At 38.7% G+C, this 144,179-nt stretch overlaps 2 protein-coding genes across 2 annotated transcripts in view; both read left to right on the plus strand.

The window, feature by feature from the left end:
* Positions 1-41,033: 41,033 nt before the first annotated feature.
* On the plus strand, positions 41,034-107,046 carry SRRM4 (serine/arginine repetitive matrix 4). The gene is made up of 13 exons (XM_053473469.1): positions 41,034-41,455; positions 75,598-75,726; positions 80,484-80,567; positions 80,842-80,913; positions 81,588-81,614; positions 82,982-83,032; positions 88,630-88,722; positions 92,279-92,432; positions 102,638-102,954; positions 104,384-104,605; positions 105,280-105,390; positions 105,536-105,679; positions 106,659-107,046. Exons 1-13 carry the CDS (start codon positions 41,319-41,321, stop codon positions 106,915-106,917), a joined length of 1,800 nt encoding a protein of 599 aa, XP_053329444.1. The 5' UTR covers positions 41,034-41,318; the 3' UTR covers positions 106,918-107,046.
* Positions 107,047-135,718: 28,672 nt separating this feature from the next.
* Positions 135,719-144,179, plus strand: part of HSPB8 (heat shock protein family B (small) member 8) — an 18,940-nt gene continuing 10,479 nt past the window's right edge. The window contains exons 1-2 of the mRNA XM_053473485.1: positions 135,719-136,504; positions 141,659-141,722. Of these exons, the coding sequence (XP_053329460.1) occupies positions 136,117-136,504; positions 141,659-141,722 (452 nt within the window). The 5' untranslated portion in view covers positions 135,719-136,116. The remainder of the gene's footprint in view (positions 136,505-141,658; positions 141,723-144,179) is intronic.

Below are 144,179 nucleotides of genomic sequence, written 5' to 3' on the forward strand. Positions count from 1 at the left end.
CCATATTGCTCGAAAATAAGATAAGGTTTTTTCAGTCATATTCAGATTTGCATAACTTGGGGGCAGGTTGGCAAATATGAAAACAAAGTTTACATGTGAACTAATAATCACTAGTAAAAAAATTTCCTATAGGGTATTCTTATATTCAGACTTGTTTTTCCCCCTAAATTAATATTTAAATTTTGGGGGGTCCTTTTATAATCAGGGTCGTCTTATAATTGAGCAAATGCGGTACGTAAAAGGAGAGTAAAATGATATGCTCAGTTATATAATCTCCCTAATGAAACACTTAAATCTCTATATGAGGTTTAGTATCCCTTATGCGAAATAGTATTTCGGAAAAGGGATAGTTACAGATAACAGATCTGTCTTCTCAACTGTGTCCCCTCCCTGTTCTGGACTGGAAGTGGTCTGGGGAACCCTGAACAACGGACTGGAAGCACTCAGGAACTGCAGGGATAAACCTGAACAACCTCAGTTGTGAGTATCCTTTATCGGAGCTTTATTTAAAAAAAAACTTTGTTTTTTTGGATAAGGGATACTCAACCTGTACTCCCTTGTAATGGTTGTAGAGTGTATCATAGTCGATATAAATATAAAAGAATGAGGAAAAAAGATATAAAATTAATAAAATACCTTTTTGGTAGAAAAAAATAAAAACATTTATAAAATTAGTTTCTCCTGGACTCCAGGGAAATATGTAATTTCCTTAGACTTAACTCTTATCTTAAAGATCATATAATGCTGGAGCATTTAGAATCTTTTTTTTATATATCTTTTTCTATAACCTTTAATACCTCTACAAATGCATTAATTTTATATAATATCAAAATAAAGATATTTCCTAAGTCTTGAGTACAGTGACAAGTTGAGACTAAAGAATGAAAAAAAGTCCTTCATTGTCTAAATCTAGTCAAATTACATACGATTGCTGGCACCTAGCTCCAACTCTTTGTACCCACTTCAACAAATACGCTGGAGATGCAACACCACAATTGGCAGTCCCCTACATTTGGTGGAGTTGTTCCAAAATTAAACCCATATGTCAATATATATATATATACAAATTCATACAAGTCATACAAATTCCTATTTCAAATTCAGTTAGCTATTTTACATCTAAATCTTCCTGAAATACCTTTCTCAAAATTATAATATCAATAATCACAAACACCAACATGGCAACAAATATTAAATAAAATGCAATACGAAATGGAAATAACTGAAAAGGATTGGACCAAAAAATTTGGAATAGGTTACCGAAAGACTCAGTATAAACAAATAATCAAAACATTTCTGTTTTGAGCTGACCCTATGTCTGTGGTTCAAATATCAGGTATGAATAATACCATTTAAACAATTTCTCTCTCCAGTGGTTGAATCACTCCTTGCTTTGGTTTCTGTATCACATCAGGCACCTGCTAAATGCACTTGTAAGTAGATATTTTACAATTTGCTTCCTATCTACTTACCCTTACAATCCCAGAGATATTAGTCTTCTTATCAGTCTCAGAATCTTAACCTTTAAAGCGCTTCCCACAGACCCAGTTATTTGACACAGCTGTTTTGCTCTAGAGAAGGTTATTATTTTCTGACAAGATCAGATCTCCACGTTGGTCTATTTTTTGCAGTACAGTATATGTTAAAACATGTCCTCCTACACTGTGTAGAATAATGCTGGTGCCTCAATGAAAAAGTAGATAGATTTGTACGAAACATAAATTATGTTTCAACTCAGTTCCCTAGGGGATAGGATTTCAAAATGCTTTTGGATATAGAAGAATAATTTAAAGTAATATAATTTCAGTATGTTTTACCAGTAATATACCTTACTCATTAGCTCCAACAAAAGCCTCTACAAAGCCTTGCCATAACTGGATGTAGAACTGATTGTAAAGCATTTACAATCAGTGGCGTCTCCAGCTTTCATATTTAGGGGGGGCACATGGGGGGACACCCTTTGGGTTCCAAAAGGGTTATCACCTGGAAACAAGAAAAAATTGTGTTCATCTAATTAAAACAAAGGAGGAGAGAAGATTTTGGACCAATAGAAGAACAGATTAGATGATTTAATGACCGGTTTTTTAAACTTTAAGGTGTTTTTAAAAGTTCCAGCAAACCTCCAGGATTCCTAAGATACAGGTTATCTTAAAGGCGCAGTACCTACTACAATCTTGTGAGTGTGGCACAACTAGTGGGGGCTGTTTTAAACTTTTTAAACGTTATTGCACCATTTGTGGTTTTTATTCCTTTTACAAAGTACTTTTAAAGCTGTATCCCCAGAATGTGTTCTGTTTTTCCATATATCTGTTGTAAGGGGCTTTTTGAAGGAAGAGTCCTTGGGGAAGCTACCACATATGTGTTCCGATGAATGAATAGAAGGGTTAATTATTTCATTCTTGTAGAACACAGTTAAAATTTTATTGTAAAAAATACTTACAGCTGCAATTGAATTCTGCAAGATCGACACAGATTAATCATCTAATTAGAGAAATCATATGTTGACATACATTTCTTTCATGGCTTGTTTAACATTCCTTGATAGCTACATATGAGCAATGATGATATGATACACGAATTCAGCAGCACTTAAAGTACTCATTAGGGACCTACAAATTCCCGTTCGGTAAAATGACGTTTTAAAGTCCTTCGAATCCGCATTAACTTACTTTTGAGGGTGAATAGTGTAGAGAAGGAGCATATCAGCCAAAAACAAATTTAGCCTCATTTTATTGTATTCTCAGTTTTAATCACTCAATATGAATGGCCTTTAATGGTATATTTGCATGACCTTGGTATCATCAACCTTGGCCCCCATACCCCAATAAACAGACATAGACACAATATTCATTTAACATTTGTTTATTCAGCTTTAGATAATTTTAGTCAAAAATTAAAATACCCTGCCCAGCTGTGACATACCCGTTACATCTTGTTTTATTCTTACATGTCTCTTATGTTAAACTTTGGCTAACAGCCAACCATAATAACATTTATAATCAAGAAAAGTATAATGGCTGGTATGGGCATAACCAATACACATCACCTGTAAAGAATGTTGACGTCCAAAGCCCAACAGCCAAGTACCAACAATCGTATCACCTGAGCATGTGCCCAGGGAGTGTCCTGCACCTCCACCCTTGTGTATAACGAGTACAACCGTACCTTAGCCAGTTAGTCTCAACCACCGTACCAGCAGGCCACATGTTAACCATAAGTAAAACACTAACTGCCAACTGCCCGATATAGGGTTAATACCCCTTGCCAAAATTGGGGAAGGAAGGGTGGGAATTTCATCTTTAAAAAACCCGCAAGAATTGATCCCCCTTCTACAGCTTGGCTATCTCCTGTGCCTTCCCTTCCTTTCTGTAACAATATAGGCAAAGTTCATCTGGAAGCCCGCTAAGGCTTTGCAAATTACCATAGACAAAACTCCAGTTAACCCTTTAGGTGCTGGGCATGGGGTGCTGCTTGTTCCTTATTCCATTCATGGTGCCCCTACACTGATTCTCTTGCTTAAACTAATAACTTATTTCTATTTACAGTCAGAACTAGACCAGCCAACAGCTTCCACTTCAAGGGAGTGTATAGGAATAATTAAAACACTCTAGTCCTTCAAAATTTATTTTTTGAATGGACTCCAATGCATTTTACTGCGTGAAAATGGTGTATGCATCCTTTAGTTACTGGAGATAGGCATGGGATTATAGTGAGACAGTTTTATTTACTATTTGTTACTGTCACTATTTCCATTGACTCCATTGGGAGTGCTCCAGAGCATGTGCAAGAAATATATTTAATTTCATAGATAACTAATGCATGAACAGATTTGCATGGACTAAAATCCTGGTTGCTATGTTGATAAGATTATATTTAAAAGTTTGCATTACATTTCCCTTTTTAAGAATAACCCCCAAATTGCCAAAAGCAGCATTCACTGCATTTAGCATTACTAAACAATGAAAGCGTTTCAGCCCTAGTGTGGGTCTGGTAAGCAAGGCTGGATCGAAATTCTCCTTGTTGTACAAAAATGTGGCACAAGTGACATAAAAATGTTTTATTACAGTGTATGTAAATGTGTCAAAATGTTGTTCCTGATCAAGATCTATTTATTACAATATGCAAAAATTTGGCATCAACCAATGGAGGGCAGCTCAAATTGCCATTCCTCCCAGACCAAGTTGCTCAGACCGCCTGTCTCACACTTAGACTCAGACGACCGCTCTGAGAAACTTGGCTTGGGAGGAACAGGAATTTTAGCCCCCCTGGCACAGTTCAGGGCAAGGTACACCTTAGAGCAACTTGACCTGAGGAGACCAATGGCTTTGGCTCCAGTATTTTATAGGCCTGTAAGAGCGACTCCTTTGGTCGCTGGCAGGGGGCTCCTCTGGTATCAACCAATAAAGGGCAGCTGCTGGTGGCCAATAGAGTCGGCCTTTCGGACCTTTAACTCATGGAACGATCTTACTAGGGAGAGTAGCTAGGAGATATTTACAAAGATGAACACGAAGAAACGAAGATTCTTTGTGTTGTGCTTCTTCATGTATGTTAACCCACTGCATCTTAGTTTATTTGGTATTCGGTTTGAACAACGAAAACGCAACATTGATGATTGATGTTAGTTTTCATGTTCTCCCGAATACGCATGCTCAAGTCTAGTAAAAAGTACTTCTGGCCGAAAAAAATTGCTCACTATACAATACAGCTGGCACAAGCAACTATAGCATCTGAAGAAAGGATTTCATGTTAAACCTAAGATAGGATTGTTTTACAATAAGGTGAATTAAGATTTCGGGTTCACTGCCACATGAAGTTATTTATTTCTAGGAAAACATTTTATTTTAAGCTCAAAAAGGATTTTTATCCTACCTCCCAATATTTCCAATGGCAAACGAGGAACACTTTTAAGAGCTTGGTGGTCAATTGATAGCTCTTCAAAATTGAGTAAGGAAGACAAACAATGTATTTTATTTAAAGTGTATAACTTAATTCTTAAACACATTTTATGCTGTTTAAGTATTAAATGTAATCTTCTACATCACACAGGAAACAAAAGGATTGGTATCGTAATGTGAAACTCTTTCTAAGGCACACTGGGGAGGCACCATATTTTGAAACTAGACATGGTATCACTTATAAGACCCTGTGAATCACAAATGTTTGGTTAAATCGAATATGAACAACAAAATTAAAATTTGAATCCAATCTGGAATCAAATCTACAAAAAATAAATTCCCCTTAATATATTAGAAAATAAAGAAAAACTTTTCAAATCTAATTCAGTTTGATACAGCAGTAGCGGATTAGAAAAATGAAATCTTCACAGGGCCCTTGAACTAGAACAGCAAACATGTATCTTTTTGAAGACTTGATTACTATATAAGCATTAAGCAACCAAAAATTGCATTACACCAAACTACTTTATTTTATGAATACCCAAATAAATGAACCGTTGCAAGCAAACTTAGTGGTCTACTTATATTTAATTATAGCACCTAAGTGGTAACACTGTTCATACGTGTATCTATCAATTTACTGGCACGGCTGGTTTGTTTCTCGTAAACTAAATATTATATTGATAACTCCAGTCCTTGTGCTGCAGAAAAAGCATGCACAGGTTTATTTCATATTTCTGTTAGGTTTGAGAACATCTAGACTAGCAGAGACAAATTTGTGTGCTTTTAATTTCCATATTATGCTATCTACGTGGCTGCAGTAGACATTTCAAATATATTTTAAAGGGAAGCCTTTATCCTCTCTTATCTGTTTCTTAGTTCCACCGGCTGCCAAGTGAAAATGGCAAGAAACTGAATCCTTTTACTTTGTGTGTCCATCCATCAGTAGAGGTGACAGCCCCTCCATCCCTCATTAAATACACATGAGCGAAGAAGTCATACAGGTTCCTCTCTCCCCATTTCTTCCAAGGTGCCAAAAGGCAGTCTGGTCCTTTGCTATCTCGCCAACCATTGTTAAATCCTCGGCTACATTTTTTTTTCAGCACAAAGAACTTCACGTGTATCTACAAATAGCAGGGGGAAATTTGTCATAACCTGACAGTATTCAGATACAATACACACATTGCTAAATGTAGTCCCAAGAAGCAGGAAAAAAATACACATGTATCCCTCTGACATTTCCATATACAACTATCATTAAACAATGAAGAAGGAGAATAGTATTAGTGTTTATAATATGGCTCACAAACTATATCTTGACAGCTTAACCTCTCACTGGTTCCAGTGAGGTAAAGAAAAAAAACTATATGAACCAAATTCAAGTGCACCTGCGACACATAGAACCATTCAAAGTTACAGTTTGTTTAACCCATACTGTTTCAATAATAAAATAAACCCAAAACATAAAAAATGCATGAAGTGAATTGTTTAAAAATATAATTAATACCTAAAATGCCTTTTTTTCATTTTAATAGTAGTTCTCAAAACTATGCATTAATCATAAGCAGCTCTGGTTGAATGCTGCACTTCTTTAAAGGGGGACTAGAACTGTATCACAAATGACATCATTAATTAAAGTTTGTGCTTCTTGTTTGAAAGTAAGTATAATTGTTTTGGAGATACTTACTATAAAAGTTCACTTCACAGAGCTATGTCTCAATGTGGCATTGTCACCATTCAACTGATTGATTCATCATGATGTATACAATACATAGCAAAGGGATAGGAGCTAACAACTAATACCTTGTAAAAAAAACTGTAACTGACTGAGGATGGTGAGCAAGAAACATGTAAGGCATTTTAGGCCCTTCTTCCCTCCGAACTATGTGTACATACAGAAAGGGGGTCCTCAGTAAAAAAAAAAAGGTTAAAATTCCAGGGGCTGGGTAGACCAACACTAAACCTTGGTTGCAACATAGCAACAAAGCAACAGAGTATGGGATTTTGAGTAGCTTGCCATTAGAGCATCCTGCTGAGATGGGCCAAGTCAGCTTTCCTTTATAGTGAAGATTCCCTGCTATTATCTAAAAATTAAAATAGCTTGCTTTTGAAAGTATGTTTAATTAAGAAATAAAAACATTTCTGGAAAAATATTCTTCATTCATTAAAAACTATGTTAAAATTATGTGTCTATTCAGCTGGAAAATACCTTCACAATATAAGATTCCATAGGATGTCTGTAAGACCCTAGAAATGTAACAGCTTCTTTCATATGTAAACCTATGATCATACGTTTTATACATTTCCTTGTATGTTTGTGTCTTTTTTTGTGTTCCTCTGTTCTTTGTTTTAGTTTGTCCCACTCTGTTCCTACATACTTCAGGTAAGCATCTTCATTCTTGCTAAAACTTGCCTGATATAAAGTACCATGAACACCTGCTTAACAGAAACACAAGTCTAACAGGAGTGCAGAATTTCATTTTTCCCCATACCTTTTAAATGTAAGGCACGTTTTGGCAAGGATGCTGCACATTGAGCTACCTGGAACAAGAAAGAAAGCACAAAGAGTGCAAAGTGGTTTCACCTTTTTTACAGCTAAACCAGGAAGGAGGAGCTCATGAAAATTACCCCAAAACTTTAAAACAACCCCAAAATAACCTCAAATTATTTTAACTATACATTCCCTGAAAGCACACACCCCAAGGACTTCAAATATACTTACCTTTCTAAATGGACCGGCACAACCACAAATCTAATGGGAACATATAATATTGAATTTTTTAAATTCTACCTTTTTTTTCATTTCTTGCACATATCAGGATGTTGAGATCTTTCCTTTTTTTTCTAGCACACGTGGCATGTGTTTGTGGAAGTTCCTTTTTGGTGTCTATTCATCCCTGGTTTGGAGACAAATCCCTGAGTTTGAGGGCGTTTATTTTTTGGGTGTTGTCACGTTAACCCTTTAAGGCCGAGGACTCATGGGTTGGGAAGTGGGGCACTGTTGCATTTCTGGGGAGGTTTCTTACCTGCCTGCCCAGACCCTTCTTATGTCTAAGTAACCCTGTGCTCATTGGGGGGCATAAGGTGAAACCCTGTCTGGACTGCTGGAACCCGGCTCCCATGAACAAGCCAGGAAATGCTCGCTGCGCCTGACCAGGACCTAGCCGCAAATTCATGGAACTGTGCGGTGGCTATGAACCGCGGCCGCTAGGAATCGCGGCGATGCCCCAGACAATTGAAACTGTGTCGCTACGGACATCCTTTATCCCACCACGTCGCTCTTTTGTGGTTACATTAAACTTGTGGTGGGCAACACTCGGTGGTGGTCACTGAACGGGAGCTGTTTTGGGAAGCCTGGTTTTTAGTGCCAATCTTTAGGACCGGGGTTATCCAGTCACGGCTATGGAACTCTGGTCCGGCTACCGCGCGGACTCTTCTCGGGGAAGTTTCCAACGCTGTCCCACAGGGTCCCAATGTCAAATCACGACGCTTTTTGGACCATAACATCTTCGGCCCCTGAGCTCTCTAATGAATTTGACGCCGCTCCCTCGGGATCATCCCCAAATAGTGAATCTATGTCGGGTGGGTATTGCTGGCCATAGAGCTGTATGGAGGCGCCAGAATGTCTGGTGCTCGATGGGATTATACCTTTAATCCTATGATGTTTGTGTGTATAAATACATGTGCTGTCCTCAATAAAGAGAGTTCTGTTTTACCTCTACACTAAGTCTCGGCTAGTGCTTAGGGGAATATGAAGGGTTAATCCTTTGAGCAATTATGCTTTCAGCGGCAAGGAAGATTTCTACAGGTCTCCATCACAGGTGTCTCAAACCCAACTGGCACACAAATAATTGAGAAAAAAACATCTTAGATGATATCTATGGCTAGAGTAAACAGTAGTGTTGGTGTACTATCACTGTACAGTGAAAGTGTTAGGTACGGTGAAATTAATTATTAGTGACCTCAAGGGTCTTAAAAACCATAAAAAATTGAGAATTGTGCAATTGAAGAGAAAATCATGCTAATTCTAACTTGGATGCTTATTGGATAATTATTCTATTGAGAAAGGTTTGTGAATAATTATAATTAATATAATTTTTATTAGACTTACTAGGCACATCTTATCTAGTATTAAAAGGAACATTAAACAGAATACAGAATTAAACACAATATGAAGTGTAATTTTTAGCATCAGTTACAAAAAAACAACTTTGTGGAAATGGTTCAAAGCATGCAACACAAAAAATCTCAGTTATGAAGACAGCCCTGGACTGGCTTGTTTAGTTTGTAGAATTTTTTTTTAGGTGGCAATATGATTACCTTATACAATTCTATTGAAGGTTAGTGCAAAGAGTTATCATGGGATGTTTTCATTCATAGAACAACATGGATGCAAGTTTAGAGGAAAATAGGTTTCACATTAAGAAAAGCAAAGTCAGAGCAATTAGGATATAGATTTTGCTGCCAAATAAGCGTTTTTGGTAGATATAGTTAATAAAAAGGTTGGATGTCTTCCTAATGAACCCAGGTATTAAAAGTAATGTTGATCCAGGGAAAATATGATTGCCTTTGTGATTCAGTGAGATGAAACCACAACTCTCCTGCATACTCTCATCCAACTCCCACTTAGCAACTAAACGTAGATAAAAATTAAATCCATTCAGCACTTTTTCACCAATATGGTCTCTATGTGGGTATTGTAAGAGTGAAAAAACCACCCATAATGCATTTATGGCTATTTTGTAATCATGCACGGAAAGTTAAACTGGTTACAAAAACACACATTTGTAATAGGACCATATTTAACATATGCATCTTTATGCATCTTGGAGAGGAGCATCCCACAAACAAATAACAGTGATATTAACAGGGCTAATATAATCTACACTCAGTAGAATTATAATATCTCACATTTCAACATAATACTATTATTAATAGTCTCTCCCCAATGACACATATTTATTAATAATTAAAATGGGAATGGTGTTCTAGACAGGCATTAATTAATAGATGAGGCAATTCCTACTGGATTTTGATGGTGCACGAGCATCACATCACAACATGGCACTGTGTGAAGGTGATTCATTTGGTGCAGCATTGTAAAGCAATCATTATCTGCTCATATGATGTTTTGTCACACTAATGCATTTTTCTTTAATTATTTAAGCAGTTAAGATAACAGTACAAATGCTTTAGAGATGCTAAATGTGACATCATTAAAGTTTGGTGGTGAATTGTAAATGTAACTACTTTGTGACCATACAAAAATAAATTTAGGCAGATATAAACAATTATTTGGGTGGGGGGGTTATCCACAACATATAAACATTTATTGTTTCTATATCAATAATATCAAATATTGGTAAACTGTATAGTTGTTTGTTCAATGAGTTACTGGAGTCTATTTAATAAGAAGTCAAGTGGTCAGTTATGTTATGTTAGTGAACAGACCCAACTGAGGCTGTATGCTCTTCCATGCTAACAGTAAACAAACAACTCACTGATTCATTGATACGCGAGTTGTTTGCAAGGGTACACAAATTTAGATATTTCTAATGGGAAATATATCCCCCAGGTTTATATGATTACTCCACTATTCATGAGGTTAGGAAACGGGAGGTGATCGTCAATTTATAGGGTGTCCATTTCCTTTAATGAGTTTTTCTTTCTCACATACACTGGAGTCTCCTGGATTCTCATGCAGGGAAGTGATTTTTGTGAGTGCTAAAGTGAGTTGGCTTTAGTGAATTTGCAAACTGGACATTTGTCCAACTGATCTATGTTTATTGCTGGAAAGGTTCTGGCCATGTCTCACATTATGCTCCTCCCATCGCCTCTCTCCATGTTCCTCCAGCTGTCTTGCCCCATGCACCTTCTGCTTTACTGCCTCAATCTTGCAATGGTACCTTCAGACCCTTTTGCCCACAGTGGGACCTAGTCAGGCCACAAAGTCTAGAAAGGGGACACCAGGCCCCAATGATCTTAATATGGTTGGTTAAACATTGCAGTCAATGTCATTTCTATAAGGAAACCAAATAATTCGATTTATATACTGTATTTCTATGTGAAAATCGGACTTATATCATCAAATATGACTAGCACAGCCTCTACTGTCAGCTAGCAACTAGCTACTTGTCCTCTCATGAAGCTCATTATGAGCAGTTCATTACTAATGAGTGGACTGACCAGGCACAGTGTTCTGTATTCTAAGGGCACTACAATAATGGTGCTGGGCCACAGAAAGTGTGCCACTGTTTATGTCCATCTCTCCATGTCTCTCCATGTCTATTCAGTCTCCTTGGCTGGCAATGGTAAGTGACATTGGCTAATGGCCAACAAATGCCATTTTGGTATGGCAGAGGTACCTGGGACATAAAGTTGGTGGTGGAAACCTGATCCTTTGAAAATGGATGCCATCTCGCAGTGGCCCATACCAAAATCTCAGAAGCAAGTGATGGCGTTTCTAGGTACTGAAGGGTGTTATAGGTGATTTGTTCCCTATTATAGTACCATTGCTAAACCCCTTACAGATTTAACCAGAAAAAGAGAACCTAAGAAGTGAACACCCCAATGTGATGAGGCAAGATGTAAACTGAAAGAAGCATTGACAAGAGAACCAATTTTAGCAGCTCCAGACTTTAACCGTAACTTCATTCTCTGCACGGATGCTTCTGCTTAAGGTCTGAGTGGAGTTTGATTATAGGTAGATTCTACAGGCCAGGCGAGAGCTTATAGCATTCTTAAGTAGTAGAACGTTACTACCGAGAGAGGTGGCATATGCTACTAAAAAAAGAATGTTTAGCAGTTATGTGAGCTTTGAAAAAATGACAGCCATACTTATTTGGCAGGGGGTTTGCTGTAGTCACAGATCCACTTAACTGGTTACAAAAAGTATCAGGGCCTAATAGTAAACTCCTTACATGGAGTTTAGCCATACAGGTATATAACTACACTATCCAACATAGGAAAGGATCTGAAAATTGCAATGCAGACTACTACCAGCCCACCAGACATTTGCCCATTGTGCCAGATAGCCAGTCCGGGCCTGCTTTAGGAGAGCTATATTCGCAACCTGCATTACTTCCCCTGGAAGTCTACTTTAGGTATCAACTATCTTTTCTGTACAGTACAATTTTCTCACATTACTCCTCACTCTTTTACACTATAACTGTAAAGCATTACCATCAGTGCTTCACTGATCCTTATATATTTGTAACATAATTCCCTTCTCTCTTCTAGACGGTACATGTTAAGGACTCTACATCTTTACTCTAGGTTTTGTTCATAAAACTATGTACCATTTTAGCAGTCCTTCTTTGTTTTCTCCCAAAATAGTCTCCACTAATAAGTAATGTGCAATTGTGGTAATATGTGATAAAAAGTTTAATTATTTTTCATATATCAGGCACTAAACAATGTACCAAGTTCCCAAAACCTCATCTTTCATGAAGCAATGTACTTCTAAAACTTATCATTAGTCAGGTATTATGTCAACATATCGGCACTTGTTTCTTAATATTACAGCACAATATTGTTACATCATGCATTTTTAATTCTAAAACTAGGTCTCTTAAAAACTGAAGACCCCGATGACAAGGAAGCCTAATAGGACTTCTTGAAAGAAAGGTTCTGGATTAATGGTTTGAGTGAAAGGAGGGAGATATCTGGGGTGGCGGTCTCTGGATTGTTAGAATCCCATCCCACCATATTTGTTATTCCTACTGTGTTCTTGTTTGTGTTCTTTTTCAGTACAATTGCAGCAAAGTGTATTTAAAAACAATTTAACCAGTTGTTTCATCGGTAGAGGTGATGTACAAGCTCCAAGATGTTGCTTCACATTTTAAGGGTCAAAACAACATGCCTTTAAGAAAACTTAATGTGCTAGATTTTTTCTTATTTGATTTATGTGACAATAAGACCAATTTGTATTATCATTTAAATAGGTACTGATCAAAGTAGACAGAAGTGGAGCTTTTATTATGTCATGGGATGCTGTGATTAACATAGAAGGGGCTCCAAAGTATGCTTTTACCAGTCTACCACCCTGGCTGGAGGTACTAATGCAGTGCCAATGGACAGATTGTTAGACTGTGGTAAATAGGGGATATTATTTGAAGAATGTTATTGTTTGATAGATTTTGAAATATCATGTGCTGAAGAAATACTTATTGGCAGAATACATCACCTCCGCACACTTTCTTTATTCATGCATTGACTTCTTGACTTTTGAGATCTTCAATACATGGGCTCCTTTGGCTGAACCTTTCTACCATAAGGGTCTAGGAAAGAACTGGAAAAAAACTATTAAGATGCAGCCTGGTTCACTAAAGGCTTTAGGTTTAATTAATATTTTTGCTCTCAGAACCTTCAATATCATTTGGCAAAATAAGTACCATAAGCAATCTAACTGAATAATGCGTATTATTTGCCCATCCCAGTAAACCACTGCCTACATGTTTTCCTCCTATAACTGAAATAGTTAAACAACTGTATCTAACAGGAGTTGCTTTCTTAAGAGTCAGTAGAGCGTGCCCATGTTGTGACTGAGGCTTTCTGTCTCTTTCTCCCCTTTGCAAATGGAAAACAAACATTCTGAGAGAGGAGAATAAGAGGAGAGAGAAAATGACATGTGCATGCACATATACCCCTGAGGAGTGAGCAATCAATATTGTGTAAAATATAAACTGATGTGACATAGACAAAAATATTTGGGAAGAAGGAGGCTGACAGAATGATTGGCTCAGAGGGGAATTGTAATTTACTGGTTTTACTGTTTCTTCCAGCATGGGAGAAACATTGTATGCCAGAGAATAGCTATTTACAGGGACAGCAACATTCACTTTGTGCTCATTGTGTGTATTCTGGAACATAAATAATAAAAAAAAAACAAATAATACACTCTTTTCTTGCTTGTTTGTGTGTATATTTGAGTCACTGCAAGCACATACCAGAACAAATCTTAACTTGCCTTATTAACCTTCATCGCTACTACTACAAAGAACACAGGTTGACAAAATATATCCCTGAGAAATGGGCAGAATTACACCGATTTGTGGCATAAAATAAAATTCAATAGCATGTGACCTCAGCAGATTTGTTTGATGGAAGGGTGTTTTTTTAGTTTTAATTATCCATGTGATGAAACAAGTCAGAACAAAACAGCATGTATTTATGCACTTGATTTCATAATTGAATAAACCTATGGTATTATTATAACTACTTGAAATTAACAAAATGGATTGGTAGTCAAGTGAAAAATTGAACTTTAAGAAAGACAGAAAGCTGAAACAAGTGTGCTAAGGCATATATGCCACGGGTGCATTGCATCAAGGTGCTCCAGTAACCGAGGTGTCTAAGCAGGTTAACTTACGTTACGTGACCCCACAGCAGTAGAGCAACAGTGGAGTGTATGTACGCATGTGTAAATATGTCTTGTTAGAATGGGTGGGCTTTGAAGTATGTTTGAGTGTTAGTATGTGCATGAAGGGAGCAAGTGAAATACTGAACCCACCCACCCTAGGCTCACTCCTAAGCTAATATGGAAGTGACAGAGAATAGCCCAAAACTTAAATCGGGTGGGGCGAAATATTGAGGGGGTGAGTATTTTATAACAAGGAGAATGAACAAAATAAAATGGAAGCCAAAAAATACTAATCTCTGATTTGGACATTGCCACACCACAAAAAGAGTCTGTTGTTCCCAATAATCACTTTCTACCAAATATTATTTAACATCCAGAAAAATATATCTATTTAAGTTAAGTCTTAACTTTATTGCGAAATACCACCTTGTTTGCTTTATAAATATTTATTTATTTATATTAGAGAAGCAGTTTCTTACCAAACTCACCTACGATAGAGTGCCAGTTCTATTCTATTTTACTACAAGATGGCAAAGTAGCTGATGCCGAACCAACATTCAGATTCAACATCCCTGCTGTTGTTAATCCAGCAGAAAGCAAAAAAAAAAAGAAAACAGAAGTGTTTTTCACATTTTCTTCAAAAGAGAAATAAATTGCTTCTTGACATCAGTTTCTCTCTGCGTCAATTAATGTTTTATGTTAAATCTCAGAATTTTGCATGACCTTGACTTGGTAAAAAAACGAATTCAGCCATTCAAAGACCTTATATTTTTTACCCTTTCCAATATTCTATATAATGTGTCATTTGTAAAACCATATTAATTGATCTCAGTAATTTGATTTTTCTCTCTCATTTCTCTATTAGCGTTCTAGTTCTTTGTATATTATACTTAAATCATATGTCAGCAAGGTATTTTCAACTCTGCTTTATTCCATTCATCTTTCATACAGAGACACCTGGTCATCTTTCTAGTCTTCATCCACATACACATAGACAAGTTGGGTCCCCCTCTTAAATGAAACCATCAAAAAAATCTTTTTTTTTCATTATGGATAGGAATCCTTAATTTAAACATAGGAATGCATCTATAATGAAACTACAACCATAGTAATCCAGATGTCTAAATAGATGTGGGTGCACAATACCAGTTTCAGCTTGTTAACAGTTACACTTTGTTAATGGTGGGATGATGGCCAATTCATGATGACAGTGAATGTTATCAATCACTATTTCTGTGTCTTATTTCAGTTTTGTAGTCCATTCATCTCTCTCTTACGTAATATGCATTTGTATAACATGTTTTCTATTCTCTTTCTGACATCTATATTAGAAGGTCAGATCTTCTCCCATTTCATTTCACTCATCTACCGTATACTGTCAGTTCTTCTCTTTATATTATTTCACATTGATCTTATCTCTGCATCAATCAGGGGGCAGTTGGCACGTTAAGCCAATCGGCCTCACTAGCCTCTTGCCCCCCAAACAAATGTAGACACAATTACTCATGCTAACACACATACACAAGCTTATACATATTTACCCTAACATTCACTTACTCATACTCGCTAACACACACTTACATAGTCTTGCTAACGGACACTCCCACTCACACTACTTACACATACACATTCATGCTCACACAAAAGCACTTACACATTTATGCTCACATACACATTCATGTTAACACACACAGTTATACAAACACTCACATTACAACAGACATACATTTATATACATACATTTATATATGCTCCCTCCCTTCTCCACGCCACATGTCCCAGGAAATTGGCAGGTGTGGGTGTCGAGCAGAGGGTCAGTTTGTGAGATCAAAGATCTCCCTCTAACCAGCCCAAAATGGAAGGAGCGCAAGGTCTGTTGCTTGAGAACTCTGCTTCAGTGCTCCCTAACACTGTGTGCCTGTGATATTATGTCATATGCTGTTGCTCAGCATGGAAGCAGCACGCACAGTGAAGGAGTGCTGAAGCAGAGGTTTGAAGGAACAGACCTCATGCTCCCACCCCAGCATGTGGCACAGGACTTAAAGAAGAAGAAAGTAGAGGGAGAAAGGTACAAGATGGGGAGAAAGGGAAGCGCTAAAGAGAATAAGTGAGAAAATGGAGAGGAGAGATAAAAGAAAGGGGAGAGACAGTTAGATAAAAAGGATATAATGAGAAACAAGAGAGGTGGGGATAAGGGGAGAATAATGAGAAAGTGCCATTTGTGTCCCCAAACAGCCTGCATGTGCTATTTCTGTCCCCCGAACAGCCTGTCTGTGCCATGTATGCCCCTCAAGGAGCCAGTGCCATTTCTGCTCCCCAAACAGCCTGTCATTTCTACCCTCAAACAACCTGCCCTTGACCCCCAAACAACCTACCTATAGCTTTTATGCCACCAAACAGCCTATATGTGCCATTCTGTCACTCTAAAAACCAGTCTGTGCCAACTTTGCCCCCACTGCATTCATGCTTCCCCATATATATTTATTTTCTGGGACAGCAGAAAGTAATTTTTGATGGTTTGGGGTATGTATATATAATATGTGTGTAAAGCAAGACAGCCAAGCTAGGAAAATCAAGTTGCTCTAACATAAAGGTTTCTTGGCCTGGGCCTGTCACTTGAAGGCACATTAGCCTAATGAGCTCAGGCAGATGCCTAAAATGTTCAAGACAATGGTACAGGACGTGGGTGCCATGGAAAGTCTTGTGGGTGCCATGACAAGTCCTGCGGGTGCCATGACAAGTACTGTGATTGTGTAATGGTGAGTCACTGGGTGCAGGAGCAGGTCCTTTTGTGTGCCATGACAGGTCTTGTGGGTGCCATGACAAGTCCTGCAAATGCAATGGCAAGTCAGTTTTTGAACTTGGTGATATAATCTGCACTGAAATAACTAGATGGAGGTATATTATGCTAATGATGTGGCGTAGGGCATAGTGTGCAGAGCTTTGGGGCAGCTGTACATTTTAAAATAAGTATAAAATATAGTATTCCCTGGAATTTTTACTTAAGTGACTGGAACTATGCAAAATGAGTACCAATTTACAAAGAGACAACAGTAAATGAATTGTTTAACTGTTATGTAGACCACACCCAGAGACAGTTAAAGCAATAATAATAGAAATCTTACAAGATTCCATACAAATATATAAACAATAAGTTAATCAAGAAAGATAGGTGTAGATAACAGTCACGCACTAAGGAAATCCTATAATTTTTGCACTTCAGGTCAATCAATTTTGCAAAAAAAGGAGATGCTAATGAAATGTACAGGTTTTGCATACCACTTCATCTAGTCTGCATTCTACCATTATCTTTTGAGCTCATCAATCTAGCTTACATTTAAATTAAAGTAACAGTTTCCTCTCAGTATACAATCACGATTTTATAACAAAGGTTCAGCTTTTTGCCCTATAAATGAGTTGTTTCTTAGAAGTATCCATGACATGTTCTGATTTATTTCCGCAAAATAATTTTATAAACGCCCTTAGAAATGTGATATACATTATACACAGCCCAACCTTAGAACATGTAGGTTAAATTAACATTCTTATGAGCGCACACCACCGCACCAGTTGTCCTGTGACAGGATCATATATCCAGGCAGATCCAGAGGGAGCAGACACACGTCCAGAGTGGCTGATAATTTTGCTACATCTGTATTCAGGTGCATGAGCTTTCCAGACAGCAGGGGTCTGCTCATCAGATGGCTGTATATGCGGTAAAGAAAACTTAGCCGACTTAAAAGTTTATGCAACTGAACAGCTTGCAGGACTGATGTATTTCTATGCAGTTTCCAAAACCACATTTTAAAATAGGATTTACACTTTAACACCTGTAATTTTTATAAAAGGATCAGGCGTTACTCTCTTGTGCAAAAATATCTAACCATGTCCAATTAAAAAAAACACATCTTAAATTAGATTATAACAGTGAAGGATTATTCTGTGGAGGAGGCATATGCCATAGTGGCATCTAAATATGATATAAAAGAATGTGCAATGGGCATAGGGATAGATGTATACAGAGTCGATTTGGCACAGGAGGGTGAACACTGATGGCGGCCCTGATCTTGGGAGAGATTGAGCAACATATACATTTGGGAGGCAGTGTATGTCAGCCAATCCAGGGTGCTTCACCACCACTTATGACATCCTACTAATATTTTAGAGAGGTAAAAAAACATATATATTTTTTTTACAATATATCGCTTCCAAGTTCTTGAGGTTCTGATCCAAGCTTTATAAGTTCTTTAAAAGTGCAAAGGGCTGCACACAGACATTCAGAATAGGTGAGGGCATGACATTAGCTTTGTACCTCCATCTTACCCAGACTATACAGGAAAAAGTAGGCAAATTGTATGGAGGAATTTTCAACCCATATCTAAACAAAGGGTATCGTCGTCTGATATAAAAGAGTCAGAACACACAGTGCATCACAGTTTGTTGCGTATGGGGCTGCGTAGCCGCAGAGAAGTCAGGGTGCCCATGCTGATTCTGTCCACTGCCGAAAGAATCTACAATGGGCATATGAACATAAGAAATGGACTAGGCAGCAATGGAAGAAGGTTGTCTGGTCTGATGAACACGTTGTACCAGGATGCATCCATTGAGGCCCCACCTCACAACTTACAGAACTGCTGCTAACGTCTTGGTGCCAGATACCACAGCATAACTTCAGAGGTCTAGTGGATGCCTCGATGGGTCAGGGCTGTTTTAGCGGCAAAAGGAGGCTCTATGCATTAATAGGCATGTGGTCAGAATGTGTCAGCAACCAACCCGCAGCCACTCACCAGAATTCCCGTTGGGTCAGTCCTCTGCCGCGGCCTAACCGAAGCCAGCCGGCGCCCACAATTCCCGCCCCCTTTTTCTCTGCTGTCCGGAGGCAGTCAGCTGTGCACACTCCCGGTGAAGTCACCAACATTTAAACACAGCTGCTCCTGGGGTATTGGGGTATTTCCTCTGAGTTCTAGCTTCTTGTATTCAACCCCGGCTTGTTTTATCAGACTTTTGATATATTTCTGGCTTTCCTGACCCTTGGCCTGTTTAATGGATTGGTGGTTTTAAAAAAAAACCCTACTTGTCCTGAAAAATACAATTATACTTTGTGGGTACACTAAGTGAGAAAGAGGGAAATTACAACTAAACAAAAAGCTAAAGTACTGAAACTGCTTATGTCCCCATGTGAAAAATAGATTTCTTAAGGGTTAATCCTCAATTTGCTTCATATTCTCTATATAGCCCATCCATTACCAAGCCAAAAACAGTATACTGTATCTCGGGACAGGGATTATTACACAGAAAATATACAGTATAATTTTTATCAGGGGTAAAGTACTTGCATATCTTTAAAAGGGAGCATATATGAGTAGGCTCATTTTATAAGACAATTTTCATTTTTCATAAAAGCATTAGGTAAGGATAATATTTCTGCAGGTCGGCTTGTTGAGAAGTTGCTGGCAGCAGTGAAAATTGTACAACAGATTAAGGGAATTGTACTAGTTGCTAAGCAATTCCCTGGTCTAAAGAATTTTCTATAGCAGAAATATGCAGCCCAGTGACATTTAGAACATGGTTCAACAATCCTGACTCTGGGGTGAGAATACAACCTGGCAGAAGCATTATCAGAGGTGAGGTATGACTAGAAAGCAGCTGGACTCTCTTGGGATATAGTCAGCAAATTTGACGTAAAGGCACAGATATATCTCGGTAAACATGGTTAAAATCCAAGGCATCATAGTACACAGACCAAAGGATTTTAATATATTTTATACCACTTATATATGTAGTTTATATGTAGTTTGCAAAAAACATCCCATCATGGCACCGCAAAATACTGCACATGACCCAGGCACTGGATATTGGGCCCCAACTAATATATCCAAATCATCACCCTTTTATTGCAGTAAGGCAACAGATACATCTTTAGGAATGTGAAAATGCCACAGCACTTGAAATTGTGAGATGTAATTTACTTACATATTCAATATTATGCAATGCAAGCCCCACCATTTCCCATTTGTAAATGTAATAATCAACCATTGTCCACTTTACCAAAATACCCATGTGGAGGTTACACACAATTCTCCTTGCATCACTCAACTTTATAACCCAAATAGCCCCAACTAGTCCCACTCCAGGGACATCCCACAAGTAGAGAAAATGTACTGATATTGCCCGAGTCATACTCTGCCCCAGCAGCTGGATCAATACCTCAGCCCATCTTATTCTTGGGACATCTACAATGATTCTTTTAAGGTACACGTATACAGTATATGTAAGCAGTTATATGAGGTATAACATGGTGTATTTATTAATAAAAAAATATAGTAGAATAGAGACTAGATAGTGTTATCTAAGTTTATAGTTTGCATACTGTTTATGTCAGCATCCATGTACCCAGTTGGACGTTGGCCTCGAAAATCTGACGAGGTTTACCATTTGTCGGATTCCAATAGCACGTAGACCTTTTTACAACACTTTTAATTTATTCGAGAACACATGGAAATGAATTAGTTAAACATGTTCCAACAAGAGTGTTATCATGTCCTTAAGCAAAACTGTATGAAATGTGTTCTGAGGAAATTTGTGATACACATCTTGCGGCAAATCAAAGAAGGAAGATGAGAAATTTCACAGGGAAAATAGGCAATTTCATGGACTGCGAGACAAAGATCTAAAGTCTTTTAGGAATATAGTAAGATTGTCCAATGCAGCTGAACACAGTCACATGACAAGGTGATCCTTAGTAAGCCAAGATAGTTGGGTATGCAATTGAAGGTGACAGCCATCTGAAAGGGGCCAAAACTGACACAATTAAAAAAGTCACATTCGTAATTAATGTCATTTTTCTTAATCACTTTCCTGAGATTTTGAAAGTCAGCCAGAGAACCATCAGTCTAACCATTACATTCAACAGAAGTAATCTGTTGATTAATATTTATCCCCTCAATTAAAATAAGCCTAATTTTAGGATCGTTTGAAATACTTGGTAAGTTTACTGCCAGCACTCTGTCTGTTGTGATATGTTTAATCCTTGTCATTATACCACGAAGGCTGCTGTGTTTTGCTGAATATTGCCAGTGAGATAAGTATTCATATAATGTGTAAACAGACTTTAATCTGAGTACTTATTTGCGCAATTTTTTTTTTTACTGTTACAGATGTAATTGAGAGAGTATTATCAGCCATTTGGAAAAAATGCCAGTACTTTATGAGGGATGCTGTTAAGGATTATAAAGGGAGAATGCTTTCATGCATTTAAATCCAAATGTTATCTTATTCTTAACATAAATAGCAGATAATAAAATTGCACTACAGTGAGTTTCAATCCAAGCATAGACAATGAAATTACTACCTAAATAGAAAAACAAAAGTGATCAGGGATAGCCCCATGTGTTGAAAATGATGGTAGAGTTTCAACTGGTAAATATTTTCATGGCACGTTAATAACCAGTGTTCTCCTAGGGAAAAAAAAGTCTGTCTTGGTAAGACATAAGCATTTTCCCTATAACCCAGCTAGAGACTAACATGCTCTTTAGTATGTTTCAGACTTATGGTACATGTCATTAAGGAAGCAGAGAACCTAAACCTCCTCAATCCTGAGTGAAGATCCCAAATCATGTGATTAGTTTATTTGGGAAGCACCAGATCCTCACATTTACAAGGCATTGACATGGATAAAGTTGGTATATGCCACGTTCCATACTTTTAGGTCATTTAGAAGAATATGGTAAACATGTATATATAATTAAATTTGGATTTTTGATGTAATGTATGCAAATTAAATGTATAAAATATAGTGTTATATGATGCCTAGAGCAAGGTTGCATTCAGTCCTATATTTGTGCTGATGTAAACAGATCTAGGGGAAATTGAGAGAAATGAAAGGAATAGGGGAAAGAAATGGGGAAAAAAAGATATGGTGGCAAAGGACATTTACACTGCATGTTCTTGCACTACCTGTGTAAATATAAAGACATACAAAGTCCAACATTTCGTGACAATAAAACTACTTGTCCAGCAACAGACCCATGGGAACCCCTGGTAACCACCAACATCAGCTAAAATAAGACGTTAACAAATTTTGCTTGAAATTGTGTTTGCCTCTATTTTTATACTGTATAAACTGTGTAATTAAAAGTAAAACAAACAAACAAAAAAATAATTATAATGTCCCTGGAAACAACTGCCAATCAGGTGCAAATGGGTTTTGATCTAAGATATTCTAACCATATAAATTCATCTGCTTGAAAAAAATGTGTTGAGTTTCATACAATGTGAAAACTAGATTTTTTTTATATCATGAACTAGTCTAAAATAAGTAAAGTATTTCTGGAAATAGGTCTGGTTTTTATTTTGTTTTCGTTATCAAGGTTGCTAAGCGACATAGTCAAAATGGGTAGATTAATGCACATTAATTCACTCTGAATGCTATATTGAGAAGATGATTGTATGGCATTAAATCAAATTAATATAACCTGAGAAAAAGCACACAAAACAGCTCATCATCTGGTACCATGGAGGAAGCTTGGAGGATATGATTGATTTTACTGACCTTGAATACAAAAATGTCTAATACTAAAATTATATCATGAACATTTTTAAAATAATTTGATAATATTATTGTAGGAGTTTGCATACCTTGAAATGTCACAAGAGAGGGCTGATACCACATATACCAGGAAACAAGCCCAAGATACCCTTTGCCTCATTTGGCCATGCTCACAATCTGGCTCTGTCTAATACATATTTGCCATAATGGACCACATATAATAATTTTCTAATTAGATACTACAAAATAAAAAATATGTTTATTTAACATGTATAAGCACAGTAAATAACTAAAGTAAGTTTATCTACAACAGCCATCCGCAGAAAAAGATCATGGTTTGGCATATTCTTCCGATCAATATGCAGAAAGCACCCTTAAGTTCTAAGGGCAAGTAAAGGGTGAAGAAAAAGAGATATTACAAGAGCAGAGCAATTTGGGTTTTGCAATGAGGTGCCTCTGCCCTGATTGTGTCAACAGCTATTACCTAGACTGTACAACTCTTTCTGAATTGAATTCATTTCAACGGACTTCCAGTGGATCAGACTTCAATAGTGTTTGGAGGTTCTTTGATAAAACTATGTACTCTTCTACAAAGACGCTATACAGAAAGATACCAATGAATGATTGCAGAATGAAAGACGTGACACTGTATTGGTCAGCAATGACTTTCTAGGCCAGAAAAACATTCCATTAAAAAAGTCTACACCAGGGGTGTCCAAGATTTTTCTGCAGTGGGCCACTTCATCAGAATTGTATACGTGCGAGGGCCGCACTCATTTTTCACTGTGATAAAATATGGCCTTTAATAAAATATGCTGATTAAAATTAAGTAAATGACACAAAACCTTTACTTTTCCTCTCACTGATTTCTGGGCCTAGAAAGGTTTGTGACTGCAAATTCAGGATAATTAAAAATGAAATACTTCTATTTATTCTAAATGCACCAAAATGAAAATTCTGGACCAAAACATTCACTGTTCACTTAGCCAAACCCGAAAATGACCCCCCACCTTTAAAAATAATAATTAAAAACTCACGTTTTTAATGAAAGCAGGTAACACACCACAATTGGACAAAAAAATTAGCAATATGACTTGGCATGATAGCAGTGTGATTGCTAACAGCAATCACACTCCTATCATACCCAGGCAAACAGTAAATGCTGGTACCTAGGCATGATGGGACTGTGCTTGCTGTGATTGCTGTTAGCAATCACACTCCTATCATGCCAAGTCAGCCAGTACATGCTGGTACAGGGTGTCTGTAGGTGATGTGTAGACCCCATACTGCTGGCAGCATCAATACACAAGGGGGGCAGCTAGCTAGGTTTCAGCATGTACTGGCTGACTTGGCATGATAGGAGTGTGATTGCTAACAGCAATCACAGTCCCATCATGCCTAGGTTCCAGCACTTACACATCCAACCAGTAAATGCTAGAACCTAGGCATGATGGGACTGTGATTGCTGTTAGCAATCACACTCCTATCATGCCAAGTCAGCCAGTACATGCTGGTACAGGGTGGCTGTAAGTGATGTGCAGACCCCATACAGCTGGCAGCATCAATACACAAGGGGGCAGCTAGCTAGGTTTCAGCATGTACTGGCTGACTTGGCATCACAGTCCCATCATGCCTAGGTTCCGGCACTTACACATCCATGCTATCACACACACACTCATTCATTCACAGATTCATTCCCTCAATCACGCATACTCATTCAAACACCCTCCCCACCCCCTTACCTGCACTGCAGCTCCTCGATGCCGCTCACAGACTTCAGCGGCCTCCCTCTGCGTTCTCTGGTACTGCACAGAGGAAGCACATGAACTCTGCTAGGTTTCGCTTCCTCTATGCAGTACAGAAGACCCTCCCACAGGTAAGTAGCAGGGCTCGAGGTGCGGCCCCCGTAAGATTGGTTGCCCTGGCTACACCAAACCTCATTTAGTTACCAAATGTTAAAAACAATATTTTACTGTACGTGAATACATATTTGTGTGCATATTTAGTGAATTAGCTGAACATTTCAACTCACTACTTTCACTATTATGCCCAGAATGGAAAGCTTTCCTGCAAGAATGGTTGCGTGGTCCCGCATAGTACATAGTTAAAAGTCAACTATTGTTCATGTTAGGACAGAATGACAGCACTTTCCGATTGGGGGTCATTTTAGCAGAAGATCCAGACAGGTTATGGCCACAGAAATGCAGCCCAAGATAGCAAAAGGAAGAAGATGCAGAAGTGGTTGGCAGAGATGGTAGGGAGACATTTAGAAAGTGAATGAGAATGAGAAGTGAGAGTGTGAATGGGCCCACACATTTCTAATGACAATTCTAAGCTTTTTTGCTTCATTTTCCTCCGAATCAAGAGGGGTCTGGCCTCATTTTACTTGCTTTTTCTGTAAATGTAAAATTCAGAATGCACAAGTCTAGCATATAGCATCTATATTTAGTCAGACACAATATACTAGACAAAAAATATACAGAAAGGGAAGCACATCCTAAAAAGCATACACATTCGGATCCTACTGAAATAACCAACATGTACACACAAAAAAGTAAAAGATCAACACACACCCAGTAAATACTATGTATAAGCAACTATCTGAGGCATAAATATTGGGAATTCCGTCACACTCTATGGCCATATATGGCTTAGCTCACCACTATATCAAAGTACCCCATTTTTGCAAGCCCTATAGCTTTTAACTATCACATACTGGGTGTGCATTGCTCTTTTGCCAATATACTAAACAAATGGACTTTGCTCAATTAAATATTTGGGGACACCCATTTTCAAATCATTAGAGACAGATTTCCCATTATTGAGACCAGGAATCCAACTACAGTGCTGTTTGAGGCAAAGATGGGGGGGGCTTTATTGTAGTACTAGCCATTCTAGCTAATTCACCACCTATTTTAACCAAGCCACATCGTACTGCAGCTTTCCTACTCTTATCTTCTACATTTTATGTCCATGTCTCTGCTAATTGCATTTTGATTTACCGGTAATACTTATTTATATCCAAAGAGCATGATGTAATATTGAATTTGAGCTAAAATGCTGTGTTTGTAAAGCAGATTTTCTTATTATCTTTCTTACTAAGCATGACTATTTCCTTCATGCCTGTGTCTAATATGTTTAACTTAATACTTTATTACAGCTGGTGTATGTGGTATAACACGGAGCTCTGGAAAGGCTTGATATGTAGGCTTAATCTATTAATATCCATGTTTCTGTTTCTCGGGGATCAAGAAGCAGAAGGTCATTTCAATGAGCGGTTGTCCTCACTTCACTCCCTGCCTGCCTGACAAGTGGGTTGAAGATAATAATGCCTCTTCTAGAGACATGTCTGTCTATCTAGGAAAAAATACATTTCTAGAGGCTATCTTTATATCTAAAGCCTGTAATCATATCTGCCCTTTTCAGCACTGTTGTGACTAGGCGTTGAGTACACGATGTTTCCATGGCAACAAGTATTGGCATTGATGACTGAAATGTTTTAAAGAATCACATTTTTGGTGCAAAAACATACATACTAATAAAAAATCAATTAAAAAAAACCCTCTAACTTTTGATGTATGGGTGTGTGTATCAACATATGATGCTTCAATGCTGATCTGGCAATAGAGACCTGATTTTGTAATACCTGTGTAGATAATACTGGATGGGATATGCACTTAAATAGATGAAATTGCACTTTGTTCTGCCTTGGTGCTAAAGACACGGATCTTTTTTCTTCGAATCCCACCTGTTATGATCAACAACATGGGGTCTCTGCTACACTAACATAAAACACTGTGTGCCTAAACTAAATCCGTGCCCCATACCCCAGAATTACCCCAGAACTGTACCCTTATCTACAGAGCTCTTAGCAACACTGCACTCCTATATCGATCCACATTCTCCACATCCTAGCTGCTTTCTTCACTCTGTCAACTTCTTCCTACTCATATATCCAGGACTACCCATACTGTACCTATTCCCTGGAATTCTCTACTAAGTTGTCTCATACATTTTTATACTTATTTTAACTATGAAAAACACCCCCTTTACAAAGAAGTGTGCAATCTACATTTTAAAGAAACAACACCCCCACGTCTTAAAGATCTCCAGGCTACTGGCCTTCACCCAAATCATGCTTTGCTCAAGCAGTCCCTCATATTGTGTCTCATTCATTTAAACCTCCTAATAGACAATAAGCTCAGAAAAGTAGGACCTTCTTCTCTTTCCATACTAGCATGTCTTGTGTTCCAGAATGCCTAAACATTTGGGTTGTTGGGGTAAAGGATCAGACCAGACATTTAGGCAAACGAGACAGTAGGATAAGGTGTCGTATGACATAATGTCAAAGTAATGGCCAGTCAGGTGATTCCACAATGATTGCACATGCCCCCCGCTGCACTGTTATCACGCACATCAGATGCTCTTGTAAAACTTGCATTGAGTTTTGTGACCACATTGACACGGAGGATGGGGAGGGACCTGCTAGCTGTCACCATACAATTCATAAAAATTATGTCATGTCTTTTCTACAGAAAAGAGCAGAGACATGGAGTGATACCAAATACTTGTCCAAGAAAAACTGAACTCTGATACTGTCCTCTAATATAAAATAATTCAGCTGTCTACATTATGTACATATGGTTTTTTAAAGCAGAACATGCATGCAATACACATGGCCTGTCTATTTAAGGCAAATTATGTATTATAAGAATTAGTCTTTATAGAAAGAAAAAAAGAAAGAAAGAAAGAAAGAAAGAAAGGAAAAAAGAAAGAAAGAAAGAAAGAAAGAAAGAAAACATTCATCCAATCATCTTATCTCATAAATACATGTGGGGAAGAGTTTGTGTCAATTGTTTTTATACTCTGTTTTATATTCAGTCATAATACACAATAAAATTTCTGCATTTGCACAAAAAAATAATCCCGCCAGTATTATTTAATGTCTGGAAGTTTATCTGTAAAAGGTCTGCCGATGCCAGCAATGTTAATCTTTACGGACCTAGTTACTGCTTCTAGAATTTTGCTTTTTTACTGCTGAATAATCTTGTTTAAGATGTTTGCCCTTCATAATGAGGAAGGCAAATATACCTGCATTTCAACAAATCTAATTACTTTCTTCTGTTCTGCCAAATAACAGCATCTCATTCAAAAGAACACTCATTTTTTGCCATGGAAGGAATTGTGTATTTAGAATATGCATCTCTTACTGGAAGTAGTACTTAGGCCCACAGCAAATATATCTTGGACGCCCTTCTTCTTATAGTTACGGTGAGGTCGGACCAGGTTCCAGTGAGGCAGATCAATGCCATCCTTATGACGTCAGTGCCCTTTAGGTTCCCCGCATCATTTTTCTTTTATTGAATTTGTATTTATTGAAAGATCAGACACACTATGTTAAATTCCCATTGTGATGGTACCATTATTTCCCCCCTAAAACTGTAATTTAAAGTTAACTTTGCAAACTAGAAAAATAATAGAATAAATCATTTCCTCCTGACACCGTGACTTAAGTTTAGTTTAGCAAACTAAAAATGAAAAAAAAAAGAAATAAATGAGAACATAACCCAACAGGGGCCCGGTCTAATATTTTGTATGTACGTCTTTTGATCTCCACCGTTTTTAAAATGTTTGTATGCAAACCTGAAATATTCCTTTCACAGCAAAAGATCTTTGATCCCACCGGTATGAAAATACATATTATGAGACATTTCTACAGCTCAGCTCTTTTGAATCAGTGCTTTGCACAGACGGCCCAACATGACCCAAAGCTTTTTCAGCAGCTTGTCATGTGTTGAATGTACAATCAGACGCTCCACGGTCTATTATACATTTTTCTTGGCTTCTTTCATCTTCTCATTTTAGCATTTCAGGCTGTTTGTTAGGTTTCTTGTTAACAGTCTTCTACTTCTGACATTGATCACATCTTACAGAAGCAATATTTCTGATGGACACACACTTAGGATAAAAAAGACTACAGCGCTCAAATATACTTAAGACCCACTAGTCTTAGTAGAAAAATAGATGTACAGACTGTATGTCTCCTCTCCAACAACATTCAATGTTTGAAATATATTGAAGGTTTTATATAGTTTTGCAATTACCAACAATCCACTGGTATATGGTTGGTGCCAATACTATGAACAGAGCTGTATTGTTTGTCAAAATCCACATTTGCCTAGGGTGCATTGTTTTGGTGATAACGACTACCAGTGATGATGTAAGTGGCAGTGCTACCCTATGCCTGACAAGGACACCACACACATCCACCATTCATCAACACAAAATGTTCCATTTATGTGGGCACCTCAGTGGCCAAGGTGTAAGGGCCATATTAGGAGGGGCAATCTGTGTGCTTGCAGAACAGGACTTCCACATCCTATTTCCATCTCTGCAAATACCACTGACACAACACCTACTACAATAAGCACGGTGTTACTCCTGTGCAGCACAGGCACTATATGACCAAAAGTATGAGGACACCTCACACTTGCATGAGTTTCTTGGACATTCCAAAACCATGGGCACTAATATGGAGTTGTTGTCTCCTTGTAGATATAACGGTCTCCATTCTTCTGGAAAGACTCTCCACAAGATTTTGGAGTATATCAGTGGGAATTTGGGCCTAGTTAACCAAAAGAGCATTTGCGAGTTCAGGCATTGATGTTGGACACAAAGGGCTGGCTTACAGTTTGTGTACCTATTCGTCCCAAAGGTGTTAAATGGGGTTGAGGTCAGACTTCAAACCATGTCATATGCTATGATAGTGCCAAGTTTAAAGTCACTGAGCTGTCCAGTACAACCCATTCTTCTGCCAATGTGTGTCTATTGAAATGGCTGCCTATGCTTGATTTTATAAACCTGTTAGCAATAGGTGTGGCTGAAACACCTAAATTGCCCTGAGCAAATTCCCTTTTTGTTCCATCGTTAATTCCCTCCTGTCTTTAGCACAAAGGCAACATTTACCCATTTAAAAAATTGCAAACATCTCTGTAATTATCTAGTATTTTTTATGGAAATTATAATCTTAAAAATTGTAACAATTACAAAGTTTTCTAGATTCTGGATTCAAGGTTTGGAAGTTTCATTATTTTTGGGACATATAACTCATTAATAGTAAATTCATGCATAAACAAGATTTAGACATGGCGTGTCTATTGGAGGCCAACAGAAAAATATTTACGTTCTATTTTGTTACAATTGAATTCAATGTATTTCAATTGATAAAGCCATATTCATTATCAAGACATAGACATAAGTATCATATAATAGGGGAGTGCATAGTGCAGTATTGTCTGCATCATGTATGATGATATTGATAATTTGATACACGAATTTCATGATTTTGTTAAACTATAATAATGTTGTGAAGCTTAAACAACAGATGCTGTACGTAGAAAAAACATTGACTTTGGAGCACCCTTGGTTTAGTGCATGTTCATTCTTTATCATAACGAAGGATAAAGTAAAATTCATAAAAACTCACACATGCTCCTATTGACCTGCCTTTTTGCAGAATCCATATAGCATTGCCAAATTGGCATACTGACATTTTGTTACATATCTCCACTAATGCCTCTGTTTTGCTACAGTGGATTTAGTTCACTACAAACTATTAAATTCTTACTCCATTGTAGATGTAAATACGTTCCTATTGAAAGCATTCCCAAACAGTAAACAGAACAGATGGCTAAAGGATAGATTAAAGTCTTGCAATGGTAAGGAATAAAATCCTAGTGGATTTGTTGTGCAGTTATTTGACAGGAATATAACCCTTTAATCGCTACAGTGGCTTCTGGAGCATTGCACTACAGACCTTATTCTCATTCATAATTAACAAGGGAAAGTCCAGAAGGAAAGCGCACAGAAACTGATTTTTCAATATGTATTATAATTAGTACTTGTATTACTATAAATAAATAAAAAATTATATTTATACAGAAATATATAGGTATGTGTCAATTTGTTTTAACCCCTTAAGGACCATGGGCGGTTCCTAAACCCATTGAGAAACAATGCATTTTGAGCCCGTACATGTACGGGCTTTGTCATTAAGGGGTTAAATATGAAAAAGTAGAGCTTAAACATCCGGACTTGATCTTTTTCATGTAACGCCTTCACTTCTGTTCTTTCCATGGCTGTGAAAGAGGTTTGAACTTTGAAAATCATGATCCTTGCACATAATTGAAGTTGTAGACAAAATGCATATTTTCGCTCTCTTTAGCAGGGTAGTTACTTTCAAGAAGCACCACAAGCTGAATTACCACAAGTATTGCCCCAGATTGGTGGGATACACTGCAACACAGTAAGCAATGCTTATGGCAACATGCATAGTTGCTTAGTGAATAGTGAATTCAACAAGTACGTATACATTGAGCCAGTACTTGTTTATCCTCAAGTAGCACAGTCTAAGGACCAGTGGTGGAACTACCAGGGTCGCAGGGGTCCCAAGGGTCGCGACTGCGACCGGGCCCTGGAGTTCTGCCAGTCAGGGGGGCCCAAGGGGTGCCGAGCGGTCGTTTTCAGCAACCGCTCGGCGCCCTTTTCTCTCCTCTGCTCCCTGCTCCTGCCTGCCTCAGCGCTGCCCCGTCTGCAGTGGTGGGAGCGTGAGGCGTCTGTCTCGGGTGCCGGCGCTTCACGCTGAGTGCCGGCATATGATGTCATATGCCGGCGCTCAGCAATGAAGCCGTGGGCACAGCGGCAGAGCGGTGAGACAGAGGCATCGCGCCCCCACCACAGGACTGTACAGTAAGTGACCTACAAAGGGGGGTAGGGAGAGGGTAGATAGTGAGAAGGGGGGGTAGGGAGAGGGTAGATAGTGAGACGGGGGTAGTGAGAGGGTAGATAGTGAGAAGGGGTAGGGAGAGGGTAGATAGTGAGAAGGGGATAGGGAGAGGGTAGATAGTGAGAAGGGGGAGAGGGTAGATAGTGAGAAGGGGTGGGGAGAGGGTACATAGTGAGAAGGGGTGGGGGAGAGGGTAGATAGTGAGAAGGGGGTAGAGAGAGGGTAGATAGTGAGAAGGGGGATAGGGTAGATAGTGAGAAGTGGGAGGGTAGATAGTGAGAAGGGAGAGAGGATAGATAATGAGAAGGAGGGGTAGGGAGAGGGTAGATAGTGAGAATGGGGGTAGGGAGAGGGTAGATAGTGAGAAGGGAGGGAGAAGGGGTAGATAGACTGAGAAGCAGGGGAGAGGGGGTAGATAGTGAGAATGGGGGGTTAGGGAGAAGGTAGATAGCCTGAGAAGGGGGTAGATAGTGTGTAAAGGGGGTAGATTGGGTTGGGGACGGGGAGGGCTTAACCTATTCTCGCACCGGGGCCCTGAGGCTTCTAGTTACGCCCCTGCTAAGGACATCATGAATAGACCCCTTAATCAGGTTTACAGTTCATTCTGCTTCACTCTGGGACTCTTTGGCCTCTATGGTCAGACAGGCTACATCACTAGTGTTACAATGTGCTATTTTCAGTGTACACCTTTATGATGAATACCTGAATTTGTTTGTAAAGTACTGTTAGCCTCAAACTAGTCTAAAAAAACTATTATTATAGAACAGAATTTGAGTTCATATATATACCTTACAATAAATATGTGTATGTTATCTTTAAATATTATCTTTATCTTTAAATATTAACTTTAAATTGCATGGTTCCCTTTCTAGCATTACTTAAACCTGCATTGTATAATACATACTGTATGAATCATTTTCTCTCTTTGATAATAAAGTGAGGAAGCTTTTCCTGATTTTGTTATTTAAATTGTGTTACTTTAGGAACACTTCATTGAGATATTAAAATGGTTACACATGAAATCTATTGTTATCCTTATTGTTGATAGCATTCTCTGTGTGATTTACAATGTGTATCTCCTCATGCCTACAAACATATATCTTTATCTTTTAATTACTGTGACGAAAAACTACAGTATTTGCCAATACCATCAAGAGTGTTTTATTTTGTTTATCCCTGTCAATTAGAATACACCGCGTTTAGGAAATCTGAGCGATGTAATCAATAAGGAGCTCCTGTGAGGTTTATTTCCACTTGGGAATGGATGAGGTATGGTTTTTATGGAGGTAGAATTAATCAGGGATTTGAGATTAAATTCAAGGAGAACTCATACTCTGAACATTATCTACTTCACAGTAATATATTTAAAAGCATATAGGACCTATATAAATAAATTGATTTCATTAGTCTTATGAAGTATATTGGTTTGGGGAGGTCCGTGTACTGTATGTTAGACATGTGGTTACTTGGAATTAGATATAAAGTAAAACCCAACTGAACCTCCTTAAACAGAGATAAATTAGGCTAGGGCAAACCCAAAATAGATTTGTGGAGTATGTGGTGTTTTTGTATGTTTAGAAATCATGTATAATAGAGTTCATTTTTTTTTTGTTTTATAATTTTTCCTGTGGCTGAGATGAGGATTCAAGGGGATCAGCTGAAATCAGTTGGCATCAGTATGTAAATAAGGCTAGGGTCTTCAAATAAAATAGTTCTTGTGTGTTGTTTTGTTTTGGTAATAAACATTATAACACATATATTTGTTAATTTGGAATTAAAAAAAGGCATAAGTGTGTGTCTCCTTATGTAAAACTAATTAGACCTCAACAGAAATTGATGGATGATGGATATTTTATGGTGGTTATTTGAAGCAGATAATCCCTCTCTCTCTCTCTCTCTCTCTCTCTCTCATTCTGAATATATATATATATATATATATATATATATATAGTCCCCTTCCAGATCCAGACAGACAAGCCGGTTCTGGCCAATTAACCCAACATCATAGTGGCAGACAAGGACTAGAAGACAGCAGTGGTGATAGATGTACCGGTGCCAAGTGACAGCAACATCAGGAAGAAGGAATATGAGAAGCTGGAAAACTACCAGGTCCTGAAAGAAGAACTAGAGAAGATGTAGAGAGTGAAGACCACATGGTCTCAATGGTCATAGGAGCACTCTGAGCTCTGACTCCTAAGCTGGGAGAGTGGCTCCAACAGATTCCAGGAGTAACATCAGAACACTCTGTCCAGAAGATTAGTTAAAATACTGTACAGAACCCTCAAACTCCCAGGCCTCTGGTAGAGGACCTGAATTTGAGGAAGGCACATACCACTCTTAGGGTTGAGATAGGATTTGTTTTCTTAAAAAAAATACAATTATATTTACTGGGAAAAATGTTTAGTAAATATAAAGTGTGAAAAAAGAATGCTTTCAAAAATATGTTAAAAGTTTATCATCAAGTCTGTCTGGGATTACACGAAGACAGAAAGGCAACTGAGGTTGCCTTAATCCACAGAAGAACTGTGGTTAGTTCTCCAAGATGTTTGGAACAAGCTACCTCCTTAAAAAGTGTGTGCAAGTGTACCGAGAAGAACTGATGCTGTTTTAAATGCAAAGGGTGGTCACATCAAGTAGTTATGTGATTTTGCTGTTTCTTCTGTTCACTTACTTTGCATTTACAGTAATATATATATATATATATATTGTTTCATGGAACAAGCTATACTTTACAAAAGCAATGTTTTATTTATGGAAAAGATTTAATGACTCCATGGAAAACATATTTTTGGGCGCAATCACATCAGTCAACAAGCCTTATACAGGTCTTTAAAATTTTAAATAATACTGGAAGCGAACAGAGAACATTTAGTCAATAGAGATTATTTGAGATTGAATTCCATAAAAAATATATGAGATCAACAAAACACCGCATTTTAAAATGTCAAATTTGAATCTGTTATGTGCATCTATGTGACACATAAAGGAGATGAAATGTTAAATGGTAAAAACACAGAATTAAAGTAGGCATCTTTTGTTGACTAAATGTTTATTTTCAGGTTGAGCTTTCAGGATATACAGTATCTCACAAAAGTTTTGTTATTATATCTTTTCATGTGACAACACTGAAGAAATGACTCTCTGCTACAATGTATAAGTAGTGAGTGTACAGCCTGTATAACAGTGTAAATTTGCTGTCACTTCACAATAACTCAACACACAGCCATTAATGTCTAAACCTTGGCAACAAAAGTGAGTACACCCCTAAGTGGAAATGTCCAAATTGGGCCCCACAAGATGTTACAAGATCTCAGTGTTGTCTCATGAAAAGATCTAATAAAATATTTACAACAATGTGAGGGGTGTACTCACTTTTTTGAGATACTGTAAATGGAGGTTATATGATCAAACTAATTTGCTTTACCCATATTGTAAGTAAGTTAAGAATTGGGAGAGATATGTGTTTAGCCTTTTCATTGTTGTATATACTATAATGGCAAATTATTCCACAATACAAAATATGATATAACAGGCACCCAGGTCCCATGGATTTCTGCTGCAGTGCTGAAGCCCCATTTCCTTCAATTGATATTAACAGTTGTCAGATGAGCTTAACGGTATATTAGGAGAATAAGGATAAATACTGGCATATTGATGATTTACAGCATTAATATGAGGCTGAACTTGATTGACGTGTATTTTTGAAACCCTTAATTACGATGGTTATAATTTGGGTAAAGTGTCAGGATGCACTCTGTTTTTCCTTGAATATTTCTATTTATGATGTACTTCTCATTCACTTTTACCCTTGATGCAAATCCATTGTCACAAATATGGTCGATGTTAACTGATGTCTATATTGATTTCGCAATGTGTTTTTGTTTTGTATGATTTTTTGTTTCTTTAGCTGGTTGAAAGTCCAGTTGAAGATTAATTTAGATCTTAAACACAGCTGCAAATCTGTCAGTAGATTCTGCCTTTCTTTCAAAGAAAATTTAGTTTTAGTACCGATACAAATATTTGGTGCATTTTAATATGTAATGCTATTCATATTTGTAAACTGCTGCTGAGTACTATGATGCTATACACAAAAAATAATCATATGAATTTGGCCTATGGTAGGGTGCTGGCTGTTTGTTTAAATGGTTCATAAACTCCAAATAATGAGAACAGGATGAAGATAAGGATATGAAACTTTTGGTCTGTACAGCCAAATTACCCTGTTAATATAGCAGCCCAAACCCATTTGGCACACATCATTCGGTCCTCTCCAGCGCATAATCACGAATAGGAACTACACTGAAAACCCATGGAATAAGAACAAAATTGTTCCAGTTGTGTTTTTGGCCTTAAGTACTTGGGATTCTAGACAACCAGATGGTTTCTGTAGCATCTTCTAATTAGAGTAGTCAAGGAGCAATTGCCTTAATGCCCCCCTGCCAGTCTTCTCCTGACAAGATCTCTTTTGGTACAAGACAAAGTGACTAAAGAACTGGGGTTACAAGTTAGCCCACAAATGGGGTTTCTCAATATGCCCTCTCTGAAACTGCACTAAAGAGACATTCAGGATATTACTCCATTAGAGGTGACTGGACTTAATTTTAGTTTTGAGGGTCATCTTCTGTCCTTACATAAATTATCTAACAATAGAGAATAAAATGAACGGTTCTGTTTACTCAAACGTTTCTAGCATTTATTAAATGAAAGTGAATATAATTATTTGTTGAAGAACAGTTCTATATAATTCAAGAGAGCAGTAGAGTGTTCCTACACAATGAGGTAATATTATTTATGAAAATTGCTTATGTTCACTATGGTTTAGAGATGCTTCATTGAACTGTGTGTAACTGTGTTGTAACTATCCCATGTGTAATAGCTGGTGCACTCATTGTATCACCCTTCCCTTTACATGCTTGGTATAATGGTAAGCCTAGGAAACACGCTAATCTTGGAATTCTCCCATGTCACAATCAAAGGCTCTTGAACCTTGGGAATTAGTACACTCTCTATTACCAATTTGTCACTAGAGGACTGCCTATATAAACCCCCAGCTTCCATCATGCTTTTTGTGAACTGCCTGCTGCTGACTTGGCTTGCCTCTGACCCTGTATTTCTTGTGGCTTTCCTGTTGATGACCCAGCTTGCCTTTGTTGTATTTCACCTGTAGCTGACCTGACTTAGTCTTTCTTGTGGATTCTCCATTGCTGAGCCGGCCTGCCTCTGACCCTTTGTTTCTCTGAAAGCAGCTGCTCAAAGCTAGGGACTCAATCTCTTGGGAAGAGCAGTTGCCTTGTGCAGGGTCTTGTGTGTGACGCAGTCCCTGCACACGGAATCTCACCTATTCTGACATCCAGAGCATTGGCACTCTGCACCAGCTATGGTTATAGATGATATCATACATTCAATGGTCAATTATGTCTGCTCTCTCTTGTCAAATATACATTATGGAGTTTTACATATCAAAATGAAGCCTTGGAATTTCTAACTAAAACCATCATTCTAATATGCATGATCATAATGTTTTGCCACCGGATATTTAGAGAAGTTTCTTTGAGAAGAGGAAAATTCCATCTTTTTCTGTTTCCATGTAAAAGACTTTGGGCTGTAGAAGTTATTTTGAAATGAAATTATATATTGCAGAAGTAGCATGATACCTATAGCTGGTGTTCTTTATTTTAATTATTCATCTATAGATCAATTTACATTACTATGCATTTGTAATATTCTTATTATCTCTGCATTACCAATGTGTTGCATTCGGATTCGTAGGACTCTTTTTTGTGTTCGTCGATAACACAAAATGAATGGCAAAACTTCAGAAATGTCATTTGTTTGCCTGCTATAATTGAGTCCCTCTCACATATTTTCAGGGATGGTTACCAGTTAATAATAAGATGTAATTTTTGAAGGGGTCACACAGAGCTATGATTAGCATTTTGGTAGCATTCCCAGAAAATGTGGTTAAGGTTCAAAGTGGGTACTCTTGGGTATCCAATAAATCTAACAAGTGTGGCTAATTAAGTGTTAGCAAATACAAACTCTAGAAAGCAATCAATAAAAAAAGTTATAGCTAACCATTACAATGACAGAGATATTTATATTGAAAACATTCCTACCTCAGAATACTGTAAACTTTTAATAATATCTTTAATACTCTCAACCAAAACACCAAATTGTAATTGCGAGGAAAAAAAAAAGTTCTGTGGGTTCTGTGGACCTCAAGCTACTTCTGCTGATTTATGACAGCTTCATCTCATTCTTTAACCTTCTGTGGTCAAGCTGAGTGAGGCAACATTAGTTTTATTTTCAAGCCACTGTTCATTTTTTGGGGGGGAATCTTGTACAGCTCCCACAGCAATAGCGCACACTCAAATTTCAAAACGAGTTACTTGCGACCCACAGAGTCCCTGGGATTTTTACTTTTATTTAATGTAAGGATGTTTTACTTAATGTCAGGAAGATCTACTTTACTAAGAGGATGGTGGATAAGTCGAACAGTCTCCCAGCAGAAGTGGTAGAGGAATTTAAACATGCATGGCATTGGCATATGGTTCCTTAAAAAACCCTTCATGACAAGCCCGTACATGTACGGGCTCACAATGCATTGTTTTTAATGGGTTTAAGGACAACCCATTGTCCTTAAGGGGTTAGTTGAAGACAAGATTAAGGACTACTTAATGTTTGTGCCTTTACAATAAATAAAATAGGCAGACTAGATGGGTTGGATGGTTCTTATCCGCTGTGACATTTGGAGTAAAACATACACTTTATGGGCAGGGGAACAAATGTTATCATAATACATAATAACAAATAATTTTTATAACACAGCAATATTAAGGAAAGCTGTGCATTAATTTACCCCTACAGGCAAGCAAGGATTATATTATAATTTAGGGCAGCTTTTTTCTCTGGAGCTGTGCAGTCTCTCACACACATTTACTCGCCCCCCCATCCATCCACTCAGTATCATCTCTGCAACTGTACAGAGGGATCAGAGGAGACCAGACAACGGCTGGAGAGGTGACAAAGCAGGTCGGGGGCCGATTCAAGGCAGAGGGTACAGACAGGACTGGGGAGAGGGTATGGCACAGAGAGAGATAGTAATTTTGGGCAATAACTTTTATATTTTTCAAATGAAAAAGCCCCCATGAATTTTGTCCAATCTGGAAAGGCAGGAAATGAAATTTGAGCTGTGAAGCAGGGTACATTGCCAGCTCTGTGTTGTGATTTTAATGAGATAAGTACCATATGCAAAAAAGAAATTCTGCAATTTTGTGCAATCCATTCATTTTTGGTTGCCTCATCTCCATGGCATGAAATGAAATATCATTGCTACCCTGCTTTTACATTGTATTTTCTTATGATAATTATAAAAGGCAACATTTAAGAACTGACTTGTTAGACTTAATGCATCGTAGGATACTACTGGGAAGAAATATTAAGCAGACATTGTTGAAAGTTCTGGTGTATCTTTTGAGAGAATAGCCAGCCAGTAGTGGCGGTAGGAGAAATTTAGCAGTAATCCAAATATACCAAAATCAATGATAATTTTCTTTTGGGATTTTATGGGTTTATTGTGTGATATTTTGTCTATAGATGGCTTTGATCAGTCATAGTCATATGAAATGACTTTATTTAAATATAAACCAAATTATTAACATTCAACTCAGACTAAAGATTTAATATAAACCAAGTGTTTGTTTTAATAGAACAAACAGCACCTTCAAGTTCTGTAACATCACTTGAATGAACACACGATTTTATTAGACATTTTTAGCCTGAGGATTAAATCAGTAAAGCATCAAACCAGTATTCAGTAAGGAGCTTTGATAAGCCACGAGGGGGAAGGTGGTGTCTTTATAAATGAGAGAAGAGTAAATCTCAGTTACTATTCCATTATTCTATTCACTTGTAAACATTAAGCAAAAGTGTATTAATGTCAAGATGACCCAATAAATTGTTATGATTGTTGTTAAAAGAGAGTATACCAATGATGATCAGATTTTTAAATGTATGTGTCTGTGCGCCCATGGGGAGTATTAATGTGTGAATGCAGGCGTGATGCGGTGCCACTATCAATGTTTGTTCATGAAGGTGGGTGTAGGACTGCAAGCGTGTATTTGTATGAGTACTTGTCAGTGTGTGTAAATAAGTGTGAGTGCATGTCAGTGTGTGTAACTGTGTGTGAATGGAAGAGTGTCATTGTGTGTCTGCATGAAAGGAGTGAGTGCATGAGTAAACGTGTGTGCATGGAGGCACGGGATGGGAATGGATAAGCGTGCAAGCAAGACTTGATGTCTATGAAAATAATGAGTGTCAGTGAGTGTTTATTCTGTATTGAAAGACAAGTGTTAGCTTGTGAATTGAGTGTGTACGGAGAAGCACAGGTTTGTGTGTGAATAAGTGTGCATGGAGAAGTGTCTGTGTTTGCATAATGATCACTTTATGAAGACAGGGGATGAAGCCAATCATTTAAGCAGCACTGCCATGAAGGCCTTAATATTACTTATTTTATATATTAATACATAAACACCCAACGCAATATATAAAACTGCAGAATCAAATATGTATTCATAAAATAAAACCACAGAGATATTATCTGTAGTCTTTCGGTTGGTTTAAAATGCTTTCATTTTACAGAATGTCAGCACAGATTATAATAAAAGCTGGGGCTACGTATGGAACAAAGTGGCTGCCTGGAGGAGCTCACGGTGACAGCTGTGTTAAAATACTAAATCAAACTGGCAGTAGTCAACATATTAATTCCACACGGAGGTAAATAAACCGCAGTACAAATATCACCGACATGGACTCCTAAACGCTTTTACACATTTAAAAAAAATATGCAATGTATGCATTATGATGGTGTTTATTAACTCACTATATAACAGTAGGAGTAAACTGTGACATTACGTCTACCCGATGTTATGCAAAATATAATATGTACATCTAGATAGACATGTATGTGTATATTTTAACATGTGTCTTCCAACATTATATATGATATGGTGGAAATATGGGGGATGGGTAAGCATGGCTCTGAACAGATGAGTTTCTTCCACACCCCCATAAGCTCTCCATTCATTTTGGGTCATTGCAATCTAAAACCTGGAGCATTGTGCCCGGCACACGCTTGGCCAGCAAGTGTTTGTTATGCAGATGTCTCAGGCCTGGGAAGCAAGCGCTTGTCTTTTCTTATAAATGGAAGGGGAGGAGGAAAGGGCTTGAATGAGAGAGTCAAAGGGAGGGAATGGCCCGAATCTACCAGCCCCTGTTTCCACGTCACAGTGCAATAGGAGACAAAACAGAGACAAAACAACAGCCTAGACTATTGTGCACATGCATACACACTGATCCACCTGCCATCCTGCCTTTCCTAATCCCTGAATGGGGACTGCAGCATTCTACTGCTCATTGCATTCTATTCCTTATTGCAAGCAGTCTAATCGTTACTATCATAGTCTGGGTAGCTGGGATCACAAGCTGAGCATTCTAACCCCGGCTTCTTTGGCGCAGATTCCAATCACAGCGAGTCCTTAGTGCCTCTATAAAGGGGAGGAGGGAATAAAGAAAAGCCTCCTTCTCCCCCCCCCCAGCTTCCTTGGATCTGACTGCCCAGTTAAGCGGATTCATCAGTTTCAGCACTTGGATAGCTCCAGAAGATTTGCACCGGGCTGGGGGGTTACCGAGAAAAGCGTGGCCGCTTCTGACTCGTTCCCCATCCCTTTGATGACTATGGCCGGCGTCCAACAAGGGGAAAAGCAGCTCTTTGAGAAGTTTTGGAAAGGGACTTTTAAAGCCGTGGCCACTCCGCGAAGGGAGAGCATTATCGTTGCCAGTATCACCGCTCGCAAGCCGGTACCAAGGTAGGACAACGGGGAGGAAAACGGCTATTAAATGGCTCAAGCATTTTTAGGTCTTTTTTGTAGCTTTTTGCCGGTGTGTGCACCCATCAGAGCAGTAAGAATGTGCATGAACCGTACTTAATAAAACCTCCGAGCCTCCATTGAAAGTCAGCTTGACTTATGGTGATGGGAGTTGTGTTATATAGCGTATTCTGGCCACCTTAATAGCAGCAGGTGTAGATCGTTGGGGTGAATGCAGCTTTAACATTGTTTCCCCTTCTGTACATGTGGGTTGATTCTTTTAGTTACATCTTCCTTTCTTCTAGTTTCCTTTAGACGAAGGGGGCTAGCAGCGAGGGCTTGCATTTGCCTCGCACAGCCCAGCCCTCTTCCTTTGTCCTGCTTGCGGTCCGAAGGTTACTTAATCACACATCTTCCTATTCTCCTCGTTCTTACTCACAGATTATATAGATGCAAATGCTGCTTTATAAAGTGGTTTATGTGCACCGATGTATTTAACAGTCTTATTCTTGATCCTTCTTGGATCGCTTTAGCATCAGGATGCATTCGGTTCATTAACCTCCTGCGATGCCTGCGCTTTATTCTGTGCGGGGCTCACGCAAAGACCCCCAGTCAGGTTTTAGTGTAAGAGTTGTGTAATAATCAAATAATCCGCATGAATCCAACTTAGCAGAGCTCCTCTACAGATGGGACCATATGTCACTGATCATCAGCATGTGAAATGCAGCAAACCGGTCCCAGATCTGTGCCAAGGAGCCCCACACACTGCCCTGCGATCTTGTATGTGATCGTATGGATGGCAGTAAGTGGGCACAGTCTAGTATATACTGCCGCTAAAATATTTACATATATTGCAATATGATTAGTGGTCTTGGTTGTCATCTATAACTTGTAGAACCTGAGGGATCCTCTCAATTTCAGTGGTTTATGGTACATCTGTCCATAAGTGACATGAAGTGTGCTAATGGTTTTATTTACTAAAACAAATATTTCTATTTACTGATGTATATGCATCATATTAATGATTTATTATTATAGATACAAGGAGGATTTATAGATACTGTAAGAGGATCAGTAAGGTAAATGATAAGATCTTGCTATGGGACTTTACATTTCATTTAACTCTTAAGTGTCAGGCAGAGAGACATTAATCAGATCCTTCTGACACTTCCAAGGTCCATACATCCAGAGCCTACTGTTTCAGATTACAGGAGCTGCATCATTTCTTGCTCCTTGAGAGCTGGCAAGGTACCCTGCTTCACTGTGCTGCTAGTCTGTCTGGTAAGCACTGCTGCTGCAGCTGGAGCCTCTCTGCTGAGGTCACATGCCCAACAGAAATAAATTATTTAAAGAGCAGATATGTCTGTTTCTTTGCTCAGCGGTCATTACTTTTCTTTTGTGTTTGCATTAGCAATGAAGCATACCGTTTCTTTTGTCAGTGTGTCTTTGTGCTTATTGCCCCATATGTGAGCAGTGAGCACTTACATATACAAATACTGAAGCCGATATGGAATGTATATGTTGACACATTTGTTGTATCGCCTTATTTAAATGTAATATTAAAAAAGTGAAATCAACTTAAAGATCAGTCATTTAAATCGTATTTAAATAATTAGTAGTTTTGCTGCTTCTTTCACATAACTGGTTCTCAATGGGTTAACCATTTGTTGTGAGTGTGAATCTACTATACCAGAAGATGTTCATGCGGTGCAATTGCTTGTACATATCAGGAAGAAGATGTATTTTTAAATACTCCCCCCTAGTAGCCAAAATACATGCGAGGGACAGTGTGCCGGCTGATGGTACCGTTCCTGAGCCAGATAGCTTTCTGAGGCTTTCGCAGATCACAAATCCCATGACCTGCAGCCAATCCTTGCAACACATTTTAGCCAGAGTACAATGTACTGTCTATGCCGGTCAGCATGTATATTTAAATTGGGAATTGTTGCGGAAAGTTTTAAAAAAACAGACACTGCTATAGTTTTGTCACAAAAATAATTAACTATATGACCGCTATATTTAAGTAAAACTAGCATTTTTTGTTACTAATTTACCACTTGCTTACTAGGGTTATATTGCCATCTGGAACTGGCATTAATAAACACATCATCCACAGTATTTAGACTTGGTATATATAATTTAAAGTAAATAATTCACTATTAACTCACCCTGGCAGCATGTTTCTGATAATTCAATAAATATGAAATATTTTACTTACTTAAAAACAAATAAATCTTCAGTTAATGTTTATAATGCTCCGTGGGTTAAGGAAAGTGGGGTAATATTAATAATCTTTTACTAGGATTCCTGTACAATTGCACCAGTGATCCATACCTTCCCCAAATCACCAACATATAACACTGAATCAGCAGTATATATAATTCCACAGGCTATGGAGACTGAAAAAGTGTGCGATATGTACAAGCGGGCAACATTCTGTATAACTGCAGTTTAAGGCGAAAAGGACAATCATACCCGGCTTTACATATGGGTATGATATGGGTCACTGAGCCACACAGAAACCCACAAATGCAGGCTATGGAGCAAGGCATGACCTATTTATTATTATTATTATTATTCAATAACAGTGGAATATGTACTTATACACTTCATCCCATTAAGTCCTGTTCATTCTTTTATGTGATTATACTGCTGATTAGATAACAGAAAAACCGTGCAGTTGGCTGACATACAACAAGCAGCTTTAATGACTTTAGCTAGAAGTGTCTAAATGCCATTGCCTAAACGTCTCCCTGCATACAGACCAAACTTAATCCACATATACAGTCAAGACAGAGAACCCCAATTTGTCCTTCACATACATAACAGAGCAGAACGCCTTTAGAAACTCGAGCACACAGATGTTGCAATCCCATACGCTCTGTCTTGTCTGATGATCTTGACCGTTCATTTATGGCTAGCTCTGCGTTCATTAAAACACTCACTTAAAAATAACATCAGCGCGGTATTATTTCATCTGTAAGAAAAGCAGAACTTGACTGTAAAAAAAAAGTTTACATTGTCGAAATGCTATATTCAATCAGACATACAAGGATATATCAAAATAATCAACAGATAACGCACCAGTGATAGTCACCCAATCCTTTTTCCTATATATTCCCTATTCTATCTATGTCGGAAAACATAACAATCGGTAGTATCAGATCTAATTTTACATTCATTATACCCTAAATCCCCAATTAAAAAACTTAAGCTCAGGGATATTCAACCTTTTATTTAATGGGAGCTATGCATGATTAATTCATGATTTCAATAGCTGCTGTGGCAATTTAGGGATTGGGGTATATTTCGAATATTGTATTCATATATTGTTATATATAGGAGATATTTAACATAAATAAATAAAATAAATACAGCCACATCTTAATAAATAATTATATATATATATATATATATATATATATATACAGACAAATTAAATAAGTGGGTAGAATGAGTGTATGGGAGAAATCCTGAACCCAAAAATGATGAAAGAGAAAGATAGAGAAATACTGAGGAGGAGGATAATGCAGGATTTGCTTGGCACTGATACACTGGAATAAGAAGTATTTCATTCGAAGGTTTTTTACAAAACAGTAGCTTTTATGTTTGATCAGTTGAGTTGTCCTCATCTTTTGATTCCGTAAATCGAGATTGCCGTGTCCTGTCCTGTTTAGGCATTGTACAACGCTGCAAAATAAGATGGCGCTATATAATTCAATAAACAGTAATAGGTGCGCCAGTCACTCGAGAGTCACTGTTATTTTGTAAGCAACCTGTTGAAGCTCTCGTTTTTAGATATACTTAGAGATTTTGCGGTCAAAAGGTCAATCTCTATACGTCTGTGTTCAGTGGTATACAGGGGTAGCTAAAAGTAGATATTGCGCTTGGTTGTTATTACCTTAAGTGAAGTAATTGAATTTTCTAAAGCTATGCGTTATACTCACAGATTGTAAAGGAGATCCAGACAGAAGGGTTTCTCTGGAGGTATAAGAGGTAATAGAAAAAGTAATTGTTAGGAATGGGCCTTTCAAACCCTTTACATTACTTTACAGGAGTTGCCATTAATCCCATAGCAAGGTGACCCTGTAAATGGTTAGATAACGGCACGTAGATCATCTTTACTGCCACGTTTGTTTTGGAGAACACAGTAAACGGAATGATTTGACATGAAAGGTTTGTTGTTTATATCAGATTGTTGTTTTAGTAAGTAGAAATGCAACGTGAATTACAACTGGCCAGGAAAGTGTTAAGATCTTAAACGACCATCTTTACGCGCATGTATGAGCTGCTGGCATAAGATGCAGGTTTAAGTTATTTGGTCCATTTTCCTATCTGCTCCAAGATCTCAAATCGTATTTAACGCTCAGGATATCCTGATGCATATCCGAGAATGCTTGAATCCATTCACTTTATTAACTCATATCTCTTTTGCTAAGAGGCTGAGCCACCTAGCCACTACCCAGAAAACAAAGTCGGTTATAAAGTATAGATGTAAAATGAAATATTGTAAGTAAAAACTACCTTAGCGCAGTGGCTAAGTAGTAGAATCTAGAAAAACGGACTTCTCTTAACATCCATTTATCCTTGTGATTCCCCAACTTGCTATATCTCTAGCACTTATGTATGTTTGAACTGAATGGTAAAAAACAATATTTGTTTCTTCTCGGTGTTAGGAAATCATTACTTTTTTATCAGAAATTTTCAAGTATATGGTTAAGATTAAATCAATATAATCCAGATAATAGAATTGGCCACTTTCATCCAATCTTTTGTTCTTAAAGTGATATTTTATATTGTAGTTTATTAATAGCTGATTTAGCCTTTATTTAAGTTCAATGCGGCTAGGCACCAAAATTATTTATTGAATAAGAATAATGTATAAATAATAACTACAGGCATATTATAGTAAATAGTCATCTGTATGAAAGCAGACAAACAAAATGACAGGTAGAATGAGTGTGTGGGAGAAATAGTATCCTCAAAAGCATGAGAGAAAAAGATTGAGGAGCGAGATGATGTAGGATTTGTTTGTCAGCGAAATACTGAAATTAGGAGAAGAAGTCAGGGAAATTATACGAACAGGCAGATAATACAATCACATAGACAGGCTATACTGGAATAGAAAGAAATGTATGGCAGGGAAGTTTCAGGAGTAAATAAATTCTAGTGGGAGAGATAAAAAGCTTATAATCATTAGGCAGAGGAAATATATATAGTAACCTAAAAACAGTATAAACTTTTTATATCAAAAATGTGTATGTAACACAGTACCCTGGGTCCTAAAATGTTAGTTGCCTTTCAGCACCAAGGATCACTCTAAGGGACAAACCACTAAACATGGAGCAATCAGCAGGATCGTTCCAGTAGTTACTATGGCAACTGCTACACCCATGGAACTTTGTTCTGGAATTATGCGGAATTATCAGTAATGTTTTTACTATGGATTTTTGCTTGATGTTTGGACACTAGCAGCAATTGTCCATTGTGGTTGAAGGAAGTATAGACCGCAACTATCATGCCAACTCCATATTTGGTGAATAACTTCTCATATTGTATGTTACCTATACTTTCATTACTGGTTGGCAATCATTATAGTCCTAAATCAGTCTGTTGTTCCAACCTCAAATAAAGCCATCACTAATAAGACAGATGCTTAGAATGATTAGATGCTTAGTATCAAATACAAATTATACATTGGTCGTATGAAAAATGATACAGTGTGCTACAAGTGAGGCAGAATATAGAATTGTTAGCCAGGTGCGGCTTCAGAGAGAATACCCTACCAAGGGGTTTCCTAGTTGGGGTGAACACTTGGCAGGATGGTGGTAGGACATGGTTACCAAAAAAGGCATTTTCTAACGCTCTAGAAACCCCTGGGTCACTCCTGTAGCTCCAAAATAAACACAAATGTCCGTAAGGCACCATATAGGGCCATGCATACTCATACTGGTCCTCCTAAGTAGCGGCGTCCATTTATAAACTGTTCACATCCTGTCTGGGACTTTGTGTTCCAGCTGTGTAGTCTAGGCCCAGGTCACCCACTTACCTGAGGAAAGGCATTGCAATATATACATTTGGGTGCTCCCGGTTTTTATGTATTTGCGTGATAAAATTGTCTTTAGTTTCCTTTTTGAAGCTGTATATGAATTCACTTCCACACAAAGGGGAAACCTAAGCCGGTATATTATGTTCCAGCTGTGACTTGTGCATTGTTACCAAGATCTAGTAGCAGCGTTTAGAGGGAAGGACTATAGATGACAGTGTACCTTTCCAGGGTCACTTCCCCTGTCATAATCTGAGTCATAACATCAGAACTTCACTGTTACAATTGTGTGCGTATTAAAGCTCCGCATCGAGTAAACAGGGCAATTGTAATAATAACCCTAATTCAAATCATTGACAAAGCTCCCTGCAGCTGCCCAGTTGCAGAACTTGATAAATTACCTTACAATGTTGTAACAAGTCATTTATAAAGAGTGGCGGCGATAAGGTCACAGCCTCAGTTAGGTCCCCGCTTGCTCAAGTCCTAATTGCAGAAATATCCTTTATTTCAAAGACTCCATTGTATTGTATGTGACAGCACCTCTCAATAATCATTTAGTATTTTGTGTCGCAGTCTGTGCTTAGTGTATGTCACCCTGTATACTGACACCCTGCAGCTGAATATGGAGTAGTGATTTGCTTTAAAAAAAAAAAAAAAAAAACATCTCCGGGTTTAGAGAATGTCCTTGAAGTATGTTTGATTTTAAGGACAATTGTCAGCGGTTTGCTTTTTTAAAGCAAACTAAGGAGTAATTGTTTTGTTAAGGCAAAAAATAGATTGCCAGCATGAGACACACTCATCGTAATAGGCACAGGCAACAAACAGCACAACACACAGAGCCAGTCTAGAAGACCGAAGCAGACAAGTAGACTGCAGTTTGTGTATTCCCTTAGGCAAGACCATCTGGACTGCAATCATTTCCCAACAAGCTGTGGGCACTGATTCTTCCTGCTATCCAATTTCTGCAAAGTGTTAGGACAATTGCTGTTTGCTTCTCGGCTGAAATTGTCTTAGTATTTCTTGTCCTTGCTAAAGACACGCACTCAGGTACCCTTTGCTACTCCAGCCGCTGTGGACTACAACTCTCATTCTCCTTTATTACCTTATTATGATGGGAGGTGTAGTGTGCGTCAGCTGGCATGTTAGCTAGAGGTTAGCTATCCCTCAATCTACTTAGCAACAACTCTTACAGCGGTAATGTAATCAATCATGCATGCATTCTCTTTTAGAATTTAGCTGTTGTTGCATAATTTAAGATACGCTTAATAGATTTACTTCAGCTTACCAGAAAATCCAAAACAGGGAATACTGCTGAAAACACAATATTATTTCTTCTAATTTCCCTTGTCAACTGACGAGGGACACACTGTGTTTCCTTTTCCCATGAAACTGTGATCAAGAACAAAAGCTATTAACCATAAACATTTTGTGGTACATCAATGTAACCAAGGTTATTTAAATGCAGTTTGAGATATTTATGATCTATAATGCCTCCTGTAGGTTGGCAGACAGAGGCTGATTAGACTTCTAGTTTCAATGACGACTGAAGGGCTTTAGATATCCTGCATTGTGCTCGACAATGTAAATTTTCAACTGAAATATAACAGTTCTTGCACTTCTAATGAGCATTTTAGTTATTTCATTATTTAATTATCTTAAAAGGGAAGTATTTCCCAAATGTGTTTTTCTTTGTTTGCAGGTAACCAATAGTTGCTTCTCCAAGTCCACTTTTTACTAACCTTTGGGCATTTTACTCAAAAACACCACTCATGCACAGTAGAGCTGGCCAACTACTCAGAAGTATTCTCCCTTAGTATCAGGATTCAAGATTAAACTCTACTCTTATTCATCCAGCACAATGGAAGGAACATACCATCAAGCTAAAAGGGGCTTAGACAATGTTCTCTGCAGAGTCTTTTACAAAGAGATACTCTGCACAGCAGGTGGAGGCTGGGGTGAACTTGTTGTGGGGACTGAATGCTTCTAAATGTGAAGACGTCAGGCCTTTATGGAAATGAATATCTTTAAAAAGTCTTATTGTTTGGAAGGGAGTGTAAAACTATTTGGATAAAGTGATCGCCATGGGCTCTTCTGAAAATGTTTGCTGCTCCACTGTCTATGTCAATGATTAGCAATAGGAGGTGTGGTGTCTCAATGTATATCTCTCAGCCATCTGGTTTTCTCCTGGACAGTCTGACTCTTCAGGCACTGTCCAGCCAAGCTGCCTCAATTTTCCGCTTTTTTGGAAAGGGAGATCATGGCTGGTTGTAAAAATCCTCTTTTCTACACTAACCGGCCAAGAAAACTGTAAAATTGATGCTATTGTCCTACGTGGCCAACTCGCGAAGCTGAGCGACTCAAGGTGGCTCTTTGTGTAAGGTATATGGACAGTAGTTCCTTCATGCCTGTACTCCCCACCTCTGACAAAGATGCCCCAGTTTGAACACCTATAATATTGGGGGTACATCAACATATTGTATAGACATTTGTGGGTCTGGGAAGTACACCACAAAATGGCAAAAACGTTACCAGTAATTCATATAGAACTTGTTATGATTTACCAGTAACAACCTTTTGTTTATTTTTTTATTTCTTCTCTGTGTCTGGGTTTTTCTTTTAGTTTTAATGGCAATCATTTAACATTTACTTTTTTTTTAGTGGAATACAAGACTATATAATATTTCATATTATTATTATGCTATAGAAGCCAAAATACATTTGGAATTCAGCACATAATTAAACCTGTAGTTCTGCCCTCCATTTCATAATTTTATTATGGTTGATAATGCTCCATAAACAAAATAGCAGTTGTATGTGAATGTATATTAAATCTGAACATCCGGAAATCATATCCAGAAACTCTCAGGACTTTTGAATTCAGACAACTCAGTCAATTGTATCTTTAAAAAAGTCAAGGTTTCCATGATTTCCAAATTAGAGCAATTTGGTTAACATATTTGGGGACTCACTACATTATATTAAAGCTCCTGTTTGTGTATACTGAATATTAAACACACGTGAACTAAGCTAAAGCTACACTATCCGTAAGATACAGACCAAGTTGATTTTATGGCCAATAGAAAATGACAACATGGGCCAAATATTTCTTGTTTACCGTGAAATAAATTCCGCTGTCCCCATTTCTGTGACCTAGCCGTACGCCGTATACATTGGCTTTCCGAATGAATTGGTTTCAGCATACTGCAAGGTGTCATTTTCAGTTGCTAGAGTCTGCTTACATGTCATATGATCCGTAAAAAGCTTCTGAAAGGATGACTGAACAAAATTAGTTTGCCAAGAAGGCACACAAAATCCCAATGCAATTTGGTGACATTGTTGGTGCATTGGGGATAAAATTCCATATTAGTGCACATTCCTAGAATAAATGAAATCGCAGGTCCCCAATGCCAAAAAGCATATCTCATCCCCTATAAAATATATCCATGGTTTGTTCCATAGACAGTATTGCATTATTACATACATTCCATTAGTTGACTGTCTTTGCAGAGAAGAATCAATTTATCCACTGTTAGCTAAGTTCAAATATATTTTAATCTTATTTTAAATGAAATATAAAAACTCTACCGATTGGGCAGTTAAAAAGCAGTGTGTAAAATCTATACCATGTAATCAACTACTTCACCCTATGCTAAATCAATCCAGTATAAGTAGCCCAGTCATTGTCCATTCTCTCATTTGTTCTGTTGCTTGTTGTAATGCTGTAGAATTTTGCTGTATCTCCTTCAGTATATCTTTCTATCCAAGCACTCTACTAAATGAGTTTCTGCAGTTGCAGCAGAAGGTGTGCCATAAACACACTACAACAATACAGCCACGCTCCACTGAATCTGCCCTTTCCACAATGGATTAAACTGGTGTTACAAATCCTTAAGGAAGTTCTCATGTCTACAGACAGAAATCAGAGAGTCAACAGAGACATCACTCAGTCAGCTTTGTTTAACTCAGTTGGTCTCTTACATTCTTGAAGCAGAGAGGCCTGTCTTCAGTATGTGATCTGTAAAGTTAACCTCACGTGTTGTAACATGATATGATCAGAAAGATACATTTAGTGAGCTATATAACCCTAACCCACAAGGTATCACACTAATATAATTATGCAAGTGACATATGGCCCTTCTAACCTGCTCACCTTACTCCATATGGTAACTTCCCAACACCGAGAAACAATGAACATGGACCATCTGCCAAACCATGAAGCATTTGCAGACTGGTAACTTATGCATTGTGAATTTAATCATTGGCTTATTATACTAAATACCAATGTTACCCATTTTCTAGAAATTACAGTGCCATCAAACATATATATCTGAAATGGATAGGGAATAATTACTTATGAATTATAGCACAAAATCATCTTGCAGATGGTAAATATTATAACAATTGTCTTTCCGATATCGTAAAAAAGTAGGGAGTGAAAATCTATTTTTTGTATAATTTATGTACAATTCTTGCTGGGAATCTGGTACCAAAAAGGATTTTTTTTTGTTCTGGACTACAAATTGTCAAATTATATAGATCTATGTAAATCGGGCGTTGTCTACGTGTGCCCTTTTAATGTTATAGCAGGCTTTAGAGTCATGAACTGAGAAATAAGGCGTTCCACTGAATCTCTTCTACTTAACAACCAGAGTCTTTAACACGTAAATCATATATTTACATACGAATCAATCTGACGACCACAAAGTCCTGGGCTGTTTTTGTGTGCACTCTGTCTGTAAGTTACATCGGAAATACCCTCTATAAATGTTCCCCAATTAAGGAAAAAGTCACCAGATTTCTATTGAGCTGTGCAAAATACAATATATAATTCAATAAAGAATTCTAATAATAACCATTGTATCAACATACTATAATAAATCAATCTTGCAGGGTTTTTTTTCCTTTAAAGCTACATTTGTTGGATATCCCAGCTTGATCACAGGTATCCGAATAACAAAATAAATGGGGAGATTGACTATTATTCAGGTGAAAATGTAAATATCCAGAAGAATCGACCCCTTAGACTGGAGCAATAGCTATCAACAAAGATAAACACCGGTCCTCTCCTCCAGTAGCTGCGGTCCTAACAGACATTATTATAGACATACATTACCAGAGCTCCTTAGATAGAGAAAGCAGAACAATGACAGCGTTACAAAGGTGCTTTGACTTATCCCATTACACAATCTGCAAAGTTAGCAAGAACAACTGTATTCACCGGTTCAAATGAAATGCAACTGAACAGAACAAAAAACATCTCATCCAACAGTAGACAATAAGCAAGTGAAGTGGAGGATTCCTTTTCAGACTACCGTAAAGGAATGCGTTTCAGTAAAACATAATGATATAAACAATTATGCTCAAGTTGATAGATAGATAGATAGATAGATAGATAGATAGATGATAGATAGATAGATAGATAGATAGATAGATAGATAGATAGATAGATAGATAGATTATTGTGTTAAGAGCCATAACGTGTGACAAGATCAATGGAATTTGCCCTTTCTTGGCCGTATGAAACACTCACAGAACTAAAAGTCAAGCAGAATGAATAATGACAACAAGAAACACATAATACAATAAGGTTTTGTTAAAATGTACATAACAACAAAGTATATCTAATAACCGGACTCTTCCAATTAGACTGTTCCATTCTGCTGACCATATCATACATACAACAAGAACAACCAGACAACTTAGTGCTGTAATTTTCCGAAATGTTCAAATATTGTTCTTGTATACATTTCCCCAAACTGAAAAACTGATCAAAACAGCAATGCCTTTAGGAGCAGATATTGTTAAAACATTATAGAGAAGGAAGTTAGGCATTGAAGCAAACTGCATAAAAACTGCATGCGCATTAAAAAGTCTTTAATAACATAAATGTCATCATCTGCTATTGTACACAAACAATGATAGACAAAGTCTGCTATTCCATCTGTTGTGGACAACATCCTGTGGCTTCCTGAGGATTATTATTATTATTATTAGACTTTACTGATAAAATGCCAGCATATTCTGCATCTTTGTGTAGGCAGGCAGAACATACAATATGTGAGACGCTCAAACACACAGGTGGTATTTTTCTCACTAAGGAAAGGATATAAGTATTATAAATGCAAGCAAATGCTGTATACGGAATTTGGGATTTGTAAGTTATTGGTATATGGGATTTTAAGGTGGGGGAGGCGGTTACCAAAACTTTTTATGTTGCTTTGCGACCTATTGAAATGAATACAGAGCAAGACATTTAGAGTGAGAATAATGTATTTGTACAGCACTATGGAATATGATGGGACTTTATAAAACAATAAGTAATAATGATAATAATTTCGTTTATAAATACATATTCTGCTTCTTCTGCACTCGTTATTATGAGTTTTAGGGCTGCAGAACAACGTGACGCTCATGCCCAGCAAACATTCTCGGACAGAAAAAAGGGACATTACAGGTGGAAAGAAAGAGAGAAGGGATTTGATTTCAGAGGAGCTGCCCTCTTAAATAAAGACACTTGGCATATATGAGTTTTGAACACAACAGAAGTATATATTTGGGAATGTTTTGCATGATGGGAGATGTTGTCCAGTATCGAGTGAGTGCTTGAACTGATCAATCCATGTATTCAACATGTAGGTGCAGTTATGGTTATACTGTTCCACTGTTTGGCTGCGTTGCTAATAGCAACAACATACTGTAGGTCATACATTTGTTTGCTCTCATATGTATGTAATGTTTGTGTAAATGATCTAACAATTGCCTCCCCTGTGCCCCCCCAACAGCCCTGTGACAGATGGAGGTTTAACTGGGTCAACACACAATCATCTGATAAGGATTAGTATTAACCCCTTATCATCTGTGCTGGGGATTTGAAGCACAGTTCAATAAGCTTGCATATGATTAGATTTGATTTTAGTTTATTAAATAAGACCTCATGGCAGTATGATTCACTGATGAAAGTTTTTATCCTCATGTACTTTCTACACGACATAAAAAGGATAGCAATCAAAAAATATTTGATACTACATCTGAGGTGGTTTCTTACACTATTTAACATATCAAGGCCAAGTATTTTATTTTTAAAAAAAACTGTGACATTTTGTATCACAGCTTATACATTCCATGTTTCAATTTAAGTATTATTTCTTCATTGTGCAAGGATCTCCAACTGATTCACTGACCAAAGTCAAGTCAAGTCAATGGCCAAAATTACATACTGAATTTTATTCATGCCAGTAGCATTCATAGACCTCAATAATGTGTGTGTATATATATATATATATATATATATATATATATATATATATATATATATATATTATTATTATTATTTTTATTTGTCCTCTCTCTCAATGGAAAAATGTGACATGTAAAACAAAGGTGTTTAAAAAATACCTAAAAAACGCTAGTATCAACACCCGGGGCCATTTAGTCCTAATTAAAATGTTTTTTACACATTAAATTGGTTGCATTTTGGATTTTTGCTTTTCCATATGTGTCATGTACAAGTCACTGTGTAAGAGTGGTAACATTTCTGTAAAATGTCACACTGAGTGACAGTATGCCTTCGTGCGATGGTATGTGTAATTAATGTGTGTGACTATGCCACAGTGTATCACAGTGATATCCAGTAGATCTGTGTGTTTAATAGTGAGTCCTTCTCTATGTGCTATAGTACCTATTGGCCTGGCACCCACTAGAAACGTGTGAAAAAAGTAACTCACTTTTTCCTATGTAGTTATACTACAAACTTGTTGCTATGTGCTTGCAATTTAAACTTGTTTCCCACTTTGCTTTTCCAACTTGCCGTCCACCCTTTCTTCACTATGTTACCATCCCCCATTTTCCTTTGTTATCTTTACAACTTTTTCTCCAGCTATTCTCCATTGTCTCTTTTTTGTGCCTCCCACTCCCTATAGTTAAGTTACTTTAACATCTGCCAGATCTGGGGTTGTTAATCCCTTCGTTCCCCCTCCCTTCTCTCTCTTAACATGTCCCATGCTCACCATCTGCTACATCCCTAGCCTCTTCCTTCTCTCATAAGAGGGAACATCTTCTGCCTAACCACCAGTAACAAAGACATAGCTTACGACAACCCCTTCCCCCTCGCTCCCACAGTAACTCCAGCTGCACCTGCCTGCTCAAGAGATCCACGAAGGGCAAGAGGGAGGGAGGGAGAAGTCTATATAGAAAATAGGGTTATGCACAGTGCTTATCTCCTGGGAGAAAAGGTCCATGACATCAATGAGACCTTCAAGACTTTCCAGTGATGACATCATACAAAGTCAGTGGTAAAACATCATAAGACAGAAGTGAAAAAAAATGAATGATGATGCAAAAAGAAACATGGTAAAATGCTCATGCATTAAACATTAACCGCCATCAGGGATTTGTGTTTAATAGCATAAAGGAGAATATCATTAAATTTAAGAAAGCACGTGGAAAAATAACAAAGAATAGACACTAGTGGCGTGATAACGCATGGCTTATAGTGTCTTTGTTCAGATTCTCTTCATTACTCTTCTTTTTTTTTAACCAAAGAAAACATTAAAATAAAGCTGAAGGCAATGCCTTTTATTAAAGGTTCTATTTCCATACTGGGAGTTCACAATAATGCATTGGTGGCAATATTCTACCAATAACTCACATGAATCTAAAGTTTCTGATTATCTCCCAGCTCGCTGTGGATTAAATGCAATAAATTACTTGATCATCTGGCCCCTTGAGTGAGAAAATGCAGGAAATTTGAGAAAAGGGTAAATGCACTGCTACGCGCTGCATGTTCAAGCAGTTCCACTGGCCCATTTTATATAGCATATGGAATTGCATGGCAATTGTATAACTGCTTAAGGCATTTTATCATCCAGCTGGTGCGTTTGTACATAGCCCCTCACCTAATGGCCTCCCTAACTCCCACTCCAGATCACGGAAAAACAAGGTACAATAGGCTGACATGGGCTAAAAGATAGGAAGGACACATCATGGAACATAACAAAACTTGAAATATAAGAAGAGATTTTTGCAGCAAACACTCTAATTTCACCCCTGGTGCTAATTAATGAACATCTTACATTGTTTTATCTAAAGCAAAAGTCAAGTCAGGCTGATATATTTGCCGGTGGAGATGAACATGCAGATTATTGTGGTTTGAGCAAAACTAAGGGTTTATTTAAGGTGAACTCAGACTGTGTAGCAATCAAATCATATTGGATACAGTTATTAACGGTTCACAGTGACCTTTCATTTAGACTCGTATTCAGAGCATTAGAAAAAATGTATTCTAATGTATAAGACCTTTCTTTGGCAATGGGAAGTGACAGATGTATATTAAACCATGACCTTTAATAGAAGTGGACTCTTGTATTAGTTTTAGAAAAACCATATATGTCAAATTGATCTTGTTTTTCATTTTTTTCCACCCTAACAATGTTCTATGTCTATCAATTGAAATCGCTATGACAGTGTCTTAGGTGCTGTAGCAAACTAAATGGACCATATCCATTTGATCTACCTAAAACCAACCAAACCAATTAATTAACAGATTAAAAAATACGCAAGTAAAAGCAATCTGATTCTCTGTGTTGAAACAGTATAAACTAACAGAATTCCACTCTCTTCGTTTCGAAATAGCTAATATGGAATTGTTTGGATTTCAACCTTCTAATGAGCTTGGGCAAATTTTGTGAAACTCATTTTTGTGTAAATAAGAGATGCTATGAGTTTAGGGAAATAAAACAAAAATGCATTCTATCACTATGCACCAATAACTGTGCATTAAACAAAAATCCCCACAACTAGCTATGTCGCATATATATATATATATATATATATATATATATATATATATATATATATATTACTGCAGTATTACTGCACATTTACTGCACTTTTACTGCAGTATTACTGCACATTTACTCCACTTTTACTGCAGTATTAGAGCACATTTACTGCACTTTTAAGTCATTATATTGCAAACCTACAGTTGTACTTCAATGTACTGTAGCTTTATTGCATTTGTACTTCCTTACAAAAATAACTGTAGTAAAACTGCAGTACAGTGAAGTACAAATGCAGTAAAACTGCAGTAAAAGTGCAGTATTGTAGTTTTTTCATGTCCAAAAAACTGCAGTATTACTTCAGAAAAAACTGCAGTAATTTTTTCGTAAGGTATATATATAGGTTTTGGAGTGTTTCTGTGGGAATTTATGTCCATGCATCCAGTAGAGCATTTGTGAAGTTGGACATGAAGGCCCGGCTTTCAATCTCTGTTCCAGTTCACCCCAGAGGTGTTGAATGGGGTTTAGGTCAGAGTTCTGTGCACTGGGGCACAGTCATGCTGGAATAGAAAAAGGCCTTCCTCAAACTGTTCCAACAAAGTTGGAATCATAGCACTGTCCACAATGTCTTAGTATGCTGGAGCATTAAGATTCCCCTTCACTTAAAGTAAGGGGCCCAAGCCCTGAAAAACAGCCCCATACCATTATCCATCCTCCACCAAACTTTACAGTTGGCACAATGCAGTCAGGCGGGTAACATTTTCAAACCCAGACTCGCCCATCAGACTGCCAAACTGAGCAGCGTGATTCATTAAAGCTATTTTTGTTCCAAAAGTACATTGTATTATAGAGATACGAAACGTATCTCACCAATTGCTCTACCAACAATAAGCAGTTTTAAGCAGTCCATCAAGGTGTCAGGTGTACGATTAATCATGGGGCTGCACCTCTTTTATTATAGCAGATGGACAGTGAGTTCTTCTATACACATTTCGTTATGATCATATCCCCTTTAAGTGAAAAGTGCAGTATGATCTGCATGCCCCAGGCATCTATTCAGTGGTCTCATGTCATTCAAAGAGGGACAGATGGCTAATAAGCACCCTGCACCATATATATATATATATATATATATATATATATATATATATGTATATATATATATATATATTTTATATATATATATAATTTAACATTTCATTGCTATAACAAAACACAAAATTAGTATACATTTCAAACATCGCCATCGCCAACCATATCCCAATAATTATCATCATGTATCAAATGTAACACGTGATCATTGTAGCAGAACGAGAATTGTTTGTATATCTCTTTGCAGATATATTATAGTTATCCTTCATCGGACAGACAGCTGGGATTAATGGACATTGATAAAGAAGTATGCCTTTACTCCACGCAGCTAGATCTCTGTGTGAGAAGAGACCAATGGCATCCAAACCAGTCTAAAGCTTGGACGCACAACTCTAAACCAAAATTTAAAAGAAAAAGGACTTAAAAGAAAATAATCAGTATACTATAGTATATCCATATGGTAAATAATTGTTTTCTAGCCATTAACCTATAGAAAGGAGGATTTTCCACATGACCATCCTGCTTAATCCTTTTACTGAAACCTTTTACACAAATAAGATCCATTCACCAAATTAATTGCTATGGCAAAAAGCCAAGATGAACCAAAAAACCTTCCTCCCAGCCTCATCACTATTAACAATCATTAGAAATGATTGCTGCCCATTTTGTAGTCTTTTATTTTGGACGTTAGGTGGCAGATGGCATGATAGTTGCTGCCTAAAACTTAACTCTTTTTTTTCTGAGATGGTCAACCATATCTAGATTATCAGGCAATGTATGAGGTATTATTAACAAAAAATCTACTGCAAATGATAGCTATAGTCAAGCACATTGTGAAGGTTACTATTCTTTAATTGATACTGTAAAATAAATTATCTTGTATACTGATGTATAAAAAAAATATATATTCTTTAGTGTGCTTTAGTTTACATTATGAGTAAAATGTACATTTTTACTCAATAACGCAGTTTCAACTCACTGTTTTTATTACTGTTATGAAGAGTCAGACCTGGTAACTTTTTCATGCAAGAATAGGAGATCTGACCCATCAAGAAATCTGAGTGATTTAACTACAGGGCCAGCCTAGATCTCCCTTTGGGTTAAGAAGCAGCTGCATTCATTGGGTTTAAGGCCGGTTCCACTGCTTTACTTGTCATCATCCTTTAAGAGTCGCAAAGTACTATCCAGAACAATTTCTGTTTAGATGGCTTACTACATGAGCCAAAAAACCATCTTGCGTCAACATACAGGTGGCCTGGCAGAGGGGGGTAATCCAACTTGCCAGGTATCTTGGCTGATGGGCACCCTAATTAAGATCTCCAGGTGGCTTTTTTGGCAAATCAATGCTTTCTACCTTCCAGAGCTGTATTGCTTTCTGGAGAAGAACTATATCCGTCTGTGTCCCAACATATTATGAATATCAATTTTCTGTTTAAGAAACATGCAGACAGAATACAACCAGATACAAAGTAAACAAGGGGGACCTTCGATTGGCTTTAGCGGTTATGAAATATCACAGCTGAAGGATTTTTGGTATGAGAAGGTAGCTCGGAAACTGTTCTGACACGTGCTGTAACAGTTAAATGCATTGACGATTAAATTGGCTGGTTGTTTTGTAATGGCTTTTAAATGCCTTTATTTGTAAATTCACTTTGAGATGACTTTTTTCACATTTTGGAATGAGAGGGTATGAGCGGAAACAGACATTACTGGCATGTCATCATTAGAGGGCACTCTGGCTTACCAGAAAAAAGAGGTTTCTGTGAAGGTTGAAATAATTTAATAACTTGGCTCCCATTTCTTGTTAGGAAAATCAATCCAACTGGATGTCCCCCACATTTAATTATGGATAATTCAAAGACAGACCACAAAACAACTAAACATGTTAAGCAAGGCTTCATTCATGACCTTCATTCTGTCTTTTAAGCCTTTCATATATAACGTCTTTTTATGTTTAGCAATTCAGTAAGGTCCAAAAGTGAAGATTACAAGAACAATTTAATGGCAAGTTTTACAACAAAAGTAACACAAAAAATGGTTATTGCTATATAGATCCCAGAAAAGATATATATTATTAGGTCATTGTTGAAAACCTTTTATTGGGCTGATGTTCACGGAATAAGCCGCATAGCCCTTCAAGTCCTCAGACATAGACTCTCTTACATCTAAAAATGGACCTTTGAGGTCTTAAAAGCCAGTGTGACACTACATATTACTCTCTGAATACTGGCCCATGAAAAGGTAACACATCTTAAGACCGTAATAGAACTAAAGGTAAAATAGAGTTGTCAGAAGTGTACGTTTAGCAATTTTGTATACATTTTAGTTATTTTGCGTATAAAAAAATGTGAAGCATTTATTTAGTAAGACAATTGTACAGCGCTGCAGAATATAATAGTGCTATATAGATCAGTAAATAATAATATTGAGGTACAGCAGAACAAGGGGCAATCTTTGGAAGCCGAAAAGATGGATATGCAAAAGTATATAAAATATAAGGGTAAGATTGGGTGGTAGGCATCTGGTAGAGGCGTCTAGCACCGGCACAATGATGACCATGGCTGTTCCAAAAAACAAATGCTTATGATTTTCTTAGGTACAACCCATCTGAGCGTAGCCAGAATAAATGAGTAATGTGGTTCTTACCTACCTACCTTTCCACTCAATATGTCTTTGTTGCTGTTGATGGCACACTTACATGCCCCCTTAAAAGTGTATCAGTTAATCTATTTTAAAAAACAACATACTGTTTATGTCAGGTTTACAATGTTGTTGAAAAGATAAATATTGTTACAAACACCCGTTAATAAAAATGAGAACACACGGTCAGTGCCTGACGATCAAAGCTATTTTTGTTCCCAAAGTACATTGCATTATAGAGATACGAGACGTGTGTCTCGCCAATTGCTCAGCCGACAATAAGCAGTATTATATCTCGCCGGAATCGCAGTCCGTGAAGGTGTCAGGTGTACGATTAATCATGGGGCTGCACCTCTTATATTATAGCAGATGGACAGTGAGCTCTTCTAGACACATTTCATTACCATCATATCCCCTTTAAGTGAAAAGGGCAGTATGATCTGCATGCCGCAGGCATCTATTCAGTGGTCTCATGTCATTCAAAGAGGGACAGACGGCTAATAAGGCTCTGTAGCCCCCTGCTAGGAGATGGGAAAGCTGAAACCTGCCATGCAGTGACAAGCTGTGTACGGATCAGGAGACCCCCACCTCTTCTTCTCTTCTTCACAGCACCTGGCAAGACTTCTTAGGGAATAACAATGAAACTTTATGTTGCAATCACATGTTTTTCCCAAAAATGCATCTTTTAATAGACAAAAAAAAAAAAAGGATAATGGGCAGACTAGATGTGCCAAATGGTTCCTATCTGTTTTCAAATTCTTTATTTTTATGTAAATTCTTTTCATGAAACATACATATAAAATGTATTAGTGTAATAGTAATAATAATAATAATAATAATAATAATAAAATAATGAACCAGCTGAGTTGGAAAATATATACTTAAATGTATAAATGGATGCACGCAGCTATAGATCAGCACTCCCATTTCATCAATAGGAAGTTTTCAGTCTTTAAGTAATGGTAATCACCAGCCCTTGAGACAAATGGGCTGGTGATGGCCTGTCCAGGAGTATGAATAGCTGTGTTTTTGTAATAACAAAATGCATTTGAATACAAAGGAATTTACATTTAAACTATTATCTTTGATGAAATGAAATAATGAGTTTCTTATCTAACACTTTAAAAACATTGTTAAACCACGCAGGACTGGATTAGATCTCTAGGTACCAAAAAGGGGTCAACACGCACATTCAGTTACTTACACTTACCTGCCAGGCACATAGTTCCAATTCTATGTGGAAACACTGCTGAGTGTCTCCCTCCCGGCTATAGTAGCCTTGATGGCCACTGCCGCTAACATGCACTGGCATCGACCACACCATAACCACCATCGGCAGAATATCTATTAAAGCACTGGGGGTCTGGATATGGGGGTCTGCAGGCACGTGCATAATGGGTAATTCGACACTGATGCCACGACATGCCTGAGCGATTGTGCTTTGATTGTGCCCTTAGTGGGATGTATTCTTATAATATGCCTGACGGAAGGTGGTATATCAGAGGTGGTATAGGCTAATACACAGGAAACGCATTGGGCTATTCTGAATCTAAGATGAGACCAAAGTTTGATTAAGAACGGAGTCATTACATCAGGAGAAATGGGCCCGAATGGTTCTTATTTGCCGTCAAATTCTATGTTTCTGTAAAATCACCGCTAATGTTTACTGCCTAATAAAAAAGAAGGGTTTTTTTTGTTTTTGCTGATTTCACCTTTAATGATTGTATTTGTTTTGTTGTCATTTGAAAGAAAATCTGTGGAAACAAAACCCCAATATTGTGTAAATAAAATCTCTTTTTAATCTTATGTCCCTCTAGACCCCACAGAAAACCTATAATAAGCACTTTGAAACAATTATGCCTTTATAAATTTGAATGGAGACCACAGCTCCCATCACTCTTAATCAGACTGTGTTAGGCAACGAATTGTAGTTTGTGACTGCGGTATTATTTCATGATTCATATTCTAGTCTACTTCTGTTCATTGTCACATAGCTTCTGGCTTGTCTTCCTGCCAAGGGCTTTAACTTTGTGACTGCTCACTGATCTTCACTTGACCCCTTTGTGCACCATGCATAAGAAAAATGTGTCATTCATTTGCCCTTCAGTAGCCTGCATGGAAAATCAATATTTTGGCCGTGCGGTTGATGCAAACCTAAATGTATATACAGCCCTAACAAGAAAGAATATTGTTCTTCCAAAGCAGATGTTAAAAGCCTCTATGTTCATTTTTCTTTAGATAGAAAAAGAAGTATATTTTCTAAGATAAAAAATAACTACCCTTCATCACAAGGGGTTGGCTGCCCAAAAGAAAAATGGAGGGATTTTCGCTCTTTGTTCTGTATCTGTGTCAGATCTAATGAACATCATCAATCATTCCTGCCTGTTTGTGTGGATGTACAGCAGGCAGTACAATGCAATAATAGAGAATACACATGGGAATTCTTATTCTGGAGTAGATATGGCTGGGAATCTCCTGGCATCATCCAGTTATGATGAAAGCTTCAAACCTGAAACCACCTGAAAAGAGAAATGAATTGCTTGAGTGAAGAGCGTGTGGATAATCGGTTTATAGGACCAATGTCCTTGGTTGAAAATTAGATCTGCTTCCTTAAAACCAGTTATATTGGAGTTCACAGTCTGAATAGTGTACCTGCGTTATCGGCTACTAACCCAATCTGGTTTGGGTCTTTGTATATGGTATGGTTTGTGCCTTGGCCCATTGCACAATCATACACTGTGGCTGAGCTCACTTACTTACCTTTTTAGTAAGCACTGAATCCCATCAACAAACCAAATCAATTCAGCAAATTATTGTGTACTAAATCTGATATGACCTTGTGTTAGACTGATGCAGCTTACAATGACCATTTTAGTTGTTTTTTTTGTTGTTTTTTTTTTAACTAAACTCGGGTTATGGAGATCTCTAAACCTGACAAAAGATTGAAATGATTAACCTTTTTAGTGTAATTAATTATGGAAATAATTTCAGTCTAATCTATGGTGTCCCTAAAGCCAAGTATTCTGTCTTATTTGGTTAACCTTTATAATGAGATTACAGAAAGAATGTTACATGAGCAGAACGTGGCTCCAGGCTCCTGCAAATGTATGTGAAACAGGTCTAATAGACATCAATGTCCTTCATTTAAATGTAGATGCATGTTAAATACTTTAAAAAACACGCACTTTCAGGCTTTAAGAGTATGACTGGCAATTTTTCTATATTCTTTTTGTTACTTCTGGCTATTTTTGTTTAATAATTGTATCCGTTCCAGCAGAGACCTTAAAAAAAACTGATCTTGGTGTTGTACACTTTGCATGGTCCTCACGTGATTTGTTGTAGTGCATTAGAAACTGGATTGACCTATATATTATAGCTACATGCTTAACATGGAGTACCAACATTTTATCTCATCGCATTAACTATTTATTAATCCCAACTGGTTGGAGGTCAGATGACTTTTTTCATTTCTCTGCAACTCGCTTTTAAGTGAAAAAATCCCCAAAAAGTTCAAGTTTGGTAAGGCATTCAACCGAGAAGTGGCTTAGTTACCCCGAGTTAACCCATGTTATAGATACATAACGGTAAAAAAGGTCTTGATAACTGCTATGCTAAAAGACTACTACTACATGTTTCCTCTTCCCTCAAACTACCATTAGAAATACTACAGAAAGACAACTATATATATATATATATATATATATATATATATATATATATATATATGTGTGTGTGTGTGTGTGTGTGTGTGTGTGTATGTGTGTGTGTGGGTTTACAGTGCTGTTTCTGCCCCTTTAAAACCCTTTGCTTTACCATCACACTTTATGTCGCTTACATGCATTTTTTATGAATTTTTAATGTTACACTACATTTTTTTATACATTAAAATCAAGATATCTGTCGGAAAGCCAAGCTCTGATGATGATGTTAATTGCAAAGCGCATCAAGATGGAAATATTTCATGAGATTATTACTCATACACACATATGTTCAATGTTCCAGTCTCCTAGGACTCAAATAAAGTGCAGCTGTATATACCAATAGATAGAATGTGCTCTGTAAAGTGAGGACTCCATCAGTGCTAATCAACTTGGTACTTATTGAGTGCGCTAGACGCGTGCTGAATGCTGTATCCAAACACTGGCTTATCTCAAGTGAAAAATATACATATATCACATTAAGTAAATTACATATTCAAGTGGCGCATCGCCAAAAACATATTAGAGATGGGCATAATTATGTACATTTTTTATTTATCAATTTATATAGCACCATCCTACTCCTCATTGGACTGTACAATGGATAAACAGGACACTTTCCCCAATGCAATATTACGCTAACTTTAGTAGGCCTTTCATTTTTTCACAAGGCCCATTCACCTGCTTACTAGTAAGATGAGTTGTATTGTTCCTCAGTTTGTTTGAGGGAAACATTTGATACCACGTTGAATGGGTTATTGATGCTATATATTGTCAGAATGTTTGGCACGATGTTTTTCCTCTGCTGCCTCCTGTTGTAAATGGAGACAGAAGGTTAAAGCATCATAGAAGGAGGCATCATAGACATCTTCTGACTAGTCAATAACCATGAAGGAGGAGTTCAGTAAAGGTCTTTATTGCAAAACAGGGTCCCTGCTGGGTCATCTCATAAATATTCACACAAATCATTTTGATCCTTTAGGGACCCACATTTTAAATAATTGCAGTGTCCTTCACCCACCTTTAACTTGTTTAATTTTCCATTTTAAAGATGGAAAAACATTACGTTTATCTCAGACTTGGTTCAAGAGACTTGCTGTTCTAGGCCTTGAATTTTGCAATTGAGTGATGCTTTGCTCATTGACTTTTTATAGAAACAGAACATGAGGTTAATGAGTTTTAATTCTTGCTAAGCATTTGCCTTGATTGGATCTAATTATCGGCTCACTTCATTCTCACCTTATCTGCTGTACTGGAGGGTGACACATTTACTGTACACATAGTTTAAAACTATGTAGGAAAAGTTACAAAATAAAGTTCTTCATACTTCAACTGTAGCCTGTTTGGGGGGGTTAAGCTAACCCCGCTACCTGTTGGTAGGAGAGCATGTATCTATGTGCAGGAGGCATACTTGGCTGTATGTGGCTCACAGGGGCCAACACGCTACTGCCTTCCTTCCTCCTCCATGACACCATCCCTATCTTGCTCTATTATTTCTCCCAATAAAATTTCAATAACATATTATCTACCATTCCATCTATCTACATCTAAAAGCCTCTAAAGTGTATTCTTTTATTACATCTTCAGCCCTAAAATGGTTTATCACTGGTCTGACTACACTCTGAACATCACCTCATAAGCCCAGCATTTCCCAATGGGGTTTAAGCTTAAAAAACGTGATTTTAGGACAAAGTTAAAAAAAAATGGTTTTAATACCATTTAGCAACCAATAGTGCGTTCTTGCTGATTGGAACATTCTGTTCGTTGCCACAGTGATAAGACCACTTCTGAAACGTTGCATTAGAATAACTTTGATACATAACCTCCACAGTCTCATAAAATGAATGTTGGTCATGAACCCCACGTTTCTCATTGTCCGCTCTTCTCATCAGCTCCACCTTCAGATGCCCTTCTAACATCTGCACTTTACTTTCAATCCTTGTCTCATCACATTTTCATCTCACACACATGTTTTTTTGCCATGATGTCACACTCCATTTATCTTATTAGCTGCTCATTCCCCCTTATTCCATCATTTCTTTAATCCATACATTCTTCATCACCTAGGCTTGTATATCATTTCTCATACTGTCAGCCATCGGTTCTCATTTCCATCATCTCCCAGTAATTCCACAGGACCTTATTTCCTTTTCTCTGATCATCCAATTGTCACCATGATTATCTTTATATTGCCCATATCAATATCTTTTAATAATAACACCCCAAAACCATGGTCTTTACTCACTATTACACATTACCCCCTTTCTTCTCATTTATCTTTCACCCTTTTCCATTCATCCATAGTTTCCCATCTCCTCTTTATATATTATATTCTGCATTTCAACCCTTCATAATCGTTCGTTACATATTTTATTTAACAGAGAATCAATTTTTCCTTCAGGCTGGAATAAGCGGGGATCAGTAGATTACAGCTGTCTTTGTATTTATGTACATGGATACTTTGCACCAAACGCTAAGTAAATTAAAAAAAAAAACATATACTTTGTGTACTATAACTAGTGGTCTGTTTAAATGTCTCAAAGTTTACTTAAAAACCACCTGTCATGAACAATACAGCCCACATATCTTATCCATTCTCATCAATCAATACTTTAAAAACCCCACCACATCACACTATTGCATTCGCCAGCCATGTGCAGTTTTGCAGTACAGTCACAAGAGCATGAAGGATATTGGGGAGTTTTGTGAACAATGACACACAAGACAGATAGCTAACAAGATGTGGTAAGGCAGAAAGACAATCTTAAAGGTCACCATTGAAAGTCTCTACACTGCGTTTTGTGATTGACTACATCTGACAAAACAAGATAAGATGGAAAATAAAATAATTTTTACTTTTATACAGTTAAATAAGCTTTTCTTGAGGTTATAAACCCGTTATTCCACATTCAGCTGAATGTGACACTTTTACTAAATACAGCATACCTTTATAAAATAATACAGTCCTGATAGTTTGGCAGATATTGTTGTTATGTCTTAGGCATTGTTCCTATAAATGATATTAATGTGCAAGTGCAGTAAACTTTAACTTTTCAACTACACAATGTCAAGTTCCTAACACTAGGTCAGTATTTTTCATGAAGGACTCTGCTCCAGCAGTGAGACTGTAAGAGAAGGTCCGTGGGCCCGATTCTATTAAACGCGTGTGCGCTGATATTTTACGCATTGTCTGTTTCCTCTGACTAGCACGGTGTATACTGAATGCCAAATCAGTTTCCACAATGTCCTCCGGCTAGCTCTAAATTCCCTGCGTAACCACTGTGTCTGCTACAGGACCTGGCGTGATACGGTAAAATCTCCTAACTTCGTAACATATAAGGAAATCGATTATCTGATCCATGTCAAAACGTCATATACAGTAAGCCGCAGGAAAACCACAGCTTTATTTGCCAAGAGAACGCTGAATGGTTGTAGTATCCTACCCCTAATTACTAGAATGGGGTTCCATAATACCAGCTATGGCTACAATTCCCAATCTTTAAATCCTGAGCAGCCCGATGGATAACAGCCCCCCTGAGCTCAGTTGAAATCTGTAATGACAAATGTCAATTACGAAGCAAATTAAGAGTAGGGTAAGGAGTGGGTTGAAATGAATAAATCTCTTTGAATGATTCAAAATATCATTCTTCTTGTCCATTTTGCAGCAAGTTAAACCCCTACCCCGTTATATTACTCATTATATATCAATATATCCTTCTCTCCGCTTTCCTCCACACATTCGTGCTTCTGCTGGATTTGAGACTTAAACCCGCTCAACCATTAAAAGAACAGTTTTGCGTTTCTCTCATAGGGCCGCATTCATTACGCTGGGAGTTTGCAGGAGGATGGAACATTTCCTCTCCTCCACATGATTGAATTATTATTATTACTATTATTATTAATCATGAATAATGCAAGTCCGGCTCAGCTCTTCATGCTGGAGATGATCACTGGTGAAATGTTGACGGCTCCTGTAAGCTCCAATTTTAATGAATACACCCCAAACACTGACTAGGGCCAACTTAACACCTTCTGTCTCTATGCACCTATGTTATATACCTGTTTTAAGCCACAATATCACTCCATACCTATACCCTAACTTTACAACCCCAAAAAACTACAGAATTAGAGATTTTAAGAATTCCTTGTTTCCTTCTGCTTGATTGTCCTGAGAGATGTTTAAAGTACAGCTTTTGGCCTCCTGTTTTCAAGCGACAAGGACACCCATAAAGATTTAGTTTCTATCAGTAAAATAGGGCCGTAAAAATATTTTGATACGCTACCAAAGCAGAAACTATCTGTATGTATCAAAATGAAAGCGTAACAGGGGAATTAACTATCGGGAGACCTTAACCTTCAGGGCTTTACATAAACATCATTTTAAGCATTTCATTATTTCAAAATGCTAGTTTTCGTGAGGATGAAACGTGTCTGACATTTAACCAACAAGGAAATATGCCAGTCACTGCGATAATGAGAAAATGGAGGGAAATCTAGGCCAAAGTAATAGGAATCCTAAAGTGCGATTAACACAAAGTTAACCTTTACATGAAATTATATGCAGTGCTGAAGTAATGTCTTTCTTTCCGGAAGCTTTCCATAAATTCATAAAAAATATGTAACACGTAACAGGAGTCTTTAACAAGTTTCTTTAACAAAAGCATTGGAGCCCCCAGAACACATTGCAGCGCTGCTAAGCCACACTCTTTTCTATGCGCTGACATTTCAGCCTGTCTAACATGCAATGTGCATAGCTACCAACAGTCCCTAATTTGCAGGTACAGTCCAGATAACCGGCCTTATATCCAGGCTGTTGATTATCCCAACAAATATCTCACTTATGCCACTCTCCTCATCTTAACATGGCCAAATTGAGCCTTATGCATTCATAAAGCAATAGAAGGTCAGGGGTATTCGGGGGTGAATTGTCCTGGGACAATACAATTCCTGATAAGGGAACAAACCACGCTTCTAATTGAAATACCACGTGTCTTCCACTCAAATGGGGACCAATTTTGCTATAAGAAAACATACAGATCCCCAAAACTCCATAGCAGAATTGTATTTAGGGAAGGCAACATTAATATATAAAATTAATACGGCTGACGCCTTAAATAAACAGCATGCTCTTTGCAACTTAATAGGGACTTTATGTATTATTTAGTGATCATAATTTAATTGGGCTATATAATATCAAATATGCCCCATAGTTGCATTTTTTTTCTTTTCATGCAAGTAGTGATAAAATTTGGATTTTTATGTCAACTAAATACATACACTTGCAAAACAATTTCCACAGCCCACCACTAGAGGTCAGGAGACATTAATGTACTGCTGGTTAACAGTAGCCTTTGCCAAGAACATGCACCTTAAATTATTACATCCACATACCCTCTGCATCATATCCCTTTATTTAGTTGTATAGATATTTGATGATGCTAAGGACTTAATATACCATATTAATACGGAGACTACAATAACCTCTGTGTTATATTTTGGATGCACTCGCCCAATATTTGACCTTGAAGATTGTTTTGGAAAATATAGCCAAACTTTCTATGCATAATATATACAATTCATGGCATTTACATTTGGTGATTATTTTAATGTAGATGTGGTACAGATATGATTGCGGCTTTTCAGTCTACACATGTTATTATACAATTTTATATACGGTTTTATATATGGTTTTATATATGGGGGTTTTTTAGTGACTTTTTTACATAACGTATAAAGTTTACATTTGCCTTATTTGCACATGTTCCAAATTGAACAACTATACAATTTGTCTTTGCATTGAACAATGCACTGTGCAAGATTGTGTGGCTTGTCCCTATCACTCAATTAGTTAATAACACCATGCTAAGCATTAGGCTGCTGTTCCGTATATGTATTGCATCTGATTTCAGCATATAGTGTAAGCCCTTACTCGATGGCCAGGAAATAGTTAAGAGCTAACTGTCCATCCATCATCAGCTGTGACAAGGAGTAAATGATAGCCATCCTTTTGAAAAATAGGTTCCTCCACATAGCACTTACCTCACTCTTAAAACGCATGATATCCAGCCAAAGTGGGCCAGTGTTTCATGGAAATTATTACAGATATCATGCGACTGCCGCTGAGATACCAGGAGGGAGTTAGAGGTCTGAACCCACTGAAGACCAAGCCACTGAGAACTTCAATCAAAGTTAAGTGGAACCCTGCGGTAAAAATGACATAGCTATACATCATATTTACCTTCATAGACTTGAGGGATTTTTCCTGGTTCCTGTTTTCTTATATTTACTTTTTTTTTAGGCAAGGTAAATGGTTTGCACATTCCCAGCCTTTCTTAAAACAGTACAAATACAAATAATTGTACATGACTGGTTATTTATTTAATTGAAATCCAGTATTTCACACATTTCTTTCATTAAATGCATTTACAGAAGCAAAATGAAAACAAAATGGGTTAAAACAGGTATGATCCTATTTTATCTCAAAATAGACATACAACATCGTAAGGATTTGGAAATAGGAGCAGTTTTTTACGTTTAAGTGAGTCACTACTTCATACAATTACTATTTATTAAACTGTGTGGTCCAATGACAAGCCTCATGAGACCCACTCCATAACCATAAAGGCGAAAGCTAAATACCCTACTGTATAATAAATGTTAGCATTTAATAATATATTTAAAAAAAGTAAAGAATCACCAGAATTCTTGCGCAATTGCACCTTCTAGTAGAAGAACTCCTATCCTAGTCAATAGAAAAGAAGGCAGCGACCAATCACATGTATGATATCTGGTTTGCCAAGACTCATGTGGCCCAATAAAAGATATCAACTTCAAATGAATATTCCATCTGATCTTTGAAAGAAAATGATGCGGAGAAGCTGATGATGTACAACATCGTTTGCAGTCAGGTGGCACGGGGAGTATAGTTAATGCATTTGCGAATAATGATCCTGACAATACTCAGAGCTTGTCCGTGAGTGATTGTTTTTATACCAGAACGAATGGGTGATTTCTAAGTGTAGAGCTGTTTCTTTCCTTTTGTACTTTAATAATATCGAAACATTCCAATTGGTGCTTTTCTCAATGGTGCATCCCAGCGTAATTCACTGCTTGAATGCAGGTGACTTCATTCACAATATCTTTACCTTCTGACAAGTGTTGGTTTTCTGTTATCAGAACCATTAGTGAGGCCCAGCAGTGGATGTTCTTATGTACTATTAGTATGTACTATTAGGTTTGCTCATCTTAAAAGATCCTAGGTAGGAACCTGCCCTTTTGGTGTGATTTCAAGCTTAGCATTGCTTTTCTTTAAAGAAAAGGTATTGAAATATATAAGCATGGAAAGGGGGAGGAAAAGACATTTGGGGGAATTAAATTAGCACAAACAAATTAACCAAGGTGTGCGAAGCCGCACTCTTAACCTTGCTTGACAAAAGCCTTGCAGCTCGTTTTCAGTGTCCCGATAATGTACCACGAACCTTCTGACATAATCAGAGCCACTTGTAAATCAGTGCAATCACATCGAAAACTTCTCTTTGATTTGCTATTATAATTTTCCATAACAAACTGCAGGAATCCGCATGATTAATACTCACAGCTCAAAGGAAGGGGCTCCTGCCTCTTTTTCTTTTTTTTTAATCTACACGTTCAAATTGCCTTGTCTGTGGGATTTATTCTAAGCAATTGCAATCAAAACATCTCGTTTTTCTCCCCCACTGGGTTTTTACGGCTAAATTTAGCTCATGGGAAAGGTGTAAGTTGGAAGCTTCCGACACCTAATTAATTTCCTCTACTTAAACCCTTTAAGGGTTAAAGAAAACATATTATATAATGGAATCTATTCTTTTTAATAAATTAACATTTAATAGGTTAAAAGTATATAAAAAAAATAGAAAACCTTTAATAGATCAAAGTATCATGTTAACTGGGTTTTTTTAAGTTCTAGTTATTTTAAAGATTTTTGGCAGTCATATCTTTATTCTTTTTGGTCATTATTTAATACATAACTCAAACAGTTCTTGTTTTTGCAGGACAATCTTAATTTCAGAATGACTTTCCCTTAATCCCCTGTAGTTGCCCCACTGGCTTGTGTTTGCGGTCAGTGAGGAACATGACCCAGTTGAAGAGATCCTCTGATCTCCTCTGACTGACCCAAGGAGCTGATCAATAGAGGTCTGATTTTGCTCCATTCCAGCTCCCATGTGGCCTCCTTGCAATGCTCTGAAGTTGAGCTGTGCAAGGTAGTTCTTCTGGTAAGGTGAAGCGAGTCCTTATGCCTTTGTCCTCACCCACTTTCTGCTTCTTGCCACACTCCGCCAATACAGGTGCCTGATTGGTACACCAAAAATGTTGGAAGGTATGAATTGATTGGTGTATTTTACCCACGACATGACATCAGTATACATCATTACTTACTAAATTGATTCTTCTGCTCTATTGTAAACCCCCTAATGGAATGCCAGTGGTGGTAAATTAACTGAGTTCTCCTGGTTGTGTATGGAGAATGTTCGAATAGCGTATGGGGTGCGAATGTCTTGTGAAGGCGGCTATGAACCAAATACAGCTGCACAGCTCAACCACAAAAATCTGTAATTTGAAAATCAACTTAGTATATGAGATTATGATATATTTAGGCACGACATATATCATTCATTTACCCACGTGCAGCTTTGCATGTCGGAACGTTTTATATGTAAAGTGTGCTAATTAAGTTGGCAAGTATTCAACACATCACGTGTGAACCAGTGAAGAAAAGGCCTCATTAATTACAGAGAAAATAAGCAAATGGAAATGCCAAGTATGATATTTATTTAATGGTCAGATCTTTCATACGAGACTAGCCTGGCGGTATAATTAAACACTCCTGGAAATTATAACAGAAAATAATATTATAGCTCATAATTCAAAAGTCAAGCAAGGTTGAATCTTGAACATTGCTGGTAGATGGGAAGAGGGCAGTTCAGGCTTGAACATTCTTCATGCATCATGTGTGTTCCAAGAATGAGGACAGTGTCATCATTCATTCAGCCACATGTACGTTCACAAACATGCCCTAACCTTCAATACACAACAGTTCATACTACAAAGCTGCAATGGTTGAACCAAAGCAAATTAAACATGGCGGTTCTTCGTATTGCTTTGACATCCACCTGGAATGAGAGAGACCAATCATTCACACCAAACTAGTCAAACTGTTTTTAAAACTAATACCTGGTATTTTTAGCATGTGAACCAATAATACAGCTAAAGTGTTAAAGTGGCACAGCATGTATTGCTGCAAACAATTTTCAAATTATTATCTTTTATTTATAATAGGACTGACAGATTATGCAATGATATACAATTGGTTGCTTTTGCAAGGGCAACCTCAGCCGCTGTCCGGCATAGCTGCCCCGCTGTCTCAATTTGGCAGGTGTTATGGGCCTGTTAGGGTGATCTCTCCTGAGCAGCGCTTACATTTCTATGTATTAAAGAATCCTTGTCGAATGAACTCATTGGTATTGCACCACACTCTGATCACTTTGGCTGCTGCATGAAATCGAAGCAGACGTTGTTATTAAGAGTGTTGACACATAGGAAAACAACACCAAAGAGTGTCAGACCGAGAGCTGTCTGTTACTAATACAAATGGCAAAGACCTCAGTTTTGTGGTAGTTGCTAGTATCACAAGGCATATGATGTCATCTCAGTAATTCTTTGCAGTATTGCTCTTTCATTACAAAGCATTTCACAAATTGTCATATTAAAAGGAGCACCCCCGCCCAATTTTCATGTTCAGTGCATATCGGAGTCCATTTTGCATGAACCCCAGTTAATTTTACTGCATGCAAATTGGCGCAGGCTTTCTTTAGTTCTCATTTAGGTCGCCCCCCAGCTACTAAAAGCACTGAGTATACCAGGTTATGCTTTTTGGCCTGCAGTCAATCAAATATATCCTATGTGAATGGCTTTTTCCTAGCATGCATGTGATTGGCTGCTCCTTAAGTGATTCTCTGGACGTGCTTCTAATCGTCTGGAAGTGATTAAAATACTGATGCTTCCTCATTTAAGTATTTGGGGGACTTTGCTAAATGAATTATTGTATTATAAGATTGGCACACTACTTGCAAGCATCTCTCTAATTCACATATCTTGTAGTTATTTCTTCAAGACATTGTCCATGTAAAATTAGCAAAGTATGTAGTGTCTTCACTAACTCAAAGTAACCTCTTAGTAATCACGCAAAGGACCCTCACACTAAAATGACATGTCCACAAACACAACTACAGTGTATTACAAATGTCTATGTACTAATATAAAGAGATTTTCTGATAATTTAGTGCCTGAAATCCAAGATATTCCTGTACAAACGAAGCCAGTTATTATTATAAATGGTAAAATGTTGAGTTATCAACATTTGCAAGTTGTAACTGAGTTAATGCGTACTTGAGAGCAACCCCTTTAACTTAAATCACAACTCGAATATAAGTAAATGGACTCCAATGGCGTGAAAGCATATGCAGTTCTACATGTTCATTACTGACTTCAAAAACCAGGTGTACATTCCATGGAACAGAGTTTTTGAAGATTGTCCCATATTTGTTAATTTTTATCAGTTAGTACTTAAATTAATACTTTATCATGATAAGAAGGGTTTCTGTTCCATTTTTCAAGTTTTGTTGCATGGTTAGTGGAGCTAATATCATCTAAAATGACCACAAGTATCTAGAAGACTTCTATGCTGAGCGAATAATAAATACTTTTCTACATCTCCTAACATACAGCTTTTAATTTGCTTGTTGTTAAGATCTGATAAATGTCATATCTATCTGTGTATATATGTCTATTGATATATATATATATATATTTGTAGAAACTGTTCACTCATGTTCCTCTTCTGCTTTCTTTCAGCAATGACATTATAAATGGCTCACCATGTCAAGACAAAGACCAAAAATCTGAGAAGAAGAATGGGAGTCTGGCAAACGGGGGTACAAATGAACGGCTTGGGAGAGAAGTCACTGCACATAATCATCACAGGTAGGAAAAGAACGATCCAACAGAGCATTGCAAATGCTTACATCGCACATGTTATCTAAATAATTTATTGTAACCTTGTTACCTAAATAACAATGTTACAATAAAGATGTCATTTACTCACTGAAATAGCATGTTATCTTGGTTTCATGGTTTCAATACATGTGTTTAGTTTTTATATTGACCCTTGGTATATTCCTACAAAGACCCACTTAGCTTCGAGTTTTTTTTCTGGAGTTACATGCCAGACTTGTCTACGTGTAGCAACTGAAAGTATAAAGGGTTAATGGTCTTACATGAAGGTGAGCCCACCTAATCTTTTTTTCTGTGCCCTTGGAAATAAATACAGTGCCTGCCTCATTTCTATCCAATATGTCTGATCAAAAGTGCAGGTCAACACAACTTCCTAAGGAAATCTATGGTATGTGTCATTTAACCAAGTAGCCTAGAACACACAGTGAAAGCTACCAGGTCAACATTCTTTTTGTGGAATTTGTAAATCTGTAATAACAGTGTGTGACTTTTACGTAACTCATTATTCTGATCCTGTTAAGTTGTGTCATTTTCTTACGCGAACCCCAACTTTTAGAATCTCAAGGCTTCAGAATTGAGCAGTCAGATTAACATCTATACTTGATGTAGCAACCCACCATTATATTTCTGCTTAGCAGGCAGAATTCTCAAGACAAGCGTTATGTGTGAGTTAAGCATAGAAGAGACGGATCCCTCGCTGATTCCCCTATGTGTTCTTCTATGCGCTGCACTGATGCTTTACAGCCGCTAATAAATATTTCTGAGACAGCCAGCTGTGTTCTTATTCCAACCATAATTCAGCTTCTCAACTACTCTAAGAACAGGCTGTACAAGTTGAATTAAATTTACCTAACTACATAGATTTGCATTACACGGTTTTGTTGAAATAAAAAATGGACAACTGCTTGTTGTAGAACTGTTCATTTGATAATCAATAGCTTTCTAGGTTGTAAGTTTGCTTAAACAGATCCTTCCATACCCTTTGCCTTGCTAAATGCTTTCTACCCATTGGACAGCACTGTGGAATATGATGGTGCTATATAAATAAAGAGCTCATCAGATCATTGAATTGAAACAGACCACCTAAAGTCCTTCTTGGAAGAATATATAGTGGAGTTTTAGCTTCGGGGCTAAGGGAACTGTGCAATCAGTGCAGGAGGCCTTATTGTTGCATTACCTATGGTTGTGGTTGTACAACGTCAATATATGCGCACCAGGAGACCTAACGTCTTTGAGAAATAAAAAGAAATGTATAATTATTTCAGCTTGTTATTTTAGTGCACATTTGTGTATTAATAGATGTGACTGAGTTGCCATGGGCCCCGTGCCTTTTAACACACACTTGGGAATATTAAGGTATAAAAATGCAAGTGCCTGTACAGCGGTGCATTTATTTTAATTAAAACAGTAGCAGGATGATATTTAGCACTGCTATTTAGATATATCATCTTTTTATTGGAAGCCCTTTGAGAAATCTGGCATAAAAAACTGGAACTGGGCGACATTAATGTGAAGGTACAAAATAGTGCGGAAGCAAAAAAAATGTCCATGATTATAATAAAAATCAGTGTTCTAGCATGTCTTGTACAGGTATAACAAGATATATTTCCAGTGGATTAGATTCTAAAATGTAATTGAAAGATACACTAGATCTGTCCAAAGAACATCTTGCTCTAGGAAGCTAGTAAACCATATGACACCTTTAACCATCATACTAAAAGTTCAATGGCCCTGTAAGCATGTTTTACACAGTGCGATAAGATGCTATGACTGATGCTATGACTGATGATGAGATCTAGACTAATCATTCCGTGGCTGCTTAGTCCAAGACAGCATTGTGTCTAGGAAGTGTTCACATAACCCTGTTCACCAGTCTGTACAGTCTCCTAGCAAGTCCGGGACTGATCATTAACTGCAGGTCCTATAATCCATAGCTTGGTACAAAACAAAGAAAATAACCAAAGTGTTTTAAAATAACGAAAAAAGAATAAAAACAATAAAATGGCAAAACCCATATGCTTTCTCTGTGGGAGTCTAAATTACTCACAGGTTGGATGGATGACCAGTTAGAAGTTGTAAAGATGAGCAGGTAAGATGGACTGGAAAAGCAATAACATGAAGTAGCAAACTGCTAACATAATCAATCTCCTCTTTCCATCCAGGGATTTCTTTTTTTTAACTTCAAGATTAATCTCCTCTAGACATCCCATACACTTAAACGGCACTAAACAAATGCCCCTTCGAGGACTGTAATTTAGTCTGTCAACTACTGCAGCCTAAAATGAATAATTTCCAAAACCTAAAGGATTATGCTTCCCCGCGGGGATACAAAATAAAGGCTTTCCCATTGGGTTTAACAAGCTACATATATAGTAATGCTATATAGGAAAGTGTTTAAATAATATTTGTTCAACGCGTTGTGGAATAGTGCTATAACAACATGACTTCAACTGAATCCAAAAGCTTTTCTGGGGGAGCGTAACTGAAATCCCCCCGTACCTGCGGGTAAGTACGGGATCGCAGGTCAATCTTTGTTAAGATGTATCTGCCCTTTGGGGTAATCTATAGTGTGGCTAGTATAACGTCCTTCTCGGTGCTATCCCTCAATGTCAGATATCATTGTAGTGATTAGAGGCCACATTATAAGCTTAGGGTGTATACATTTATAATTTGATTTACGAGTACCTGATCAGTTGCTAATTCATTCATTGATCAAAGCAGCCTTAACATCATGATGGCAATAAAAATCAATACTGTTGCAAAAATATTGGTTAAAAGTTCATGTACAAAATTTGTGGCCCCCCCTCCCAATATGAAATCCATGATATACTACGGACACAAACTTCTTTCAGAGCATTTACATATAAATCATAAATTAATAAATTATCGTTTGTAGATTATGGTTTGCTGGTTTAGGCATCACTCCATCTCACTATACATTCTATACAAACTGTTTGTGAATGTAGTTTGTCACCTAAACTGTTGTGTATATGGTAAAAATAACAGTAGGAAACAGCATCTGTACTTATCAGGGCAAAACACAACTCAGTTTTGTAGGAAATAGACTTTCTTATATTTACTACGAAATATAAAACAATTTGCGTTTTTTTTTTGCTGGTTGCTCCATGTTTAGTATTTTTCCACAAAAGCGCCTCAGGTCAACTTTGATTAACCATCCACAGTTCCCACTCTCATACGTATGAAATATTCCGCAGTCGATTCAAAATTCCTCTTACACTATGTAACGTTTTAAGGGTGCTGCTTGTAAAGAAGAGAAGGGCAAATCAAGGTTAACTACGCTCGGCGATTATAGATTTGGTGTGATTGTGTTGCTGCCAATAGATGTTCCTGCGTGAAACATAAATGCAGTTCAATGCGATCCACTGAATTCAGTTTAACATCTTGCCAGGTATGGTTGTGCAGAATAAACCTCAACGTAAGAGATGTGGCATTCATCCGGTACATGATACAAAGCTTCACTCCTGTTCACACCATGATAGAGACAATAAATAGCTTCATGGCATGCTGCTTTTCAAAGCAACACATCTATTTTTTAAAAAAGACACCTACCATAAACAGAAATGTTCTACAGAGCCTTTTAATCTCTAGCCTGTGATGATATCTTACAGAGGAAGATAATAAATGATTACAAATCCCCTCGCTGACTTCATGTCAGTATCACCAAACACAAGAGGTACACAATCTGATCTTTCGTTCTATTTTAGATAGCGTATGCCCACTTACCACTGGGCTGCCATGCGCCCGCATTTATGTGACTTGGTTTTAAATGCAACAGTGATATATCATTTATCTTTTTATTGTCGATATTAAAAAAAAATAACAATAAATTATGATTTCATTTTTGGCAAAACACAGAAAAAAATAAAACATTTGTCCTAAAGACCTTGTTAAACCAATACATAATAATTTCTGCAAAAACCAGACGATATTTATCCTTTGCTAGAATTACTGGTTTTGACTTGAAGCAAAGTGCTTTTTAGAAATATCCCTTTAATATAGAAACGTCTCTTGTACACCTAACCTACCAAAAAGGGCCTAACCGGAAAAAGAACAAATGCGCACAATAGTAAAAAGAGGTAAAAAAGGCATTATTATTTCTATAGTTCTGGTGCCAAGCTAAATGTTATATAGACGTCGGCTGCAAATTTTACATAAACATTAATGCTAACAGGAAAAATGCAAAACATTTAATTTTTATATTTTTTATATGTGTAAGGTTGTTATTGGAAAAACAACATTCTCTTTAAAGAAACAAAGGCAGATGAGGCAATTATTCTAAAATAGTAGGAGAGGCGTGGTACACGGTCTTGGGAAGGGGCATTAAATCATCCTATTTCAAACAATTCAAAAGCCTTTAAATGTAAACAATTCGTTTGTTTAATAATGAACATAAAACTTTGAAGACCAATGTAATTCCACCATCTCGTGATTTGTCTTGACTGCATTTTCTGATCTTTATATTCAGAACTTCTTTTCCGTTCAGACAAGCAGGGCTGATTTTAAGCAAGGTTATACCAGACTGGTCACCCAAATGCTTTTAGGGACAATCGGCAATGAATGAAGTTGAAGGACATCAATGTCTTTCGCTCCACCCCAGCTGGAGATTTGTGTGTGATGTCCAAAGTTTGGTGATTTAGAAAATCAGGCCTACAAGCAAAAAAATGTGTACATAAACAAACATTAACCTGACTTTTTGTTGTTCACAGCTCCTCAGATGAAGGTCACAGCATTTCACCTCCACCAAAAGCAAAGAAGAAAAAGAAGAAATCAGAACGCAAGAAGAGAAAAAGGTAAAAAAATATTTCCGGTTCATTTCAAGGCCGGACCGGCCACATTATTAAGCTATGTGAAGACTATATGAGGGCCCCAGAACTTCTAGCACCATGGGTGAAGCGTGGCTCTGGAAAAAAAAACATAATGATACCTGCGTCAGCTAACTAAATTGCATTAGATTGCAAGTTTTTTTAAACAGGAATTGCTATATAATGTGCTTGAAGATAGTTGAGTTATGCGACAGAAATGTTCTGATGCTAAATGGAGTTTCCTTCATTATTTATTTGCTAGGTCTCGGTCCTACAGTCCTTCCCTATTAAAAAAGAAAAAGAAGAAGAGTTCAAAGAAACGGAAGAGAAACAGGTATGAATAGTTGCAATTCCAAATATGAAATATAAGGTTTCACTAAACTTTACTTACCTGCGGTTCCCATTAAAATGATCTGTCATTAGTTTGTATGTCATTGATATTAATTAGGACCTTTTGGTTATTGTCATTAGACCTAATTTGCCTATACAACATGAAATAAGCAGCATCGGGAGCGGCATTAAGTACAGAATTATGTTATCAACTATCTGATGAGGTTGCAACCCTAGCCAAACAGCACAATCATTTTACAGCCAGGGACATATTTGCAATACAGATAATTGGCCAGTCCATTGTACGCCTGCATTCACTAAAGTACATTATATTGAAAGTTTATAAAGCATAGAAATTATTAAATATTCTGCAAATCTGTACAGATGTAGAACGGTGAACCGCAATGGAAAACAAAAAGGTGAACCAAATTAAAGAAACCGCCAGGAATAAAAAAAAACACATGTTCAGCTGATTATTCAGAAATATTAAAGAATACATAAGATTATTTAATAATGAACAAAACATTGTGTACAAAGGGAACAATCAAACCATTAATATAATGTGTGGAAAAGTATAGCTCGAGTGCACAGGAAGGCAGTCTGACATTGTAATTACCTGGAGGGGTGTTTTTAATGCAGAGGAAATTTTATTAACATTATTTTTGGTATTTTCTTCAGGTCTTATCCCAAAAAAAGAAGACACAGGTAAGTAGAAACATGCCTTGTGATTGTTTGTAGCGTCATATGAAGCTTGTATAAATGTATCATGAACAGTACTAAATGCATACGGATATTCCAGCTGCTAGTTCTGTAGCACAAATACTTCAAACAAAGCACACAATGGTCCATAACTAATACTATAATAATTATTATTATATTTTAAATAATTACAGAAACAAACCATGTTTCCATTGGTCCTATCCTGGCATGTTGACATGTTAAAAGATATATTGTGTGCGTTTAACCAAATCCATATTAGTTAAATATTTGAAAGGGATGCTGTGACCAAAAAATAAGTGAAGCATAAAAAAATCAACAAAAATCTGTTTGAATATGCCCCTGTTTTTATCTCATCTATTCCCTTTGTAATGTAATGGGGGGTTGCAGTTAACCTACTTGTGATAGATTCATCTCCAGCATTGAATGCAGCCCATTGTCGTTATTTCAATTGCACCATCCTTTTGGTTTGTGCGTTCAAAGGCTTCTGATTTACCAGAATATATTCACGGGATTAAAGTCTCATGCAGGGGTATAACACAGACCCCCTGTGGTGCCGGATGGTCCCTAGGTCATAGGGGGTCCACAACACTTCTTAGTGCAGAAACTGTCCCTGAAGTGATGTTAATGATGTGGGGAGGTGCATCTTCACACAGCTAGCATGGGGTCCCCGGGGTTTTTTGTAAAGCCACTGGTCTCATGTTGATTTTCTAGTAGATCACTGTTGGCATAGCGTCAGTGTGATGCAGTTTTGGGTTAGTAGTGTAAAACTTATCAGCAGGTCACTCACATGATCAGGTACATGTTAGCGGGTGACAGGGCAATCCTCTGTTATATGTACAATGGGTGGCTGTGTGTGTGTACTGATTGTATGCCTTCTGTGTAACACACGCCCTGCTTGTGCACAGCCATACCAGAGAATGCTTGACCTTTAGTATTAATGTTATTTACCCAAGTGTCATTCTCTCAGGGTGGTATTATTTGGAGCTAATGCCTTCATAGTCTATTCAAATTCAATATCTCAGTTGGTTCTTGAGATCTCTGCTTAAATACATGAAACAATTTAGAATACCTCCTGAAAAGTTCCTAGATAGAACCTTTGTGATGGGATATTAAAAGGTGTTAGAATTAGAAAGGAGATTAGTGGGTTGCATATTGATAGATACATTGTCATTTAACTGGTCTTTATTTTATGTATTATTTATTTTATAATATTTTATTACAATCTTTTGTGAAATCTTGGCTTAAATGTGGTTTGGAATCTGACCTTTTAACAGATGTCACTATATGTTCTTTAAATATGGAGGTATTCAATGCTTCATATGTGGCAATTAATGACTTGCTCCTTCTCCTAGCTCATCCAGCCCAAAAAGTAAAAGAAAACATGAAAAAAAGCGCAGGAAGCAGTAAGTAGATGTACTATGTGTTTATCTATTGAGTCATTACATATATTACGGATATACAGTAAATAAATCAACTGGAATATCACTGACAAGTCCACCGATAAACTGATTTTACAAACAGTTAAGAAATATCTCCAAAAGTCGTATATCTAACACTTCCTCCGAGAAGAAAATACACTCTGTCTGTTACATGGTCCTTTGAAGACCAGCCTGGAGCAAAAACGTGTACTGTTTGGTGGTGGGGTAAGAAAGGTCACCACAATCAAATCTATGGTTTATAAACAAACATTAAGTGTGTAAGATTCTAGTCTGAGGATAGAAGATTGGAGTATCACAATCATTTCAATAGTCTTGGAAGGAGGTCCATTTAAGAGCAGAATCACATATACCGTATATATATTTGGTTTTGCATGGAGCAGTTAGCTAATGAGCTGCTCTTGTGAATTGCCTATATGTTAATTACCACGCTCCCTACTGGTTTTGATGAGAACAGAACATTTTTTTTATAAATAATTAAAATGCGTTGGCTCTCCAGGTCTCAAGGGTTATGTTCAGTTGCTGACAAGTCACCTAGAAATTAAAGGGAATGTGAAATGGTTTATGTTTTTAAGATCTGTTGTTATAGAAATGGATGTAACACCCTATAAACATACCAAAAGAATATATCATTGTGCTTTTTGTTGTCTTATGGCGGTCAAGCTCTTAAACTGTATTTCTTCGAACAAGTGCTGTGAAATATATATACTGTAGATCTGTGCCTTAGATCTCTAGTTATTTGAATGCTTTGTAGCATTAACCGGTCCTTTGCAATAACTGGTAAAGCTACCTCTGTGGACAATGAAGTCTGAGGTTTTTTTTTTAAATGACAATAATTTGCAGATTGATGCGCTTTTTTACAATGTCTCTGAAATGGTAATATAATCAGAGTCACAGACAGGTTTCTTACATTATGCATTTCAAAACTAACCCCTGTATTTAAAATAACTGTTTGAAATAAAAGAAAACAGCGTTATCATTTCAGTCCCACCAGCGAGTAATGATATTCTCATTATGCATTACGGTTCTTCTCACCTCCAGTCTCTCATGTAGATCAGATATTGGGAATAAAATGCATGCTGGCTTTCTGTACCACTCTGATTGCAAAGCATATTGGGATGACAAGAACTACAGGGAACTTGCTTTCTATCTTCTCAAGAGCAGCCATGATTATCATTACTGTCAGTAATAACATTAGGAGTCACTGGCTTACCAGTAGGAGTCCTGTACTCAGGAAATTGCCGTACTGAGGCTCTGCGGTAAGATGGTAGACTCACAAAATCACACAGCGATGGTGGCAACTCTGTGTGAAGTCGCTGGCAGTGCTTGCAGGACAATGTAACACAGATTCGACTTCATCCGACGGTGTCAGATATACAATTGCTGGTGACATTTCCTAACCATTCCGTTTATCAGTGGCTTATCAGTGGCTTACTCACACTTTGATATATTTATATCAGTAAAATATTTAATGACTCCGACCTTCAGAGTCTAAATGGCCATTATCTGTAAAAGACGATTGGATAACATGTTTATTAAAAAAAAGTACCATATGATTTTATATGCACTTATCCTAAACTCAGTCCTGCCAAGCGGCCAGCACAGCACCAGCAGGGTCATTTAAGTGATTCTATTACATATATTAATGACAATAGAAGTTGTTCATAAAATGTGATCTCATAAATATGTATATATTATGGCACATAAACAGTAAAATACCCACCAGGAAAAAAGGGGTCAAATAGAAGATCATCACATTTGATGTAATAAGCTATTCTTACACCTAAACATGTCAAGAGCGTCCTGCAATTTCTATATACTGTATATATATATATATATATATATATATATACATACATACACAAACACACTGTATATGTGTGTGGTTTTTTTTATATGTTTTTCTGTAATTTTTACTATTTAAATACCAAGAGTGCAGAGCAACACAGTAACCTATCCATTACATATTATTACATATTATACACTCATGGATGATTGGTTTCCACTGTTATCACACAAATTGTATGTGTATTATATTCTATACACAAGTCTTCCTTTCAATAATATAGATTCACCTAATATTTCCCCCAATTACTTTAGTTTATCAAGGTATAAAATGTCAGTGAATCTCTTGAAACGAGGCATAAAATGTTGACTACAAAACACATGATGTGGTTTATGTATCATGAGTATAAATCCTGCTATACTGCAATTACCGTATTTGCTCGATTATAAGACGACCCTGATTATAAGACGACCCCCCAAAATCTGAATATTAACTTAGGAAAAAAAGAAAAAGCCTGAATATAAGACGACCCTAAAGGAAAAAAGTTTTACCAGTAAATGTTAATTCATGTAAACTATTTTTTTTAATAAAAGCTATGATTGAGAAAAATATTTTTTTTTTGTTTTTATTTCTTGTATTTTCCAACCTGTCCCCCAGTTACGCACATCTGCCCCCAGGCTTGCCACACCAATATGGCACTGTGGCCCATGATATGCCTTTTAACCCTCTATATGCCACTGTGCCCCATGGTATGCCTTTTGACCCCCTATGTGCCACTCTGCCTCCAGAAATGCCTTATACCCCTATATCCCATTCTGGCATTTAGGGGGTTAAAATGCATATTATGGGGCAGAGTGGCATATAGGGAGGTATAAGGCATTCCAGGAGGCAGAGTGGCATTAAGGGAGTTAAAAGGCATTATATAGAGCACTCTGCCTCCAGAAATGCCTTATACCCCTATATGCCACTCTGGCATTTAGGGGGTTAAAAGGCATATTATGGGGCAGAGTGGCATATAGGGAGGTATAAGGCATTTCAGGAGGCAGAGTGCACTATTAAATGCCCCCTTAACGCCACTCTGCCTCCTGAAATGCCTTATACCTCCCTATATGCCACTCTGCCCCATAATATGCCTTTTAACCCCCTAAGTGCCAGAGTGGCATATAGGGGTATAAGGCATTCCAGAAATGCCCTACACACACACACACACACACACACTTACTTACTTACCGGTGCTTCCAATTTCCTGCTGTATTGCCGGGGCAGCGGGTTGACGTCTCATTCCGCGGCAGCCGGAAGGAGGTGGAGTTGGCAGCGGGGGTTTGTATGCGTCCGTCGCAAATACCTTCCCCGGCTGTCAGAGATCAGGAACTCTGGAACTCTGATCTCTGACAGTCGGGGAAGGTATTTGCGACAGACGCATACAAACCCCCGCTGCCAACTTCACCTCCGGAAGCACCGGTAAGTGTGTGTGTGTGTGGGGGGGGGCGACGACAGGAGGATCCAGGTCCCCTGCAGCGGTGCGGGGGATCTGGATCTTAGTCTCCTAATCAGACCTCTATTTGAGGTCTGATTAGAAGACGACCCCGATTATAAGACAAGGGGTATTTTTCTGAGCATTTGCTCTGAAAAAAAACCTCGTCTTATAATCGAGCAAATACGGTAATTACAACAGTAATACGTAGGGCAGCCATTTCCAGTTCCCTTTGCAACAATAAAAAAGTAACATATTATGTTTCATTTATTTCTAAGTACTTTTTTAAGATGCAATAGGCATTATCACTGTTTATTAAGAAGGTTGGCATGCAGATCAGCTGTAGCTGTATAAACAATAATGTTGGTTTGTTTAGATATAATACATACGTGTGTGTGTATATGTATGTATATATATATATATAGATATACGGTATATATATATATATATATATATATATTGTGATAAATACATATCTAATTGTATCTATCTATTTATAAATCTAAACAGTGTGCTACAGTATACCAGACAAGGCTGGATTTAAATTCCAGATGACCCAAGATACATAGCGCAATGGTACCGTTCCCGCATCAGTTTAAAATCGTGAAAACCTGTATCTGGGATGTAGACATAACATTGGTGAATCATGATCAAATAACGGGAGAAAATGTCATAAAGAGGATGTAATAATAGATAAAATACTGTAAGCTTGCAAGGGCAGGGCCCTCGTTTCTTTCTGATCAAGTCTGTGTGTTAATGCTATGGCCAGTTCACTTTTAATTTGATTGCTCATTTTATCTCTCCCCTATTGTAATAGTGCTATAGAAGCTGTTGGTGCTCTATAAATAATATATAATGCATAAGTGGCTTTCATGGACTCCCTAACATAGCCTGTCATATCTAAAATGCTAATCAGATATTAGCTAACATAACATAGCCGAAGACTACTGTAACATTATTTAACAACCTTTTAACATAATTATGCAGGATCCACATAATTGTACCATCTTACAATCACTAAGGAATAACTTCCAGTGGAATTTCATCAAGGTCGTTAATTAGTACAGATCCCACTCAAAAAGCCAATCATTACAGCATGTTAAAAAATAATGTAATCATTTACGAAAAGTACTTAAATGCTTTTTTTTTATGAATAGAACATTTACATAAAAATCATTCATAGGTGCTCTTTCGCCTGCTGAATTTCACTTCACATGCATTATTTAAAACATGATTCTTAGTCCAGTTGAATGCCCAAAACCCTTCCCAGAAAAATGTGTTTAATTACATAAAATCTTTGCCAGGAATAGTTTATCTGTCACAATTATCAGCAGTTATCTCACACAAAAGCAAGCACTGTTGCACCACAAATTGAAAAAGCTTTGGATTAATAAATAGACAGATCTATTAACAAACTACAGGGTACAATGTTTGGCTATATAGGTATTGTTTTTAACAATACGGTCAAATTGGAATAATACTTTTAATAACTTGGATTTATGTAATGATTTTTACAAATGCCAAAAATTATAATTTTTTAAAGCTTTTGCTTTCGCTCTAATTATCCTGCCTAAAGGATCATATATGTGTCAATCAAATAAACACCAAGGCTTTTTTTGGTGACTGTGAACTAGTCTAACTTTTTCCAATATTTGACATGCAATGTTGGGAACTGGCCTGACCCCGTGGAGCACAACCAGCAAACACCTTTGAGGATGCCACCCATACTGCTGTGTTCTATACTCACATGGCACAGCGACTACAGCTGGGTAGGCATAGTCCTCCGTAGTGTGAGTGGGCCAGTAGTCCATTGAGCAGTGGTAAAGGCTAGTAAACATCACTGTATGTATGTATGTTATATTTGTAAGCTCATAAGAGCAGGGTCCTCTTCTCCTTCTGTACCAGTTATTGTTTGTGATTTCAAATTTATCCTACCGATTATCCTTACCGATTGTAAAGCGCTATAGAATCTGCTGGAGCCATATAAATATAAATATGCTTTTTCTCTTCTCAAATAACTACAGTTATATGCCATTATAGTGCCTTCCTTGCCAAATGTTTTAAATATAGGTTAATGAGTTATCAGGGAATCTCCAGATCAAAGTATATCTTTACAAAGATATTCTTGGCTCTATCCAAGTTTTCAGCAATATGTATTGCAGTGCAATTAAGCAATATCTAATGTATTTATTCCAATTATTTCTGTTTACAATTTTTTTTTTAAAAAAACCAGTACTCACTAGTTCTTGTTCTGAAATTGTTAACAATGATTATTAACATGATATATTTCTATCTATTACAAAGCTCACGTGGCAGGCCACGGAAATCACATCGCCATCATCATCGCCATTCTCGTTCAGTAAGCTCCGATTCCAGGTCCTCGAGCTGTGAAAACAGGTCATTTTATAAATTATAGTAATAAAAAATGAATTACCGGTCTTATGCCCAAAGGTTGCCTCTTACAATATTTTGTACGTGCTTTCAATGACGTGTATTGTAATTACATGAGCAAATTTGGTGAAAGTGATACGTTTAAAGCAGGGCACGACAAACCCCTGGTGCCAGGTTGCCATGGTGACTAGAAACCACATCCTGTTGCCCAGGGTTTTGTGGGACAAGCATGGGCGTAGGAACCCCTAAAAATCTGGGGGGGATAGCATTTTTACTGGTAGGGTATACCTGACCATTTCACCAACAGGGACTTTTATGACATTGCATTATAAAAACAGACATTACTATGAAGTTGGTCCCCCTTTGCAGCAATAACGGCTTCCACTCTTCTGGGAATGATTTCCACAAGATTTTGTGGGGAATTTTTGGAACCATGCTTTTATGGACCTTATTTTGTACACTGGGGCACAGTCATGATGGAATAGAAAAGGACCATCCCCAAAACTGTTCCCACAAAGTTAGAAGCATAGTGCTGTCCAAAATGTCTTGGTTTATCACCTTCAGCTCATAAAACGTTCTACTAGATGAATGGGAGAAAATTCCCACGGAAACAGAAAAATCTTACAACCACAGATGGACCGCACTGGACACGGCCACAGAGACTACTATGATGTATTGAAGGAACCATCTAAGACTCCTAACATGTCATGCACACAGGAACATATCCACACACTTAAACACTTGAATAACATACATACACATACACACACTAACAAATACACACACACAATAATCCACCCCAATATACCCCCTAATCCCACCCTAATATACCTAGACACATGCCCGCTATAACACACCTGGAAACATACTAACATACCCATAAAAACAGATGTGCACAATAACATACCCACAAACATACGCTATCACACCTAGACACACATTCAAACACATCATTCACTTACTCTGCCTACCCCTAGATTTAACACGTGGCGCTTTGTATTAGTGATGCCCTAGACCAAGTAGCACCCCGCAATATTCTCTTGTGTCCAAATGCTACATACAGTGACACACACACTCACTTTAACCAGAAATAGGCCTGGATTTAACCCTAGGTGCCCCTGAGTTAAACATGTGTTACAGGGAATCATTATCGACACGCCTGCTCATACACACACATATGCACTGCTCTTACGCATGCCTGCCCACAAAAACACATATATACGCTGCAATTGCCTGCACATACACACTTGCCAGTACTCACACATATGCACTACCCTTATACACGCCTGCCCAAACATACATAAACTGCTCACACACATGCCTCCCCATAAATATACACTGCCCTTGCACATACTTACACAGACGTATACACTATAAGACAAATACACTCCTTATATACACACATATACACTGCCCATACAGACCTACACGTATACACTGCCCATACAGACAGACACATATACACTGCCCATACACACGTATGCACATACAGTGCACATATATGCGCGTGCCCATACACGCACATATACACACCTGCCCTATAAACACACACATATGCCTGCCCAAGTGCCCATACACATTCATAAACAGTGCCCGAATACATGCCTCACCATTTGTATATGCACACACACATGTCTACCATCAGACCCCCCCTTCGTTTTGCACATCAGACCCCCCCTTCGTTTTGCACATCAGACCCCCCCTCGTTTTGCACATCAGACCCCCCCTCGTTTTGCACATCAGACCCCCCCTTCGTTTTGCACATCAGACCCCCCCTCGTTTTGCACATCAGACCCCCCCCTCGTTTTCCACTTCAGACCCCCCCCTCGTTTTCCACTTCAGACCCCCCCCTCGTTTTCCACTTCAGACCCCCCCTCGTTTTCCACTTCAGACCCCCCCCTCGTTTTCCACTTCAACCCCCCCCTCGTTTTCCACTTCAACCCCCCCCCTCGTTTTCCACTTCAAACCCCCCCTCGTTTTCCACTTCAAACCCCTCCCTCGTTTTCCACTTCAAACACCCCCCCCCTCGTTCTTCACATCTCTTACCTTTCTCTTCCTCTTCTTCCTTTCTGCTTTCTCTTCCTCCTTTCCTTCTGGTTTGCCGCTCACTCTGTTTATGCTGAGCGCCGGGGCTGGGATATAAACGTCATATCCCATCGCCCGGCGCTCAGTGACAGAGAGCACACTGATCTCCCCAACCAGTCCTGCACGCTGCAGCTGCTGATCGGGCAGCTGTGCTCCACTTACAGCCCTGGGGGGGATTTCTCTATTATCGGTCCCTCCCACATGATTTCCTGGAGGGGATCCATCCCCCCCGTCCCCCCCGGTTCCTACGCCCGTGGGGACAAGGGAGTAGAAACTGTCCAGGGCTACCAATGTGAATCCAGCACCCTATGCTTTCCTGGGTGAGGCACCCAGCAGGGTCACATAATGTGCATTACCTGACCCCGCTGCCTGTTTCACCGCTCCCCTGGAGAACAGCATAGGATGCCGGATTCACAATGGCAGAATATAGGCAGCAGCATAATAAGTCTCTACTTGGTGTGTATACTGTAGTGTCAGTCAGTGTGTATATGTATAGTGACGGTGTCAGTCTGTGAGTGTGTGTGTGTGTATACTGTTATGTCAGAGTCCGTGTCCATGTGTGTAAATGTATAGTGCTGGAGTCAGTCTGTGACTGTGTGTGTGTATTCTGTAGTATCAGTGTGTATGTGTGTATATGTATAGTGCTAGAGACTTTATGTGTAAATGTATAGTGCCAGAGTCAGTATGTCTACTGTATTGTAGTGCCAGATTGAGTGTACACACACAATGGTGCAGCACTGAAGAAAGGTGTGTTTTATGTTGTATTGCCCCAATAAACACCCTTTAACTGTAGACCAGGGGGTAATATATGAAACTAAAAACATGATTAGGGAAGAAAAAAGTTTGCACATAAATTTTTGACTGGCTCCTAGATCCAAACCAAATTTGAGGATTGATTTTAAGGTATAATGTTTACCACAGTTTTTTTTGTAAAGTTAGTGGCAAGAAGGCCCTGACATTTTAAGGGTAACAAACCTTCTGATGACATCAGCTGGTTATGCGCGGCCGCGCACTATTTCTTTTTTGTTCACGTAGCCTGCTGCCAGGCATATTTTTCCCCGGTGTGCCAGATGGCCAGTCCAGACCTGTCTATACCTTTCTTTATATGTAACATAAAATTGTTATATATTATATTTTACAATTGTTTTCTTTAGTTGATATTGATAAGTGATAAATATAAGTGTTTTTCCATTTAATAGGCAAATTAATATTACCTTTTAGGGTTATATTTCACAACCATATATTTATTTATCTCCGAATATTGTTTTGGATATTGTTCTTTTAAAAGAAAAAGTTACAAATTAAACTACTTTATCTTACTAATTAAAACCACACTAACCCAAAATAATTAGATTGCTTTGTTGTAAGAAAATGACTTGTCAGGATTAAATTCAGAAGAATTAAACTGGTTAAAAAAGTATGATACAATAACTGATAAAAAATTTGTATTTTTAATTTTTTCTGTGTTTCTCAAAAGACTGAGGGACTACTCCAAAGAAGAGAGGCACCGCTCAAAACAAAAGAGACACAAATACAGGAATTCGAGGTCTGTAAACAAGAAGCTAAGGGAAGGCAAACTTCAGCGTACGGCCCTGTCTCAACAGAACAGCTGTGACTACCCTACGAAGATAGTAAGTAGCCCTTCATTGTCACATAGGTGCAACATTCCACCTGTCTACAACATAACGGGTTGACCTTTTCAAATTACTTATACACTGTGCTGGATGGATCTGAAAAACAAACAAAAAAATAGCTATACAAACACTGCTTGAGGAGCTGTACAAATCAGTCCTTGTTGCTGGGGATGTATAAGACTTTAGAATTTGTAAATAATGGAACAAACTACAAAGCAACCACGGACGAACATAATGAAATTAAGCCCAATTACTAGAAAAGGCTTTTTTTTTTTACCAAAAATATATTTTGTTTACACAGTTACATGTTTCTAGACATACTATTGAGAATTTTGGAGCTGTAGACCACTATGATACTCTCATACCCAACAAACAGCAGGTAGGAAAGAGGGCAAAGGGATTTGGGTCCCAGAGATGGACTGTTGCTGTTAAAGAGGGACATTGGGAGTTATGCTAATAGAGATTCAAACCTGGATCTTTAATTTTTCAAAACAGCAATGACATAATCGAATTTGAAACACAGAAAAGAGTTCGATACTACCAGTTAACTACATGTAATCAATAAAGTGAATATTGCTAGTGCGTCAGAACCCATAATAGGGAAATATTAATGCACTTGCGTCCTTGTCTCGTTTATTGGCATTTTGTGTCACTCTAAATTATAACGTTCTGAGTCAGGGGCAGGGGTAAGGGTAATGCAGCCTTCACACATCATGAAGCTTTTATTGCATCATACATTTTCATTTTTTTCACTTTTATGTCCCTTTCTTAATTTGGTTATGCCAAAGGATACTAATAAAGAAAGGCTTTCTGTCTGATAAAGGATAGGCTGGATCACTTCCAAGTGCAGCATCACTGAAGTATAGACAAAAAGGCATTCATATATCGCCTATATCAGCTATAGCACAATTCTTCAAATTTGGGCCGGGACCCAGCAAAGTCTGAAGTCCAGGACCCCAAATTAATCTAAGGCCAGTGACCTTGAGCTAGAAAATATTCCTTCATACTTACCATCAACAACCTTTGTAGTAAACAACCTCTTTCAGACAGTTCTTTAATAAATGCAACATTGTAACCCATTAGGGATACCTGTTTTAATGCTTACCCATCTTTTCTAATTCGCATTACTGTGTGATAGCTTATCTCCAGTTCTAATGATGTATGAAAACGTTGGTTATTAAAGCTAAGCCTCGGGGCTTGAAGAGTATATTTAAAATTGGATTTGTGCTTTTCTCTCTCTAGTAGGTGCCCCTCTCTGAAACCATTCCATACCTATCGCATTATCCATGTTTTGCATACATACAGTATTAAATGTTCATTGAACCTCTTACAGCGGCTAATAATCCGTGTTATACAGCCAGTGTGATACTTCCATACTTCAGACGCCAGAGACATTTCCACGTCTAACTCCCCTCCAATGCTAAGAAGGATTCTGCGGTAGATAGGGGTGATTTTAGAGATAAAAATAAATGACTTTAAATGCCAGCATGGGTTATCAATTTCCTTTTTCCTGATTAAATGAATTGCAGTCTACATCTATAAAAAAAAATCCCCAGAGGGTAAATTTAACTGGAAGAAATACCAAGTGGCTTTCATTAGGTTTATTTCATTAAACACTATGTAACCATCAATGTCTTCGTCTGTGCCCATTAAAGCTTTTAAATGTTAAATGTGTAGAGCGAGGCAGCTTTTATGTACTTTCCAGAGTCTCTAACCTCCCTACTGGGGTTTACAATGCACAGACCAAGCTGTTACCATAGACTTGTATTCATTCTTTCTTATTTTCTTATCTTCCAGTCTCAATGTCACAGCTCCTAAGGATAGGCAGTGAGAGCTGCTGTTTTGTATTAAAACTTCAGTGTTGTAGAAACAGTTTAGTTGAATTGGAAATCTATTTCTTTTTATTTTTGTTTGTTTTGTTGAAGCCATTAGGGGTTACCTTTCTATGTTTTTAGATGCTAGTTTACCGGCTGGAAATGCAGAACGAGGACAATATTTAGGTTATAAAAAGTACTAAAATAAAAAGGGAACACAATCAGTAAGTATATGGACTTCAGTTATCATATTCAGTGGATAATGCTTAGAGTAAAGCGTGAATACACTTTTCAGTACACAAGCACGGTGAACATGGATGCCAGTTATAATAGCACCCAGTAATTCATCCACGCATCTAATAATAGACCCTGACATTCACCTGATGCTTTTTCCAAAATAGTTGTTTCATTTTGCACTTTAAAGAATCCTAGATCTATTCATATAAAAGCAATAAAAGCATACCTACATGTTTACCAATATTTTGTTAAAAAAGACCAAAGACATTTGACAAATTATTTCAATATGAAATAGGTAATATTTTTAAATAAATTGGAGCCCAAAAATAAACATATTGCAGTTTTTTTTGGTTTTTTTTTTAAAAAAAGGTTAATTTTACTTAATTTAGTTCCAATAATCTTAATGTTTCTGCATGCTGCCATTGTAGGTAGTTGTGATATTTTGTGTTACTTTCCCTGTTTAAAAAAGCATACAGAGCTGTTCATAGCAGTAAAGCCCTTGCTATCGAAGTCCTTCTTCATTATCTATATTACATCAGAGAAGATCTATCTCATCGTCGCACAACTAGCTTTCTCTAATTAGTTGTTTGTCCTGAGGTTCTTTATGTTCTAATCATTCCACCCTTACCAAGGCTGTCTGAACCAGTCAACAGCAATCAGCAACTTAACAATAGAGCAGAGATAACCTAATGAGGAAGAATAATCATGCAGATTCTGAGAACAGGTCAAGATAGATGGTCCCTTTACCCATCAAATGGGTTTCATGCCTATATTACTTTACATCATTATCCAGTTTTGTTCGTGCAATGTTGTACAGAAACATACGGGACGTAGGAAAAGGTATTGGTCCAGTTTAAAGAATATGTCATTGCCAAGTTAGAGAGGGCAGTTTTCCTTTATGAATAAAATGCCAGTTATGAGAGACATTGATACTTTTCCTGTTATTACCATTTCATTTTCTTTGAAAAATATACTTAGCGATTTCAAACAGTAAGAATTTCAGAGTGCTCCAGATATTTCAATGACATTTGTATAATCTCATTAAAAATCTGATGCTACTCTAATCTCTTGAGGTCTAATGTACCTCACTGGATTGCATTTATGGAGTTAGTGGATTGAATAATCTCAACGAGCGACAGTCTTAACATTGTGTTAAAATGATCTGATTTGCATCCGTTTTGCAGAAGTGCATAATGTCAGCTATACATTCCCTGGTTAGCGCTGCTGCTGTAATTGTCAGGCTGATAACACAGAGAGATGTAAATTATATGCACGGTTATGTGCGGATAGTGTTGCTATTTGCATCAAACCGCTCATGTGAAGAATTGATTAGACATATTAAAGGTTGTTTAGCATGCAGATCTAGTCAAACTTTGTAACAACACAACGTAACCTGGGAATTGTTAAACAGGGGATTCTTCAGAGAAGTACATTGAACCTCAGATCTGTACATGCTTTGAAAAGTATTTCCCCCCTTCCAAATCTCTTTTTGTATATTTGTGAAATTTAAATGTTTCAGATCATCTAACTAATTTTAATATTTGACAAAGATAACCTGGTTCAATGTAAAAAAGTAATTGTCCATTTACTAAGTCAACCAACTAAATTTCACTAAACACATCCAAACATGATTACTGTCAGCCCCGTTGAATCTAAACATAAATGAAGTAGAGCCTGTCTTGCAAACTGCAGTAGGCCAAAAGGTCTCAAATAGCAGGACATGATGCCGCAATCTAAGGAAATTCAAGAAGACATGAGAAACAAAATCATTGACATCTATCGGTCTGGAAACAGTTACACAGACATTTCTAAGGCTCTGGGACTCCAGTGAACCACGGTGAGAGCCATTATCTATTTTTAATTACAACAATTGCCACAGCTGTTTGCTTGTGTGTTAATGATATTCCTGTACAAAGAGAGCCAGAAACTTTCAGTTTGGCTGCGTGACCAATACAATCAATCGAGGACCAAAAACATGAAAACTAAATAAAATACGTACTCCTTCCTATGTGTTCAGATCTGTGCAGTTTTCTGTCCTCTATGATTTCTATGCCGCAGCATTTCTGTTGGTTACTGGAGCCCATAGAGACAATGTATGGAAAACTGCTGAGACTTAAGGGATAACATGTTATTTTTAACACATTTGTGGTGAATTCCCCCAATGCGTTGACTTAAATCTCTTGAACTACATTTTGATGTTCTACTGATCACACGCCCGACACCCAGATACAAAACCACTTCTATACTGGATAGCGGCATACACAAGATTATACAGTCCATTTTGGTGTTGAGAGTCTGGGAAAAAAACCAAGGCGTGTGCCAGACCATGCATCTCTTTTGAGATTAATGTTTTAATAGAAGGGAAAGGAATTTCTTAATACAGGTACAGCCCCACTAATGTTCCATAATGTCAGACCATAGCAGTGTTTTTCAGAACCCTCCAGCACTTGGCAAATCAAAGGAACCCCGTATTCTATATTCACAGAGCTCAGTTTGGGAACGATGATTAAGTACGGAGTATTGGAAGTATTAATGTTTGCAAGATGGTATATTCAGAGAGTCCAGCCAGTACATGTTGTCATTTATCAGTCTATCAGTATGTGCAATAAATATATGTTACAAGCTAGATGGGCCAAATGGTCCCTATCGGCCATTAGCTTCTATGTTTATATGTCACAAACTAAACGGGGAGTAAATATGGGCCAAGCAAACCATGGCCCTCTAGATTTGCTGCAACTCTTACCCATACAAGGTCTATAGCTGAGGCCATCGGAAGTTGACCTCTAAATAAACAAGGGCGGGGGGCAGCAAGCTTCATATTATAGCAATAGCTTCTGGTTCATTAAATCAGGTGCATTTAATAGTACACATTGGCCGGATTAAAACTCTTGCCGAAATACACCCATCATAAAACTATCGTACATTTATAAACCCAACTTTACAAGACCTACTGTAAATCCAGAGTTTTGTCTTTCCGAATACATCCCTAATTAAATATGCACATTTTTATTTGCCATTACCTGTATGTTTGGCAATAAGGTAAAGCTATTATGCAATCATAACCAGTTCAAGCTATGTTTATTAGCCAAAACTTTATTTTTTACTTTGTAATTATTCATTCAGAACTGGGAATCCTCTTAACAGATGGCCTTTATGAAGTCTAATTAATTTCTAGCTGTGGGAAAACTCACTCCCTGTTATTTTGCTGCCTGTAGAGGATTTAGCTAAAAAAACCCTGGAATGTGTGTTGTTGTTGTTGTTGTTTATTTTATATGCAGAATAACATCGAACGGTACATTGATATTACTTTTGAAATAATCTGTCTTTATAATGCTTGTAAGTAATGCACAGTAACGTGTTTTCCACATTTACAATTTTAGAAGGGTAGGAAAATGGTTTCAAGTATATTTTTCAGCAACTCCAGGTTTTTAACACACATTTGTACATCGTTTTTACAACGATTATGAGATGTCAAACAGCATTATTGCTAAGGACTTATTAAAAAAAAGAAAGAAAAACATGACTAGTGTTACATTGAATGATCTAAACATCAAAGATCCAATAGATGATCCCCAAGCCAAACATAGCCTTTCACAAGGACCTTCTATAAAGATCAGTTTTGACTGACATTACAAAATAAATCAGGTTGTGAACGCCATCATTCTCAGTAACCCTGACGATGATGGGAGTTGTAATTTTACAAGAGCCAGACCACCCCAAGGTTATATAGAAGTGTTGAGGGAGTAATAATAGTTCAAGACTACAGCTGGAACTAGATATAAGGGAGAGTGTGTGTTTGTTTTTTCTGACCTGTAATATGTAATGATGGAATTATGTTACCTTTTTCTTACACCTTACCTACTAAAGGAGGAGTTCCCGCTTGGTAAGTCGCTGATTCCTGACAGATGTTAGGGCTTTTTTTCTTAGAGAGAGGCACCTTCTAAATCTGAAAATACAGGGGAAAAACAAGAACATTCAATTTCTAAGGAAAATGAAATGAAAAATATCTGTATACTTTATCTTCTTTTTTTTTCCTTTTCTTTCTGCTTTTGAACCCATCCCCCCTTATCAGAATTTTGTTTCATCTTCTTGTTATTTTATTATTTCAACTTTTTTTTTGCTTAATTTTTTTTGCCATGCATCATATGCATCAGTAAATTAGTAATGAATTGGATAAGTAGAGTTACTCATTTGCAGTATATACTCCTCTAGAAGCTGCCGATTCTGGATGTGTTTGTCCACAAAACATTACACTAAATGCGTAATATTACAGATTAAAGAGAACATTTGACATAGTGTCGTTCAGCAAGTTATTTCATTTAATAACACTACGTGTAGTTTGTGCTTCTTGTTTGTCAGCATAATTGTTTTGGCAAAAAATAAAGGAATAAAATCTCCCCCCTCTGCTCCTACTCACTATCTACCCCCTCTGCCCCTTCTCACTATCTACCCCCTCTGCCCCTTCTTACTATCTACCCCCCACCCCTTCTCACTATCCCCCCCCTGCTCCTTCTCACTATCTACCCCCTCTCCCTACTCATTATCCTTAGTTACCTTGTTGAGTCCTGAGGTGGAAGCGGGAGGCGTCCGTCTTCCCGCTCTGCCGTGGTGCACGCTTCACAGCTGAGCACCGAAATATCATATTCCGGCACTCAGCATGAAACGGAGAGTGAGGGGCGCCGAGCGGTAGCTGAAAACTTCACGAGCTTTAACTTTATTTAACATGGAGGATGTTAAATAAAGTTAAGAAGAAAAAAAACAAAAAAAAACCCCAATGTTTTAATTTAAGTACCGGACGGCGCCCCTGTTGCCATGGCGCCCAGTGTGGCCGCACAGGCCACACACCCCTAAGGCCGGCCCTGGCTAGGCATTATCACATCAGTTTCTTGTTCTGAACTTCTCTCCCTTCTCCTCACCAATACAACAAGAAGTAAATTTTCCATACTGGAGGAATACTACAGAGAATAAAGGATAAAGTTAAGATGGCTTTCTCCATGGTATTCACATGGCTTATTTTAATCCGTAAACACCATTACCTAGGTTTACTAGCGTACAGAACTATAAATGTACCATTTGACATAAGAGATTTTATAAGATGCTGTTGAGATCTTAACTGAGCAGTTCTAGAATAATATATTCAGTGTAATCACCGTGAAATTTTAAGGTCAGTACAATGGTTTGAGAACGGTGTTTATCGAACATCTCTCTAATTGTGACTTTCACCCGCTGCGAAGGATACTTTGTAATTACTGTGACCTTGAACAGGCACCGAGTCATGCTTCAGAATTAAATACACAGCTAATAAATATGTCACTAGCCAATAACGATGAAAGCAATGTGAGACAGGTTTATAATACCAATTAAAATCAACATTTATTCAAGTATATCTAGATTCTGTGCTATGAAAGGAGGAAAATAAGTATCTAAAGGATTAGCCAGAATTATTTTGCGTGGGTGAACAGTAAAGAGTAAAAGAGATGTTTTTGTTCAAAATCTGTGTTGTTAGTGAATGTTTTTTAACTGACAGATTCAGGATAAATTGATGAGCACCTTTTAATTCTGTTTAATGTAAACTGTGTCTAAGTGCAGAACGGTTGCAAGATTATTGAAAACTTGTCAACATAATACTGTATTCGCATATGGCAGATATTTATACACTGTAATAATTTAGAGCCTGTGTAGTAAGAAAAAAAATCTACATTGGATAAAACCCACTCTTTAAGTGTTCTGAAGTATGTTATAGTGGTGTTACGTTACATGCTTAGAAATTTATGCGGACTCGCGGAAATATTTTAACATTTTGGGTATGTAATAACTCTGAATATTTCGCTTTTCCCCTCGATTGGTTGCTAGTGGTAGATACTTCAACATGCTGTGTTTCTGTGCATGTGTACCAATTTGTCCGTTAGCTCCTAAGGATTTTAAAATGTTTTAAGGATCGATTCCCTTTAACAAGTTTGATTAATTAGTGCTTCAGATCATCTAAAGTAGCTTTAACATTGGCGTAGATGAATTATGTTTCTAAATGCTGAAGACGTATAAGGGGCTGATTGCTTGGATAACTGTCTGGACAAATTATTGTGAGTACTAAAATTAAATAGATTATTCTGAATCACCAGATTAATTCCATGTTAGCAGAGCCAAAACTTCTCACCTAGCATAACATTAACTACCAACGCAATTGTGAGTGATAGCTCAAAATATTGAATTCATTAAGTGCATATAGAATGATACTAGGGCATCACCTGTCAACGTGGACAACCTCTCTGATCCTGTTGCAAAAAGATAGGCACCATATACAGGTCCCACTAACACAGTGGGAGGTCTAATTTACACTGTGCTAGTCACTTTGCTTACAACTAAATAGAAAAATAAGAGATGTTTATGTTATTAAAGTTTAATGATTATTTTGAAGGCATTACAAAAGATGCAAACTATTTTTTATTCTGATGAGTATTGTGAGAGCTCTGCTATCAATCTCACCGACAAATATATTGCATTGTGTGATCACATTTTAGAATCTCCTTCCAAGGAGGTCTTCTCTGCTTGATCATTGGAAACCAGAGACAGATTGCATGAAATGCCATGTCCAGTGACAGATGGTTTTCATAGCTAGATTCAGTTATGGTTTTATCTTAGATATGGCATAAAGTTATCCTGAATCAAAGACAAGGTCAAGGACTGATTAAGACCTGAGTCTTACATCTAGACTAGATGGGCCGAATTGTTCTTACCTGCCGTTTATATGGCAGTCCGACAGTATTAACAATAATAATTTAATGTAAAACCAGCTGACTTACTCATTTAATACTAAAATCTATATTGTAACATTTACTCAAGACACTATACATGTTAGTTCCTTATATAAATGGTTTGATTTTATTTATCCTAGGTGAGAAAAAGTCTTAATATGTATTTATTCTGTTTCATTAATGAATGTGTAATAATCAACTGCCTTTTCAATGCTTTGTCTCTGACAAAATGTACTCACTAATGTAACGGACCCCTTTATGTGTATTTTTATGATAGAGCTTTTATTCTAACACATCCACTAGGTTGTCTTCTTCTGAGCAGAACCCACAATATCTTCCTATTTAAGCTTATAATAGCATACATCACTATATATAGCATAGTATATATTTAGCCCTATTAAGCCATGCATTATGTCAAGGTTGGGGGACAGCCTTTCGAAAAGAAATGCATGTTGATAAACTTGGTTCTTACCATGTTGTTCAGGTGTACGGAATTGAAACTGTAGTTTTGTATTTCCTCTGTGAAAACCTGGATTAGTCAGGTTAAATAGTCTCTGATGTTAGAATATAGTGTGATGAAAGGGCTATATTCTGTTCTGCCGTTTGAATGATGGTGCTGGTGGCACCTAAAAAAAGGTATTTTGCAGTACACTAGTACAATTTGGAACCTTACAGCATCATAGACACACCATTATACCCCAGTTCTGGTTCTTGAACCCATGTTTAATGTTTAAATTTGCCTCTGAGCTAATCTGCCTGATCATACTAGGCCATTGAAAGACTCCAAAACCGAATTACAGGTAATCTACCTCGTGGTGCTGTGATCTTAATAAATATGTGCGGTAAATAGCAATTACTGCAAGAATAAGATCACTGGAATCACTTCAGGAATTAATTACATAATTACACACAGGCTATTTCTTATTACATTAAATATACATTAATATAAACATTCCTTGAGTAAATATTAGTATTTACTTGAAAGAAAACAAATATTAAGGAGTTAATTGACAGTTGCGGTCCATTGTAACCTGAATGAAGGGCTAATTCTTTATCATAGAATACGTCTCACTACATCTTGAGTGCTACTTTTTGTCTTTGCGTTGTTTTTTTACGGGTGCATGACAATACTGTGCATGGTATCTGTATCACTCATTGCTCTTCTCGCTTGTCTGCAGATGCCTCTGTGGACATATTCCTCTGAAATATTTTGTTCTCTATTTTTTTTCCTACTTTTTTTCCCCTGCCCGACGTTCTCTCTCTTGTTTTTGTTTTAGTCAATAAAATATACAGAATATCTTGAATTTTAGAGGACCTATTCTGAAAAAAAAATCTTGGTATTGTAACTTGCATTCAAGGGTTAGGTTCAGCATATGTCAACGTTCTGTTGTGTTTTCAGATTTCCCAAACAGTCCCTGGTCTTTTGGTCACAACAGAGAGTCAAGGAGGTTGTCCAAAGGAAAATACCCACGAATATGACTCTGGGAACGATACATGCTCCCCTCCTTCGACACAGACAAGCTCTTCAAGGTTGAAAGTCAATCAGGACAAAGACAGCCCAACCCATCAAGGCTTTGGGCATGACCCTTCCTCTGGGAAAACTCCAAATGGCCATAGCGACAACATCTCTGATTCAGGGAATTCATCGGCCAGTTGTTTCTCCTTTACCAAGGATTCAACACAGCTTTTGGCTGACAACCAGACACCAGATAAAAGGTGACAAGAAATGAATGACAACTAATTAAACAGCAATTACTATAGTGCTTTCGCATTTAAGGCTTTTTGTTATTGGTGATGACTAGGACTGCAGGAAGCTATAAGCACACAAATCCTTTTAGTTTTAAAATCGTACTCTCTTGGTAATCATTTTACTTATTATGAACATATTTTTATTCCACTATGATGCTATTAGCCAATGTTCTCCTAGAATTATATACCTAATCGTTGTGTAATTACAACTGACACCTGTATGTCTTAAATGATTAAGTCACCATACTGGTTCTTTGTCTTTCTAAGCTACTGAGTTTTAGAAGTCAGATTACGTTTTAAGTACTTTTCTGTAGCTGCACCAGTTCAGGAAAACGATGTCACTCATGACAACTAAATTGGAATGTTTGATTGCCCAAACATTTCATCTTGGCATCAGAGGTGCTTGTAACTTCTAAGTCGTTATTTAAATGTTTCACTTTACCTTAAGTGATCTGGATTTGACATCTGCTATTGTAATTGCATATGGATTTATGTCACGCTCGTTTTCAAGAGAAGAGTATAATGAGCTGGACAGCTATTTGTAAGACATGATGTGGGCCGAAAAGAACAATATTGGAAGCATATCTCAATATCTCATGTTAATCTGAAACTTCCTGAGTTGACATCAAAACCCCATGCAGATCCCCATAACATTCCCCAATGACTCAAGACTTCAATTAGAGTTGCTGTAAAAGATGCACATTATATATTTCCAGCCATGTTCCAAGCTTTTATGCAGGGATTTTAACTATGCTATATTGGCCAGTAGAACCTTGCATTTAGGTGCTGAAATGATTAAATCCTTGTTATTTCTTACTCATGTCTCAATGGATCAGTGTTTGGATATACATGCATTCTGCCAGCTATGCTTGCGCAATGAGTTTTTGCACTGTTACAGTTTTGCTGATTTAGGTAGTTGTTGACTGTACCAGGCAACATTGTTTATGGTATATATATATATAATATAAGGTGAGAGGCCCTAAAAATCAACATAAATATAATAATGAGTCTAGTACAGAACTAATGTACAAGGGGCTCCAAGCATGGACATTTATAACTACCGCCCAACTACTACCATTTGCTAAACACCTTAGTTTTGCATGGACAGTGCATCCTGGACTGATATTCCTAGAAGCTGTCTTTCCCCATATGGAGGGTCTACAGAGTGATGGATAAAGGCTTTTCTGCAGAAAGCCAGCTAGGAAAAAGGGGCAATGAGGTGTCACTGGTCATTGGCATTTACTTATTTGCCAATAAGCAAAATATCACTGTGAGGAAATAGTTTGTAAGGTTTTTGTTTTTATCTGTTAGAGAACACAGGTTCAATTACTTTTCGTAAAGTATATTGCTATATGCTTAAAGCAGTAAAATGTAACATATGGTAAATCTCCTGCAGAGGCCTCTCCTCCTGTCCGGGTTGCCTAGATGAGCGGAAAAGTACATCAGACCTGTCCCCTGATCGAAACTCTAGACGCAGTCGCCGCTCACGAAGCTCATCGTATGCTAGCAGTCGAAGGTCATACTCTCATAGCTCAAGCCATTCCCACAGTTCTTACTCATCACACTACCGGTCTCCAGGCAGGAAGTCACGAAGCCGATCCAGTTCTTCAGAAGCACGGTAAGGTCACTCATGATTATCTTTGAAATTAATATGCGATAAAATCAGTTCACAAGGCTGGATCCTCTGTCTATAAACCTTCCTAAAGTGTGATAACCTTATGGGTAGGGAGTAACTGTATCAACATTCACTCCCGCCTATGCCTAGCCTAGGTCTACCATTCCCCATAACATAATCATGCCTTATTTTTGTCCTGCTCTGCACAGTTTTCACTTGTTCCTCTCTTAAATTGACACCCCAGCCATCATTTGCACTTCATTCTATTTGATAGGTAAGAGATCCCTTTAAATTTTCATGGTTGGCTTTTGCAGTTGCATGGGTGAATTCTGCAGAACCCTCCATATGCATTGCACCTTTTCCCATCCCCAGCAAATTGACCTGCAGGAGATCTATTCAGCTCAGAGTTTGCTTGTCTGAAATGCTGTAGGTTCTTTACTACCATGAAAATAAATAGCACATTAAAGTTTTGCCTTTTATTAGTGTGCTGTGGGGTTACAGTAAAATGACATATTAATCTTTCTAGTACTAATCACTGTTGCTGTAAACCCATGCAGAGGATCAGATACAATCCTCATACATTTTATCACTCAGCATAACAGTATTATTTCTCACCTGAAGTGTTTATGATGCAATGGCCATCAGGCTTCTGTATACATTATTTTGTATTATTCCAGATCCTATTCACGATCTCCAAGGTACTCCTCAAACTCAGATGTAAAAAGCCCTGAAAGCAAAAGTTCGCGGACACGACGGAGTCCCAGTTATTCTCGTTACACCCCAAGCAGGTACTATCTTTAACTGTTTGGCATCTGTTCTGATTGATTGATGGATTACAACATGATATGTAGCATTATTGTGGTACAATACAGTAATTAAATGCTGTGTATGATTAGAGTCTACAGGCATTCATTAGCTTACTTGTCTCAATAGGGATCGAGAGCGTCTTGGTAACTATAGCTCCAGTGAGAAGGAACCACGAAAAGGGGCTCACAGAAGAAGAAGACGCTCCTACTCTCCTTTGAGGAAGCGCAGGAGAGATTCCCCAAGCCATTTGGAGGCTAGAAGAATCACCAGGTATTTAGCACTTGGCTGGTCCATGCTGCCTTCCTAAAAACACCATTGGGTTCTGTAGCTAAAGAGTGAAAAGACTACTAAATAAGTGGGTGGACCTGTAGTTTCATTCAAATTATTAACATTACAAAATTCAAGATAAAACTACCTGTTCATCCACATTGGACATCACATACATGTTCAGTTGATCACATACATGTTCAGTTCAATGACCAGTTCTTACAGCAAAATAACAAATTAATAATGCGCAGTACAAGAAAACCTACCGAGACATTTATCCCTGAGTGCTACAGGGTTGAGAAGTGCATGACTATAGTCCAGCCCCTGGACTTTCATACTGGTATAAAATGATTAGTGCGGTTATATAAATCTCTTTACATATCAAGAATAAAAATCTCAACAATACCAAATCTAGCCCAGAGTCAAGCCCCAAATCAAGCCCAGAACACTGGATTGTATTTACAATTTTAAGTCCTAAAGATTTGCATTTTTTAAATTGGAGAGGTATTCTGTTAAGCATTTAAATCACAGTTAACATTTTTGTGAAACACTTTTACCTAGTAAAGTAGCTAAAATATTAAAAGATATTTAAAAAATATTAAAATATCTAAAATTCAGCAACAGTACGCCTAACTCAATACAAGATTTTTTTGCAAATAAAACATTTATATAGTGATATAAAACAAATAACTATTTCCATATAATTTAACATATTTATAGGGTATATATATGTATAATAAGGTGGCAAGCCCATTACCAAAGTTTACACTATGATTAACTGCCTTTTATCTGAGGTGTTCATCTTATATCTCCCAAAACCTGGGAGGTCATTAATATGTTATAGGCATTTTCAGTAGTGCTTGGTCTACAAATAGAAAGCTCTTAGAACATGTGTGTCCTTACACAGCATTGTGACCTGATCCTGATCTGGAATCCTTGCTGTCACCAGCTGTGCTAATGTTTGTCTTCTTACTTCACACAGCGCTCGCAAGCGTCCTATCCCATATTACAGACCCAGCCCATCATCATCCAGCAGTGCTAGCACCACTCCCTCTTGGTATGGTAGCCATAGCCGGTCCAGGAGCCGCAGCTACTCCAGTGAGAGAAGCAGCAGGAGCCGTAGCTCTAGGAGCGGGCGAAGCCGCAGCAGAGACTGGAGCCGAAGCTCCTGGGAACGCAGTCGGAGTCGCAGTCGAAGCTGGAGCCAGAGCTCAGATTCCTGTGACAGCACAAGGCGTTGACCAACCTGGGATTGCCCAGAACTTCTGATTTATTTTGTAAGAAGTTCTTGACTCTGGCTACTCATACATTAATCATAAAGGTCCATGTCTTCTCTATTCATATTGATAGGGTCCTGACAATCACACACACACATGGTAGGTCATATATATTGATCCAATTCTGAGTTGTGGAACAAAGAGAAATCTATGGGGGAAAGAGGGCTCCAGAGTTCTAATTATATCCTCACAGACTCACCTAAGCTTCTGTGAGTAGCTCAGCTCTGAACAATCCCTGCTCTCATGTGAACAGTCCCTTTAAGATTCTCATGACTCAGTGAAACCAACGTGGAATGGCAAGCATGTGACTTTGTCACCGTTAACATTTCTAGATGTTGAGTCAGCTGTCCAAATCCCCTTAGACTCCCACAACGTATGTACATTAAGTACTGCTTGGAAATGGAGCATCTCCCTTCTCCAATATAACAATGACATTTGATATATCCAGTCGATGTCTTGCATTGCAGGAGTTATTTTAAAAAAAAGTTCACTTAAAACAGATCTCAACAGCCAGACGCAGCGGGTTGAAGCAATAAATGAATTTCCCATCTCTATAGTTTAACGTTTACAATATCGTTGTTCAGATGGCTCATAATCTCTGCTGAGTCCCTTTTCATGAATAGGACCCATCTGGGCTACAGTAAACCATGCTGACAGTATGCTTTTGATCATATATGATATTAAGTCTAGATATTTTTCATCTGTTCCAAGAGCAAGTTTGTCACAACCAAAAATTACAATTATTCTATTAATTATGAAATAAGAACAGTTCCAATGATAATGATAATAATAATCTGCACTTGCTATGCTATTTATTTAATTATTTATTTTAGTATTTATTAATATTACTTCATACTGGATTAAGTCGCAGCCATCCAATTAATTTAAAAAAATATAATCTTGCTAATATTGTTTTCCAGTATTTCTAGTTTCACTTGTTTAATATATAATATGTTTTAGGACAGAATTATTTACATTTTATCAATAACTTGGCCAAGTAGGATAGTAAACCCATTATGAGATAAGGGTACCATTTAAATACAAATGAGGGAGGCCAGCTTTAACCTGCAATGTATTGTCCGTAATTATTATTTATGTACTGTGTGCTGTGTAGCCATAACACAATTATAAGTACTGATTAACGTCCCCGGTTGGAAATGTGCACAGTATAAATTTATTGTCCATGGCAAGGGTTTCATTTCGCCAAAGAACTAGTCTGCGTGGGTGTCATTTCTAGTTACCCAGTAAATATTATATGGTGTATTATTTATCAATTTATATATTGCCATCATATTCCACAGCACCGTATAATGGGTAAACAGCAAACATAACCGTTTGGACATAGAGAATCAAAAGGTAGGGAGGGTTTCTTTTGGTATGTGCAGGTTTATTAGAATCCAGTCCATAAAAGGCATCCATCATGTCTTTTTGGACATTAGACCCACCATGTTATTAACCCCTTAAGGACAATGAGCGGTCCCAAAGCCCATTGACAACAATGCATTTTGAGCCCGTACATGTACGGGTTTTGTCATTAAGGGGTTAAGACATTTGTAGCAAATTTTTTGTGTGTATTATATGTTGCTACTTTGTAATTTACTTCTCTTCTTTGTTCTGGAAATTGATATGTCCAGTATTATCTAAATCAGTACAAGAGCCACATAAAATGAACAAAATATTGGGAACAAAACATAGGAAGATTTATCTTATTTCTAAAAAAAACAGCTTATGAAAGTTGATCAAGGGTGGAAGCTAAAGATATGTTAAATATTACATTTTCTTTATTCTCAAATAAAAAAGCTACAGAACTAACCAGCGGTACAAATGGCAGTTGTGGGGCTACAAAGGCAGTCATTACTAGCATTGAAACACAAGAGATATAAAGAATTATTAAAGATGAAGTACAGCTAACATCTAAAAAATAACCCTTTCATTTAATAAGGTCTTAAATGATCAAGAAGGTTAATTTTATGATCAGAGATTTTTTTTTAATCTCCCTGTTTCATTCTATGCGCAAAGGAGTTTTTAGCAACCACAATTACATACATTTGGTGAAATCCTGTGATGTTATCCACAGCAAACCATGTTTTAAATCAGACCTATGTCATTTTCGTATACAAAACCTTATGCAGATTGGACGCGCAAAACATTTCTTGCAAGATACTATAAAAACTGGGTCATATCGAGTGGTATGAAATAAAAGTGGATGGTTGGAAAATTAAAATGTTTCATCCTGGCTCATCTGCTTATCCACTTTACATCCAAGGTCAAGGGCAATCTAAATTATTTAGAATTGTAATTTTACCAATATTAAAGCTGCTTTATGGGTATTTATTGTTTGTATTATGTAAAGTAATGATTATTTATTAAAGTTTATGTCATATTTTGATTGGTTATATAGGTGCATTGCTGCAAAACTGGTCTTGGGGGTGACTACAGGAATATGGGCATAGCTGGGTGCATTTTTGTGTTATTTTATTTATATATTTAATTCTTTGTTTTAAGACGGTGACATGTTTGCATATGATGAGGACTACAGTTGACCGCACCAACTAAGTAGATAGTGAGCTTTGGTTGATTGATGGATCTGCCTGTAGAAAAAGGCAGATTATGCAATTTATAAAAAAAAATGATACAAATAATTATATAAGGACCATTGAATGTGCGGGATTATTTTCTTTCACATAATATTGCTTAGGTTAACAAACAAACCATTGAAGAAAGATTTACATTCCATTTCTATTCTGAGTGACACCGCGTTAGCAGTTAAGTGTTTAATAAAGTCAATTTAATCATTGGCCTTAAATGCATATTTGCCCCAAAATAATAACATCGGACACTTTTACTGATGCTTGGGACCTCCCCATCTGCCAGTGATATGTTCACCAGCAGGTACAGAATGAATTATTGTATGATGAAACCGTTACAGCTGGAAGGGATATGCCCTCTTAAGAACTCTAGCCTCTACTTAACAAATAGATGAATGAATGCGATAACTGACTTCCAGTTCAATGAAACAACATCGTACTTGTTAAATCACACATGTTAATGCTATTCTTATATTCTCTGTATATATTTCACCTTTAAGTGAGAATGAATTTTCATGTCCATAATCTTCCATCGTAACTTGGTGTTTTTCCTGCACCCAGAAGGAAACGTGCGCTCATCATTTTTTCTTTTCTTCAATTGGTGAATGTTTTACATTGTTTTAAATGTTAATCTTAATAAGTGTATACATTTTGGACCAATATAATTTTGCTATGCATTGTACATAAGATGAGCTTATTAAAGGGGTGTATTTAATATTTATTTCATGAACTGTATTTATGGAACAGTGTGGAAAGTGTGTGTGTTCTGCATTACAACAATTAGAGTGAACTGCTAATAAAGAGATGATATACATAAATAATTGTGGACCACATCTTCTGTTTTTTTGACTAAGCATGGTGGAATTGGTGGCCCATGGGGGCCAATACTTTCTGTGACAGAGGAAGTAGTGGTGAAACTTCCAATGAATTGGAGTAAAGCCTATAACTACATTGTGGAAGCATGTTCTTAATTTATCCCAATTTATGGTAATGTAAGGCCGTTTCAGTCTAAATCTTGGAGCTATTCATCAAAAACTTAAAACTAAAAACATGGCACGTGGCATTTATTATAAAATTATATAAAATATAGAAGAATGTTGGTTAAAACAAACATTGTCTCCAAAAAGATTTTTATATATATATATGTATATATATATATATATATATATATATATATATATATATATATATATATATATAACACCTCTTTTATTTGCCACAATCTACTATATATGGCAAAGCGAAACCATATCACACCAGGTAATGGTATAAAACAAAAAATTCCATGAATTCATTTCCATTTTCACAAACTTGAGGGTATGTGTTGGACAGTGGTCATTAATATGCATAGATGCATAGATGTTACTAATTCTTGAGAATGACCCAAGTATCATGTAATAATATAATTATTAAAAAGTTCTCCATAGATTGATGTTTGAATAAACAATATTAACACACTATAAATTGTGTAGTGCAATCATTCAGTGTAATGTGTTATAAAGGATTCAGGCCCCTGGGAATCAGCGTAGCTAAATGGACAGGGAGCATGTATGTGTGTGGGTTAGTGCATGCTCAGGGCATGTCCGTGTTTTGATTGGGGTATGTTAATTAAGGGGTGGGAGACCCTAGGTGATATAAGGTGCCCTTTGGGTGACCCCGGTCACTGTCCTTTTTGCAGACACGGCCAACAGTTTACCTGCTTGTGCTTAGGTGTACCCTGACGGCCTGGAGCATGGACGTGGATGCGATCCTCGCTGCTCTCAGGGCTGGTGCGGACCAGGACGGTGGTAGGGCGCTTCGTGAGCAGTTTGCTCATTTACTTCCTCAGGCTGCGGTGCCTGTTGTGCCTGCCGGGTCTGGTGGGGCCGCGGAGGCACCGTCTCGCGGGCGCGTTTCGGGTCGCCGGCGCGCCCGCCCTCCTGCTCGGCTGAGCCCCGTGTCGGGTGGGGGGGCTCGGTACCGGAGCAGGAGTCCGGACCCCGGGCCGCGCGCGCCCCGGGAGGCGTCTCCTCGGGGCGGGCGGCCGTCTTCGCCGCCGTCGTCCCCAAGATGGCGGCGGCGGCGTGCGTCCTCGCGGCGGTCTCGCGAGGCTGCCTCACGGCTCGCGAGGCCTGCTGCTCCCTTGCCGGGGCCGTCGACGGAGGCCCCGGCGCCTGCACGGGCGCCGCGGGATGCGGCGCCTCGTCGCGGCCGCTCCGGTGGCCGCGGCAGAACTGTGGAGCCTGCTGGAGGCCGCGCGGGAGCGCGGGAAGCGGCGGGCGGCGTTTCCGCTGCCCGCCCGAAGAGGACATCGCGGGCGGTTGCGGCAGCCCCATCCGGGGTCAGGCAAGCCGCGGGGGGGGTGAGTAGGTCCGGTGGGGCTATACGGGGGGCGGCTGGGGGTCCTACTGGGGGGGCTGTCTCGGAGGAGGCAGGGGGGTCCTCCGGGGACGACCTGGCCCTCTCTCTGGGGCCCTCGGCCCGCTTACCTCCTCAGGGGGAAGGGCTGGTGGGGTCTTCCCAGCTTCTTTACGGCTCCTCTGATGAGGAGGCTTTTGCTACCCCCCTTCCTGCTTTTCTTACGGCGCCTGCTGGTGGCTTGCCAAGTTTCGGCCCCCTGCCGGTGGTTTCTGGTACTGCAACGGTTCCAGGACCTGTGATCTCACCCCTCTCTTCTACACAGGCTGTGTCTGGTGTGTTGCTGCAGGATGCTTCGCCGCTGCTGGGACCAGGACTTCAGGGACCTTCTAGCAATACGGCTTCGGCTACGGCGCCGCAGGAGGTCTGCCGGTCGCTTGGCGGTGAGTTGCCTTCTACTTCTGTGGGCCTCTTGGGAGCCGGGGTGGAGGGTCGCTCGGGCTCTTCTATGGGTGCTTTTCTTTCGGGTCTGAGGGGTTTTTTGGATGCGTGGGAGCGCGGCGGGGGTGCTGGTCCGTCAGGTTCAGGTTTGGATAGTCAGGTTAGGTCCGTATGGGAGCAACCTGGGGGTGGCGTGGGGTCTTTAGGTTCGGTTTCCCTTTCTGCGCCTGCTGTGGCGGGGACTGTTGGAGCCGGGCCATCTGGCCCGGTGGCCCCCGGGGTTCCGGTGGCGGCGGCCCCGCCAGCTGGCGGGTCTGCTGCGGTTCTTGGCTCGTTGCCGGTTGTAGATGCGGCTTTGGGGGTGGCGGACGTGGCTCGTGGGGCGGCCTACATGTGTTGGTCGGGCCCGCTTGGGCTGCATTTAAAACAGGAGGTTAAGGAGAAGATCTGGAAGGGGGAATTCCTGGAGATTTTCTCCCTTCTGCCGCTGGAGGAGGTTCCTCCCCCTGCGACGGAGGAGAAGGATAAGGACAAGGAGAAGGAGAAAGAGAAGTTTCGGTATCGGCGGATTCCAAAGACCTTTGGGAATTGGATCCGCGCCTTTTCTATTCTGGCTAGTGTGATAGGCGAAAAGTGCCCTGAAAAATGTTCGGCACTTTTTGCGTATCAGGATCTCATCTGGAGCGCGTGTCGGACTTATGGGGGTCTGGGCTGGTGGCGGTACGATGAGCAGTTCCGCCAACGCTTGGCGGTCCGGCCGTCTATCGGTTGGGATCAGATGGACATTGGTCTGTGGCTGGCCATTATGACTCGGCCGGCCACACACCAGGGTGGTTTCTCGTCGTTTCTTGGAGGGGCCGGGGGGGTATCTGGTGCCACGCCCTCTCCGGCCGGTATGCGGCGGCCGGGGTGCTGTTACCAGTTCAACGACGGGCAGTGTAAGTTTGGAACGTCCTGTAAGTTCAAGCATGAGTGCTCCGGCTGTGGCGGAGCCCATCCCCATTCCCGCTGCTTCAAGCGGGCTAAAGGGGGCGAGCGCGCAGATGTGGGATCGAAGGGCGACGACGCCAGTGGACGTCGCCGCGATGCGCCCGTGGCTAAGCCGATATAGTGACCGGCGTGCTGCGGACATTTTGTTGCGGGGGTTTTCGGAGGGGTTTTGGATTCCATTCGTGGATGCCCCTGGTTCGGTTAATTTTCGGAATTTACGCTCTGTTGCGGAATTTCCTGATGTTGTTAGGGACAAGTTGCATAAGGAAGTTGAGTTAGGGCGCATGGCGGGCCCCTTCGCCGTGCAGCCTTTGGCGAATTTGCGGGTGTCCCCGCTCGGGGTGGTTCCTAAGAAGGACCCCGGTAAGTTTCGTTTGATTCATCACCTGTCGTACCCCCGTGGCAGTTCGGTTAACGACGGCATTTCGGCTGAAATGGTTCGGGTTGTTTACGCGTCCTTTGATAAGGCGGTTGACATGGTACGGGCGGCGGGTCGAGGCGCCCTGTTGGCTAAGACTGATATTGAGGCGGCGTTTCGCCTTCTCCCGGTTCACCCGGCCTGCCACCATTTGTTGGGTTGTCAGTTTGAGGGTTGTTTTTACGTTGATATGTGCCTCCCGATGGGTTGTTCTATCTCCTGCTCCTATTTTGAATGTTTTAGCACGTTTTTGGAGTGGGTTGTTCGGGAGGAGGCGGGTTTGGCTTCTATCCTGCATTATCTGGACGATTTCTTGTGTATCGGGTCGGGGGATTCGGGGGATTGTCTTCGTCTCCTTCACACGGTGCAGGCTGTGATGGGTCGTTTTGGGGTTCCTCTTGCGGCCGACAAGACGGAGGGTCCCTCGACCTGTCTGAGTTTCCTTGGAATCGAGATCGATTCTGTGGCGATGGAGTGCCGCTTGCCTGTTGATAAGTTGGTTGACTTGAAGGGGTTTGTTGCCAGGGTGCGGGGTATGAGAAAGGTTCAGCTTTGTCAGTTGCAATCGCTGTTGGGGAAGTTGAACTTCGCTTGCCGCATTTTGCCGATGGGTCGGGTTTTTAGCCGGCGGCTGGCTGCGGCGACAGCGGGCGTTGTTCGACCCCGCCATTTTATTCGACTTACTCGTCCGCTGCGGGACGACTTGGCTGTCTGGGGGTCCTTTTTGGATACCTACAATGGTCGGTCGTATTGGCAGGCGCCCCAGGTTTCTAATTCCCAGCTACATCTTTACACGGATGCGGCGGGGTCGGTGGGTTTCGGGGCTATCCTGGGTGTGCACTGGTGTGCTGAGGAATGGCCGGTCTCGTGGAGGGAGTCGGGGCTGACCCGGAACTTGGCGTTCCTGGAGCTTTTTCCCATTTTGGTGGCGGTGGAGGTATGGGGAGATGTTCTCCGTGATCGGCGGGTGTTGTTTCATTGTGACAACTTGGGGGTTGTTCAGGCTATCAATACTTTGACGGCTTCCTCTCCTCCGGTGGTTCGCCTTTTGCGTCGGCTGGTGTTGCGGTGTTTGGGTCTGAATGTGACCTGTAGGGCAGTGCATATACCCGGTGTCAAAAACGTGACGGCTGATGCTCTTTCTCGCTTTCAGTGGGCAGAGTTTCGAGCTACGGCACCGTTCGCGGACGAAGACGGGGTCCCGTGTCCAGTGGACCTGTGGTCCCTTGGGTTGGACGAGTGACGGAGTGGATTCGAGGTTCCGTTTCCAGGTCCACCTGGGGGAGGTATTGTAAAGTGTGGGACGAGTGGGCAGCATTTGAGGGCGGCTGTGGGGGTTTCCCGACTCATGCTGCTCGGGTGCGTGGCTTGCTTTCTCTCCTGTGCCAGTGGGACTCGACCGGGGTGTCCCCATCTGCGGCTTCTGCTCGCCTGTCGGGTCTTAGCTTTTTGTGTAAGTTGCTGGGTATCGCCGATTTTACCAAGGATTTCCTTGTTCGCCAGGCCTTGAGGGGTTGGCGACGGGGAGTTGTTGCGAGGGACACTCGGAGGCCGGTTTCGGCTGAGTTGCTGGTTCGGTTGTGTGGGGTGTTGGGTTCTGTTTGTGTTTCAGAATTCGAAGTTCGTTTGTTCCGGGCGGCTTTTAGCTTGGCCTTTTTCGGGGCTATGCGGATTGGGGACTTGGTTAGCCCTAATAAGCGTGTGCCTGGCGGTGTTTTGGCGGAGGATGTGGAATTAGGGGTTGGTGGTCTGAGCTTTCGCATTCGGCGCTCGAAGACGGATGTTCTGGGTAGAGGGTCTTGCGTTCGTTTGGGTGCCATTGCGGGCTCTCCTATTTGCCCAGTGTCGTTAGTTCGCGAGTTTCTCTTGGTACGCCCGGCGGTGGGGGGTCCGCTGTTGGTGCATCTGGACGGGTCGTTTTTATCCCATTTCCAGTTTGTCAGTGTTTTTTCGGAAGTCGCTGTCGGTCTTGGGTGTTCCCGCCGGGTCTTTTGGGGGTCATTCCTTTAGGATTGGTGCGGCTACGGAGGCTACCCGGGTTGGTTTGCCTGATTCCTCTGTGCAGCGTATTGGGCGCTGGCGATCGGGTCGTTTTAGGTCATATGTTCGTTTGGATATGCCTGTTTAATGTTCTCTGTTTTTTGTAGGTGTGGTTCTCCCTCAAGTCTGGCTCGTGGGACATTCCTTCATCTTCTGGGCCAGGAGGCGGGCGGCAGTTCGCCCGAACGGGGAGCAGTTGGGGTTCTCTCCTCTTGCGGTTGAGGTGCGGTGGTTCGGGAAACGGGGGATGCTGTGGGTTCATCTCCTCCCTGAGCTGGTTCGGTTGTCCCGGTTGTTGGGTCCTCCCTCGGTTCTGGTGATTCACCTCGGGGGGAATGATCTTGGGGTGGTCCCGGTTAGGTCTCTGGGGGATACGGTTCTTCGGGACCTTGCTAGGCTTATGGTGTTGTTTCCTGATGTCCGGTTGGTGTGGTCCGAGGTGGTGTCTCGGAATTTTTGGCGGGTGGCGACTAATCAGCGGGCCCTGGAGCGGTCGCGGGTTAAATTTAATCGTTGGATTTCCAAGTTTGTGGCTAGCGTTAATGGTGTGACGGTTCGGCATAGGGTGTTTGAAAGGGACGCGGCCAATTTGTTTCGGAGTGATGGCGTTCATTTGAATGACATCGGTTTGGATCTTTTCAATTTGGCTCTACAGGAGGCTATCGGTCAGGCCATGGCGTGTGTTGGTGGGGGCCCCCGCTGATTTAAGGGGTTTAAACAGCGGGGTTGGTGGCGGTTTGGGTGTCCTTGCCGGTCTGGTTTTGGTAAGTGATGGAGTTTGGATGCTGGTAATGGAAGGCTCAATCCTCCCCTAACCTCTGGTGTTTTATTGGACGTGCCCACCGAGCTTGTTGGACGGCTGGTGGTTAGCATTGGTGGTGGGACAGCGAAAGGTAGCTGTCAACTTTTGTTTGGACGAGGGGGGAGGTGAGTACCTGTGGTCTGGATTGTGCAGTGTGAGAGGCCGGCAAGGACGGGGTTAATTCGGCTCCTGTGTTGGTTATGTTTGAATATGTTACGGTAATGTGTTATGTATATATTTGTATATTTGTATTTATTATTTATCGGTTATTGTATATTGTTCTTATTGGTTTGTGGTGTTTTGGGCCAACACAGTGTTTTAGGGTTTTATAATAAAATTGTGCTGTGGCCTGCTTTATCCAATCTCAGTCTCCGTGTCGTTATTTGGTGGGTTAAACTGGTATTGGGTTTACAATGCACGATACACACTACCTACATACAAGGCCCCTGGGAATCAGCGTAGCTAAATGGACAGGGAGCATGTATGTGTGTGGGTTAGTGCATGCTCAGGGCATGTCCGTGTTTTGATTGGGGTATGTTAATTAAGGGGTGGGAGACCCTAGGTGATATAAGGTGCCCTTTGGGTGACCCCGGTCACTGTCCTTTTTGCAGACACGGCCAACAGTTTACCTGCTTCCCACCCTCCCTCCCTAATTTTGTGTACTCACTTTTTCTTCTTTTGTCACAGCTGGCGGTTTGGGTGTCCTTGCCGGTCTGGTTTTGGTAAGTGATGGAGTTTGGATGCTGGTAATGGAAGGCTCAATCCTCCCCTAACCTCTGGTGTTTTATTGGACGTGCCCACCGAGCTTGTTGGACGGCTGGTGGTTAGCATTGGTGGTGGGACAGCGAAAGGTAGCTGTCAACTTTTGTTTGGACGAGGGGGGAGGTGAGTACCTGTGGTCTGGATTGTGCAGTGTGAGAGGCCGGCAAGGACGGGGTTAATTCGGCTCCTGTGTTGGTTATGTTTGAATATGTTACGGTAATGTGTTATGTATATATTTGTATATTTGTATTTATTATTTATCGGTTATTGTATATTGTTCTTATTGGTTTGTGGTGTTTTGGGCCAACACAGTGTTTTAGGGTTTTATAATAAAATTGTGCTGTGGCCTGCTTTATCCAATCTCAGTCTCCGTGTCGTTATTTGGTGGGTTAAACTGGTATTGGGTTTACAATGCACGATACACACTACCTACATACATGTAGGTTATCTATAAAATATAATAATTAACTTTTTAGAATTTACGGTTTATATATAATTTGATAAATTATGCTCATCGCTGGTAATTCTGAGGATGTGGCATATGCTTTTACGCACCTAACAAACCATATAGTACAGTATGTAAAAAGTAGTAAGATCTATTAAAAATGTTCATCCTGTAATGTTCAGAAGATCTGGATATTGCTGGTTTTCTTGAATACAACAGAAGACTCCCAGGTGTATATCTTTATTATGTGATTCCCGGTACAGCAGTGTGTCTTTAAATATAGAGGTATACCGATATATATGTGTGTATATATACAAACTATATGCACAAAAGTATTTAGGGATACCTGACCATTACACCATTTTATGACATCATATTCTAACGTCAAGTTCTTCCACACCAAACTCATACAACCATGTCTTTATGGACCTTGCTTTGTGCACTGGGACACAGTCATGCTGGAGTAGAAAATGGCCTTCCCACAAGGATGGAAACATAGCATTCTCCAAAATGTCTTGGTATGTCCCCTTCAGCACTTTCTAGTCAAAAAAACAAGGTCTATAAAGACATGGTTGGGTGAATTTGGTGGGGAAGAACTTGACGGGCCGCCGCAGAGCCCTGACCTCAACCCTCATCGAACACCTTTGGGATAAACTAGAACAGAGATTGCGAGCCAGGCCTTCTCATCCAACATCAGTTCCTGACCGCACAAATGCTCTTCTGGATGAATGGGCAACAATTCCCACAGAAACACTCCAAAATTATATGGAAAGCCTTTCCATTAGAGTGGAAGCTGTTATAGCTTGCAGGTGAGACATTTCCCTGCTGGCTGTACATGTATAATATGGGGTAATCACTCTGGGGTCTGTAACTCTCTGCTATGGACAAATGTTGCCAATGCTGTTGATGTTGGATCTCCCCCCCTGCACTTGTATAGGGAGGAGGCATTTGTTATTTTTTTATTACTGTATAATGGTGAAAACCATGATGTTTTGAATTTCAACCTAGTCATTCATTTGTTAATATGTCCACAAACACTAAAAATAAAGAATTCAGATGCTGTGCGTTGTCTCCTTACTAGGCCACAAAGGGCAGAGTTTTTCAATCAGGTTCCTTAATATGCTGGAAATAAATTGATGTTCTTAGAGACTCTTTTACTAGGTGTTTAGCACGAAAAATGTGCCATTTATGATAGTATAACTGTCCTCTGCTTCTCACTCATTTCTATTCTATAACAAGAAAATGGATAGGTCACTTAACAGCAAGCTTTTTTCCAGCAATGTTAAAATAACGTTATTTAAATCATAAGGAAATTGATGGATTATACCATACTTTGCTCACATTATCATTTCCGTGCTTTTGTAACTGATATGCACATAGGAGTCACTGTACACATTTATGATCATTGTCTTGGAGTTTATCAGCTCTTTATAAATTAGCTGTTATGTTTCCAAACAAGCAACTAATCCTGGGATGAAAAAGGTTACAGTAATAGCTGGAAAATATAAAGGTACGCTGATCACGTAATTTCAGATAATAACAGTCCATAACAAAAAGTCTGTCCTAGAAAAGTAACATCCAAATGATTTTGCTTAAACCATACTATGCCAATACATATACTGTAGATGTCCTGAGTAAAATCAGAGTAGAATAAGGAGAATTTGGTTCCAAGTTGAAGGAACCAGTAAGTTCCCAAGTAAGAGAATTACATTGACTAAGTCCAAATGCTATTGCAAATCTAGTGTTCCATGGCATATTTTTTGCACACAGTGATCAAATAGTATTTTTATACTAAGTAATACAACTGGATCCGTGGTGTTCTTCAGCCTAATCCAGTAAAAGCATTCCGGCCTTATTCACACGCAAAATTTTCATTTTTGTCCTCCTGGTTGCCTCCCTGTACTGAAACCAAAAAGCATACTTTAGTAGTAGCTATTGCACTCAAGTGGAGTTTCCACTGAAACCAAAGAGAATATTGGTTGCTGAACCCTGGTATTTATATGATTGGCTGCTACAACTCCCATTGATTTAAACGAGAGCCCAGCCCCCATTGGACTTCAATGAGAGTGCTACAGAGCACGTGATTACACTTTCTGGTTTTAGTAGAGGCAGACAGGGACATTAGTCAGCAGTGCAATTTGTAACACAATTAGTGAAGAAATTATGCTACTTTAAGAAACCACATATTTCCATTGACAAAGCAAAAAAGTTTCAAGTGACTGCTTGTGCACATGGTTTGCCATTCTATTACCCAACCTCAAAGACTCCTGTATGTTATAAAAAATTAAAGAACACTTTATTCCCTATACTCCCTTAATTTAAATTCCAATGGACAATTCCTATATTATGTGTTCGGTATTTATCTGCAGAAACATTGAATATACAACAATCACTTTACTTAATAACCTAGTAAGTTTTTCATCTGCTAAACCTAGGCACAGAAAATCATAGTAACAAAAATCTTATTATACTGAATCTCCGTTTGACATCTATTCATTAGAAGCCCTTTCTTTAACAACAAAGCCAAAAGACAAAAAAACAACATCATGAATCCCTCTGGTCTTTGATAGGGAACAATAGACGTAGCCTTTTGGAAATAAAACAAGGCAGACTTAATTTCAGCCTAAACTTTCTCAACATCAAAGTCAACTTTCCTGCCTTTAATCTTTGCTACATGTTGGAGTAGCTAATATCATGTCCATTTATACTATTTCCCAATTAGATTAATTACATTTTTAACCTATTTTATATTATGTATAGCCTTCCTACCATAAATCGACAAGAATTCATAACGTCTTCCCTTTTTCTTTTGGTTAGTGGATGAACATACTTTAAGACATAGATCAAATTAGTTTTCCTTTTTGGTTTTGGGCCAAGAAAATTTGCTCACAATGCAAAATAAAACCTGGTGACTAGACCTGCATAAGCTGTCATTCAGTATTGTATAACGTTAGATAGGACTTGGGGTACCTTGGGTGAGTGGCGGGTAAACCAATAAATAGCCATAAAGCATGACGGAATCTCAAAATTTATGCCATAGGCATTTTTTGAATGGTGTACACTGGGCATGCACTGAATTTCTTTGTTTTGGGTATTTATTGGTCTTTAGATGGCTTAGAGTTCCCCAGGGGTGACCTTAGAGTTAGTGGCACCTGGGTGCAGTACTTCCTTTGCTTCCAACCATGTGATGAACATACAAACACATACATATTAACACACAAACCTGCTTCCACCCACTCATCCTAACACCATAAAGTAACACTCACACTTCATACACAATCTTTCTCCCGCCCCTCCCCCAGATGCTATTAACCCCAGACTCACCTCTGACACTCTAACAACATACACTCATTCTAAAACAAGACACTAACATATGCACACTCTAACACCAAATGCTGACACTCATGCTAACACCATACTTTAATTCACTCTAATGCCATACAGTAACAGACACACACTAACACCATACAGTAACACATACACACATACTAACATCATACACTAACACACTATTACCATATGCTGACACAATAACACTTGTGCTGACTTTACACACTTACCCACACATAGTAACACTATACAACTAGCACACACTCTAACAGTAACACACTAACACCATAAACAAATGCACATGCACACATACTCACTACATCACACATACACACACTCTCCAACATCAAATACTAACATACCCACTCAAAACAATGCACTTACACACACATACACTCACCTTCTACTTCTCTCCCCCTCCCATCATCCATGCAATGCACACAACTACTGTCCTCCCCTCTCCTTACCTTGTGTCTTTGCACTGATACCCTGTTACATGAGCCTGGTGGGCACCTGGGTTACGCTTTGGTGCCTGCTGCTGCCACCTTAGCGCACCCTTGGATTCACCTCTTGCTCACTGCATTCTAAGTACAGTAGAGTCTAATCCATGCTAAGGAACATGCTGGGTTTACAAAGTAAAGATATGTATGTGCTTTAACTGCCAGGTTGCCCATAAAAAGAACCAGGGTGTCAACGTGGCATGACCTTGCTGATAGTCCATTGCTGGATAAACATAAGACTATTCTGAACATGAGTCTATACTGCAAACAGAAAAAAATGGAGAGACTAAAATACATACTTATTTCAAGACTGTTCCCTTTTTGCTAATTTTTATTGTTGCCTAAGGTGATATTGCATCCCTGTGTCTTGTATTGATTTTTTTATTGATTATTTACAACCTACTCTATAAAAAATTTACCATGTCAATCATTCCAAACCAAATAATTGACTACATTTAATATCAAATAGCTCAGCAGAAGCCAAGCCAGGAGGTAAGAAGGAAAAGGCTTCAGAGCTCAGGTCGGGACCAATATGCATTGGACATGTCTGCCCAACGCATGTAATATGTTACCATTTAGTGTGTGCAATATATAACTGAGCAACCTTATGTTGGACTCTGTCTATACCCTTTGATGCATGAATAAATAACTAGTAGGTACAGACAGGCTAGAGGAGACATACAGGGCTGGATAGAAGGATTGCTGCACGACTGATAAATGCAAAACAGGACAGGGTGCTGGGTATACAGCAGGATAGCCCTTAGGCAGGACACATGGCAGAATAGCCCTCGGGCATGGCACACGGCAGAATAGCCCTTGGGCAGGGCACAAAGCAGGATACAGACAGGACACAGCTTAAAGCAACAGAACAGGGGCCAATGACAGAGTCACAACCAAAGGCTGCAACTCAACAATGCAAAAGCCCTAAATAGATAAACACAGCAGGTATTAAAGGAGTAGGACTGAACCAGATAACAAGCTCCAAATGGTTGATGTGGTCACCCTACGGTCAGAAAGCTGAGAAAAAGACAAATGACTGGGAAAGAGGCCACACTATTGAATAATATTGGCTGCCATATGAAATCTCAACAACCTCCACCTTTAACTAACCAGGGCAAACCGTCATTCAAATAAGCATGTTTCTGCTTTGCTTTGAGAAATTCCACTGATCCTCGTTCATTTGTTCATTTTGTCATGTTGAGGATAGAACAACGTATAGAATATAATTAAAAAGTAGATTTTTAGATCGACAATGTCGTTTTATATACAATGGAATATGGATGCAAAACAAGGAAAGTGTCCTCTATGTTAAAGTCCCTTAATTCCAAAAGGACACATTCTAGGTACCGAGGGTCCTGATCAGGCCCGGACTGGGACAAAAAATAGGCCCGGGCTTTTAAGACTGAGCAGCCCATTTTTATTTATTTATTTTTTTGTTAAACCAAATTCTGACAAATTTAATATAACATTTCTTGTTGTCTATAAGTTATATTTCAGCATGCTTTTGTCACTGTAATCAATTAGCATTACATAAATATATTATAAATGAATTATAACGTCATGCAATTTATAAAGCGCTATATCTTTAATAAAAGATTCAAAACAGTAACTAATCTTTGACCATTTAGTGGCACTCCTTGGGCCTTGGCTGGTCAGATCACCCTCACAACAAGTGAGTCTGTCAGTCACAGACTCACAGCAGAGCACAGCAGGGAAGAAACTCAGACCTCAGACCACCCCAACTGAATTGCGACGCTCAGCCAATCCTCTAGGCAGAGCAATGTGACTAAAAAAAAGTCATCGTACACGAGACCCCTGAAGCCACAATTTAGTGCCACTAATCCTTTTTAATAAGATCCGCAGGTTGAAATAGAGTAAATAACACAATACCTTTACTTTTGCTCTCACTGATTTCTGGACCTAGAATGTTTTGTCCTCTGAAGTGACTACAAATTCAGGAGGGTGTTTTATCTCTAGATAAGTAAAAATTAAATAGTTCAATTTAGTTCTACAGAAAGTAAAGGGCCAGAAAACAGATGACTAAATACACCATATATATACCAGGACAGGCTCTGCCACACAGACACCCAAACACACACACACCAGGACAGGCTCTGCCATCCAGACATATGATATTCTGGCTTCACGAGCGACCGCTCGGTGCCCCTACCCAGGACTTAAATTAAAACATCGGTTTTGTTTGTGTGTGGTTTTTTTTAAACTTTATTTAACCCCTTAAGGACAATGGACGGTCCCTAAATCCATTGAAAACAATGCATTTTGAGCCCGTACATGTACGGGCTTTGTCATTAAGGGGTTAACATGGAGGATGTTAAATAAAGTTAAAACAAAAAAAAAACCCTGATGTTTTAATTTAAGTCCCGGGCTGCCATGGCGCCCTGTGCGGCCGCACACCCCTAAGGCCGGCCCTGGTGGTGGCTGCCTGGGCCCCCTAAAGTGGCGGGCCCGGTCGCAGTTGCTGCGGGCTTAAGGGGCAGGTGCCCCTTTTGCCCTGGGTTAGGGACGGCCATACAGGCCGCATAGTCAGCCCGGTTCTGACTGGGCCTATTTTAAGGTAGGGGTCTGGAGCTGCAGCTCCATCAGCCCCTACGTCAATTCGGTGGCCAGCCCGGGCCTGGTCCGGATATTGAGCACAAAGAGAGTCATACTACAGAACAAGTAAAATTTACTGTTCCTGCAAGGACACTATATTGAAAGAGAGGTTGAATGGATATCATCAGGGAAATTATGTATGGGAAGGACAAGTTTAAGGGTGCTCACATGTGAAGAACATGCAAACTGATGGCATGAATTGATTGATCATGAATTGTTGGTTGTGATATACACATGCATCAACAACAGCTGTGACAGGGTTTGTTTCTACACATATTGGAAAATGACTACTGTCAATAAGCAGTCCCATCTAACAGCTGCTTTTAACAAAGAGCTAAACTTAGAACTTGGCATTGTGCATATGAAAATGTTCTTGCACACAAGACAGAAGATCACTTTTGAAATTATATATTCAGTGCAGTCTATCCAGAGCATTAACATTACAATAAACCACAAATTTAAAATCAGATTTAGGATACAGACTGCCCATTCATTTAAAAGCTCAAAAGTAAAGATTTGTGTTTTGCATGTAACAGCAGTAATGGTTCCACACACATTAGGTGCAACATTACGTTACAAACTATAGATATAAAAAAAAAAAGATCTCATCCTGTCAAATGGACTTTTAAAATTATTTTAAAGTTGCAAAAAAATGGTTTCTTGATGTCAGATTTAGATATCTTTTGGCCTCTGACCATGTCACTTACAGAGCATTATCTTGACAAGATGTATCCGTGTGGCTGAGCAAGCACAGGCCAGTCTATTTTCTTTTGTGTAGTGTGCTAGGTTTGGAATGTGAAAATGGCCAGTCTAAATGATTTGTCCAACAGGTGTCTTCAGAGAACACACAGATCAATGTAAAAAGAACAGAACCTTCAAGGTCACTTTAATGCCAGTTAACTTATAATCATTTTGGACAGCTGGATGGAGAAGACACGGTCTAAAATGTAAGCACTAGTTTCCATCCTGAACCTCTAAATTATTACGATCTGATCCTATAAAAACATGACTTGGCCCAACGATGCAACATCATGAAGACTGAATAACTTGCATAGGAACTTCTGCGCCTAGACTAATAGGAAACCTAAAATATGCCTCTCTCTAAATTGTGGGGCTCACACTGTGATTACTTTAATCTGCCTTCCTACTCTGTGGTCCAACATGTGTGGGTGTAGTGTGCCATTAAGGAGTTATTATATTTTACCCTCTTACATATTTACTAACAATGCCTTTTGTCTTTGGTTCGCTCACTGGTCATTTAAGATCATTCTATCTTTTAGAATATGCAAGCAAGAGATAGGCAGATGGGCATTAGAAACTAAGAGAATATTTTAACATTTACTGTTTTATATATTTTTGTAGAAAAGTTTAGAAAAATGATTTCCCCAATTTCAAAAGTAGACTATAGTACTTCTTCTCTAGATTAATGGAAGATTACACTCGTTGTATCAAACACTTGAAGCATTTTTTCAGTGTGAGTTAATTCTACAAACTCTTGGATGCTGGGGTGCTCACGCTCTGCTTATCATTTATGTTAAGGTACTAATCACCAATGCTTTGCATGTAGGAACTCCACTAAATAATCAGAATTTTCAGAGTCAGTTTGCTGCTCTGTGGGTGCACATTGGTGTGTTTTCTTTACACTGAACTTTACTTTGATCTCAATCTTATTTACAAACCCTGCATACCAAATACTACAAGATGATCTCTGAAACCTGTGTACAATCCAAACTTGTTTATTGACCTAATGCAATACTGTCCTCTCTTTCACAGACCTTAAACTTATCATTCCTTTGATTTCCCTTGAACTAGCAGGTAATGAGGTCTCACTATCTGTCAAGTACCTTGAGGCTCAGCCTCTTGGGGAAAGGGAGCTGTTGATGGTGAATAAGCTGCTCTCTGTAACATTATGGTTTGTAGTTGGACCCAAGCACAGTACCAAATGCAGCTAAGACAGAGCCCTTTGACTGAGACTTCACTGGCTGCTGCTGCAGTTAATGCTGGAGGACAGAAAATTGTAGTCAGAGGATGTCCAAAAAAGTCATACAATCTTTGGTAGCCTGGAAAATACAGAGGGCAAAACCTAAAGCATAGTCTGAAATAAGACGTGGGTCTCTGTACTCACGATCAGTGACGTATTAACCTTTTCCGCTGCCCTAGGCGGTCCTTACACAGCCACTGACGTCATATCTTGGGGCTCAATTACTTTTAAAGCAGTGTTTGGAGGCAGTAACAACTAGACACAGTCCCCCTGGTGTAAATGGACTGGTTGGGCAGACCAGAGTTCTCCCTTGAAACCAGCCCATTCAGCAGCAGCACCCCATGAGCTTGACCACCCAAGATGGTTGTCTGCTTCCTATTTTTGTAGCTGGGGGAGTGCCATCACCCTGGACCTGCCACTCTAGGCCTTGGCCTAGTCATTCTCGGTATAAATCTATTATTCAATTAATTTATTTTATTTTATGCTGAAATCTATAATTGTATTTGCCATGCACGCCATATCTTTTGGTCTTGTTTGACCATTTTGAGATAATGAAACATATTTAAATACATGCACAGATACATCGGTAAACACAAAATATGAATAAATGTCAAAGGGTATATTCTTTTTTCACATAGCTTACTAAAGGTGTAGGAGCAAGAAACGCCTGCAGCAGATGTAGTTCAGAGTAAAATAAATTAATCAAACTCAGGCTGATAAGGAGGTTGCCTACAGAATAGGACATCAAGGACAAACTGGGAGATACAAAGTAAGTGAAGACTAACCTCCTATTTTAGACTAGCACAAAATAAGTATAGGAAAATAATATATTGTATTTCATATCGATATATCTACATTGTTTACAGATCTCTATATGGTAGCACCGTATCTTGGAATGAATTGTTATTTCTCTGCATAAGCCTGGCCTGGTTTTATTTGGTACTTACAGCTTCTTGGGATATAAAGTCATTAACAGGGTCCCCATTTTGATTAGTTTTTTTTTTCTTTACACAGAGAAAATTCTGCAGACACTCATGGATAACAGACATAATTATATTACCAGGCAATTGTTCAATTCTGTCAGCAAGAGTTGTATTAGTATTATAACCAGCCAATTTTGCTATAACTTGAAGTCCTTGTGTTTGTTATTTTAATAAAAAGAAATCTTTCAAAATACAGGAAGTAATACACACAAAATTAATGAGTTGCAACTAAATAAATCTTCACATGAAGATGTAGGAGTAGGTAACACTTGAAACTCATCCAATCTGGATTGTGCTGTGGATACAATCCCCAGTGGAACTCTTCTACAGTGATGATGAGTGTTTTTAAGAGACTGTTATTATCAATATATTAATGAATGGTTACCATTTTATAAAATGCATTATGAATATTTATTGCATTCTGAAATATTTGTTTAACCCCTTGGAGTTCCATTTCATGCAAAAAAAAAGAACTTCTACCAATAGCGGATATGTACTTACATTATGTATATGATTGTAGGTAATAACCCATTTTATAACCCAGAGCTGGAATGCTCATAGTGTATCCAGACATATCTACCATATGAGCAAGCCCCATCTTAACAACAGGGATTTATTATAATGCGTCAAATGTATAAAAAGGCGTAACACCTTTTACCTTGCACTAGCCACCCCAAAGGGTGTGTGTGCATTCTGTATTCCAGAGATTCCATCACGGGTGTTACCCTGCAAAGAAAGTCCACGATTAGGGACCTGATGTCCCTCCTGGGCCTAATGACCTCGGCCCAGGCTGCAGTTCCTTGGGCACTATCACACATGAGACCCCTTCAAGCTTTCATCTTGAATCACTGGGACGGTTTAAAATCGACTCTCCAAAAGAAAGTCTGCGTCAGCCCCCTAGTCTTGTCCTTTCATTGGTGAAAGAAAGAGGAAAATCTGCTGAGAGGACGATTCTGGATAGTGCTTTAGATGGATGCCAGTCAGAGAGGATGGAGAGCCACCTTCGAAGAACAGATCACACAAGGCCTGTGGTCCACTCAGGAGGCATGTCATCATATCAACTTCCTAGAGCTTTTAGCAGTATTGAAAGCATTAGTCCACTGGGGACTGCAGTTCGTATCCTTTCATGCTAGTGGCTTATGTCAAAAAGCATGGAGGAACGAGAACCTGGAATCTTCATTCGCTTGCTCTCAAGATATGTTTATGGGCCAAACAAAACCGCTGTTACTTGTCAGCAGTCCATATCAAAGGTTCTACAAACATACAAGCAGACTTCCTGAGCAGGCAATCCGTACTTCCAGAAAAATGGAGCTTGCACAGGGACCTGTTGCGAATGATTACAGACAAATAGACCTCATGACATCAACCACCAACAAGCAGGTGGAGGCCGTCTTCTCCCTTTCACCCAGGGGAAGACTGGAGGCCCTGTCCCAGACGTAGAATTTTAAGTATGTAGTTTTCAAAAGTATATGGTTTGATGGGGGTAAATTTAATTGACCAGCTACCACAAACTGAGAGGCTGGTGGTAGAATTAGTGGATGATTTTCAAATAGCAATATAATGCTTGTACTTATTACCCTATAACATGCAAAATATAAAAACATTTGGTATTTTTAAACCAAGGACAAATATTAAACTCTACATATTTTCACTTAAATATTTTTTAAAAAAAATATTTTTATTGAGTTTTCCGTGTTTCGTTTACAACAAAATCAAAATCAACAAAAGCAACAAAAACATGACCCCACAAGTACGTCCCCCAGAGAATACCAAAGGACAACATTGCAACAAATCAGGTAGAGACCTCTGGGGGCGAGACAAGAGAAGTCGCAGAGGGAAGAAACCTGGTCCCTGCAGAAGTCTGCGAGTGAGAGATCTGCAGTTCAGGTAAGGGGGTGGGGGAGGGAATGAATGAGTATTTAAATGTTTGTGAATGAGTGTGTGTGTGATAGCATGGATGTGTAAGGGGGGGTGGTAGCTTGGCATAGGGAGGTTGTAATCACACTCCTATCGTCCACAGGTTCCAGCATATGCTGGCTGCCTCGGCTTGATAGGAGTGTGATTGCTGTTAGACTTAGGTATAAGGCATATCATGGGGCAGAGGGGCATATAGGGGGTTAAAAGGCATATCATGGGTCACAGTGGCATATAGGAGGGTATAAGGCTATTCTGAAGGCAGAGTGACAAGCCTGGGGCGGATGTGCAAAACTGGGGGGGGGCAGGTTGGCAAATTAAAGGAAATAAAAACAAAAAATATTTTGATTAAATATGAAAAACTAGTTTACATGAATTAATATTTACTAGTAAACCTTTTTTCCTATAGGGTAGTCTTATCTTCAGGCTTTTTCTTTTTTTCCTAAATATTAAGATTTTGGGGGGTCATCTTATGATCAGGGTCGTTTTATAATCTAGCAAATACAGTATGTTTGTATGTATTTGAGTATTAATGTCTATGTATAAGTGTATGCAAGCATGAATGTCTATGTATAAGCAGGGGAGGGCTGGCAGCCTAAGGCCTGGGGGGCAAGTCTAGTCAACTGGCCCATTGCACCATTAAAGCGGCTGCGAGCGACATTGAAAGCGGCCTTCGTGCGGCAGTCACTCCACCAGCGCCTAATGAAATTAAAGTGGCCGGCGTGCACACACCGCATGCCTCAGCTCTTCATCACACCCCTTTTAAGACGTGGGAAGAGGAGCTGAGGCATGGCCATTGGGTCTGACAGCCGCATGATGCAGGGGCGTACCTAGAGTATTTGGCACCTGTGGCAGACCCTGTATGTGGCACCCCCCCACACACACACACACACACTTTAAAACTGCATAGTTTCTATGGTTAGGCAAACATTGACAGGGGTACAGCACAACTGTTATCATTATATACTTAGGGATTATGCGGTACCACCGTCAATGCGTGCCTATACACTGAGCCAGACACTGACAACCCCTATCACTATATACTAAGCCAAACATTGATGTGGTGTAGGCTTACGACTTTAGTGACTGGCATAGTATATAGTATAAAATCAACAACAATATTAACATATATATATATATATATATATACATATATTTAACAACAATCACAATCCTATCATGCCCAGGTTCTAGCATGTGCTGGCTGACTTAGCATGATAGGAGTGTGATTGCTGTTTGCAATTATATATATATATATATATATATATATATATTAATACTGTATTATTCTGTCCAATAAAAGTGTTAACACACCGAAGTTGGACCAAAAAATAATTTATAACAGCAATCACACTCCAATCATGCCTAGGCAGCCACTACATGATGGAATCTGGGCATGAAAGGAATGTGATTACGGACTCCCTTTGCCAAGCTATCCCCCAACACTTACACATCCATGCTATCTGAAACCCTCATTCACAAACATTCAGCATAACACCCATCACTCTCACACACTTACATTCAGCATAACACCCATCACTCTCACACACTTACATTCAGCATAACACCCATCACTCTCACACACTTACATTCAGCATAACACCCATCACTCTCACACACTTACATTCAGCATAACACCCATCACTCTCACACACTTACATTTAGCATAACACCCATCACTCTCACACACTTACATTCAGCATAACACCCATCACTCTCACACACTTACTAATCCACTCTCTCCTACCTTTTCTTCTTTCACTCTCACTTTTCCTCTTCGTCCTCTTCTTCTTCTTCTTCCTGTCCTTCGGTGTACTAAACGCTGAAGACGGTGGGCGTGGCTTCAGTGTTGTGCGCCGGGATTTGACATCAAGTCCCGGCGCACAGACACAGTTGCCGCGCGCACCGTTTCTGAAGGCGTGCCGGCATGGTGGCAGCCCTCAGATGAGCGGCAGCCGGAGCGGACCGCCCACCCCCCCCCGCCAGGTACGCTTGACGGCCGCATTCAATCCTGCTCGCGGCCGCTTAGTTTTTAACTTTGCTGCCGCAGCCACATTGAATTCTCGTCTGCCGGTCGTCCGTCCGGCCCACCGGCCCGGATTTAGGGCGGCCTGGGGGGCAATTGCCCCCCTGCCCAGCCCGCCCCTGTGTATAAGTCTATATGAGCATGAATGTGTATATATATAAGTGTGTGTTAACATAAATCTGTATGTGAAAGCATTTGTATATGCAAGCATGAATGTGTGCTTGTGTATGAGCATAGATGTGTATGTGTTGTGTGAGCATAAATGTGTATATATAAGTGGTGTGAAAAAGAATGTGTGTAAGCATGTGTTAGAATGTGTAAATGTGTGTAAGTGTGTCTTCATATGTTTGCCAGAGTGTATGTTGAAAGGGGCAAATAAGTCACATACAAGTTGTCTGGGGCAATGATGGTACAGACAAGCTGTTTGGGGGCATTGATAGCACAGACATGCTGTTTGGGTGCAAAGATGGCACAGACAAGCTGCCTGGGGGACTGACAAACTGGAGGCAAAGATAGCACAGACATACTGGAGGTTAGGATGGCACTGATAAGCTGTTTGGGGTCAACAGTGGCACTCACAAGCTGTTTAGGGGCAAATGTAGCACTGTGGGATATGTTGATTGGTGAAGTTGGGGGCCCTGTGGTTTCTAGTTTCACCACACACCAACACTAGACTACAATTCGATTCGGCCGGATCTGATGTTTTATCAACAATACCCTTTACCACCATGCACATGTGTGGATCAATTGTATGTAAATGTAACACTTTTAGAATACATACCTTAAATAACCAATGATTTATGGGCAGTCATGCATGATCATAAGTATTATGGAATGGAAAGTGTTATAACAAGATATAGATAAAATATTTAAAGGGATTAAACTTTAAAAAGATTAAAGTGAGTCAAACATTTTTCCAAGAGCAAATTTACTGGAACTGGATCAGAAGAAATAAAAATGTATAACACAAATATGCTGGCTCAGAAAACTGCATTAACTGTATTTGCAAGCTTTTTTTTCTACCTCACTCTGTTGCTGTTATGTCTGCAAAGACAATGATTTGCATTGTTAGGAACTCTAAACTGATACTATGCCAACTTAGTTTAAGCTCTGCAAGAGTCAGGCCAGTTGTTAAACAGTTAACGGATGGGTAGCTGTCAAGGTTTTGTATATTTAGTGCAGATATTTTGAGCAATTTAGTGTAATGAGGCCATAGTGGCCACTAATGATTTTGACTAATCACCTAGCAGGGATTTTACTAATGTCCTGTGATTCAAACCATTTGGTCTGTATCATTGTATAATTCTCTAGATGGTGATTTTTGCACAGTTACCTCTCATTTGATTCTCAGCATTGAATAATTATATGGTTGCATGATGACAAAGTTTTGCTATTATAGTAGAATGAGGGTTCTGAAGAATATTTCAGGAGGAGGATTATCCTGTAAACTATATTTTCTTTTAAACATACAGAGAATCATTCATCTAAAGGAACCATGCGTTGATCAATGAAGCAGAAATACTGTTGTGAACACATTTTAAGTCATATCTATGGCTGGGATGTAGTCACAACAGCATGTGGTGGTATAGGACAGGGGCTAAATAAAACACAAGAGAGTGAGAGCCATACCTCCTGATGTAAAAGCAGAAACTGTTCCCCCCTTGGTGTGTTTAGATAAGAAATGTCAATTCGACTGTCGTTAAGCTATGCTGATTACATGTTGCGGTATAGTAAGTGCATCAATTTCCGAGGTCTCCTAACTTGCCCTTCAAGGCCAGAACCCTTGTAGCAGGACATGCATTGAAATAGTGGACCACCAACCAGAGGCGTAACTAGACCATCTTCACCAAGCAACATGTCAAACCTTTGCCCCCAAGCAGCTTGTGCCACATTTGCACCTAAACAGCTTGTGAGTGCCATCCCAACCCCCTAAACAGCTTATCTGTGCCATCAATGCACCTTCCCCCCTCCAACATACACTCTGGCACACATATGTAAACACACTTGTACACAAATGTACACATGCTCACACACACTTACACATACTCACTAACACTCACGTACACACTCATTGTAACACACACTCCCTCTCACACCATTAATGCTCATGCTAACACACACACCCCATCTCACACCACTTATCACATGCGCTTATACAGGCATCCATACTCACACACGCTTATACATAGACAATTATGTCCACATGTACTTTTCCACATGCATCCATCCTCACATACACTTATCACAGACATCCATGCTCACATACATGTACACAAAGGCATTCATGCTCACATACATATATACATTTATGCTCACATACACTTATATTTAGAAATCCATGCTCGCATACACTTATACAGTACATAGACATCTATGCTCACATACATTTATACATAGACATCCATGCACACATACATACAACCTCCCTCCCTGTAACATATACCTCCTTTCCTTTCCTGCAGATTTTGATCTGCTGTTTGAGCAGCTTCGGTATCACTGGAGTAACTTGATGTGATGTGACCCCACTGTGTGCCTGTCCCTCTATGTGCCAGTTCAAAATTGTTTTGAAAGGGCCCTTTCTGAACAATTTTGCACGGGCACAAGGAGACAGGAAGAAGTGATTGTAAGGGTCGCCCGGGCCCCCTGGAGGGTAGTTGTGACCCCTGTAGTTACGCTACTGCCACCAACAATAGTGGGATGATCTGGTTAAAAGAGACATTAGTGATTATTAAGATATGCACGTCTGTAGTAATGAAAAAAAAGGGGGAAACACAGAATTCAGGGCCAGGTCTATGGAAATGAAAGTATATTATTATTATCACTATTAGTATCTTTTATTTATATAGCGCCAACAATTTACGCAGCACTTAATACAATACATATATTCAAGGGTATGACAAGACGAGAATTGACAGACTAAGACAAACTGATACATTAGGTGGAGAGAGCGCTGCTCGCAAGCTTACAATCTTTAGGGAAATAATTTTATTAGTGGACCTATTTTCTAGAGCAATACACTTTAAATATTGTATGATAAACCACTACATATAATGAAAACCACATATACAGATACAACAGTAGTTGATGACCCTACCCATGAACGTTTAATCTAGCATAATACTGTTCCCAGAAAAAAGTGAGCAAACCATAACACGTTTTGTCTCTCTGACTTAAGACATCTAGGAGATGAAAAGCACTGTGCTGTATAATCCCGCTGTTGACCTTTTAAATTGAAACTAATAAATCTTTGATTTTACAACACTACTTCAGAGTGCACTTGACTTGATTTAAGCCAGCAGTTCAGGGGTCCGCACCAGCTACTGAGTGGAGGAGCAGTTGGTTTGTTTATTGGTTTGTATTCTCTGCATGAGGGTGGGGATTTATGTGTGCTGCAGGCAAGAATTACAATAGTAGGAGACGGAATTGCTACACTTGATTAGGTTCAACATGTCAGTCTGCCTACGTTCTTTCATAACTTCTATTTTCTAGTAGTTTCTACCGGTCTCTCTAACACTTTAATTTACTTCCACGCCTAGTGAATGAATACTATGTTTGGTAGTAATCCCTAAGTTTGTGATACTTAGCCAGTGACTCACATGTCAAAGATGTCTGATGCTGACAGCATGTACCTTCTTGCTTTACTTATATTTATTTTGAAGGGATTACTCATATTATTATTATTATTATCTTTTATTTATATAGCGCCAACAATTTAGGCAGCGCTTACATATACAAACACACACATACAGGCACATGTATAAATACAGGTGGATACATGTTCACGCATCACAAAAACATCTTATGTTGAAATACAACCACACGTAAAAACATACTTATATGTGTTCACATGAGGATATATGCACAAATGCAAGCGTCCCACGTGTCCTTCTTTACAGGGTCATAACTTCCTTGGTGCAAAAAGGGCAGCTGTCATAAGTAACACAAGGCGAGAGGGAAGCAAAAGCCAGAAGAGGTTATGACATCAGGACCTCTAACATGCCCTAGGTGCTAAGAGGCCTAGTTACAGCTGTGCTACTTTAGGATTGCCCCTTTTTGGACCATGTTGCTTGGTAAAGTCATAGGGGGGGGGGGCCGGGGCAACTTTTGCGCAGGTGCCATGTGGTTTCTAGTTATGTCCCTGAACCACACCCCGTACAATGTTTGGTAATACATACTTTTGTAGATAGTGTTGAGCCTCACATTTCAAATGTCTGAAAGTTAAAATAACCTTTTTAGAAAGTCCAGTCTCTAAAGCATTAGACCCCCAGTAACATTATTGTTTACCTTCTAGCCGCGTGGGAACAACAATCAGTGTCCAAAGTAAAAACAAAAACTAATAGTTTATGGATAGTATTAAATAGCATTACCTAATGGACTTAAAAAAAAAGAACAATCAATGAGCTAAAAGCAGTCAATTAGCTAAATGCAGATGCACAGTCATGGCGTACAAGCATCAGGACGGATAGCATAGAAGAGGCGGAGGAAAGCATAAAAAGTGGGAGGTTAGCACAGGAAGAGCAATCCAGCTTGCTGCCTAAAATTGGGTGCCCTGAGTAACAAGTCCTGTCTCTTCTGGGAATCATCAGCTGTTACAAAAGCAGATTCCTGCAAAGTGTTTCATAGGCTACAAATACCCAGCTGACAGGCCACAAGCTGCAAGTTTTAAGAGGCAGATATAAATAGCCAGGGCTCAGTGCTGCACAGAAGTTTACAGAACTTTCTCGGCTGATGGCTCCAATGTTTATTATAGCCAGTGCCCGGCATTTGCAGCTTGAAGCCAGAGGATCCACACGCTGCTTTTCTGCTGAATGAGTTTGCTTCATTTCCTGAAGAATTTAGCTTGCTTTTAATTAATTTCTGGGCAAACCTTAAATCACTGGAAATACCTGTTCTCGGCTGTCGTTTCCCTGCGTGTCAGTCTTTTTCCTTGGGAAGAATTATCGAATAAAATCTTTCGGTTGGTATTTTTCAGGCCAGAATTGAAGAGCTAAAAATGGCTGATGGTCAGTTGCCCTTCACTTGTCATTACCCTGCTAGCAGGCAAAGAGGAACTCGGGACCCCTTCAGAGATCCCGGTTTATCCTCTCGTTTTCTGGATGATGATTTTGGTATTTCTCCATTTCATGATGATTTAACCATGGACTGGCCAGACTGGGCAAAGCGCAGACTTACTGAACCATGGTCTGGTCCTCTGAGATCAGGACCAGTTCGGACAGCGAACATCTCTCCTCCAGGATACAGTGCCAGATACACAGGTTACCCCGAAGCTCGTAATACCGTGGTTAACCCCTCGGAACCATGGAAAGTCTGTGTGAATGTTCAAACATTCAAGCCAGAAGAGCTTACGGTCAAAACCAAGGATGGATTTGTAGAAGTTTCAGGTAAGAAAAAAAAATCAATAAGAGATGCAAGCTGTTACTATTTATATATCACTGTTCTGATGAATCAGCTATCTCAACACATCAATATTGATCAATATTTAATTTCTGGCAGAATTTTAGCATTGGCTGAAGTGAACTGCTTATAAAAATTGCTAAATATTAAAAACGTTGTATGCTTATAGTACAGCAGTAAGAAAATATGATTTAACATCAAACAAAAAGGGTGTACCATCACTCTTGCTATTTATGAATCCCCCAATCTTATTTATACAATACTGCTCTGATCTCCATTCAAACCATTTTAAATGCATGCGTTCACCTTTTCTTTTAAAATAAACAAGAAATTCCATACGTTCCCCTTAATGCTGCAACATTCTAGACTGACATAGCAACGTTACCACAAAAGGCATCTCCTGTTACACTGGGAATACATTGTCTATTAAGTATTTCGTTATTCCCTGTCTAATTTTGGATGGCTGTGAAATAATATTGTTGTTTTATGGAAAAATCTACTGATATTAAATAGTTATTGACAAAATAATACACAGCAGTTAAGTAAATATAGTTTGCCTGTGCTGGACTGAACCTCTGGCACATGTGGCAAATGCCCTACGAGGCAGTGTCCATTGTGCCCCCTATTTATCGCCACTCATGTAGCCAACTGTTTGCAGAAAATGTGGCCTTGTGCTGCAGATGCAGGTGTAGCATGTATGAGACGTTAGGTAAACTCATGGGAGCCCCAAGTGCACAGAATGCCATTTATTTTACAGCCACCTGGGATGGTCTGGGGAGATCGGATGATCTTACCAACCGGCTCATAATTCAGGGAGTTCCCCTCTTAGTTATATAGCTATTAACAAATTAAAAATGCTAAATAAAATGGCTTGTCAAAGCACTGCTTCCAAGACACATCTCTAACCCACACAGTTAAGATGTGTAAACCAAATTTATATGTATGTTCATAGCTCGTTTACAGCTAATAACGTACCTATAGCAGGTTCTAATCTACTGCTGGGAGTTTCCTTTTGTCCTAAACTGCCTTAGACCGTCATCAGTTATTAAATCCTTAGTTGTTTATTACTAATCAGTACGATGATTAAGGAACAACAGATTTTGTTCTTGTTGGTACCATGGCCAAAAATGTTTTTCTTTAAGTCAAGAGAAGAATATCTGCAAACAGAACATTCTTTTGGCTGAACCAGGCATATTCATGATATATCCCACAGAGACAGCCATGAAACTGTGTATCCAATATACAGATTAGAACTGTGAGCAAAATATATATATTTTGATACATACAATTTGATATACATACAAATAAAGTAAGGGATGTACTTAAAAACAAAAACAAACTTAAAGCCTATGTCTTGAGTGTAAGTGTCACGCTTAGCAGTCTTTTGGACAACTTTCGTCGACTGATACTCCACCACTACTGACTGAAGACCTGAAGTCATGTACTAGCCACGTACTGCAAGTCATTGCAAAGCAAGCTCACCCAGGAGATCTGGGCATGCATGTACAACTACAATGAAAATGATGTAGGGTGTGGTAGTTACTAGGGGCACATTACATATACAATGTACTGAACGTATGGCGTCAGAGTTCCTCTAAAAACTGATTGAAACGGAGAGCTCGGTTGTTCTGTGGCCAGGGCTGTCATCAGAAATATTGAGGCCCAGTACATGCTTAATGCCTGGGACCCCATGCTCCTCCCATCAGCCCAACACATCTTTGTTTCCACCCATTGCTCCACCCATAACTCCACCTTAAGATCCTCCCATAAGCACACCTTATGAGAACAGTGGCAAGCCTAGGGTTAGTGGCACCTGGGTGCAGTATTTCAAGGCCCTCCTATAACATGCATACATACTAACATTCAAACTTGCTTTAACATCCATTCACTCTATTGCCACACACTTACATACTCACATTCTATTCCCTGTTCCTCCTAGGCTCACCCTGACACTCCAACACAATATGCTGACATACAAACTCACCATAACATCATAAGCTTTCATCCACATACACATGCTAATACCATACAATCATGCTAACTCCATACATTTACACACTTTAACACAATATGAAACACACATGCTAATATCATATGCATAGAAACATTAATATAAACCAGGCCCTATTTCATGATTTGGGTAGAGGTGCCAAGGACCAGGGTTTGGGACAAGAGACAAGGAGTGTAGTCCAGTAGTCTGGTTTCAACTCCAGAGGAAGTCGAAGTTCCTACAAAATCTCTAGAATTACCTTAATAAGGAGCAATATTTTTGTTGTATAAGACATTCTAGTTAAAACATCTAGACTCTTTGTTAAATGTGTCCAATTCTCTAACCGCTACAGAAAGGTTACGTTTAGGGCAACTTTTAAACATTTACACTTTTTTCAGCATCCTACAAGCAAACACCTTCTGCACATAATTATACATGATGCCTGGGAACCACATTATTAGCACTAAAAGTGTGTTTTTATATTTTTAAAAAAGTAAACCAGTTATTTAACACACTTATCTTAAACTACTAGTAGCTACCACCGAGTAGCTCTATATTTAGCCTTTCTATGTTAGAAAGATGGAGTGGTGTATACTGATATATATAGATAGATAGATAGATAGATAGATAGATAGATAGATAGATAGATAGATAGATAGATAGATAGATATACCTATTCTGATAGAGACCTAACACTTCAGAAAAATGACTAAATAAAATGTTTAAAATATAGCCTTGATTTTAACAGAATTCATGCAATCCCTTGAAATAATTCACTTATCTTAAGTAGTTCTAATTTAGCTGGCTGTTGCAGACCAACAACTACAGGTTCACAGGATCCCCACATAAAAGGTCAGAGCAGAAGATATTAACATGTGATAAGCTTGTACTCAGCAATGGACATCTATGGTACCAAGCAAAGTGTACAATTTATATAAAATATGTAATATATGTTATATGTATACATATATATATATATATATAAAATCATACATATGAAACTATTTATATAAATAAGACATGAAAAGGCCAACATGAGCAAAATAAAAAGAGCAAAATTAAAAACGTATTATGATTTGAACAGAGTTCCTCAAAATCCATTTTACTAGTTGGTAGAAGAGGGACCAGTTTAAAATATGTGCAAACTGGTGCAAAAATCAAAAAGGTCATTTGCAAGTCACAGTGCCTTAAAATAGACATTGTCTCTGTTCATTGACCCTTTAAACAAGGCCTGGAGTGTTAAAGGATATAGTGTAATACATGCCCTATTTGACAGCTGAAGAGGGTGGCAGCTACATACTATTAGTGACAGCTGTAACCATCAGACCCATGCATGAGAATGGATTAGGAGGCACCTGTTGGACAGTGAGCACTCAGATAATTAACAAGAAATGAATATCACTAGCACATTGGTTATAAACCATTTAGGTGGGACTACTCATTTTACTTTGAAAACTAGAGAACACTTGTAAAGTGGTGTAACAATACAAAAAAGCTAGAAAAGTAACCAACGGTATATAAAAAAAAACTAGTCTAAACAACAGTCTTTGATAGTCCAACAGTCTTTGATAGCTTTGCTCAAGATTAAAAGGCAGACGTGTACAAAAAACTAAGCTTCCCCCATCAGTTGTTTAACTTCTTTACAGCAAGGGGCATGATAATCCCTCAGAAATATGAAACCGTAACAGTGCCTGGGTTTTATTTTATTACAATGAAAAATGTATAATTTTGACGTGTATAGGAATTGTGTAAATCCGCTTGTTCTTTGCAAGTAGAATAAAACAACAAATGTGTTGTACTACCTCCCACTTTAAGGAATTCATTACATTCATTGGATTCCTTGCCTATTTATAGATACGGTAACATTTATTAAAGAAACCACTATCAGGGCCTATAACTTCCAGTTCAGAAATATACCTTAATGTGAAGTTCTTATAATCTTATTAAATCCAATCGTTTCAGAAAACATCTGTGTATCGTTCACATATGCAGACTCTATTGAATCATTGACGTAATATAAAGGATCACAAGAGAATGTCTGGCAGCCTCAGGGCTAAACACAACCATCCAAGGGCAGCTGCAAGCCCCCAGTCTCCAGCTTGACAGCCAAAAATAAATTAGTCACCATGTCAGGTATTAATATGCTGACTAATCCACCAACTGCTCTATGATTAGAACCTCAAAATAGCCAGTTTTGGGAGTAATAGAACTTGAGGGGATCCCTTTAATTAACCTGCTTACAGACATTGCCAAAATACCTTGGGTAAAGCTCATGACATTAGCCTGATGCTAACCAAGTGCACTGCTCAGGATGTCTTCCAGAATAAAACCCAACAATATATGGCACCTGGATGTTGGGTTATAATGGTCAATGCAGAAATTAGGATGGAATATTTTTGTGTGGAAAACAGCACTGCTAGAAATATCAGTGGTCACTTCAATCAGTTACTACAGGTATACTACAGGTCTGCATCTGTGTACTGTTCACAAATCCAGCAACCTGAAAAGTCTAGTGAGTGCCGGTGGGACTCTTTTTAAACAAAGTCAAGGATATGTTTTATTGTAAGATGAAAGACAGAAAAGTTAGGAAAAAAGTTAAAGAAGATTCTATAATCTCATCTAAACAACGAGAAAGCATAGGGAAATTCCTGGATACAGAATAATTGGCTTGAATGTATTATATCCACACAATAAACACTAAATAATGACTTTGACTATCATACCCTGCACTCCATATGTTCCAGATGTCCCAATTTTATTAGGATTCAATTATGTTTACTTAAATGTACTGGGGTCTATTCACAAATGTTTTTTGTTGCATTATGTTCTCCAGGCCATCTTATCTTAGTAGACTGAAAAGTCATCATCTATTAAAGTCAACATGACTACCAACTTGACCACAGTTCAAGTTCTTGAAAAGCTTATTAGACGTTGTAACACTATAAGAATCTGATCCATCATATTGGAAGACTTTCAATATCCAACTCCACAGCAATGCAAATGTTGTGAATAACTGATAAAGCAGCCCTTAGGACAAAATCCCACACAGTTGTATCACCCACAACTGAAGCAGAAGTAAACAATATAATGTAGCACTATTCTAATGCAGCATTCTCTTCACTAAAATGTGACCTGTTCTCCGTTATTCTAGGTAACCATGAAGAACAGCAGAAAGAAGGAGGAATTGTCTCCAAAAACTTCACCAAAAAAATCCAGTGAGTACATTTTTGTTTCTGTTTATCACCACTTGTAGCTGTAAGGTTAGATGACCCTTTAATTGCTGTTAGTCGTAATCCCACGGCTAGAGGATCATTTAAATTAACCCGCTGGCTGCCCAATCCTGCATAAAAAAATCCTGACCTTGTATACATCCTGAAAATGTCAAGATGGCAGTCACATTCTTGTCACAATTATGATAATAAATCAAAGAACGTAGTACTGTATTCAACTGACAATTAAAAACGCAAAATGATAAAGTATATTAAATACAGTACTGACTGCAAATAATGCATTTTTTTGCTAATCCAAAATCTTCCAGATCCTCGTTAAATATGAAAAACATATGTAAAATAAAGAGAAATATAAGACATGAAAATGTGGAATTAAAATGAGTATAATGATAACTGTATTAAGAAACATTTCCTCGAAGGGCAAAAACGTAATGGGTTTACCAGATGATATTTAACACTTTCCGTGCCCTGCAATGCGTGACTTTAACTATTTAATTAGAAAAAAATTATATTCTGGAAGGTTTAAAGCCTTCAGGTAAGTAATGGATTATATCCTTGTTTCTTGCCTAAGAAAGAAGTGAATTGTAAAGATTGTTTGTTGTCTCCAGAAATATTCCTGAATTTGTGATTTTAGATCGGTCATATTTAGAATAAGGATGTTGTAAGAGGCCCTGTGCCAGACAGGGGAAGGGTTTATCCCATTTTTGGATAGCTTTTTAGGCATTCTTCAGATTGTCCAGGCTCCTGAAAGTTCTCTAGACGCTGTTTCCCTGTTGTGTTGCTGTGTAAAGAAATATAAAATGTATTGCTTGTTGTTGTTTTTTGTTGTTGTTTTTACAGCTACAAAAAAACTATTTTTTCAGTCTCTATCTCTGGACATAGTAGTGTACAGACATATAATTATTATTACAATCTTCTTATATCCTCATTTAAATATAAGGTGGTTAACAAATACAGAAAATATACATTTATACATACAGATACTACAGAAGGTTAGGACTCTATCCATGTTCCTGGCAAGAATGGAGGATTTATGAGGGGCCTTATGGGTAAATGAGGCAAAAGGATGGTGAAAGGGAGTAAGTAATATCCCTCTAGTAGCAGTAATTAGGGTTAAGTGGTTGAGGGATACAAAGAGAATTGAAGGAATGTGGGTTGGGGTTTGTGGCAAGATGGTCTTGTGGTGTACATGTCCTAAAAATACGGTATATACTTGTATGGTACGTACACATACAGGAAAATGCATAATAGGACAGATTCATTAAATAACCTTGGTTGCAGGTCTGGTAAGAGTAGTCCAAATGAGGTTGAGGTCTTATTGATGCAAACTTTATCTATAATTATTACTGATTATTAGCCTTGAAGTGTCACATGATCTAAGCAGTCTCTATTCTCCTTGTCCTATGGTTTCCTTGCGGAAGTGGGAAAGTTTAAATATGATAAGTTGACAAAAATAATTATGTCTTCCTAACCTACTAGTCATAAGTTGTCTGTTACTTTCCGTCAATACTGCCCATCCACCCATTTCTCCTTATTCATGTTCTTCTATGTTTGAAGGTAAATTACATTGTGAGATCTTTAAACTGAAAGAACGTTCACACAGAGATTTCCAAGAACACTAAATTAATAATATACAGGGTTGGGTGCACAATCCTTAAGCAATCCCAGTTGACATCTGCACTACAATGAACAAATCCTGTCTGCACTTGTAGTGCTTAATATGCCTTACACACGGGAAATCATTGTACGTCAGCAAGCACTGTCTATTGGAAATGTACAACAAACATAACTGGGATCTGATCATGAGACTTTTTGTGTTTACCGCAAAGACAGGTTCTTAAACTTTCAGGGTCATATGACCTGGATCTGGCATTTGTTTATTCTACACTTGAGATATCTGACACTTAGATGGTGCTTTTCCTATTAGTACAGCATGGTCATTGTATTTATAAAGCTCCAGCAGATTTTGGAGCACTATTACTACAGGACAAAAAGAAACTTAACCATAACATTTAAACTGAGTACCGTATTTGCTCGATTATAAGACGAGGTTTTTTCCAGAGCAAATGCTCTGAAAAATACCCCTCGTCTTATAATCGGGGTCGTCTTCTCAGACCCCCCAAAAAATGTCTGCTGGGGCCATGCTGCTTACCGGTCGCGAGCAGCGTCTCTTCTGTTAGAAGCAGGAGGACAGGAAGCTTGCAGCGTCCTCACAGAGCTCTATCTCCCCCTCCCTCCTCTGGGGGCGGGGCCAGAGAAGTTGCTCTACAGCCGGTCCCCTGCAGAAGTCTTCGAGTGAGAGATCTGCAGTTCAGGTAAGGGGGTGGGGGAGGGTTTTTGGGTAAGTATGTGTGATTAATGTATGTTTAATGTGTGAAGTATGTGTGATTAATGGAATGAATGAGTATTTAAATGTGTTTGTGTGTGATAGCATGGATGTGT

This window comes from Spea bombifrons, chromosome 1 (genome assembly GCF_027358695.1).
Source record: "Spea bombifrons isolate aSpeBom1 chromosome 1, aSpeBom1.2.pri, whole genome shotgun sequence".
Taxonomy (NCBI): Eukaryota; Metazoa; Chordata; class Amphibia; order Anura; family Pelobatidae; genus Spea; species Spea bombifrons.

Bases quoted from the DNA above. Each gene is read 5' to 3' on its own strand.
- SRRM4 (XM_053473469.1), top strand. From the start codon at position 41,319: ATGACTATGGCCGGCGTCCAACAAGGGGAAAAGCAGCTCTTTGAGAAG. The intron at 75,727-80,483 runs GTAGGAAAAGAA...TGTTGTTCACAG, and splicing joins ACTGCACATAATCATCACAG to CTCCTCAGATGAAGGTCACA. The intron at 102,955-104,383 runs GTGACAAGAAAT...AATCTCCTGCAG, and splicing joins AACCAGACACCAGATAAAAG to AGGCCTCTCCTCCTGTCCGG.